This window comes from Lipophrys pholis, assembly GCF_963383615.2.
Source record: "Lipophrys pholis genome assembly, chromosome: 2".
NCBI lineage: Eukaryota > Metazoa > Chordata > Actinopteri > Blenniiformes > Blenniidae > Lipophrys > Lipophrys pholis.
The window spans coordinates 20,793,125-20,911,676 of NC_137636.1; the positions used below are offsets into that span (position 1 = coordinate 20,793,125).

Below are 118,552 nucleotides of genomic sequence, written 5' to 3' on the forward strand. Positions count from 1 at the left end.
TTCACGAGTGTGAAAACTTGGTGCGAGGGATGGGATGAGACAGGAAGGGAAAGACGATGCTGCAGCAGGTTGAATGGATGTGGATTATTGTAAAGAGTGGATACTTGAGCTGTATAAACTCTGCTTCAGCATGTTTTAACACTGACATGACTGATGGCCACGGAGCACACAATAAGGCTTCGATGGACAACAGAACCACCAAGCCAAGGAAGTGCAATTATAGGCAATTTCTAAATGAAAACAAAAAATGTTTTGTTTTAAAAATATGCCTTGAAAAGGTTTAACAGCAATGAAACACTGAAAGGTGTTGTTGCAGTTTGAAGGCATGTTCTCATTAATACCAGTGTCTCATATCTTCCATCAGTCAAATGCATGTATATTCATTGTATAAATATGGGATTTATTCAGTCTCTCCCTCCCACACCACATGATTTACAGCAATCCTTAAAAGTCTACTCTGCTGGGTCAGTTCAAGGAAAACCTGTGGGGGAACAACATTGCCAAAACAAAAATCAATCATTATCCATTTGAGGGTTATGGACAGCCAGGAAGAGAAAATATCATGCATACGTGTGTACAGAGAGCGGAGGAGGTAAGTGAGGATGAATGGGGGCATCCTCAGAGATGGCAAATGCTACTAATGTGTTGAGTGTAAGCTTGTCTTTATTTATTAGGGACGTTTCGGGTCAACGTCTTGGAGACTGTCCATGCACATTACATGCATATTCTGACTGTGTGCTGGGGAGCTGGTTATTTATGTTGACGAGAAAAGCTGCTTCTCCCTTTGAGGACTGCAGCCATCACTCTGTGCGGAGAGGGAGAGAGGTGTGTTTGGTTTGCAGTTAGTCATAAAATTGAAAACGACTGACTGGCACGGTGTCCACTGCAAAGAAGTAGCGGGACACATTGTCTGAAGACAACATATATGCAGAGAGACATGTAAATTATAGAGATAGACTGTCCTTCTAAATAGGCTCACGGATCCCCCACATGACATGCAATAATGGTTTCTGTGGCGTTTTTTGTGAATTATTTATATTTCTTGATTTTCTCATTATATTAAATCACCATGCAGTCATAGAAAGTTTAGACTTCTTTTAGGAGAGTAATATGGTAATTTAGAATGAGATAGCTTTTATTGTCGTCGTACAGATATATACACATTTAAATTTAAAAGCTCCATCAGCATAGAAAATAAAATAAAATAAAATGAATATAAACTTAAAATCACCTACAATGTGCTAGGGTGAAAAAGAGGTTTTAAAAATATTGTAAAATAAATCACAAAAGCAGTTGAATTATAGGTGTGATATGGTGCTATTATACTTGGAGTGATAGAGTGATATACCGTAGTTATTACACTTGTAAATGTGTTGCTAGTCCTATGGCCTTTGTGTGAGCTTATGAGCTTTAGTAGACATTAATATTTAAGTTTGAAAATACATTTAAGAGCAACAAACAATGTTGAAGAAACTTGTAAAGTTATCATTATGTTTTATCCTGCAGGGACAGAAGCTAACAATTAACGAGAAGCTTAAATCAGGAAACAACAGAGGAGCTGCAGTGAAAATGGAGTTTTGCACATCATCATATGAGAATAGAAGGCTGGACGGGTGTACCTGCAGTAACACCGGGGGATTTAGTTTAGTGAACAGTCAATTATGTGCGTCATTCTACCATCAGCCCCTCATTAATGAAAAATCTTGAAGGTTGCATCTTCAGAGAATAAACGGATTAGGATGCCCCAGAGATTCCTTGAAAGGCGGTTGTTTTCCTCCAGGTAGCTTTTTTTGCCCTCGTAGTCTTTTCGGTTAATGACTTCACTTACTTAAGCGTTGCTAATCAATATGATCCGGAGGTAAACTTGCTGAAGTTACTGTCTTGACTGGTATCAGCACACCTCACACCAGCAGGAAATGAAGACTTAGGACTGGTCGGAGTGGATGGCGGATGATCCATATTCATCACATGTAATAAAGAATGTGACCTCTGTGGAGGACCAGTTATGCAGACTTTAATCTCAGGTGATGCGTTTAGGGAAACATAGGGTCATTTCAAAACAGAGGAAAAAGTGAGTTGAAGAAGAAGGCAAGGAAAAACCTAGAGGAAACATGTAGGGGATGTAAAAACACATCAAAACAAGAGTAGGTAAGAGTAATAAAAAAAAAAAGAAGAAATGAAATCTAAATAAATAAGACAGTGAAACTCATACGATTAACTAACACTGCACATCAAGTGGTAGAATTAGGTTAAAGTCCAGAACTTCTTTGTTTCAAAAGTAATAGGTGTTGTTAATGGTTCAATAGGCATTAAACGGCATTTGTTGAAAAGTGCGCGGTAGAGGTTTTTAAAGCTATATTAGGTTTCTCCGACTGATGCACATGAATCATTTATTTGCTTTGTGTTTGAATACATTTCAGTTTTTTTTTTTTTTAACTCCTCTAGTATGATCGGATGCCTACCACCCCACCCCTGCAGACAAAAGATCTCACAAAACAATATTTTGTGTAAGGAAACTTGTGAGAATGTTGCGTCTGTTGTGTCCTTCCTCTGGTCTGTTACTGTGACGCCAGGCCCCGTACGAGGAAAGACCACCATGCCTGTGGTGGGTTTTTACAGCTTCCTGGTTTTTGTCAATATGTGCATGTATGCATTCTAATACTTGTAAATACTCATGTAAACGGGTTAAAATGCACAAAGCATGCATTTACTGACAAATAGCACAGACCCTGCGTGTGCGTGTGTGCTGGTTGCGCTATTGCAGCTTTAACTGTAAGTCTGTATGAATGATCAACAGTCCTCCCTGTAGCCTCACACTTCTCAGCACCAGCGATAACACAAGAGGCTGAATCTCTCACACACTATACAAGCACACACAAACACTTTCACACGCATGGGAAGCAAAGGTGCTGGAGAAGCCCCCTTCAGATGAAAACAGTGCCCACTCACTTATCTTCCTCAACTCTTCACAAGCGATTGCTCGGCAGAGATCCCCAAAGCAAGCCAGCGGACCTTAGTGACCTTTCTGATCTTGTTTAAAGTGATTTTCTTTTCTTCTCTGACGTTGGGGCGGACTGAACTCTTTATTTGAGAGTAAAAAAAATCATTAAAAGAAGTGAGTTTCGCTCTGAAGTTTTCACAATTCAATCGAGAAAACTTTTGGAGTCAATAATATTTCATTCCATTGCCCAAACAGAATGTTTTTACTGCTCTACCTATTGCATTATGATTCACATATCCCCTCTAAACGGCAACCACACCCCGACCAAAGTGTTTTCTTGTTTTGCAACACAAACCAATACTTTCTCCCTAATGCGCACAAAAAAAAAACCTTACTTCATATTCCACAATCGTGTAGATTATGATATTGATCGTCCCGCTCTGTAAAAGCATTATAAATATAAAGAGCGTTTCTCCATTAACGGAGAGTAGGAAGCTGGCTAATGCTAATGAGCCTCAGAGTGGCCATTCCAGTCCATTAAGGGCTCTTAGCGCTGGGAAATGATTGTGTTTTTGCAGAGAGAAAAACTAACACAGCCACACGGGCTCACAACTTACACACAAGGAGGTTAATGATAAATGGTACTAATGGACCTGCTGTACATTTGAAGGGGAGAAAAAAATAGGAGATTGGAAAATGGGAAAATGTATTTGTTGCTGTAAACGTGAAAGACTCAATTCATTTGAAGACCTAATTTCATTTCAAATGCATGGCATGAAAGGAAAGGAGTTTTATGAAGCGCAGGAAAGTTGTGCTCATGTTACGTCATGCATTTAAAATAAAGTTGCAGTGAGATTCGATTTATACAAGTACACCGCATGCCTTTGTGCCATGAGAGGTTTGGTATTGATATTGCACTTATGTTGCCAAACAAAAGCAAGGACTCTTCGAGTGAAGTCAGACATGACTGACAGTGCAGTTACACTATACGTAAATCAAACTCACTGAAGTGAATGTTAAATTCCAGTTGTTTGAATAAAAAAAATAAAGCCTGTGGTCTTCTGGTGGGTGTTAATTAACCTAGAAGAATAGTAAAACTACGAGGGACAGGCTCGATTCAGTCCTGGCTTCGTCGATCTGGATTTATCTCCCTGCAATCTTTTGAAAAACGCTTTCTAACATAAACTTTCTCATATTTTGATTCTATTATGTTGCTTTACACTGCATTTTATGTGTTTTAATCATGGATCAGCCAATCTTTTGAAGTGGAACCACTTTTTAACATTGTGTTAAAAAGTGCTACAAAAATCAATTTCATCCATTCATTCTTCTAGTGCTTTATCCCACTTTGGAGCTGATCCTACCTGACATTGGTCAGGTTGGTGAACACAGAAACAGTCATATTCACACCCATAGGCAATTTACCAATCAGCCAAACTGTGGCCCGGAGTGACCAGAATAACTCTACACACCCACAGTGAGAACATGCACTCTGGAAAGGAGGTTTGTTATTGTTATAATCTTTAAAGTGAGCTTTGAAATACTAGTTGTCATAAGTGATCAAGTTAATCTATGGCTTTAGTATCTAAAACCAATGTGCACATCAACCCGAAAAAGAATGTAAAAACAAAATTGCATTCAGGATTATCTATTATTTGAAGATTAACTCTAACCCCCCAAAACATGAATTGTACAATGAAGACTGTTCTCATGGCAAGGTCTGAAAAAGGTGGGTCCGTCAAATGACGTGACAGAGAGGATAGAGTGTTATGCGTCGTGGGTTTTTTAGGTGCTCACATTCAAAATACTGAGGCCCTGCAGAGGTCTGTGTAAAAAAACCAAAAACAAAGAGAAGGGGAGAGATAGTGGAGGGAGGTGGTGGAGGGGGAGGTGGGCTCAGGGCAAACTACCTGTCTACTGAATCAACAGGAGGACTGAAGGGGTGAGAAAGGGCGAGAAACACAATGAGTACGGAGGGAAAGAATGGCAAGAGAGACCATCGAAGGGTGAGAGCAAGCATGTGGGATAAAGAGATGGAGCCGTGTGTGTGTGTGTGTGAGAGAGAGAGAGAGAGAGAGAGAGAGAGAGAGAGAGAGAGAGAGAGAGAGAGAGAGAGAGAGAGAAAGAAATGGGGGATGCGAGGAGGACAAGGAGGAGGGAGGGGTTGTGACTACCTGTCTGGAGAATCAGTGTTCCCCTCCGACCTGTAACGTTACTCCGACTGCATTGTTCAGTGACGGACGGAACAAGACACGGTCAAGAACAGGCAGCCAACCCGGGGGATCGAATTATTCTCAGGGAGGAAAGATTTACCCTGAACACACCCCCTGCCCCATCTCGCCACACTCACCCTCATCCTCCCTCATTCTCCTCCCTTCGTTTTCCTTCCCAGTCTCTCTCTCTCTCTCTCTCTCTCTCTCTCTCTCTCTCTCTTTTTCAATCCCCCTTTCTTCCTCTGTGAAACACAGTGATCCCCAAGCCATTCCTGCTTAATCTCAAAAGCCAACGCATGCTCCTCGCCCCCACCACCACACATCTACAGGCTCACGGCGTGCACCACGAACACACATAACACGACCCACCCAACGCACACACTGGCATGTACGCTCAAACGTGTTCGCACACAACAGTGCGCAGACGCAGGCCCACAAAGGGGTGAGAACTGAGACTGAGAAGTTGAGAAGAAGCAGGTCTGTGTGTGAGCGGCAGCAGGGAGGTCTGCTCTAATCCAGGGTGTCCAGAGGGAGGAGGAGGAGGAGGAGGAGGAGGGAGGAGGAGGAAGGCGAACCTCCAAAAAAAGGACATTAGTCAGCCACCTACATGACAAGAATTTCAGTAGGTCATTTTTGCAAAGAAAATGTAAAAACAGAAAATGAATGAAAAAAGTGTTACATTCTAAACAGACGCGTACGAGTCTGCATTTACCAGCAGTTGGATCTGTTCTGCTGATACACCTTTTTTTTGCTTCCTTATTTCAGAGTGTTGTATTAGGTTTTTACTCACAAAATAAACTACAGTGATTACTGCTCACTGAGAGTTATATTGCACATTATATATCAAATTACATTGTGTTCATTTTCTAAAACTTTCTGCAGCTGACACCTGATTTAATCCCATTTGGACAAACTGAAATGATTTCCCTCTGGAAAACAGAACAAATCTAATACCTACAACGTCTGTATCGTTCGGTCGTGCCTTTCCAATACTTTGTTCTGCATATGATGTGGCCTCATTTTCAGTATGGATATGTTATTCAAGATTATCTGTTGTATTTATTATCATTTCATGAAGAACTTAAGAAATGATTAACACTGACATATGATGAATTGTCTGCTTCTTTGGAAAAGTCTAAAATGATAACGTTTGCTAAGGATTAATAATGACAATAACTTTACTTATATGAACTTTTCCAAAAAAAGCTTACGAAGGGAATTAGAATAAAAAAGCATACAATTTGAAAGAGCACAAACATTGAAATAAACAAACACATATAACACTAAAATATAGGAATAATAAAAAATCCCTCAATCAGTAGCCAAATTCAATCTTTGCAATATATCATATGATAGAGTCCTGACACAGCAAAAAAGAAGTGAAAAACTATCCTGACAAGGATTTATCCTGCAGTCTTTTCAGATGACCTAAGTAATCTTGGGAATTATTGGACTGCAAGAACTGGCAAACAGACCTGAATGTGTGATGTGTGAGTTAAGCACCCACTACTTTAAAGAGCTAAGAGGCAAGCCCACATGAAGTGTTTGCATAGCTGACATATTTACCTGCCTAATGGGTATTTTACCGTGAAAAGTGTGTTTCGCTGCTTGGAAGGCAGGTGCTCATGATCAATCACTCATACTTGAATTGATGAATTGAAATTGTAATGAATGACATAAATTTCTAATAGTTCAAAAACCTTTACAGCTACGTATATCAAAATAAGTCAAGGTGCAAATGTTTTAAGCTGTTTATTTATTTACTTTTTCATACTTTATTAATCCCCCTTGGGAACATTTCTTTTACTGACTTGACTCATCATGCAGCCACGGCCTGGCGCTCTGGGGAGCTGGTGAGGGTCTTGCTCAGGGACCAAGCTGCTTGTTTATTGGATTGTCGGAGGGAAACCCATGCACACAGGGGGAGAACATGCAAACGCCACAAAGAATGGCCTTGGGTGGTTTCTGAAACCAGACCTTCTCGCCGTGAGGCGAGAGCCCTAACCACTGTCCCCAGGTTGGTGTGAAAACAACACAATGATGTGTACCAACACAAACTGTGTAAGCACATCACATATAATCAACATGACATGAAGGAAATACCTCATTTACATTTTGTCCAAATATCATGCTACAACTACAAACTACTCTACTAGTAAAGTCTCATAGAAAGGGGTTCCAAATGCACTGTGGAACATGGCTCCATAAAAAGCCCAAAACTCAGATTATATCAAAGTGTACGATGTACTTGATAAAACAGTATTTGAAGATGAATAAAATTACTATATTTTGGTCAACATCAAATGCACAACCTGATTCTCACTAACATATGTAAACATAACATATAGTGACAAAACCAACACTTACGGTGGATTTATTACTCTGACGTAAAAGCCAAAGTCTGACACTTCACCTCAAGTTTTAGTGGTTTGTTTCACAACACCTGGGCTCCAGGGATGTTGGTGATGATGAACAAGCTTTGTCTAAAATGGATCTGAAACTTCAAAGATATTTGCAATAATAAAAAGGCTGCCTTGCTTCAGAGTATGACTTACAGTGTGGGTGATTTGTTCCAACTTCTTGCAAGTCTCAACACATTTCAGATGGTAACATGGCAAACTTTCCCCTCAATTGCATCCAAGCAGCTTCCTGTCCATCACTTTAGCTGCGATGAGGTTTCATCATGTTGCAGTAGCCGGAGGAATGACATGTTGGCATGCGGCAAAGCACTTGGGTTTCAACTGGCTGTGAGCCTGTGACTTCCTGACCAGACATGTCTCCGTGTGTATGAGAATGATGCTCCTCAATAGGAAATTCATCCTAGGACTGGTAAGACCGTTCACCATTGTCAGGTCCCAGTGATCAATTGGTAGCATTAAAAAAGTGATTCTTCTGTAAAAGTGGCAAACAAAGCTCATCATAGTAAACTCAGGATGGCTCTGTGAGTACTGAGCAGTACATTATCTTTGCACAACTACCACAAATGTTTTGAACAGAGGAGGAAAAAACAAAAAATCCCGGACTGGTATACCCTAGAAAAAATTTGAATATTAAAATACTTATTCAGACTGACTGGAGACGTTTCCTGACGGCCTAATTGATTTATTTATTTATTTTTAATTATGATGCCTGTATCTGTTTCTAGACTACCTGGAGGACAACCCTGGGATGATGTATATTGAAAAAGACATGGAGAATTTGTGTACACTTATTTTGCTGATGAGGGCCGAACAAAACTGGAAACTATTGATCCTGTATGCTCGACCACAAAAGATAGGCAAAGTAATTTGCGACCCTGCAGATGAAGACATACAATCAGGGGAAACGTGAAGGCAAAAAATATCTCTTTCAGTGCCGGACAAAGGACAGAAACAGGGAAAGACTGCTTGCTTCACCGACCAGTGATGAGATTAGAGGCTCAGTTCTTGAGCAGCAGACCAAAGATAAACAAGGGAGAGGTGGGTAGGGCGGGACGGGAAGGGCGCTGTCCCAAAGGTGAGTGACATAGCTCAGACCGTTGTACCCTATAATTAGCCTTGTGTGTCCAGCGTTCTTGGCCGTAATCAAAAGACCACGGCCGGGCTAATAGTTAGAAATGATACCTCACAAAAGGGTGGAGTGGGGTCAGTGGGTGGGCCAGACAGGGTCTTTGTACCACTTTTTTTTCCACCCTCACTAATTAGTTGACAATGAAGGTGCGTAGTAAGCAAAGGGAGGCTGAGGACCGAGAACTACGTGGGAGAAAGAAAGGGAGGACAGAGGAAAGAGGATGCAAGGAGCAGGCGATCATCCTAAAAGAGCTGGGGCAACAGAAGAAAAACAACCAGAAGGTGCGTTGATAAGACAGGAGTGGGAGTGTTCTGGAGAAGCAGCCATGGTACTGTTGCAGCACATTTGACAGAGGAAATCACAGTTTGATGGAAACTGACACGCTGTCACACACATTTCAAAATAACTAAAGAAATGCTTAGTCAAGCCGTGATAAACGCCTTCAGGTGTTTTCATTCAGCGGCACATACGTCCTGCAGTTGAGTCCATAATATCTTGAATTATCAATGTTCCTGCAGTCAAAGCAACTACATCCAAATGTTTACAACGATAGTTCACTACTGAGGGAGGTTACTGAAGCCAATATCAATGAATAGGATTGAAAAGTGATAACTTTGCCGCATAAAGAATTATATGTTTTTCTCGGGAAATTCTCTTGACAAAAGCAATAATAATTTCTCACTGAAGAGGAATTATACAAAACTGAAGTTTAGTAATTAGGAAAGAAATATGTTGACATAAAACCCATTGCTGGTCTGACTTCTAATCCATGCATTTAAACTATTGTTCATTATCATTTTTATTATTATTTTTTATTATTCTTAATCTAAATGTGTTACTATGTCTTTGACTTGTTCATGTGTACGGCCACCTTGGGAGTCTTAAAAGGCACTGATAAATAAAACATATCATTATTATTGTTATTGTTATCATTATTATTATTATTAGTAGTAGTATTATTATGGCATAATCCTGTGGTTAAAATGTTTTCATAGAATAGTTGAAATTGTAACCATCAATGAAAATATGCAAAGTGTTTGATGTGAGGATATTAGATGACCAAGATAAAAACAATGTGTTGTGTTTAGGCGGCTATGCGTGCAAATTGAACTCCACACTCAGTCCTCAGCTGCCACTGGCTAAATAGAGCTTTACATTTTGTTCCATTTCATTTTCACAATTTCATCAATCTTTCATCGCTTAATCCAACTCAGAGTGGAGAAGGACTTGAGCCAAATCTAGCTGACTGGATGTGAAGGCAGATTACACCTGGATCAGTCTATCACAGAGAGACAGACATGCTCAGATTTACTACAAGAAGTTTTACAGTCACCGATCACCTTCAGGTACATGTTGTCAGACTGTGGGAGGAAAGCCACGCATGTACAGGGACAACATGCAAATACAGAAAGTCTCCAAAGCCCGATAAGGACGTGAATCACAGACAATTTGCTAAGAAGTGCTAGAAACTGAGATTCATCATTTCTTCATTGTATTTTCATGATATACTGAAAAAAATATTTAGACAACAAAAACAAGCTGCAAGTATTTTATTTCCTACATGCCTGATTAGAGGAACCACAGTGCTGTAGAGGACAAAGCAAAATGACATTGTCAACTAACGCACAATTTAAAATACAAACAACGTACACGCCACGTTGACCATGAAGTGTCAAGAGGGCCAGAGGGGACGCAGGAGGAGACTCGGTAACCATTGAGTTCGCCTCCAAACATCACCTCAGTGGACGCCGCTGCCAGCCGCAGCCCCCCAGCGGCTCACAGCATCCTGTAAACACTGTCCATCTTGGCTACCTTTTATTTGAAAGGTGTGACAAACAATGGCAGCCATGCATTGTAAACACGTGAGCTCATGACTGGTTTGAATGCCTCAACTGCAGATTTTGTCCCACAAAATTTGAGCTGAGTGGAAACAAAATGCACTCTGACACAAAATAAACCATTACCGGTCACTGAGGGAGCTGCAACAGGAGGTCATGGGCTTTCCCAAACTCAGGCGGGCAGAAGGAGGGGAGGGTCTCAGACTTGATGGGCAAGAGGGATTAGAGAAGGAGGAATACTGGCTGCACTCTCTAGCCCCTTCCTTCTTAGTAGAAATGAAGTACAAGATCAGATAATCCAGAAAAAATAAACTTGAAGGTAAGGTGGCTCCAGTACATGAGAGATGGTCCTTTGGTCAAAGAAAAAAAAAAATGGATGGTCGTTTGTTGATTTGACAGAAGCTGTGTTAGCACAGCAGGGGGTGTGTTACTTTCAGCTTTAATGGAGGGGATCAACTTCCCATCCACTACATCACCTCGAGCATGCCAAGAAAAATGGTAACTCTGACAGCAGATTAGCATTCACACACAAATACATCCTTTTCTGCTTTGTCAGGATTAAAACACAAAGTGCTGTTCTCCGGCTCTCCCTGAGCCTGAGCCTGAGTCCAAACAGGCTCAAGAAATGAACACAAATGGCCTGAAAGTATGTTAGCAGAAGCTAATATACCTGGACACCAGGTACATTTCTACCCTTGATGTTGGGGGCTGTTTTGGGTGAAATTTTATCTGAATACATTTCTAAATTTAAGCAAAACCAGTTGCGTAATTTAATTTGATCAGACTAGATCAAAAGTCCACGTTAAGCAATTCAGAAATTTGAATCAAAATGTATCAAAATGGCACAAAACAAAAAGTTCTAAATGATGTGTAAAGCTGGTTCAAATCAAAGCAACAGCATCATGAGAGTTCCTTCAATGTACAAGTTAAGAAATCTATTACACCTCCTAAAAGGAAGGTTTTCTACCACTCTGCATTTTCCTCCTTTAAAGGGCTCATCTGATGCAAAATCCCCTTTCTAATGGTTTTCCAACAGTAATATGTGTCCCCATACCTGGAATAACGCCCCATTGGTTTGTTTAATTTTTAAAAAAAATCCATCCATCCATCCATCCATCCATCCATCCATCCATTCATCCATCTTCTTTCCCACTTAGTCTGTATCGGTTGCATTTGCCATTTTGCCGGTTGCACTAAGTTGCCCATAAATGTGAGTCTCTGTTTGCCCTGTGACGTACTGGGGACCCATCTAAAGTAAAGCCTGCTGCATATAAAATGCAGGTACGGAGAATGAGTGAAACAAATATGGAGGGCAGACTATCCCATTCACGTGAATGCTAAATAAAATGATCACATTGATATGCAAATTTCTAGGCATCAAGAACATCATCTGATTTAGACAATCCCATGATGGTTCGTACTGTGGGTTTTTTGTGTCATGCCCACATAACCCCACATGCAGATTTTCCTGGAAGTCTGTAAGCATCGAATAGGGATTTATAAGCTGAACAAGTCTAGGTTGTCTGGGTTTTTTTTTTTTGGTTAATTTCTCCTGAAACTGCAACGCCGAAGAAACATTCTCCTTGTTCAGACTGCAATAAGCAAGCAACAATACATTTGAGAGCAGTGTTGTCCCTTGCCTGGACTGGTTGCTACAGCAGTTTTTCTCAAAAGACCATGCATGAAGCTTCAGGTGACTGAATTACATAACAGACAGGCGCAAAAGATGGGAAGCAATTTCACAAGGTTTTTACCATCTTCTGCTATTCGATTGTAAATTCAATTGGATATGGACAATCTCATCAAGCAGAGGTGATTATCTGACATGATTTTAATTACATCAGTGCTTAATCAGATTACGTTTGGTCAATGTAACTGCAGCTATTGACAAATGTGATACAGTTAAATATGACATGATTAATCTACTTCCCATCCTGTGGACATGCAACACTATCATGTTGACATTGTTAATGCTCATAAGTAGGGGTTGTGGTTCATATTAATAGGTGTATTATAATTTCAGTTCATACCTTAGTTTGCCATGTTATTTCTGTAGAGGGTGGGGGTTATAATGTGAGATGCTACATTATAAGTTCTAGTTTTAATGTCATTGGTATACACGCCCCCACAAACTTAGCGCAGATAAGGGGATAAATTCAGGAATTTGAGACCTAATTTTTCATAACTGTAAACAGTGTGAATCATTTAATTCTAGTTGGGTGCTCAAGGACAATACATTCTCTGGTGTTGAAAAAATTGTTTCCCAGACTTTAAGGTAATACAAAAGAATACTTCAAGAATAATGATGAGATGGAAGCAAGAGCAATCAGCGATTACTGACATCCGCCAAAGGTTAACCTGGACTCAGAAAAAGAAAAATATTTCTGGATCGCCTTCAAAATGTAATGAAATCTTCCATAGCCTAATATCTGTCTGTAGTGAAAATTTCTACAAAATCCTCGCAGTAGTTTTGATGTAATCTTTCTAACAAATATACATACAGACAGACAGACAAGCAAATATACGCTGATGAGGAAATGTTTAGATTAGACCCAAAATGATAAAGTTATCAAGAGAAACTTACTGTTCCTACACACATTTTAATGCACGATAGAATATTTTCGAAGGATCCTGGAGGGAAAAGTAGAACTGGAGGGGCAGACATACTGTAAATCACTGCTATGGCATCCCAGAGTTAAGTCTATTGAAAAGAAACACTATTGTTGGTGTCTGTGACAGTGACAGCAGCCAGTTTATTGACTGGGGTTGATATGTGATCCGAGCCTTCTGCAGGCGGAGGCTTTGACCTTTGACCTTGCAGCCCTCAGGCATGGCCCGAGTGCCCGATGGCAGATGTGACTTACTGGAGCAGACTTTCCTGCAGTGTGACAGCTTGTTAGCCCCCCCCAACACACACACACACGCACACCCTCCACCCTAGCACTCCCTGCCACTCCTTGTGCACACGCTTCAGTTCTGAACACACAAACACTGCCTCCAAAGCCTGCACTGCTCCTGTTGCAGGTCCTCCTCCTGCTCCTCCCCCAATCCCCCCAATCTCCATCCCCAGGGAGATCCATTTAAAGGCCCTGGCTCCTCCGCCCCAGCTAATGATTGGCACCATCAACTACCTATCCAGTCCGCCTCTTTACACAGAGAAGGGGTCTGAAGCTTTCTTAGCCAACATAATGTAAACAGCTGGGGCAAAGGCGCAGAGAGAGGGATTGTTTGTTCTTACACAATAGTTTTCCATATTGTCTGACTTTATTGAGTGTGTAAAAGCTAGGAACTGGAGGTGTAAATACCTTCGCATCGTGTAACTGTTCACAGACACACTGAAGCTTTAATCTCTTATTTCATTGCCTGACAATCGACGGATTTTTCATCACAATCTGTTTCTCCTACTCTAATTTGGTACCAGCCGTTAAGGATGCCCTTCTGACCACACATACAGTATATGACAGATTCAGCATTGTGTCAAGAAAGGCCTCAAGTCCTCAAAAAGTAAGGAAACATACTTTGGCCACTGGAGTGTATTTGTGTTTTTACAATCATGAGATTCAAATCATATGTTTGTCGCTCCAGATTACAAGCTTGTTTTCAGCGGGCATACTTCGGCCTCTCACTCACAAAGGGCACATCTCTTCTGCAAGCTAAGTGGAAGGGAAACAGTCAGGGAGGTGTCACTTGTTCTCAGTATTAGCAACGGTGTAGATAAGAAAACAGATGGGACAGGGGAGGTCAGAGGGCCATGCTACGGCTGACAGGTTTGTTTATTTGGCCTGTCTCTGATATCCTGCTTTCCCCCCTCTCCATGCCCCGTGCTCTCTCTGCCTACAGCCTGACCTGGAAGTGACCACGCAGAAATGGATCAAGGCCACTTTTCACCAAAAGAGTCAACACTAACCGCCCCACTCACCACTCAGGACAACTCAAAACACATGGGGCAAGTGTGGGCTTATTACCCCTTCTCTGACAAGAATAACAATTGACTAATTTGTACTTGCATAGCTGAGCTGAGTTTAGATACTGTAGGGGGAATTCCAGCCAAAACAAATATGGCTATAGTAAATATACAAATCACAGTAATGTGACGTAAATGGCAGTTACAATCTTACTTGTTGTATTATTTAGGTTATTCAATTGTTATTGGTATGGAGCCTTCTCTGTGGGATAACAGGCCAAATTCCCACATCTCCTCTTTCCACAAGTCTGTGTGAGGTCTGAAGTCCTTATGCCTGAGGAAGGCCAGAACAGATAACCCCGCCTGGGCACCAGCAGATAAGACCATTCACTGAGATCCCACTAACACCAAGCTAAAGAGGCTCTGTAGGCAAAAGGAAGATTAACTGGACCCAACAAATTCCAGAAGATTATTTCAGCCAATGCAACTCATTTCAGTGACTGACAGGTGGCAGAGAAAGTTTGTTTTAAAGTCTCTAAGGTCACGTTTACACATACTAAAGTATTTACAAAAACTGTGATATTTCTCTGCAGTTTTGGCCTTGCATTTACACATAAACGCAGCTACAAGTCCCCACAAAGGTTTACTTCTGAAAACTCGAGCCACAGTGGAGATTTAGGCCACGTTTACACGTACCCAGGTTTTTTTTTCAAAAAAGGATATTTCCCCGTCCACGTGAACAAAAAAATCTTCATTGACACGGACCCGCACATACTCCTGGTTCAGAGCTGCTATGAGCATGCCAAACCTGTAGGGGGCAGTGTAACAAGAAGCATGAAGCCATGATGGTCAATCAAAATCCTACAAAAAACATGACGTCACGTGATGTAAATCTCTGCCTTATAGATGCAAACAGAGACGCAGAGTTTTTTTTTTAATCTCCACTGCAGCCGGAGTTTTCAGGAATCATCGATTGTAGTAACTCGTAGCTGCGGTTATGTGTAAATGCAAGGCTGAGAAATTTCACAGTTTTTTAAATACCCTGGTACGTGTAAACGTAGCCTTATAAAAAAAACGTGTGTCTCCGTTTGCATCTAAAGCGGGGTAGGCAGAGATTTACGTCACAGTATGCGACAGAAGCGTCATCGGCGTCGTGTGTGTGTGACCCGTGTTTGACACTTCTGTGATGAAAATGGATACAGTGAAAGCAGTGGCTATTCTTACATTTTACGTTATATTCTTCCGCCACATTTTGAAGAACCTCCACTTCTTTATTGGTCCAAATAAACGAACCGTGCACAATTATCGCTGAACAGGAAAAATCTTGCGCGATTTTTGACGATGTGTTTTTTCCAGAACTCTGATTGGCTATCATGGCTTCATGCTTCTTGTTAAACTGCCCCCTACAGGTTTGGCATGCTCATAGTAGCTCTGAACCAAGTGTATATGCCGTCTGTGTAAATTTAGGTTTTTTTTTTGTAAATAAACACGGTGTAAATTAAGATTTTTTGTAAACGTAACGAGGGAAATATCAGATTTTGTAAAAACCTGGGTATATGTAAATCCTTGAGTGAAAGCAGAAATACATTTTTGGAATATTCCAACAATCACAAAATTGAATTTTCACAAATATCTACAATGTCATAAATTCCAATAGTTAAACAATTTTGGCTTATTTACTGTAAATCCATAGCACACCATCCAGATGGTGAAATCCCAAAGCAGTCTTTCTCTGGTTTGAAAAAGTCCAACTTTAAACCTTAATAGGACTGATTTTATCACTCATAATTTCAAGGATGTAAGGAGGACGGTGGGTGCTGAGTCTTCATTACTTCATGTGCATTGCAGCAGGTGTCCTGCAATTGACTGATGACCTGTCCGGGATGTGCTATGACACTTATCCAATGTAGGCTGGTGTTCACTTCAACTGGACCTTGGTCTGAATAAAGCAGGTAGAGAAAGAAATATGGTTAGTAAATAGATTTCACTTATTTAGTGCTTTTCCAGCTCCAGAGCACCCTCAAAGCATTTTACATCGTTAATCACATTCACTCATTCACAAAAGGTCACACAGCTGCCGTGCAGGGTGCTGAAGTCATCCATTTGCAGCAATTTTAGGCTCAAGGTCACTTTGACATATGGACAGGGGGAGATGGGGGATTGAGCTTGCAACTTTCCAACAGAGACGACCAATTCAACAGGAGTAATTGATTTGGTAGTCAATTAATGTTATTTAAATGTTTTGTGAACTCCAGAAACAAACTGTATTCACTGCATCAATCATGTTTTATTAAAAGTATAAAGCAGGAGAGCTATACACAAGGTAAAAACAAATGCCTGCCCATGTAATGGAAAATGTATCATGACCTGAAAATATACAGGAGGAACATTAAGCCAATCAAAGCCAGTAAGATGAACTATGTAGAGTCAGGATAAGCCAGCAAATTGTTAAACGTCAGCTTTACTCAGGGATGACCTTCCTTCGTGAATCAAAACACAAATTGTACCTCTTTTCTTCATTCCAAATAAGCAACCAAAGGCAACGATACCAAAGCGTTTCCTTTTCATTTGGCTTGTGCAGTAAATCTATTTTCAAAAGGTTCAAAGATAAGACCAATGGCTCAGACAGTTTTACAGGATGGACACCACAGAGAGACTTAACTAGCACTTCTTCAAATGTCCCATAGTAGATGGGATATAATCCCCTCAGTTCTAAACAAAAGAGGAGAAATCAAAAACAAAGCAGCGATAAAAACAGCCAAAACATCTGGAGTGCAGCCACGCCGAGACAGAGGGGATATCAAGCACACCCAGATCCAGCCAAGCAGATGGTTTGTCTCCGCCATCACTCTCACACACACATCCTGCTCGGACACACACATCAAGGCAGCAGTGAGAAGCAGAGGCTGGGAGTGTCACGCTGCAGATCAGCCTACCGCCCAGGACGAGGGGGGGGGGGGGATGTATTAAGAGTGTGCGCGCTGGCACCACACAAAACATCACTTGTTTCACATTTATCATGGTGTGTAGTTTGTAATGCCCGATGTCAACTCGTTGTGCAAAGTAGCACAAAATGTTTAGCAGTCATGTATGAAATAAGCACGAGGCCACAGACACTCTGTTCAAATGTAAACTTGAGATCTTCAAAAAGATTTCTGCTCATCTACAGCAAAAGTGTCCTAAAGTCAACAGAACCAATGTGCCAGGAACAAGACATTTATAGCTTCCACCTGCTAATAAACAAGTAGCAGTGTGTGTGATTGTGAGTGTGCGTGTGTACATATTGAGAACTTGGATAAATTATAAAATGTTGAAAAGGATAGTTTAAGGTTAAGGTTAATCATTAAGAAATTAACGTAAGTCAACACCTGTGTGTGTGTGTGTGTGTGTGTGTGTGTGTGTGTGCGTGCGTGCGTGCGTGCGTGCGTGCGTGCGTGTGTGTGGTAGGGGAGATGGGAGGGGGTGGGGATTGTGGGTAGGGAGCAGGGAGGAAGAAGGTCCTGTGTGTGGGCATGGAATGAATGTATGAATTTCTTCTGCACTCGCCCTCCTCAGGACATGCTCCTTGTGAAGCAGACCTGTTCAGACAGCGAGGGCTGACTCCTGTTTAGACTGGTCCGGCGCCAGCCGTCCCCTCACTTCGCCTCAGCAGCGACAGGTGAGAGCCTTCAGCTGACTATCATCACACTCACCCCTGACAAGACCACAACACGCCACAGTCAATCCATCAGCCCTGTCATCCAGAAAACTTGCATTTCCAATGTGGTGTTAAGGAATTAAGAGGGGTTAGTTTGTTGGAGTTTTTCTATACTTTGTTTGCTGGTGGGGGGGGGGGGGGGTCTTGTTTTTGAGATTGTAAGGGGTTTAAGGTAATGAAATGAGAACTACACAACCTTAGAATAAAAATAAAATACCATCCAGGAAATGTTCAAACCAAAAATTAAGACGGAGCTTATTTTTATTTTCAAGAGAAATACTTTTCTGAGAAATTGCTGGTGTTAAACTAAACAAGCGAGCTTAAGCGAGATCTGACAGTTGAAACAATGCAGTTCGTTGTGATAGACGAAATCCATCAGTGGCCTGTGCATGTAGTTAGAAGTGTCCAGTAATGGCTCATTGGCACAGCATGTGTATTGACGGGTATTCATAATCTTAATGTACACATTGGTACAAGACAGCATGTGTGCTCAAGTGCTTTTACTGTGTGACTATATGAATGATCTTCTCTGAAGCCTAACTCCATCACAGCTACTGTATCGTTTATGTCGTTGGCCATTTCCTTGTTTTCGAGTTTGTCACAAAGGTCAAAGAAAATATTTAACAAAAAATTGCTCACATGTGTCCTGTGTTCAAATGAAAACCTGTTGTGCTTCCAGCAAAGCACAAACACTGCCATTTCTTTTTGTTCTCTGTTTTTGCTTGGAAAGACAATGACTGAATAATGAGAATCAAATAAATTGAGCTGGAGTTTGTTTGTTTTTTAGAAGAAGACTGTCTAATCGGCCTTTCAAAACTTTAAACAGTGAACTAAAGTTTCAGGCTTTAGTCACCCTGTCTGAACTAAAGTTTGCCCTTTTCTAAAGGTGAATTTTACACTATTACTCTCTGACAGCTTTACAGTCCTCAAGGTTAAATGAGGAGCAATTGTGAAGCCATATATTATAGCCACATCTGACTCGGTTAAATGGCTGACGGTTATAAATATTAGTAATCAGCTGGGGGGAAAATTCAAGACTTCAAAGCTGCGGTAATAATCAATTCATCAAAACTGTCCCTGCTCTCACCCCTTTGTGGGATTGATGCAGACAACCATCGCCATTAAAACTGATCACTGAGGAATTTGGTTTTTAAGTCTGCTTACCAGGCACAGTCAGTAGACATATATCTGTTTCAAAGGCACTGTGGGTGCATGCATTCATTACATGACGTTTGTCATGATGTATAATGGTCCACGATTCTTTTCTTTAAAGATACATAGTGTAACATTTTGTTTGAATGGAAAAAAGAATGTTCAAAGTTTGTAAAAATATACTAAATTGACATCATTGAGGCAATACGATTATTACTTACTCAGATTTTGGTGGCAATTTCTAATTCATTCATTTTCTTAATGTTGCAAATAAAGAAAATCTGTGAAATATGGTCTTTCAAGTTATTAGCATTAATGTCAAAACAGCCTCAATGTAACAAAGCAATCACAATGATTCTAGATGACGTTTATTAACCAAGATAGGGAAAAACATCACATCGTTTTAAATTGGCACGTCAACAGAGATGATTTTTAAGTAAACGGGATAGCATTGCAAACAAAGCTTGCCTGGCCTCTGTCTTAGTGCAAGAGGAAAGAAGATATAAGACAATGCAGATCAGTGAAAATTGTGAAACAACAGGTTTGTGAACACACCCAGAGGTGCTATGACAGCCACACAACTGTGCTGGAGGACAGTCTCCTGAATACTGTGCTCACTGTAGTTTTTAACTGTGCTGTAACAGCACACACACTTGTAGTTGTTTCTCCGTGTCTTTAGTGTGTCTTGGGTTGAACTGCTATTATTGCCGACAGACGTATCCTTACGGTGCTGTATGTATACGTAGGCAACATCCTTATAACAGATGAAAGTCCGACTAACATCAGTAATACGTAGACCACACACACGCACACGCACACACCCATTCTAAGCATGACACACGCACAAACATGACAAATACACACAAAACCCTGGCGCACAGTGAAAATGCCCACTGTGCCTCTCTCTCTCTTTCCGCTCCCTATTTACAGCCTCTAAAAGCCTTTTCCATTTAACAGTGGGCCTGGGGCTGTGAGTGACAGGGAACAGAATGGACCTTATGTTGTCACTTCCGCAGCGCTGTGGCCTGGAGGGAGGCCTGGCACAGCAGTCTGCTCCTGGTGACAGAGTGGTTGGTGGGTGGGGGTTAGGGGAGGGGTGTGCAGTGGGTTGGACAGTGCAGCACAGACCTACAAGGGCATCAACACAACTTCCAAATATACTTAAGAAGTGTAGCCTGAAGAGAGGCATGGCAAGACTTTGTGGCCCTTCTGTATTGCCAATGGGATGGAAATGACTACAGATTTGATCGACACCTCATCTGCAATAACTGAAGACCGATAGGCGACCAGTGGGAACACTTACAGTACAGTAGTGTATATCGTTTGGTTTACAGCAACCTCGGTCAAATGAAAAAGCTTTCACACTGATTCTTACTGTTTGGAAGTCTGAAGAAAAATATGACCTTTTCTTTGTGTTGAACTTAAAATTTAAACAAGAAATTTGGTGAAATCGTACACCAGCTCCCTGAATTGTCCCCCAGGGCAAAGGTTCCCTTGGGGTCTGTTGAAAAACTTACTGGCTCTTTCAGTATTCACAATCCAATCAAAATGACCAGAGATCCCTCTCATTTGATTAAACTGAGTTCAATTGGATTTGTATTTGTCATTAAAATGTCATGTTCTTTTTTGTTTTTTTCAAATTTGAAGCTCCTGAGTTTCTATGTTAGTGATAGTAGGTTGGGAATCACTGCTCATGGGCACCATCATCATGTTTGAATTATATCAACTGCACTTACTGTGATTAATTTGTGTTAGTGTGGAGGCAACTGAGTGAACCCTGCTGCACACCAAGATGAACAAGTCTTGGTCTGGTTCCAAATATATTTTTTGGGACGTCCAACAGGACGCTGCATGGAGCACAAACCAAACATAAAGGTATCAGAACTGCCATCACCATGCAGCACACGATTCCTGACACCATTTTCTTAAAGGACTGAAACGCAACGGCCAACTGTGATTACACCCTCAGTCGTTAAACAACACAAACAGAGAGAAAGAGCCTTCCTGAGGTAAACTCATACCAACCCTCAAGGTAAGTGAAAAAAATCCAACCATTTCAAGTATCCAAGCTTTTCTAACCATTACCTAATTTATCAAATCAGCTTTTGGCATTATTCAACATCTGCCACAGAGCATAGATTTGTGAGTGATGGTCAAACTTGGATTAATACCATAACATACTGAATGCACCTGCTAAACCTCCAAGTACTTATTAATACATTCACCATACAGCCATCTTCTATGCCGCTGTTCCCCATTCATGCCCATTTATCCCAAAACGAAGTCACAATACATTATAATTGAAACCGTTGGTAAAACAGAGTGTTACTGACTGAAAATTTAAGGGGAAAAAAATCCGACAGCAACCTTATCAAGATGATGATAAAAAAGTTGGAGGGCAGATCTCAAAGCGTTACGGGCCTATTGTTTGGTGACCATGTGTGACTGCTTTCATCTATTGTGATATTATTCAGGCTTTGTTAACCGTCTTCTTTCACTGTGGGTCCAGCATCGGCTCCAACATTGGCTCAACATTCAGGTATGCGGCAAGAGCCGAGACGTGCGACGTTCACAAGGTGTTGACAGTGAGTGGCAGGCAGACTACCTGTTTCACAGTTCACTTGGAGATTCATTAAACATTTTAGACAGGCTCCTTTGGAAAGCCTTCCCTGAGTTGTAACCTGATCTCGGGCCTGAGGGATACTGTAATGTTTTTACATGAATTGCCCCAAACTATGGGTCAACATTTTGTCACAGGCTGGGTGTGTGTGGGGGGGGGGGGGGGGGGAGTGGAGCTCGGGTATAGTGGGGAGAAGACATCCTACTTCCCTTATCTGTCTTCTTCTCTAATGGGAAATACCTCATGCAGAGAGTCACTTTCTATTCGAACCAGGTTCTCAACTTCTTTTTTTGCCTCTCCTTCATCCCCATGTTGTGACAGGCATCTAAATTGATTAAGCAGTGCCCCAGTATCTGACACTACAGCGTGTTGCCTTCTATTTGTTGATTACTATTGATTTTCTTTGATACTTCATTTAAAAATCAATAGTCAGAGCAGAAGAAAAATAGGCACAGTTTACACATACTTTAACATACTATTGTGCAACAGGGAAGGCCGCAGTTTTGGCAGTAGCCGTGATGGCAGCAGCCAATTAGGAGGAAAGCTCTTAACAGGTGAAAGAGAGAGGCCCCAGATCGATTCTAAGCTTTCTTCTCCAATCACAGAAAGTGGCCATAAATTAAAGCGCATCTGTTTTGTTCTGAAGACAGCCATGAAGCATGGTGGCAACTTTGTTTTATTTTTTTATTTCTTGGTATCCTTCCGTCCTTATACAACACCCACTTTTGAAATAGCTGCTCCATCTTCCATCATTACATGACGGACAGAGAGGACAAATGTCACATAACAGGCAAACAGTGTGCCTACAGCATGATATATCTGTGAATTTTGACCTGTCTCACCACATTTGAATTTACAATGCAAGCGCAAAGTAATTTACAGTAAGTTATATTTTCCCATTCCTCAGATCAGCCTCTCTAGTTGTATTGCTGCAGAGTCATTATGTTCCAGGTTTGGGTGTTTTCCATCAAATCCGAGTCTTCACTGAAATTCATGGATAAATTCACAATTTATTATTTTTATTGGTGGTAACAGTAATAGTAGTGCTTGTCATAGTAGGTGACATTTCAATTTGAGGACCATAAAGCTGAAAGGGTCTGACTGATGGCAAGCAGCAAAACCAATTGTTGGATGCAGTTAAGGTGCTCTTGACTTCTTTGACCGCATGCACGTCACGTGCACACAAACTGCTTTCAACTGAGACGACAAACTTCAAACCGCTGGACATGTGAACTCTTTAGCTTGTGTTAATTTTTCTGCATACTAGATGATCAAAATGGTTCTAAATCATTTTAATCCTGTGAAAGAAATGTGTCAAAACTTAACAATGATCGAATTTGCATACTAATGAAATGATCACATCCGAAAAATGCCAATCCTCTTTGTGAGAATGTCCTTCATTGTAACATTATAGGAGCCCGCTGCCTTTCAATGATCCTTTAACATGCACAAATATTGAGTTCAATATGTTTTTGTTTCAGAACAGAAGACCTCTTAAATATGAATTGTTAGTTTTTTTGGGGCGGGGGATTGTGTTGTCTGAGGCTTTACTGGACTTTTCACAAATATCAAGACAGCGCTGAACACTTTGCACTGTGCTGTTGGCTTTCATAATATCACGCGTGTCATCAATGATATTGTGCAGTACATTGCTGGGACACAAAAACACCTCAGTGGTATTTTGTATCTTCTGCCCTACATTTGCAGTCCCAAACTATTTGCTAATGAGAGTAGCAAATAGCAAATCTCTCGACAATGATGTGTATTTTTACAGAGGCACTGTCACTCTGATGGGCATCTCTGATATCTATGTGAACTGTGTGTTCCGCCGGTTTTAAAAGAATAAACTTGTTTTACAGCTTCATATATTAGCATTTCTCTCAATATCTTTTTTTGTTTCTTCCCCTCTGAAGCAGTAAATGTCTGTCATTTGTCCTGAGTTGTGTAAATCCTTTTCTCTCATTTCTGGCTCCTACACACCTATTCTTTTCTCTCCACCCTCGTGTCACCCCTTTCCCAAACTCAAGCATGCAGAACAGAGCAGGCAGGTCTTCTCAAGCAGACCAGAACGCTCCGTTCTCAGAGTTCTCACCTTTCACCCGGGGTGAACTTGAGGCGGCATCACTCGGGCCCCCGAGCCCCGCGGAGACCAGAACACAACACCAAACTGACGAGCAGGGCTGGACGGAGACTCGGCAGCACAGTGAAAGAGGCAGGGTTTGTAAAGAAAGGTAGGGCACCCGGGAGGAACAAACAAGCGGCCAACATCACATAAGAGACATGGAGGTGGTACGCAGACATCCAAAAATGGTTGGCACATAAGGTTGTTGAGTTTAGGTGACAGACGTCAGTTTTTTTGTTCTGATGCCCATGTCCCTCTTGGGTAAGTTGTTGGGAAAGACGTTGAATAGGGATGTTTTAACTACAAAGTGTGTGTGAGTGTATATATTATATGTGTGTGTATTGTTTGACCCTTATAGTGGCATGTACTGTACAAATTTTAGCTATACAAATTGAAATAAGTTTTGAAAAAAGACATCATAAAGTCAAATTACAATATCTTAGGTTTGTGAGTCAACAGCAACAAACTTATATGTCATTTCTTCACGGTGCCTTCAAAATCTCAAACAGAGTGCAACAGATGATCAAACTAGAACGCTATATACAGGTATATGCCTTTATTGCATTGCTATGACATGCAAGCCTGCTGTCCTGTACAGGGGTGTGAGTGTGCATGCGTATGCCAGCGGTAGCGACCTTGTCCCTGCCCCCTCCAGCAGGAGTGCCAGATGCTCAGTAATCTGTGTGAAAGGCGATCCACCACTTAATGGGATTGTTTCTGTTACACCTTAAAGAAGAGGCAGCCAGCAGACCAGAGCTGAGCAGTCATCCTCCATAACTGCTGTCCTGGGACCTCAGGTGGAAGCAGCAGGTGAGGATGCGCCACACAAGTCTTGTTGGGGGGGGGGTCTTCACACCTCACACTAATAAAACAGTAGTGGGCTCCCCTCCCTGCAGAGTGCATTGTCGTCAAACAGATGGCTGACATCTTGACAAGGAGGTGAGGGATGATATGGTTGAAAAGTGTGAAAACCCTTGAACATATGGAAGCATGATTATCTCGGTTACAGATATGTTTACATGGACACATATAAACAATGTTTCATGTTCAAATATATCTATGTCCCACCATGGTAAGTCTTTGTTATCAACTGTCTGAAACTGTTCAGATGTATGAATATTATCACAGAACAAGACGTTTAACTCTAATTGTTCATGTGGTTTATCACAAGTAATCTGTCAACCTCGATTTCAAAAAACTTGAATACTCGTTGGTTATAACGGTCACACCAAGCTGCCTTGATTCTATTATTAGCTTTAAGGACATGTTTTTTTTGGTGTAAGAGGCGACAAGCTTTATATTGAAAATGAATTGTATCGTTTCTTGAATAAAAAAGTTGAAGAATTGATAACTGAATGAATTCAGCTTGCTATCGTTCTTCAATGATGCCCCCTTACATCTCACATGTTTCTGTGACTCTGAATGGTTGATGTTCACCTGTGATTCAGCCTAATAGCAAATACAAATCACTGTGCTCTTGGTATAAGGTAAATGGATTTCAGATTTGTTTTAGATCAGACGATGAGCCGTTCTGCCAAACGGAGCCACATCTCTCCAAACTATTTTCAAGGTTAATTTCTCAGATGGTGATGGTAATGTTTTTGCCCATTTTTGGCCGATTGATAACGTCAAACACATGACTGTATCCTTTTTGGGATTTTTGTTCTCTCTTCCTTTTATTCTCTGGTTTATTTGTTCTCGACGCAAACATAAAGTGAGAAGCAACCTAATCTCACTTGACAAATGTCAGAGATGATCAGTGTAACTTTGTTGGGGGCTCAGCATAATTCTATAATGTATGTGCTTGTTGTGACAACCTTCCACTTTTCCTCCACACATCTGCCCTGCGGAATGTTGCAGCTGATATTGGAATATACTGGGAATAATTGGCAGATCTACTCTAACAGTTTCTGTGTAATTGTGGGCGTCTATGTTTGTGGCTGTGTTTGGACATTGTACCATTTTATGAGTTAATAAAGATTCCCCATTATTTTGGTTTTGGCACAGAGGTAAAAAATGGGAGAAGCAAATAAGTTCAATTACAGTGAGTCTGAAACACGAGGCTTATTAATAAAGCTTTAACAAAGTCCTATATCCACTCAGATGGGGCCTCCAATAAACATTTTTCAGCTTTGTATGTTTAGTTGAACATGAGCTTAATAAAATCTTTCCTCTCAATATTACTGTACCGAAAGACTTGATGCCCTGGACAGTGTAGTAGTCGGCTGTAATTGACTAAGGAAAAACACTTAAAAAGACTGAGAGAAACAAAGATAAAGCAGAGGAATATGGAAAAGGTGACAGCATCTTCATTTCTATGCTCAGAGTAACATGAGAACAAGTTTCCTTTCTTCTACCTATGGCAGCAGTAAAACTGTCGGTGTCATAACGCCCAGCGCGTCAAAATGATATGTTTAACCATCTCCTACCTATTATGCAGAACAATAGTCGTCAGGGATGGATTTCCTCCCCGTGTGAAATGACAGATTCTCCTTCTTTCTTGCAGAGTGGCCACTCGGCTCAGCGCTCCCCTTCAAAAGACTGCGACTATGTGTCACCTGTGTAGACTGTAAAGACACGTTAGATAGAGTTTCACAGCAGACCTCTATTCATGCTTATGATTGCTTTGTTAGGTTGGCGAGATTTCAGTGTCCATAGGGGATGGGAAGGTGGGACCTCTGCTTTATAAATGAGCCGTTGCTTTGTCAACACAGGAGCAGGGTTATCTCAAGCAGCAGCTGAGAGATTGATGGAGTGAGATGATTATCAGTGAAACCACAGTATGGCCAGTGGGCCAGAGAGACACTGTATATAGGAAAATATAAAAGTATCTTGAACTATAACCCCCCCCCCCCCCCCCCCCCCACCCACCCCCCACCCATGCAAAAAGGTTAGGAAGCAGAGCCACATTTCATACTAGATGAGAGAAATGCACCTCAAAACATTGGGTCAGGATCATGTTTGCGTCCCCATTTATACTAAGAACTGTCTATAAACACCTGAGAAGTAAGGAGACTAATTGCCAAGTTTTGAGACATGGATATATTGTGGATTGTGCTCAGAGAAAAAGAATCTTGAAAGTTTAATAGAGCCCATGGTGCATGCCTACTCTTTGCACAGTGCTACCTCGAGGCCTGAGGCTCAAAAGCATCCAGTCACAGGCTTGTGCTTAGTCAACTGGGCACAATGTTAAGACTCTTTAAACTGTTCAGGCATTATTTACTCGAGATCATTTTCAGTTCCAACAAGTAATTGAAATCTTTATCTACATCAGACCAGTCCTCCCCATCCATTCATTTTATACAGTGAGCTGCAAAAAACGGTTTAATGTTACTTTTTAGGGTTGATTGATAAATAAATAAATAAATAAATAAATAAATAAATAAATAAATAAATAAATAAATAAATAAATAATTGATCTTATTAATTAATTAAATTTTTTTAATAAAAATCAAAGACAGATGCATTATCATTTACAACATCATGAAGTGACAGGTCCAGAAGACAGCCTTGGAGGCTTGAGGTAAAAGAAGGGAGACGTCAAGTCCAGGACTAAAGACAAAGGCGAGGGAGACAAGATTGGAGGACATCGTGAGGCAAGAGAGAGACAAACAAGTTATAACCGTAGAAGTTTGGGCCACCAAGTGATTGGGTCTGAGCTCAGTCATTGTGCACGGTGGAGCAGTGGTGAACACTCTGGCCTCACAGTAAGAAGGACTGGGTTCAATTTCCGGCCTTTCTGTGTGGAGTTTGCATGTTTTCCCTGTGTGAGTGTGGGTTTCCTTTTGGTACGTCCTCTGGGTACGTTATCTCCATCACTGTGGTCTCTTAAACAAGGCAAATGATTCCCTGGTACACAGTGGGTGCCCAGTACTCCTTCGGTATGGATTAAATGCAGAGGACATTCATGACAAATGAAAAAATTAGACTCGGGACTATCAGGAATTACCTTTGTTCATTTCCAGTGAAAACTCATTTTGTCATGAAATTGTGTGTTATTTTTTTTAGAACATTTCATTCAACATATCTTTAAAATTTTCAGGAAGGACATTAAAACTAGTTCTGTTCATATTTTTAGCTACGGTGTTATAATTGTTTAGCAAACTAAGAAGAAAGTTATTGGGTAATGGCATAATCTCTATTTCCTTTTTGATTTAAAATGCTGAATTATGAACTGCATGTAATGGTTTTCCTGGTGTGAGCTTAAAATCTAACTCAACATTTTAAACTTGAACGTTATCATAAATGTAATTAGTTTGTAAAATCAAACAGTTTTCTATAATCTCACACACAAAAGTGCAACAGTTTTTGTAGCTCTTTAAACTGTATAACCTATTCAAAATACCATAAATGGAGCATTTGCAGTGTAAAGAGGGTTGCATACATAAATGACAGAGTTGAATCCGAATGCAAAGAACATCAAAACACTGCCAAAACCTTATTTAGTTATCCAAATCTCTCAAAGCATATTCAAACTTTGTCTGTAGCGTGACAGACAGAGACATGCACACAGCCGAATGAATGAAGACCGAAGGGTCACAAGGGAGGGGTTTGGGGCCACAGATCAGGGGTCCCGTTCCTTCTCCAGCCTTTTCAATTAAGCCCCAGCACACTGGTAACAATTTATTAACATGACCTTCCAACTCTCCAGCTCCCACAACTACATCAAACCAACCCCCAGTGCCCCCCTGACCCTCTGACCCACGACGCATACCCTCTCTTGACAAGACAAATCTCATGTCGGGCATTCAAACGCATATGTGTATTATGTATGTATTCATAGAGGCGCAATTGCACACACGCTCCCACATACAAGAGCAGATCCCCTGTGTTCACTTTGGGGGTCAGTGCTTATTCTTTAGCACGGGCTCAAAGGTGAGTAATAAAAAAATCCAATACAGTAAATGCACAGGGTCACCGGCATATCAATATATAATACAGAAAGGAGACAGATGACAACCCATAAGCCGAGGGAAAGCGATTGAATTCTCTGTTTCTCCCTATCTCGCTATCTCTGAATGCATCAATCTGCAGCTGTTGATAATTGAATTAAGAAGGAGACGTGATTAACAAGTTCTTCAAAAAAGCCGGAATTGCCCGCAATCCGACGCTCTGAGACCTTGATGGGCTTCTTTGGGAGCAAAAACTATTTGTGACATCTCCACAGTTCAGCCAGCTGTCTTCATTTTAATTAAAAATCTTTCACGGGAGTAAGAGTTATGGAAGGTACAGCGAGGGCTTCTGGCAGCCGCCTGAATGAAATACCACATAACAAATTGTGTGTGCGACTAGAGTAAGCAACAGCTACATCAATCGGATGTCACAGAGGATGCGATTTCCCAAAAAGGGGGCATAACAAGGCGGGCCAATGTGCCTTAATGTCGGGCAACTTTATTGAAACTATGAAACTTTATATGATATTATGAGACCTGCTATCATTAACCTGAGCTCATTGCATTACCAATACCTTTACAGCTGAACTGTTTGACTTTGGAAGGACCCATATAAATGGGTTTCATTTCTTCACTTTTATTCAACCTGAAACATGAAGTCTAACATCTATTAGAAACATTCCATCAAACAGTGATGGAGTTTTGGTGCTGCCACTAAAAGGTTATGAATTTTTATTGGAATGAATAAAAAAAATACTATGATGTGCTTCCTTGCTTTTTTTGTCTGCCTGCATTTCCCAGTTTTCATTTACTTTGTGGCTTTGAGTGTCTATTTATTATAAACAGAATAAACAGAACATTTTTAGAAGTCAGCAAACATTAATTTTATAATATTTTAGCCTCATATAATCGTAATTAACGTCAGAGATTTGATCCTAAAGGCTCCTTCTCTGTCCCTTTACTGTAATACTGCATTAGCGCTGCAGTGGATAAAATGTTAAAAAGAACTGCAATGACAAAATACAAGTAAGTGTCTATGCTTACTTTCATTCTGATTGTTTCAAAAGTAAAGTGAGATTCAAAAGTTTTCCCTTTTTTCTTAGCGATTGTACAGCTTCAGCTGCAGTTACAAGTAAATAAATGCTTCCACACCTCTGATCACAGGCTGGTCCCATATTTAATTTTGTGAATGCTGACTCAGAATGCTTAAAAGAGTCAGTGTCACAGCTAACATCAGCTTCATATCTGGAGCAGAGATGGAATCATCCAGAACGGGTCACAGATATCAAGTAGTGATGAGTAATACCAATGATCTCCTTTCTGATCTGATACCAAGTTAAACAAAGTCTGGTGTTTCCGATGCCGACGCAATAACGGCAGGGTCCGGATTGTGTGAGGTGGGTTTGTTTCAATCATAGCTATTATAAATGCACCAATGCAAACAGTATTACTTCATATTCTTTATCTCAGCCATTATCAAAATCAGGGTGTCAGATATCAGGCCTGTGGGACAAAACCGTCCCACAAGAGGCTCCGATCTGGCCCCCAAAACAAGTCATTCGTACAAAATTCAAAGAAAACATAGATTTTTAAAAAAAATAAAAATTTCTTAAGAGTAGCGGACACAACACAACACGACACTGAGACCAAAGCTGGGATATCAGTGATACTGCCATGAAAGATGGTGACCTCACTGCTATCAACCTAGCATGAGCCTCAAAGTCATTCTGTCAGGGTGAGTTTGAAAAATCATGTCTAATGCAGGAAGACGTTTTTTTTGGACACACCACTATATTTTGCTCCAGAAGGTATCGTTAAAATTGGCTTTATGTTGAGATTAAAGCCATTTTCAAGGGTAATGGCTTGGATTCGCAAAAATATAGACATTTTCATGACGTATACGCTGCGCCAAAACAACCATTAAAAAAAATCTAAGTTTCAAGTTTAAGGCTATTATGGCACTATTTTACTCGTGCAGCCCTCTCAAAATAAAATTGTGCTTTATGTGCCCCCTAAAACGTGTTTGACACCCATGATCTAAACACATCTTCGCCTCATGATGGTCTGGAGCTCCAGCATGTGAGAAGCATTTATACAACCATATCAACATCACTAATCACATGTGGAAGAACAAATTATGCTGGCCAGTACAAAGCGGACCTCCATAGCGTAATAACCTTTAACTTTAATGTGGAGAAAAAAAAACACAATAATCTCAAAAAAAGTAATTAAATTATGAATATTGATATTTCTACATGAATATCAATCTCAAAAGAGATGTGGTTTACAAAGGCGTCTTTATTTTGTGCATCACTACAACAAGTTGTTTGCATTCGTGAACATTTTGAGATAAAACTGAAAAACAACCAGTTGTATGTATGGAAATGGGGAAATTGGTGATGGCTGTAGAACATCAGAAAGAGAAAAAAAAAAAAAGAACATGAAGTCTGATGCGAACACGCTTCAGTTGAAAATCTTTAGATTCTGTTGAAAAGTACAACTGGGTACACAGACTCATGCTGACCTTTCCTTCACTGGATAACACTGGCCACTGCATTCACGTCCAAACGCAACCTTTAATTCTGCATAGAGGAGATCTTACAATAAATGTGTCCTTGCTTATCAGAGTTAAACCCTTCAACCAAAAAAAACAAAGGTGATTTCTACATATTTGTGAGATTTAAATTGATTCTTTCAATACATTTTGAACAAACTTCTGAATGTGGAAACAGGTCTGGTTGCAAGGTTAATTATGTTAATAAAAAATAGATAATAAAAGCTGGTAGCAAAGCAGACATCAGAGCTGTTCAACACAAAATTGATTGTATAATTAGTTCTGATCTCATTGCTTATTATGTCATGTCTGTGTGCACCAATGAATATAAAAAACACAATGTACCTCAGAACATCTACAACACACAGTCAGTGGCAGTTATCCCAGACACCTGTGTTTAATGACTATGTATGTGGGGGCCACATTTGCAAATCATTTTAAATACCAATGAATGAGACATAACTGAGTGACCCCGCTATAAGTCTGCTAACAGTTACTCCTCATCTTACCTCAGATAACATAACCTCCTCCAAGAAGTAAGACACAGGAATGCATATATTTCAAGATGTGTCTTTTCTGCATGGGAACTAAGAAGAGAGGTCAGTTTTTATCGTTGGTTATTACCAGCTTTTTATTATGCAAAACAAATTTTACTCTCCACAAGAGAACTGCTGCAGTCCGTCATCTTTATTCAAGTTCACTCTCCGGAGACCTCCATCAAACTCCACACAGCTCCTTAATAGACTAGGGTCCTCTCAGTGACACCATAACTCACACACTCATCTCTACTGGGGCTATTGTTCTCTTTGTTTTATCACTGCAGAAACACTGTGGAAGTGGAGTCCAACAGCTGCTGTAAGTGAGTTTTTCTTTTTTTTATAATTTTTTTTTAAGTGTTAATTTGTATTAGTGTAGTGTCTCTTCACTCATCAAACACATGCACCCTTTGTCATTACTGTGTCCACACAAAGCCAGACATCAGAGGGATGCAGCAAGGATCAAACACGGAGTCCGGTGCGGTGCATGTCATTAGTGGCAGGGCAGTGGAAGGGGAAGCAATGAATTAGAGTGGAGCTGGGAAGGCATTAGAGATTAGGTAGCAGAGAGGGCTCCACTGAGGAGCAACTGCAGGGTCAGGGGTTAGGCATATACCACCAACAGTTGTCAGACAACCTCAGCATGTTTATTAAGCAGAGATCGGCTCTTTGTGGAATATAGTCAACAGTCTTCAACTGCACAACTCACTACTGGCCCTCTTGTAAATTTTTACATGATGGCATCAGCCTCTTTCCGATCACGGAAGCTATTCTTGAAGACTGCATTTTGGTAATAGCATTTGCTCGGTAATAGGCTGCACAATAGGGGAGAAGTTAGAGAATCTGGGCTCGCGGCAACTTCTTTAATCTGGATTTAGACTCATTTCTGTATGCAGGCATGAGTTTTTTCTATGTACCCACAGTCCACAAATGTGTATTTAAGGTTCATTGTTGACTCTAAATTGCCTGTCGGTATGATTGTGAGTGTGTACTTGTCAGTGCTACTGTTTCGTCCCGAAAAGAACTTGTGCCATATCTTGCAATCATAGTCAAGGGATACTGGCTTCAGCCCCATGTATCCCTATATACACATTTACTCTCTCAATGAGTTACTCACACAATAGATACACACATCTGCCATCTGCCCATAATCTGTAATCATTATTTCTGTTCTTCTCCTGGAAATTAACAAATACAGAACATACATAGTACCGCCAGTAGTCATGAGGGCAGCGTTTGTGTTCGAAGCATATATAAGAAATCATCAAAGTTTTCTAAAAGCGGTTGTATCACATATTGAGGTGTTAAACAGCCTAACAGTCCACTACCATCTGCAACACAGTCTCCAGGAATGTCTTCTTCCCAATATCAACATAGGCACCACCTCCTGCCTTCAACATGTTAGATATTATTGGAATTAGAGTGGTGCTCCCTGGTGGACTGAGTGTCAAACCATATTACGTTCAATGATTGACAAAAGTAGAACAGCAACAAGGTGTACAATTCCAAGTGCACATGTCTAATTTTGTGCACGTTTAGAGCATTTAGAGCATATATAGTGTAGAGAAGATAGATGGTCGGATGGATGGATGGCAATGGAAATTGTGTTAATTATAGACTATTTATAGGTGTTATTGACGTCAGCTGGTGCAGATGTTTAAATCAATGCCAAAAGATACTAGGTTTGGATGCATTTTCATTATTTCTTTCTCTTTTTAAAGCCAAACAATTACAGAACTGCATGAAATAAATGCATGGATGCCATTAATCCCAAATAAATTATTGAGCCTGATGTTTTAAAGTTAATAGTAGACCTGGTGTAACATTCAGAGGATCCATAATCACTTTTTCCCAGAGGTTTTCCCAACTGTAGTGCTTCCTTGAGAACTAAAGAAAACCACGATTCATTGCCGTGTAGATCTGATCCTTCCCCTTTTCAACGTAAAGAACCACTTTCAGGACCCTGACAAGATATAAATTGTGGAATCCTCTGTGAGAAAGACCTCATTCTCCCTCCCTTTCCATCTGCCCTCATAGGTGCGATAAGTAAAGCATCCTCATAAATCTGATGGTCATCAAAGAAGTTCTGCTTTCAGGCCTCGTAACTACGGACTCTGATCTGGGAGACAGAGGGGTCGGTCACAGAGCCTGGCTCACACTGAGGCCGTCAATAACAAATTCTTTCCCCAACTGTGCGGCTTCTAGCGCTGTGCTCTTCTGACGCATTTGTTATTCTTACAGTGAAACATTACAACACAGTACAGCCGTGCTGACCGTGTCGTAAATGACGATCAGCCCCAGACGTGGGAATCTCACTCACCCTCAGAGGTCAGTCAATGTGACGTCATTTCCTGCCACACTGACGATAAGTGATGGCATGTGTTTATCGTTAATCACTCGATATGTCTGGTTGTTTAGGGAGTCCAGTGACTGTACAATCCCCATAATGCTGAGTTTACCTGGATGACTGTTGAATGGAAACTACCACGTTTCCACAACACACGTCTGACACTTCAAGGAAATATACAGTACAAATGACAACTGTTGTTGTAGTGCTTTATCAAAATGTGTTTGATGAATGTGGAGCGCCGATCTGTTTCCATCATGTCATGTAAAGATTGAGAATTACACATTAAAAGAAGGGTTTCTTGGATAACAGAGGACTAACAATTTTAATTGGCAGCAGACAATGCAGTGCCCTACAACCATAGTGCAACACATTAAAACACATATCACGTTTCCAAGCTACAATTCAAAATTGGGAGGGACGTCTAGACTTTTTTTTGACTTTTTTTAAATATAAATGTTGCAATGACTATAATAAATTGAAAAAAAATAAATTACAATGCTTGGATTAATGAATGATTTTTGAAAATAATGTTTTGAATAAACAAAGTTATATGTACGTTAAAAAAAGTGAAATAAAAAAAACTCTTTGTCCAGTATCTGGTGTCTATTGTCCATTTTTTAAAGTGTGCCAAAAGCCAAACCCACAAAACAAGAAACATGTATATCTGTAGGTCAGGCACGTTATAGTACATGTAGACATATAGTCACATGTAGACCAGTCCCAGTCAGAACCAAGAAATGTAAGTGCAAGTGTTACCTTTGTTTCAATGAAGTATACTTGGAAAATATATATATTAAATACAACTTTTTATTAAAAGAAGTGCAATCTAAATCACCTTGCCACAGTGTTACTCTTCACCAACAGTTTCAAATTAATTTCACCAAGTAAAAGTATTGAGGACACTGCATCAACATATTGCGTCTAATGACCACAGCCATATTACAACACAGTAACAATAACTTGTAAATCCAGATGAACATTCAAATGAAGATGTAAACCGAAGAAAATGACTTACAGTCCATTTATAAACAAAGGCAATTTTGTTCTCTATCAAGTATGAATAGTAAACTGCTGATTATTCCTTATAACGATAATTATCAGCCTGTTGAGGTCACCTCCTTACAGTATTTCAGAAGTGCTGGGAAAAACCACGGGCCGGATGGTCATGAGAGAGGCATGGATGGTGTGAGTATCCCCTGAACCTGGGCTCTGCAGCCATGGCTAATGTCAATTAAACAGAGTGGCTTAGTGACTGTGACCTAAAGATGATCGCTGGTGTCAGCTGCTGGCCAAGGTCATGCCACAGTGTTAACAAGATTTGATCCTCTGCGCTCTCAGTTGCACTTCCCTCGCCACTCTCATTTTATCCCTTCCACTTGCCCCGTCTCCTGTAACGATATTTCACTGTCAGGTTTTTGTTGCTGTTGGTTTTTACTACACTCTCTCCCTCCTCTGTCTTCTCCGTCCAGTTTACGTCTCTCTTTGTCTCGCCCCGTACTCTTCCGTCTGCCCAATCATTTTAATCAAAGAGAAGCAGGGTGACATTCATTGTCTCACCAGATCCATTTTGTTCCAATGCAGATAAATGTGGTGTCCCTTTTGATTTGTGGCCTGCTGTCTCTCTTTTATAAGCATAAACATAAACATTCATTTATCACACAGGGCACTTCTTGTTCAATGAATGTAGTTAAATACTCATTTAAATATGTTCTCCGCAGTGACAAGAGTACAGGGACCAGCCTTTGTGTCATTACATGTGCTCAGAAACAGCTTACAATTTACCTCTTGGATCCATCTTTCATTACTGATTACACTTTATTCCACGAGGCCCCAAGCGTCGTAGAAATATACACTGTCTGAGACTAAACACCTCTGATGAGACGGTCGTTGCATAATTTATTTACAATGTCCCAGTGATCTGTGTAACCTGCATGAGCTATATCTATACAAATACATATATTTTTGGTGTAAATAGTCCTTAAGATTACATATCTTAAATATAATTATGAGTGGCCAAACATTTCTCCTTAATTACAGTAATTTCAGTCCATACACAAATACTATATCTTTATTCATTAAAAACATTAAAAATAAGCAGCATCCTGCTCATGAAATAATGGGTGCAACAATACCCTGTTTGCATCATGGTTTGTATTTAAATGAATATATAATCTATGCTATATACATGTTTTAAGATAAATGTGTGGTGTGAATAATATAAAGGAAAAGCCAGAGTTCTGTCACATTGGCACACAAACACAGACACCCTGCAGTAAAATCTCTTTGCTCTGGTCACTTCAACCGAGAGGCGACGAAGAGCTGCTGTCTGCGCAAATCACTTACATGACCTTTTTCTCCCAGGTAAATCAATAAATAAGGGTTTTAAAAAAAAAATGTATTATGTTTTTATGAGTTTCAGTAAAGGATGATGACAGTGTGGCTGAAATGTTATTCAGCACATCAGTGAATTTGAGCCACGAGTTATTTTATTACCGATTTGAACTTTGGTGGAAACGCAGTGGAAAAGCCTAGTTTCATTCACTTCAGCTCGCATGTTCAAATTGTGCTGACAAATGTTTTCTCTCGGGCAGTACTTCCCAATTCCGGCTCCTCACAGCCCTGCATGTTTGAGACGTTTCCCAGCTCAAACACACCTGATTCAAACAAAAGGCTTGTCATCATGCCGCTGCAGCGCTTCATGAAAACGTATGAGTCATATGAGTCAGTTGTGTTGGAGCAGAGAAGCATCTAAAAACGCGCAAGGTGGCGCGTCTTGAGAAGCAGAATCGGTGGGCCGCCCTGAGCTTAATGTTTCAGCTTCCTCTCACGCATACATGTGAAGTTAAGTCGTGACTTTGTGTGAATGAGTGTGTGACTGTCTGTCTTTCTGTACGTATGTACAGTATAACCCACCGTAACCTGTCCAGCAGGCACTCTGTGCTCGACCACACAGGACCAGAGTTAGAATCACCTTCAGACCGTAGTCAAAGAAAAAGTGGGCATGGAAAGTGGATGGATGTGTGCTTGGCCTGTACAAACTTGTCCAAATGTCTTCACTCCATGTCTTCAGTCATGTAGGAGGGAAAAACATTCACACATGAAACAAGGTTCAGAGACCCTCACAGTTTTTCTTTCATTCTCATCACAATTAGATATCCCCTGCATCTAAACAAAGCCAAGTTAATAATACAAAATACGACAACGTGAGATTTGAATGTTTACAATGTACAATTCTGTCAGCTTCAACAAAACCACACAAACACAGAGATTGACTGCCATTTTTTGTGTACTATGAATTTTCTTGCCTCCAGTGACGCCTGCGTTCTCGGTAGAGCTGTGAGTGTTTCAGTGGATATTATCCACAGTTACTGACTCATCATCAGAAAATCCATTTATCTTTATCAGACAGAGCAACAGCCACATATCCATCTGTGGTAAATGATGCTTAGATCATCACTCAACATCAATAAAATGATTACTCAGCTCAATAAAGTTTTTTTTATTCGAAGTACAAACAAGCACATTTTCCAATTAAACACTCAACTGAGTGGCACACATGTATGGAGCTACTTAAGCAACCTTGAGAACATGAAATCACACACCAGTGTGCTCTTTTTTTTTTTTTTTTTTACAGAGGCTAATACACTTAGTTTGTTGTCAATATTCTACCACTGAACACAAAGAGAGACAAAAATGGCCATGCTTAGTTTCATATAGATGTTAAAATTTAAAACCCCACATGCACAGGCAAACAGTTCTGTCAGTGAGAGGCAGCGGGAGCCTTATCTTCTACATCATCATCAGCAGCAGCATTAGTTGCCTGGCCAGGCCGTGGAAGTCTCACTCAGATAATATGATTATCTGCTCCACTGGTCACCGCCTTCTGACTGGTCGACTGACTAGAACGCATTAGCAACTGGGATGTTTCTGCTTGGCAGAACCACGACCGTGTGTGTGTGTGTGTGTGTGTGTGTGTGTGTGTGTGTGTGTGTGTGTGTGTGTGTGTGTGTGTGTGTGTGTGTGTGTGTGTGTGTGTGTGTGTGTGTGTGTGTGTGTGTGTGTGTGTGTGTGTGTGTGTGTGTGTCTACCTGGCAGGACGACAGCGATCCTCCAAAAGGAAAAAAGTTACCAAGGAGAGCACAGAGACACAGATAAAGCAGTTTTGTTCAAACAATCAGGTAAAATCACACACTACAGTATCTGGCTTTACTTGAAATGCTTCACTTTGAGCTTGGCTTTAAACACCACAAAACAAATATCTTAACGCGTCAACACTTTCCTTTTTCCTCGCATGCAAACAGAGCCTTCTGAAAACGGCCCCCCATGGACAAAGCAACCACACCAATATTCTCTCAGTCAGTGAGGCGGTGAGATGAAACGGCGATCAGTCGGACATAATGGACTGAGACCCGCCAGATCTCCCCGCTGACCCACCGGAGGCCCGCTCCCAGACGCTGCAGCGCTGTACAAGAGCCTGTACCACACCTGCACGCTTCACTGAAGCCACCATGGTGTGAATATCTCAGTCCAAGCTCACTAAATATGAAAAACCAACTGGAAATATGATCAAACTGAAGCCTGATGCAACTGCCTGTCTTAAATAAATGGAAAAAACATGCTCCTTTAAGTTATCCAAAGATTCCTCGTTAATCAGAAGTGCGGAAAAGTGTTAGTTTTGACCACATTCAATTCAACTTTCAATTCAATTCAACTTTATTGATATAGCACCAAATACAACACAGTCATTTCTAGTTGCTTAGAATTTTCACTTTGATGTCATCTTGACAATATCAAGCGTGGCACAATGAAAAAAAAAAAGTGAATCATTTTAGGTCTCATCTATATTATGTAGTTTGTATTGAAAGACTATAAATCCTAAAAACAAAAAAGGCTTTTACATTGTGTTTTTGGAATAAGGCCACATTGGAATCATTAACAATCTTCCAACATGCGAAACTATATCTGGTCATGCTGTAGATCATTTCTATCATGGGATTTTATTTTGTCCTCAGATTAGCACTATGTTCTGCACTTTGGGAATTATTCCTGATCAGAAATGTACGTCTGTGCTTTGTCGGTGGGTTTTGTGCTTGTTGCTTGATTATGTTGCAAAACATTTAATTAAATGGAATCTATTATAAAAAAATAAAAAATTAGACTGTGTGTGAAAAAGAAGCTCATTCAGGATGAGACTGAGAGATGAAAGTGTGAGAAAGCTGATAGAGTGACAGAAAGGCAGATGTTGGCTGCTGTGTGTCCTATCCCAGCAGCCTCCTCGGCCAACTCGCTGTGAATAAAGTCTCTGTGAAGCTCCAGCAGCCTGTTCTACACCAGTCAATAGCTGCTGTTTGCTGTTTCACTTAACAGTTTTCACGCCTCTCAGTGTGACCGCTGCTCAGCTCCTGCTATTGCCAATGCAGTCACCGTTCAGCTTTCAGTCTATAGACCCCTACACTGTTAAATTTATGGCACCCGTCTCTCTCTGAGGCCAGCGCTGGCACAGGCCTGTCAACATACTGCCAAGAAACCTGTTGCCTAAGGTGAAAAGTCAACAAGTCGTCTTTACATCCATCTAAGTTCCTTCATACAGATCCTTGGCTATAGTAGTTTGCCTCCAGCAATTGGTTTATACCTACAGCACATGTAGGAGTATCATACAGCATTTACACCTCAATAAAATCCTCTTTGTATCTTTCTCAGACGTCTCCTACAGATACCAAACCACCCTCTACCACCACAGGGATCAAGGACACGTCTGACATCAGATGGTATAAATTATTTGCTGGGGTCTCTTCTAAGTCTTCTTGACATCTGAGGTTTTCTGTTTTTTTTTTTTTTTTTTAAGTGAAATATTTATGTGATTACTGTTAGCCAGTGCCAACGGGCACCTAGCAATTCCTGTTGTGTTTTTGGCAAACCACAAACACAAGGGAGTGGATCTGTCTCTGCCAGATGAGGTCTGACTGCTCTCTCATGGGTTATCAGCCCTGACGCGTCAGCTTTGGTTATGTTAGATGTCAAATAGGTTTAGATCAGGCCACGACGAGAAGCCCTTCATGTACACAAATGGTAAGGGATAGGCTGTCTCACTGTGTTGCAGTCTGACAAGGCTCATATCATCGCAGCTCTCTGTGAAAGCACACATCTCAAAAAGAGAGGCTCCTAGCAAAGAAGAGAACTTTCAAGCCCAAATTACAGTCATTAAAATCACTCAAATGCATTTTCTTTATTTAATTTTGTCACTACTCATAGCAAACAACCGTGAGACGTGTATCATTTTCTTAAATATCTAATCATACATTCAAGGATTTATGGCATATTGACTTGTAATTTCACAATAACAATTTAGGATATATGAATGCAACGTACAGAAAATGGGGAGTGAAGGAGTCTGCAGTGTTTTTCAGACATAAACATGCTGGGTGTCCACTGAAAAAGACAAATAACCACAGTTTTATATCTCATGTTTCACTCAGCCGAAGTCATTCAGCTAGCATCTGTCTGGCTGCAGCAGTTCAGATTAATTTCCCTGTATCATATCAATTTACAGACCACTCATTTAAGATTGTTACGGCTCATTAGCCTGAAATGTGTCATTAACCTCAAATTAACAACACAGAAGACGACACAAATTAGGCTAAGTGAGCACACTTAGTGGTTGTTGATGTTTCTTAAGGCGTACAGGAATCTCAGTGAGATCATATGTGAAGAAAGGCAGGCTGTTCAATAAACTGTGTTTACTCTTTTTAAAATTTCTGCATGAGACACTTAAACACTGTTTTTAGGAAAGCAAACTATGATGTTACGGAGGCGAGCTGTCTGAGCCACATGTGTTTAGTTTTGAAACATTTATCCTCTTGTTGACAGATGAGATGAGAGTTTTTCCACGACAACCTGAGACTCGGGTCGCCTGACAATAGCCCGCTCAGACTCGTGCTGGCTAACGGGCTGCAACAGGACAAGAAAGGCAGCAGTCCTTCACCACCTTGACTGCCGTCTGAAAAAAAATCGGAATCCTTTGTTATCGGTCTGAGTGATTTAACCCTTAGTTGTGCATATGTGAAAGGATGTGAAAAAGTAAGTCCATTAGAAGTATTGCTGCTTTTATTGAGTGACTATGGTGACCCTGAATAAAAATGATTAAGTACCTATTGTTGGGTTAATGCTATATTGTTCTACAGTCCCAGGAATACACTCAATGGCCACTTTATTAGGTACACCTTGCTGGTACTGGGTTTTTTTGGCCAAATTCTCAGTGGTATATACTGTATTTAACAATGTGCTGGAAACATTCCTCTGAGATTTTGATCCATATTGACATGATAGAATCACACATTTGCTGCACATCCATGTCCCGTTTCTCCACATCCCAAAAGATTCAATAAATAAGATTCTATGAGATTCAGATCTTATGCCCGTGGAAGTCACTGGAGTCCAGTGACTCATTGTTGTGTTCAAGAAACCTGTACCAGAGGATCTGAGCATTGTGAAATGGTGTGTTATCCTGCTGGCCATTAGAAGATGGTACACTGTGGTCAAAAAGGGACAGACATGGTCAACAATGATACTCATAGGCTGTGGTCTTTAAAATAATGCTCAACTGATACTAAGGGGCCCAAAGTGCACCAATAAAATCTCCTCCACGTGCTCGGCCAGCAGCAGCAGCATGAATCTTTATTACAAGGCATCATGGGTCCATGATGTCATGTTGCTTACAATGAATTTGGACCCTACCATGAGCATGAGGCTCATCAACTTTGGTGATTCTCTGTAAAGGCTAAAGATGGTTGTTTGTGAAAATCCCAGTCACTCAGCAGACACTGAAATACTCCGACCAGCGAGTTTGGCATTAGTAATACTTGATTCACTGTTCGTCCTCATTCTCATGTTTGGTTTTAACTTCAGCAGCTTATCTTAGTCATTTCTACATGACTATATATTGAATTACTGCCATGTGATTGCCTCATTAACTATTTGCTTTACTGAGTAGTTGAGCTGGGATACATCATAAAATGATCAGTGAATCTAACAGTCATAGAAAAATTATAAGCTGAAAAATGTTTGAAATTGAAAGCATATTGTCATTATTTCTAACTTACGTAGACATACACAAATTAAACTGAAATCGTAATAAATCATTAGAGATGCTTTCCTCCAACAATGCAAACCTTTCAATTACACAAGGAGTCTTATTAATTAAGTGGTCCTGGTAATGTCCGGAAAAACACAGGAACCAAAATTTTGCTCCCACTTTCCTGACAAGTTCACACTTCAGGCACTATTGCTGAATGTTAACAACATGTTGCCTTTAAACTGAAACTCACTTGACAATTTCACAGAGAACATTATTACTTCCTTTTGTTTGGGTGGCGTCTTAAAAAAAGGACCTGCTGGAGAGTTTCCAGCCTCTTGCCACCTAATCTGGTCTGGATTTCTCGCTCCCGGTGTGGGCTACAAGTCCAGTCTCCTTAGATTAGTATCAACCCCAGTAGGCTATTAAAAACCCATTTGTCTCAATACAAACGGCAGCCAGTCATGTGCAGCCTATGTGCTGCTTGTTGAATTTTGTTTCATTTTAATTTAACTCCTAAAGCACAACTTGTGTCGTTATATTAGAGAATGTGGGTGCCATTAACCATGGCATCTACTTATATAAACAACATGTTTGTTAAATGTAGCGTAATTAACTTAACAAGTAACCTTGATTGGTTAGAAAAAGGTATAATAATTCAGCCACACTCACGCTAAAATCAGGAAAGTGAAGAAAAGCCTGTGAAGCAAGAAGAGTTTTTTTCTTATTCACAAAAGTATTTCAATACTCCACATTGATTTAAACAATAATAATAAAAATGGGATTTTGTCAAAAACACCAGTAATTGGTTGTGATTTCACTGCTTTGCTGCGATTGAGTTTTGCATGGCAACTTTAGACTTTAATGTCATGACGGCAGTGATGCAGTGTTACGTTAATATACAGCTTTTTGTTGCTCTTGTCTAAGTAAGAAAGCCATTATATTTCTTATACTAAAGGTGGTACGTGACAAAGCAAAAGCTAATGAGTTGCATGGCCTTTAGTTTGACAGAGCAGAGAGAGTGGGAGACAGATGGAGAGAACGACAGATGACAACAGTGAGAGAAAAAGAAAAAGAGATAAGGCTTGAGACAAAGGAAGGGTGAGAGCAAGAGTTGTAGAGAGCAGGCAGGTTGGAGTGTGCTGGCCGGGCCCCAGCGGAGCCATCGATCCAGGCTGGCCTTACATCAGAGACAGGAAACCTGAGCTGCATGCTTCATCACCTTCCCCACGGAGTCCTCCCTCGCTCTCCTCCTTTCTAAATCCATCCCCACAACCATCTTCTCTCCTCGGCTCCAGCGCGCTTCACAGCTGTACTCTCTTCTTTATTTTTACTGCCTTTCGTCTCCTCCGCTCTCCTCTTCTGTGATCCAGGGACTGTCGGCTTCCACTACAAGCTGCTGTCAATTCATCATCTGTGGCTGAGCCCCGCTGCCCCCTGCACTAAGTGCACATAGCCATCCATTCACAACCACTCATTCATTATACTGCGTGTGTGCATGTGTGTGTGTGTGTGAGTGTGTCACTCATGGCACAACATCAGAGTGTAAATTATGCGCAGCTTGTCTTGCCTGTCTGCCTAAGCTATTGTTTTGAATGGGGAGGGGGTATTATGGGGGCCAGTGCCGTGCAACTTCGGGGTAACAAGGTTAGGTTATCGAATTTGTTTAGGCGTCACAGCCTCCTAAGGGAGTGAACTCAACCCCCCACGCTACCTCGACCCTCATCTCTCACCCTGATCAGACTAAAATATCTCAGCAGCAGCCTTGTGCACAGGGCTCTGCAGTGTCGAGGGCCGGCTCTTCGCTTTGTGTGTTTTGTGTCTATCATGTCAGGTTTAAAGGAGTGTCAATCGAAGGTATGTTAAGTTGTTGTCATGGTTGTGATAGAAATGAAAGAAAGTTGGACAGTGCCATTTCCAAACGGTTTGTTTTTCTCCCTGTAATTGTGTGCAAACACCCTGGCCTCCGCCAATAATCCAAAAAAAAGATATGACCTTCTGCAGTCATTAAATAGGGCAAGACAATTTAAGCACAGTAGTGCACATCATGTTGGGAGACATGAAGCCCCAGAAAAACTCAAGTCAATTTTGACACTATTAACATTTTATCTTATAACACAACAATGGCCAAAAACCTCAATAATTACTATTTGGGCCAACTCTGACTCATCTACAGCTTTTTTGTTTTTGTTTTGTTTAGATCAGTAAAAATTGTCTTTGGCAAAAATTTTAAAAAAGAAAAAGAGAAAAGAAAACCAACATGACATTTACAGAGAAATCCTAGATTAAGATTAATTTCTGCCTTGATACTCCATGACTGATATTAGTCGTGTTCATTGAAATGTCCAAGTAGCTATTAGATAAGCAACAATAATACGGAACTGCTACTTAAGCATCTTAAACATTGTAACAATTTCCTGTAACTTTATATTTTAGCGCCATTGTCATTTTTATCCGCTGAAGTTTGTTTTCAGCGCTCAATCATAATTGTGACACATTCTAGACTAATTGTGGATCATGTAAACTTGAAATTTGTATGTTAACATTAGGTCATGGAGACCAACACAACTTTAAATTAATGTCAAAGTTTTCCATCAACTGAAGAGGTATATGAAATAGTTTCTACATTTAAATGTCCAAGAAAATTCTCATCCAGATTTGATTTTGGGTGCAACATAGTGATTCAGACCACAGATTCAGCCCAACACGCACTGTGTGATCCTCTCAGCTTTCACAAGGAGACATGATCTTAATGAACAACCCCAACAGGACAAGCGCACTTTTTCTCCTTTCTCATACTGTATTGATTTTTTCTTTTTTCTGCTGATATCGTACTCCCTTTCTGTCATACGCACAAGAAAGATCTTATAGTCTGTCTCCTCACACACCACGTGTCTGTCCACTTAGGCAAGTTTAGCATTAACTGGGACTAATTCTCCTCAATTCCCTAGTTTTCTTTTTCCATCATTGTGTTGTACATTTGCTTTTCTGATCAATACTGATGGAGTTCTCAAGATGAAACTGGAAATATGCTGTGTATATACATGTGAGATGTATGATGATGATAAGCTCTTGCCTCAGCTAAATGTGCATTCTCAAAAGAATGGCTCCAAGTGGTGGGAGTGGATCGAGCAGCTACAATGCAGAAATAAAGATGTATGAGAGCAGCTGAGTGAAGAGCTCTCATGAAATATTACCCAAAAAGAAAAAAAAAAAAAAGAAAGAAATGTCTGGCTGTTATCATGGCGAGCTGGACCACTCTCACAGGGCATTAGCCTGTCCGTTTTACATGCATGACTAGTTGGTGCATTTGGCCGCTGCAATGAATTTTTCAACAGCACAGGTATGTTCAGCAGTCTGATAAAGAAAGAAAAAATGCAGACACTAACAGAAGCTGAAAACTTGGGTTTTAGTGTCTTGGCCAACAGAATTCAGAGATGTGAATAATGTAAAAACCAGAGGAGAGAAGATACGTAAATAGCACAGAGAGGACAAGGATATGGCTACAACTCCTGATGGCGGCACGGAGAATAAGAATATGCTATAAGATAAGCTGTGGCACCAATGCTGCGGTTGTTTCAACACTATGGAAATGATCATTGACATTAGTTCATGTCTTGTGTTGCATAGCTTTCATTTTATTTTCACAAGTCATTAAAAGGTTAGTTTAAATAAAAGTTAGGCCCTCAGATATTTCATATATCCTCATCCACTGATTTTATTATAAAAAAAGATCATCTGACAACATGTTAGAGTACAAGTGTCTTGGTCGGAAACGGAAGGTTGATGAATTGCTTTTTTTGTTTAACTGAAGTTGATCTTAGGCTTGTTTCCCCACACGATTGTTGTTCTGTGTCGTGTTCTAACTTGTTTTCTCTCTTTACTGTCTCATAAGACCGATTGGTTGAGGCAGATGGCTTCCATATTTGAATCCGATTCTGCTGGAGGTTTATAACCCCTAAAAGGCAGTTTTCCTACGACAATTACTTCCTAATGAGGGATTTTTTTCTTTCTTCCTCTATAGTTTCCTTTAATGGTTGTGCCTGGCGATTATTTTCATTGAGTCGAGGGCACGAGACAGTATATGTGTCTTACAAAGTCTAAGCATTAATTAATAAAATAGAGGAGCAAGCTTTGGATACAAATAAATCAATTTTCAACATTTTCTGTTTTTTGTATCCATTATGATTTTTGGGAGAACTGAGGAACGAACAATAATCCATCACACTTGCTCTCTAAGGCAGAGGATGCGGTACCAATCCCCACTCAACGTCTTGGTAGATCTTGCTTTGCCCCCCACGCAGCCACAGAGTGAGTAAATGGTCATCATGATCAATATCTATTTCCTGTGGTGTCAGGTTTCAGAATAATGTCCATATTGAACCAATGTTTCAGCAGACTCCCACCACAGTTTTTCTCTCCCAGCCGTTTACCGTTTCCGTTGCTGAAGGAGAGAAAATCCCTACAAATCAGATTAAACAAATGATTTTCAGACAAGCCATTGATCATCCATCTTGCTTGACTGGCCTAACCGGGAGATCCTAACAGTGCAGGCTGGGCATCTGAGAAGGGAATGTGCCTCTAATAGGGTTTGCGATTCCTGTTTATCCTGCACAGATCAGCAGCGTTAACTTAATTGGTCGAAACTCTTGCCGCTCTAAGAAAATCCACCCTAAAAACTGAACGCATGTGTTATGCTGGTCGAGAGGCTTTTGATTTGTGAACTTAACTCTCCAGAAACTCTAACCTGTGATCTCTGTAAAGCCAGACTATCTCAGGGACTTTTCTGTGGACACTAATTTTGAAATTTAGGATAGGTCGGGTCACATTGTCTTGAGAAACTGATGGCTGTAAATCTGTGGGTTCGTGATTTTGACCACCTTATTTCAAATGGCGGTTCATACCGGCATCCCAGGATCAAAGACAAACAAAGCCATATATTTCAGCTGAGGTAGACGTCCACTTTGAAGCACACTCGATGATTAGATTTCATAAATGGAAAGCTTTGCGGGACGACCAACGGTGGCAGAGAGTGGAACTCTGTCTTACAGTCTCTCCTCACAGGGAATCTTTATAATACTGGAAACCAGCTCATGTAAAATACATTTCTACATCAGTAAACTGAGTTATTACCCTTATGGGAAACAAAAAGGCCACAACCCATGCAAAGTACTAGTAAGGCAATCAATGTACAGTCTGTGCTAAAAGCACAAATTCGAGGAGGGGGTGCCTACTTAAAAGCCTGCACTTTTATGTTTTAATCAATTTATGGGTGTACTGGTCATTCTGTTTAAGCCAATAAACTGGTGGATTACGTTGAAATACTGCTTAGTCTATTGACCAACTGTGTTTATGATGGAAGTGAAGAGGTCGTGTTTGTATGAGAGTGTGTTTTTACTACTCAGATTCAGCCTTAACATGTTACTGGTCCACACACTTCAATATCCTGGATCATATTGTTATCATTAGAAATGTGGTCACACCAGACGTGAGAAAGAGGTAATAATTAGTCAATGTTGTACAGTACTGTCATTGAAACATAATTATACCAAGCTATGAAGACTCAAATAGCGTCTTACGATTTGAAACGGTTTTCAAACAAACAATTAAATGCCAAAACTAGACGTTTCAGCACTTTCCTGTTGGGGATTTCTACGGCAGATCATACTCTTCCAGCAGCCCTTCCTCTAACCAAACTGTCCTCAGCATCATGTCCTGACATAGCGTCTCTCCTACACACACGATCTATTTCACTTTCAATTCAATTCAACTTTATCTATATAGCACCAAATACAAAACAGTCACTTCTACGTGGTCATTAGCAGGTAAAATCTCATCGTCCTCAACTAGAAATTATACTTCTGTTATACTTCAGTCAAAGTTTTCTTAAATTTGTACTTATCTCATTATCCCAATATTGGTATATTGTGTTAGTATAGTTATATTAGTATGTATTGTTTAATGAAAAAGTCACACCAATATAATACCAACCAAGTATATAAGCTGATTATATGAGGTTCAACTTTAATGGAATAAAACCCCAGTTTTTAAAACCTAGAGTCTTTCCATTTCAGATCTAAAAATGAAGTTAGTTACACAAAAATGTTTTTATTAATGTTTGACAGTATAAAAATATTAAATCACCTTTTACAAAGTTGTGAATCATTTTAGGGTAAAACTGAGTGATCACCCTGTCAGCAATGGTGCAGTGAGATTGATGTATTGTCACTTCTGTCCATTGGGTGGCAGTGGTGATCCCAATCACTTGCAGTTTTTAGCAATTTGTTTTTTAATTAGTAGTTGCCAAGAGCTTCAGCTATCATCTGTCACATCCACACAAATGCTGTTTTCACCTCTCATGTCGGACACACTTGATCTCTGACTTACTAACTTCATCATCCTGAGGTACAAAGCGGCAAAGGGCTGAGCAAGATGAAATGAGGCTGACAATTTTTGAGATGACAGAACTGACATTTTTGGCACATGTAAGGCCTTTTTTCATGCATCAAGCAATAAATAAATAAAATACAAAACATACATGTGGTGATTTTAATAATCACTCATTTCAATAAGTGGAGCTGATCTACTGTTAGGGAAATCTTTTCACAGTCTTCTGGGTGTTCAATTGGCAGGTCCAGTTTTATTATACAGACAGTATAACCTCCAGGGTAATAAATAAGATGCAATCCTTTGCACAGCACAATGACATCAAACAGTAAAACAATTAAAATCAGCATCAAAGAAAATCATACATTTGCCTGCCAATGGTCTTCTTATTACAAATGTTCCATTTCACTGACTGGTCCAGTGATCCTCTCTTCCGCTACATTTATTTTCATTTATTGTCTTTCACACTTTCCCTACACCTTCCTGCTCTCTCTCTCTCTCTCCCTCTCTTTCTCTCTCCCTCTCTCTCTCTCCCCCTCTCTCTCTCAGGCAGACAGGAAGTGTCAGGCCAGGCCAGGTTATTTCAGGCCTAATTGGGAGATTGATGTTCTCCCAGAAACCTGGCACCTCGACATGCCTTTCATCCTCCTTCATGCACTTCCTCCCAAACGGGGAGAGCCAGACACGTTGACGGCTCACTGAAACACAGACAACTGTCCTTTTTGAGGACTTTTTCTCAGTCCGTCAAAGGCGGGGATGACACTGCAGTGATGAGCAGCATCGTCGATAGGAAACCACAAGTGTGCAGGAGGTTTTAAGAACTGACTGCTTCAGCAAACCACTGATATCTCCCACGATTTCATAGCGTTAGACTTGCCTTTTACCGTGGCTATGGAAATGCTGAAAGGAAGAGAGTATCCATGAATGCGCTGGAAGAATAGGGGCATCGGTCCCAGCTAATGGGGTTATTTGTGGGGAATGTCTGAAGGGGATCAGCGGGGGCAGCAGCTCTATCATGTGCCCTATCACCAGGCCACGCTGGAAAGAGCTGTAACCTGAACCTCGCATCCACCACTTCCACAACGCAAGCAGCAACAAGAAGCTGTGGCAGACTACGACCAGTGAAGCATGACCTGACCAGCGGTGTCTGCTTGAACAAGACTGGGACTGTGAGGGGCCTGGAAAAACGTTAAAGGGATAGTTCACCTTGTTGTGAAACGGACAGGCATTTTGGCCGAAGGAGCCTATATGCAAAGTGTGAAAGTCACATAAAACACCGTTCAAACATTAGACCAGACTTTTTAAAATGGTTGCACGTGCACAGGGGAAAAAAACTACAAGTCACATTTTTTTTTTTTCATTGTACACTCTTCTTCTACATGAACTTTTGTCATGAAGCAAATTTTGCAGCTTTAGCAGTCTTAATGCATTGTACATGATCAATCACACACTGTTGGGGGGCAGTGTCTTGAATGGGGGAACAAATTGCTCTTCCAGTTAAGTCACAACCGCTCCATGTGTTATCTGTGTGTTCGGTCATGATACAGTGACTATGAAACTAAAATGAATCCGTCAATCTAGTTTTTTGTGCCCAGCTTCAGGTATTGCTGTGCTGGCGTTGTTAGGATCTTGCTATGAGTGAAGACAGAATAAACACAAAAACACACATCACACACACAAACACAAACACACCTACAGTATAAGCAATTTACCCTCAAACACGTGTTTTACTTTAGGGAAGGGAACCGGCATACAAAGACAAAACCTAAACACACAGAGAGAGAACATGCAAACCCTGCATAGAAAGAGCATGCCAACTCTGACAAACTTCACGACCAAGTTGCTCAAGAGAAATGAGAATAAGAAAAGTATCGTTTGTTCGTTTGTTCGTTCGTTCGTTCGTCAAATAGTCTTTAACCGTGGGATCACATTGTTGGTTTTAGTTAGTTTTTTTGTCTGTCACAGTGTCACAATATTTCAGCAAATTACTTGAATGAAAAAAATTATGCTTTGGGCTAGACGTGGGCAATGAGATTCTCCAACATCAGAGGTTTTATCTCATCTGATTTCTCGGATGTGAACATGTCTCACCCCTTCTTTTTTTTTTTACCATTTTACTACTTTCATACAGATTTCAGATGTAGTTTCAGATCTTCAGATTTTCCTAATTGGGAATTTAGAGGAGAAGAATTACCTCTGTAGGGGAATTGGGAGTGTGAATTACTAAACCACTGAAATCATAAGTGATTTATGTAGCTCTGTAGATTTGGTTAACCTGCAGCTGAAAGCTCTTCTCTGTCTGGGCACGGTTAGGTCAGCAAAGTCCATGTAAAGGTTTCCATCTAGACCCAGCATCAGTGGCCACAGCTAGATGCCCATCCATGGCTAGATGGGCAGCTGAAATTACCAATTAGTTTACCAATTGGCTGCAGCGGATTCGATTGGTTTGTAATTAATTCTAGTTACTGGCCCATAGAGCAGGACGGATGGCGCCATGCCTTTGTCCTACTGACACACTATCCCACAGAGCTGGGCCTCAGGGGGGAGGCAGCGGACATCAATACAGAGCCCTGCAGCTACTGAGTCCTCCACCTCCTTCTCCCCCTCGGCATACACACTTAGACACACAATACTTTACACACACTCGCACTCTGCTACGCAAACACACACACACACACACACACACACACAAACGGACCCCCTTGCAGCGCTCGGCTGATTCCGGAGAAGGCGAAACTTCAACCGCCTGAGAAGGTGCTGACGACAAACAAAGACAACAGAAATCTTGTGTTTCGAAACCCTTACCCTGTGTGTGTGTGTGTGTGTGTGTGTGTGTGTGTGTGTGTGTGTGTGTGTGTGTGTGTGTGTGTGTGTGTGTGTGTGTGTGTGTGTGTGAAACAGCAAAAAAAGACATAATACAGGGAGAAAAAGGAAAAAAGGAATTGTCCTGTATGTACAGCAGTGGTGATTGACAGGTGGAGTCAGTGAACTTCACCTCATCACAGCTCAATTTTTGTTGCATGTATTCATTATGTACATACAATATAAGCCATGTGCAAGCAGGTGAATGCGGCTCTGTGTGTATTAGTAAATTGTGCAGCAGCAGTGGCCCACAGCGGAGGTCACATGGCTCACTGATACCTCCCACACTGAAGGTCACGGCTTCTACACCCAGAAGCAGAGAGGGAGAGGTTGAAACAGATCGATCATCCAGATAAAAATACACTGCACCTCGGCTAGTCTGCTTTATAAACACACAGACACACACATTTACAAACACATCCCCACACCCTCAACAAATGACTTAAATGCCACTACAAATGATCCTGGCCTCCTCTTAATGAAAGTGATATCAAAGTGAGAGCCCGCGGCAGTGGTGGCTGGCTTTTAGGATAACGATACAGTAATAGAAGACCATTAAAAGATCATAACAGCTTAAATGATGAGGTCTCTGTTGTTGCTCTGGCCGAAACCTCCCGCAATTAAAGCACCGTTTGCACTCAATATAAAGGGGGACATCTTTGGAGGTAAAGTTACTCCCTATAACGATGCCGATACTACAAATACGACTGAGCAGGCTGATCAGAGGAGTCCCCTGTACGGAGACTGAAGCGGGTTGAAGACAGGTCAGACAAGACTGCTGCTTGCGAGAGACGGCAGAGCGTGATTTATGGGAGCTGTGAGAGGAGTGGTAATTGGGAGTAAAGCTCCACAATGCTTTTAGTTAATGACAAGCCAACTAGTGAAAGATGTCTGTGCCACCACGCCTTATTATGGATGCTGGTTAACAGTGGGAAGAGGGTGGTTCTGGTGAGCACTCATCAGGCGATAAATGGAGAGCAACGCTGAGAAAGGATGGAAACCCTGGCAGCCACAAAGCAGGAGATTTTTTTTTATTTATTTTGAAACTGTGGTTCCTCTTCAACCTGCATTTTTAAAAATGATTCTGTGGTGGTGACTGTGAGCCGGACGTGCTTTTATTGAACCCTTGTTACTGTAACGTCACCAATAAGAGGATTTGACATATATAACTACTACATCTACGATATTTACAACATTAAAAATGTAAATGAAAGCCAATAAATAGACATTTGTGTCCTTATGCTACCGATTATGATAACTTCAGGATTTACGCAGTATGACCATGCAATCACAGACAAGATTTACCAACATTTTACTCATTTGTGACATGAGTTTCTCAGTAAAAACACATACTAATATTAAATTACTGAAGTGATTTACTCATAGCATTTTTTTCCAACATTTCTATAGATATAAAATAATAATCTAAAAAAAATATCCGGACATTAAAGGCCTAAAAGTAATGCATTAGGGCTTGTTTGTGTCTTTCATGAAAAAAATAAATAAACCAGTGTTACTATGTAAACCAGAGTAATAGCAGTGAAAGGAGGACTACCGTATGATCAGTGTAAAAAAACAAAAACAAACAAACATATAATAATCAATCTTAAAACAGGCAAATCTGATACTGGAGAAAAAAAATTCAAATAAAAATGTAATATCTAATTTTGGATCAATCTGCATTTCAAAACACAAAGCAGTTTTTTTTAGAACTTTGCAGAAAATCGAGAGTAAACATGAAAAAAACAACAAAGGTAGTTTTATGATTTGATACGGTGAATAAAATTCCAGAATGTTGCAGGACGTTTGGGACTATAAATTCAGATCCTCACTAAAATTCAGATTATAATCATATATTCAGATTAAATACAACAGAGAGAAAACAAAAAGCTTCTGGATACCTGTAATCGATTAAGACAACCGAGAAATGACCACGTCGTCCAAGAAAATGAATGAGCAACACAGCTGATCTCACCACGGTCGAGATGGATGAGAGAAATCACCCCATGAGAGTAGAAATCAATATTCTTACTATCTTTTACTATGAGACAACTGTTGGCATGACAGCATCTAGTGTTAGTAAGAGTAAAAAACGGTGCCGTGTAGGAGCGGAGAGGATGAGTTTTGTTACAGTCTCATGTGTTTTGCCACAAATTACACAAACAGTATTCACTTGCAAGACAGCCATAAGTGCCTGGTGTCCTACAATGTAGGAAGTGACATAAATCAAGACAAGGTAGGAGACAGTGTTTGATAAAAACTAATTAGACATTCATGCTCTGGGTTGAAGGGGTGTTGGTGTTATTCAAACAAATTCATTAATCATGACGTGCACGTCAGTGGAAGATATACAGACGCAAGAAGAACTGAGCATCACTGACATTTTTGCTGATGCTAATAAAACACAGGATAAGCAACATAAAAAAATGAAGAGTCCTCGTATATTATATTGTATGATGAATGATTGAATACAGATTTGAATGTAAAAGTGTTGATAGAAGATAATGATGATGTCATTATTCTGATTTAATTGTAAATAGCAGGTAGATAAATCGTATGGACTCACACAACGTGCTGCATCTTGTGTGCAATGACTTCCTAGTAGGTAAAATGATCATGTAATTGCTGGATAATTCAAATTTTACATCAAATGTTTGTATGGAATTTGTTGTCTTGTTTAGATAAGAATTAAGTGGGAGCAATGTCGCTGTTGTCCCTCGGCTTCTCGGTTGACGTGCGCTGAAAAACTCCAGCAAAAGTGTAATAGCGGCAACAAGACCACAATCAATAGCTCCTGTGTGTCACAACAAGAATCAGGCACAGTCGAGGTTAAATACATCACATCAAACAATTGACTTGATGTTGAATGAGATGTCCCCATTCTACCGCGACCATATCGAAACTGCTCAAGCTTGCAAAACATACTGAGAGGGGCAGAGGAAGAGGGGCTTTAGGGTGCTCGGAGCATGCCTGTGGCAAACCTCCGTCAGATATTGTTTGTGTTTAGTGCTCGGCCGCATGAAGAATTGATGAAGCTCTCTGGGATAGTGCCATCATCAGGACGGTGGAAGAATCAGAGCATGGCAAAAAACCCGCATCTCTGCCTGTCCTGTGCGAAGCTCTGGCCATTTATGAGAGCCATCCTTCAGCTCCGGCTGCAGGGCCCGGATCCTGCACGCATTTTACGACCACTGCAGTTTACATGTGCACACGAACGGCTATAAGGAAAGCGGAAAAGGTCTGAAAAACTATCAAAAAAAAATACGTGAGACAAATGAGCATGAGATTGAAGAGTAGACAGAAGAATGTAAATTTTTATGCATTATAGTTTATATGTGTGGTTATTCAAAGAGTGAAGCAGCCTGGTGATGACTTCAAAACATTTGGTGCATAGTATATCATTTGCTGGGGCAAAAATATAGACCGTCACCCAACAGGGCCATTAGTGGAACTGGTGGCTCCTTTGAGGCCTTAGGCAATTCCCCACTACTTGAAAGTGTGTGTGTGTGTGTGTGTGTGTGTGTGTGTGTGTGTGTGTGTGTGTGTGTGTGTGTGTGTGTGTGTGTGTGTGTGTGTGTGTGTGTGTGTGTGTGTGTGTGTGTGTGTGTGTGTGTGTGTGTGTGTCAGATGACAGCAAAAAGACAAAGGTACAGAGAAAAACAGAGACACAAAGAAGTGGCACAATAAGAAATATTGAAGTCATACACACCGTGTGTTAAGACAATAGAGGGAGGGCACGGCGGCAGAAGAAGACAAACACGCACACACGCACACACTCGCACGGCTGATCTTCTTACACAGGCTCGGCTGTCTGTAGGCTAACCACAATCCTGCTCCCTGCAGTGCTGACCGCAAAGCAGTCAACAGAGGCACACTGGGCCTTATCCTGCATGACACGCTGGTCGATAATCATGCACACCACCGCATAGCACAACACCACTGTAACTGCGATACCTGGGCCTGCCTGCCTGTCTGCATAAATAAACACGCCTGGATGGAGCCACACTCACGCCAACACTAATTCATTGTATGGATATATACCATATATCTATTGAATTCGATTTTTTGTTTCTCCTTGTCGTGAGAGTACGCACATTACATGTAGGATCACAACAGCACACAACCCCATCAAGCCATAAACCACTGAGCCTACATTGTATATCTTGTTTTACTAATAATGGGCCTTTTTGAGGATTGTTTTTTACGGCACCATTTCTTTTTTTTGAAGATAACATAAGCTCATTTAGCCTGTAATATGAGAGATTTATTAAAATTACTCTTATTCTCGTGTTTGAAGACTAGTGTACAGTGATGTGATTTTAAAGGCTCTCCTAAAATCTTTTTTTTAATCCCTCTTAGGCTTATAAGTCAGTCTGAGACAAAAGTTATTTTTGTTTTCACTGCTTTACTGTTTTTATTTACGGTTTCAAATTCTTTTAGGAGTTTTAACTTGTTTAATATGTTCTCATGTCTCTACATCAATTTGGTTTGCCGTGTTGTTGGTTTTCTCAAAGCACTTAATAGAAATATTTGTTCAGAAGTCTTTGAAATGAATCATCTGCCATTTAATGATCATTAATGAGACTGTAATGCTCACCCTGAAAAATTATGTTGTTTTTTTTTGTTTGTTTTTTTTATTTATGTGAGAAACAGAAAAATGTAAAGTGTAAAATACAGCCTTGGTTGATTGTTTCTCTGAGCAATTATCTAAAATCCTTCTGAACCTAGACAGTACATCACCGCTTAATATATATTGTTGGGTATATGATCCTATCGTTGATAAAAGTGTTCATTTGTAGTAAATCTGAGAATGAGGTAAAGAAGAGTGTGGCGCACAAACTCAACCTCTCAGCCAATCAACAGCTGCCGTCGTCTTTCCAATGCAATACTGCAAAAAGCAGCCTGTGCTGTCCTCAGTTTTACCACAGCAATAAAGACTGTCTGATGGATCACCGACAACCAACCTGCATTTGCGACACGAGACCAAAGACAAGCTGTCATTCAGAGCTGCTGAGGAAGCTCCCACAAAAGTCCTACGTCTGTATGAAAGTATTATTACACTGATTGTTTTATTTTCTTTGACATACATAAAAAATATAAACAGATATGGTGGTTCTCTCAACTCTCACTAATGGACTTATAAAAACTGAATGAAATGTCTATATTACGAGTTGAGCATTTACACTTCTGTAAATTCCTTTCGAAGTTATGTAGCGGGATTAATTAATTTATCGTTTAAACGTTTAAAAGTCTATGTTAAGGGTGTATAAAATAGCAACTCATCATAATGTAAATTGTGAAGTATTGTCCTCAGAAAATGTGCAAGAAAAAAAAAAATTAAAAGTGAGTAAAGAGGTTGTTGGGTTTTTTTTCCTTCACAATCAGGTATTGCTTAAATTATAATAAGTTAAATGCTGCAGTCATTCCTGTGGAACCTGTGATGTTGAAAACGGCAGCAGTGTCATTATCAGAGCTCAGCCTGCTCTGCATGTGGTGGACAAGCCGGAGAGAAGGCCTCAACGTCCCCTGTTGATACTGAACAGAAAACTAAATGATATGAATGGGTGGGATGCAGGACAACTGGAAAGACAAGCGAGTTCAGTAACTCAACAGCACCACCTGCTGTTCTGTGTATGTATCATCACGTAGAGTTCATGCTTTTACAGTTGCGCCTTATAATCATAAAGATGTGTTCAAATAAAGATAAAAAAAAAAACAGCTTCAAGTAGTTCACCATCTTTCCTGCACACTGATTAATAGTCAATCAAACTGTGGAACAGTGGTTAGCAATTTCCAGTCATCGTGAGAAGGTCCCTGGTTTGAGTCCAGGATGAGCTTGAGGGCCTTCCTGTGTAGAGTTGCATGTTGTCCCTGTGCATGTGTGTTGTTTTTTTTCATTCAGATCTTATGGTTTACCCTCACAGTTCAAAAAACATTTGTTTCAGGTTAAGTGGAGACTCCAAATAGCTCGTAGGTGTAAATGTGAGTGTTTTACTCCATGAAGACCAGGAGACCTGTTCAGGTTACACCCTGCATTCATTCAGTCAGCTGGGGTTGGCTCCAGATATATAAGATGGAGCAATCACCACAACAACGGGAAAAAAATATACTTTTTATTAGACTCCTATGACAGACTGCTGTTCACTTTTTAGACTTTAACATTTTACAAACATAAAGCCAAATATGTGCCTTCATGCACATAATCTTTCTCTAGGCAGACACAGTCCTACGTGTATGCCCACACACATTGCCACAATGTTTACCGGTAAGTAAAAAAAAAAAAAAAAAAAAAAAAACTGAAACAACAAAGCAAGAATGGAGCCTGGCCCAAACAGTGCCTGCGTGTGTTGGCTTCAGTCTGGGCGGACTTTGCCTTCCCTTGTGGCCTGGATCAGAGGAGTGAAGCCAAGCAGAATCTGTCCTGGATGAAACCACTTAGCAAATTAGCAGTTTTCCCTTTGTGGTTTTACTACACACGCCTAGACACATGGTGCAAACGCTGACTGTCAAAGTACACATATCGGTATGCGCAAGTGCAGTACACAGAACTTCACGCACATGAAAAGGTAAAGCCTGGTGCGGGGTGGCAAGCTCTACAGAGACAAGGCAAGGCTAGTAATATGTAGGATAGAGAGAGGCAGGGAGTGGGAGAAAAGAGGGGATCCTGAGAAGAGCAAAGGTCACGGGAGCTGGTGAAGAGGACAGGGTGCATCCTTGAGAAGGGAGAACGGCCGGGACACTGGGCAAATTTGTGTTGCACGACAAGCTCGTCTACTGAAGGGACTATTAAAATCCTACAATCTGCAAGAGCCTTCAACTGAAAACGGCACACGTTGCACACATGCAAACCCTGACACACATTCCTTTCCCCACATCACCATGGTTTTTTTATTTTATTTTAACCAAGATTGTATAGAGTGCATTCGCACACATGCATTCATGCACATTTTAAAGCCATCAAAGAAACAGAATCACGGTCATGATCGCATTATGTGACATCAGAGCTGATCAAATATTTATACTGAGAACAGAAAAAAAAAGCCACACAAACATGCATTGTGTGTGTGTGTGTGTGTGTGTGTGTGTGTGTGTGTGTGTGTGTGTGTGTGTGTGTGTGTGTGTGTGTGTGTGTGTGTGTGTGTGTGTGTGTGTGTGTGTGTGTGTGTGTGTGTGTGTGTGTGTGTGTGTGTGTGTGTGTGTGTGTGTGTGTGTGTGGCCATGCTACATTCACCCAAGTGTCCAGAGAGGCACATCAGGGAGTACCAGTCGCATGAGGATCAAATTGATTATGGCCAGCGGTCTTCGCAGTAATACTGAAGATTAGGACAGCTAATAAATGTTTCATTCGGAGCCAGGCGCAGATCAAACATGAGAATGGCCCCGGCTCACTTTCTGGGGGTAGCATGATTCTGCTCTTTCTTCTTCTCCTGCTCTCCCTCTCTCCGCCTCCTTCAGCTGTTGGTTTTCAGCTGTATTATGACAGCCACTACAGATCGTCTCACTCGCAACTACAGGCCCTGCCCTTGTGCCTACACATCATTAGCTCTCCATCTGTCAGCTTCCTAACAGGTTTCCACTAATGTGGCCAAGGACTCCCTTCGTTGCATTCCTGACCAGCAGTGCAATACACTCTGTCCTGGTAAAAAAAAAGAAAAAGAAAAAGTATTTTTTTGCTCTTATTTTTACATTTTCCCCTCTCCTGTATTAACTTCTTCAGTCTGCTTGTTTTTCAGCTATCCCGCTTCTCTTTCCACTTGCATCCTCTTTGCTTTGCCACTCCTCACTTTTAACCTTTATACTCCACTCCTCTCAACCCCCTCTTCATTCTCTTCTCAGACGTTTTTTTCCCCCGAAAGTATCTGGTGAGATTCAGGGCTGGTGCCAATGGTCAACAGGGGATTAGCAAGAATGGAGGATGGAGAATGTGTGAAAACCAGTTAAGTCCCACACTTTGCAGGCCAGAGGCTCACACACCAATACACACATGCAGGCACATGCGCACATTCATACACGCACATACACACGGGCAGCGATAAGTCACACATGTGCATGAACCCAAGCAACCAGGCAAAAGCTGTTTTTGGCATCACATGTTCATCACTCGGCACGCACATACAGTCCAGACCCCCTCGAGTGAGTGCAACCGAGAAGTGCAAAATCAATAGGAACATCGCGAGGTTTCATCTCTTGATATAAAAGCTTAAAAATTAAATAAATGGAAATAAATGAGAGAGAAAAAAAAACAAAAACGAAATGAAATAATTGTGAGAATTTGTGGGTGGATGTCGTGGCTAATGGGAGCAATGGTGACACTGGTGTTGCCAAATGGGCCGTGTGGCTGCCTGTGTAACTCTATCTGTGGAGGGGGAATACAGCAGTGGTCGGGTAATGGAAAGGTCATTTAGCCAATCCCCCAGGTAGGGGGACTGGTCTGACACGGCTCGTTTGTCACAGTTCAATAACTGCCACTCCGGGGAGTGTGAGAGGGAGAGAGGGAGAGAAAACGAGTGGGAGACGTGTAGGAAGCGTGTGTGTGTGTGTGTGTGTGTGTGTGTGTGTGTGTGTGTGTGTGTGTGTGTGTGTGTGTGTGTGTGTGTGTGTGTGTGTGTGTGTGTGTTCAGCCCCTGGCAGCGCAGCTGATTCCCAGGGCTTGTCCCTCCATTTGAGGCCTCAAACGGGGTCACAGTGAAGGCCAAGCGCCACCGACTCAGACATCTTGAAGCGAAAACTTGTAAGCCTCGGCCTGGAAGGATTATTTTCGCTCTAACTGGTAGGTGTTTGGTGTGAAGAAAAAAAAAACTGTTACTCTCCTTTTGAACCGAAATATGGCGACTCGAGACTTTGATGTGAAGCTTCAAAATGAATTACAATCTCCTGAAAAAGAAGGCTGTTCAAACTACAATACTTTGAATTAATAATGACTGATAAAGAACAGAATACACATCCTGGTTAACTGATCCATTAGGGACTAATATGTTTAGTCTTTTAAAAGAATAACAACAACAAATAATTCTTGAGGGGGGACATTTTTATAGTTTTTCTGATAATAATCATATTTCACACTGACAAAATGTATTTCAGTAAGTTGCAACTAAACTCTTCAGATGGATTAAAAAAAAGTATGTCTTGTCAAAAAGCTTAAAATTGAGGGCCTACATACTACACAGTGCTTGTTTGATTTGGTGTAGTTCAGAATGTACTGACAGAGCTCCTACATATATTACCATTGGTAAATGCTGCCTGATCAGTCAATAAATAACTAACAATAAAAATATTTGATCATCTGGGACAACACTTTTAAAAATAGAGCAATGATTTCAAAATGTGCATTGAGAGAAAATAAATACAATCATAAAGAGAAGCAGACTGAATTATTCTCAGCTGGCTGTATTGATCTGTGCTATCCCTTTAACATGTTGTTAGGTGTGTGACAGAATGATCCCTGGCTTTGTGAGGGAGCCAAAGATTTTCACACATCTCATTGAGCGGCCGGTGAGAGACACCGCGGTGTGTCCTGCTCACTTTGAAAATCAATAGCGAGCTTCTATGCGCTCATTCACGTGTCTCTGCGGTGTCCCTGACAGACGCCTGAGGCACAGGTTTGTATTCATCTCAACTGGACTGAGAGATTAGGGAATTTATCTTTGACCCACCCCCCCACAGAGATTTAGGAACTGTTGAGTCTGAGCAGTAGGTGGCTTTGACCCCAGAGTCACACCCAGCAATAATGACGGATTAGTGACTTTGAAGGGCGTTTGTCTCCCCCTTGTGTTCATATCTAGAATGTACTAATGAAAAAAAAGCTGATGCATTATTTAAATGATTTTAATAATAATGGCAAATTTGTTGACATACTGATTCAACTGTCCGTGTGCATTTTGCACATTAAACTCCTCCAAGTGTCCACTGTCAAACATACGACTCACAGCAACCTGAACAGTGAAAACCTTCACATAAACCAAGTGAGGGATCTGATGTAGTTGATGTTAAAAACTTGTAAAGCATGTAGGATTTACCAACAATTACATTTATTTAGATTAGCAAATATCATTTAAAAATACAGAATTGAGGACATTTTCAATTGACATAAATCTAAAATAGTGTAGAGCTTTTGGCATTTTGCCATGAGGTTGTTTTGCGGCAACTTCTTATTCCAAACCCTTTAAGGACTTATAAGAATCCATGGTTCTCCTTCAAAACGGGATCAAACTTAGCTATAACTTAACTATATAGTTAACTTAAATCTAGTAGTTATGTTTGCCGCATTAAAAAATAAAATAATAGTCATCATTTCGACCTCTGGAATCTAAACCTTATAAAGACATATTAATATTATTGTATTATTGACCAGAAACCACATGTTCTCACCTTTTATCCATTGGTTGAATAAAATTATGGGCAATATGAACTTTTCCAATGTATTCTAATCTAATGAGCTGTACACGTATTTAGATCTCATTCTAACTTCGATTGTCTTATTATTTTAAAACGCGTCATGCTATTTGCCTTTGAGTTTATGCGAAAAATAAAAATAGAACTGAATAAGAATGCAGAAAATAGTGAGAATGTAGACAAATTTACAGCAAGATGCATGTATTATTTAATAAATATATACGTATGACTTCTTGGAATAAATTGAATTGAATTTGTTTGTTTATTTCAAACATAAAATCAGTGAGTAAAAAAACAAAAACAAAACAAAGCTTGAAAAGGAGAAGTAAGAAAACCTTTCTGATAAATTCCTACCCTCTTCTCGCAATACAGATATGTGTTAACAAAAATACATCACCCTCTCACCTAATGCCCAGAAATCATAAACATACAATGCGACCTCTCAACTTAACCCTTCCTCGTCTGCATATGCTGTTAAAAAAATCCTCCTGTAACTCTCTTTAAATTGCTCTATAGTAGCGCTTCCCTTCAACTCATCATCTAACCTGTTCGAGTTAACTTAAAAAAATTGCTCTTTGATAAAATATAAGTGAAGACAAGTACACAATTCAGCCAATATTCATGGTGGTAAATACTGTATCAACTGGGTGATAACCCAATTTCTCAGCGTGTGTGACTGAAACCAGGCTGCACTAGGAGCTTTTTACTGCAAATCAATAGTTTAATGACATAAAAATAAATAAACACGAAGCATTGCCTACATATGCATAGAGGGGCCAAGTTGTAGCATTGTCCGGGCAGACACCTATACATGAGGTACTTAAACGTTCAAGTCATGCAACCTTCTTCTTCCAAATGAAAGCGACAGAGATTGGGTTTCGCATGTGGGCTGAGCTGCCTGTGGTCCGTGACATCATGGGACACAAACTCTTCCTCATTCAAAATGACTCACGGACATTTCTACAGCTCGAGTTCTTAAATACACTTTACCAACAACAACATACACAAGGCTGCAAGGTACTGTGCAAGGAAAACACTTGAATGCGGACAAGAACTGCTCATGAGTGAAGTTTGTGCTGAAGAACTGTGACGGGTTCAAGGACAGAAGAGACAAGATGACCCCTCTGATGTTTAAAGATGCTTTCTGGGTGAGTCTAGTTTTTTTTTTCCTGGTTTCATGCTTTGCTAAAGCTGTCCGTGCTCATTACTGAAAGTTCACGTATTCATGCCTTGAACTCACAATGCCAAATAAATTACCATCAAATACACATTGTATAGCAAATGTGAACTGGGTACAAAAAAAAAAAAGACATTCAAACTGTAATGAACTGCCTTCAACGTCACATACAGTACATTTTATGCTTGTAATTGATATTTGTTGATTAAATCCAGCTTATTTTAATATCCCGTTGATGTCAAAACTTGTCAATCATAGATAAAGACAGTTTACCAGATGTCCATGCTCTTATACTTTAGAGATCAATGTGAGGCCGTACCATCGATTGAGATTCATTCGTTATTTCCGCTTTGTAAATAGCAACAAAGTTCACAGTGCTGTGCTGTACTGATCTAGACAAGTTGAACTGCCACTTTTGAAGCCTGATCTACAATAGATCTTACAAAGACCCGACCGCACTGCCATGTCTCGTCGCTATTTTAGTCGAGTCCGAGTGTTAGTTCTGCATTTTTAACAAGCAAAGAGCCAAAGACTGACTCAAGAACATGTTGCAACAGATGTTGGGTAATGCTGCATGTTACTGAGTTTCTTCTACGATTTTCTTAATTATTTTTTTTAACACAGGGGTCAGATTTCACGTGCCATGCTGGATACGACGCTGTGATCCAAAGGTTACGAGATGGACGGGAGATGTGCAAAGACATGGAGGAGCTTTTGAAGATGAGGTTAGATGTTAGATTTGAGCAAACTCGGCGAGTTTTATAAACGATCGGCCACAGAATTGCTTAGAAAAGCACAGGCAGGCTGATGACTACCATTATTATCATGACAGGAAAATGTTTCATTTAAACTCCTCAGAAACAGCATCATGTACTCATACAAGCACTAAATATAACTTTGCTGCGCCTCGATTACTGCAATGATTTTCAAAATATTAGCAAATCACTTGCGTATTCAGCATCTTTTTCTGCAAACACAGGGCCTCTGTTTAATGACGCAAATCCTCACTTTCATCTAGAGTCGTCCATCGGCAATGCAGAATAGGAAACAGAGACTAACCTGAAGTGAACCGTAAAATGTGACAAAAGCTGACAAAAAAGTGGGTCATGCGTGTGAACAGCGTTCACCAGCCTCCTGCATTTGTAACACTTTACTGTGGAAACTAAGAGTTGAGCTTTTGGCCTGCAGAGTGATGCATCTGTCTGCTTGTTCTGCTCAGGGCCTCAGCAGAGGAGAAGTATGGGAAGGAACTGGTGACGATCGCTCGCAAAGCCGGAGGGAACGCCGAGATCTGGTGAAAAACATCTCATTGTCTTCAAAAATGTCTGAGTTCCGAAGAGCTGCGCGCACCGACTGGACATGTGTGGAAAACGCCGTTGAGTTTTTAAAGTTTTAACGCTGATGAGCATAAAAATATGAAAGAGCAGTCAGTCAGGCTTATTTGACTCAGTTCTTTCTTTGAGCTGGAATCACACACTTGTGAGACAGACGGATAAAAAAAGACACTGAATGTACAAGAGTGTGTGTCAACTACAGTAACAGCTTTGCTCCCCTGACACTGAACAGGAAACCGGCCACAGAAATCACCACTGTGTCCAGTCACTGAGAGAAAAATGACCAGCAACTAATAAAACAACAAATGCTGGCAGATTAAGTGGTTTTTTTTTTTTTTTTTAAGTGAAAAATACCGCTGGCAAAGTTTGTATGGTGTGATGTGAATCTGATTGCTGTCGTAGTGTCTATTAGATAACAAAGACAATGGTAGATTATTAATTTATACTTTTTAGCAGGACAACCTACAAAAAAAAATTTAAAAGGAGGAACTTTGCAGTCGTGACTAATTGATCTCTGATGCGTGTGCATTATTTTCCGCAGCACGCTGAAAGCATCTTTTGAACAGCTAAAAACTCGTAAGTTATTCCCAAAGCATAAATCCAACCACTGTGGTGTTTGACTGAAATGAGTCACGTTGCTCTTTTAATCCGTTTGCAGGAATCGAGAACGTTGGGAACTTTCACATCCAATTGTCTGATATATTGAAAGAGGAGGTAAAAAAGATTGAGACATTCAGAGAACGTCAAAAAGAACAGAGGAAGAAGGTACTGAGCAATTTCTGTTACTTAACAACCAACGTATGAAAGACAAATACAAGTTTTCACTGTGAGGTTTGAAAGTGCTGAGAGGAATCGCGGTTCAGTCTTAAAATGATTCTTTCACTATAGGATTAGTAATACCTGAATATTACAATCAGCAGCTCGAAGTTTCTAAAACACCTCAGACACAAGTGTATTTTTGCCTCATGAAACTGAGAATGGCATTTCTGAGTTAAAATAGAAAAGTTCAGGTCAAACAGACATAACAGACATGCCATTATTCAATGTTTTCATGGCTCTGCCTCTGGTTCCAGTTTGAAAGCATCATGGAGAAGGTTCAAAGGAGAAAAGTTTCCTTCTTCAAGAAGACCATGGAAGTAGGTGAAACCCAAAATTGTACCCATTATCTATACTGCCATATTTAGTGGATTGAGAAATTGTACACCAGTGAATATTTTTGTTGTGTCTGGTGCAGCCCTGACGAGAACAGGTTTTGTTTCAGTCCTTTGTGGAAATATGCAGCTCATACTTTGGTCTCTTTCTTGCAGTCAAAGAAGAACTACGAGCTGAGAGGCAGGGAGGCTGATGAAGCCGAACACGGGGCCGAGAAAAACTCTTCATGCAAAACATCTGAGAAGGTACAGCACAAACAGTGTGGGAGCGCTTAAAATTGCCACCATGTTTTCAGACTCCACCCTACTCAATGACCTGAGAAGTTGGGGCCCTTGACATTGGGCCCCAGTGCTTCCCCAGATTAATAAAATATTTATTTCCCAGGTCATTTATTTTACCAGGATCATTTAAGCTGAGTCCTACTTACTGTATGACTGAGTTCATTTGCCATCGTTCACGATTTGGCCCTCTTGGAGTGAGTCTGAAATGTTTACAACTGTCACAGTGATCATGGTGAGCCGTCGCTCAGCCGGATAAGGTGATATGTGGCTCAGGGTGACCTTGCTGGCAGTGAGATTTTAATAAGTGAACTTCTGTTCATCAACATGCTTCCCCAATCTCGAGGCCATCACTAACAATGGGACTTTCTGAAACTGTGCAACAGCGAGCATAGTGAAATTGAAGTGTGTACAACATCTTTTTAAGGAAATGAAATTTTCGGACCATCCAGCAAATGAGCCTCAATACGCTTTCAGTCTGTCCGTCTCATGTTCACACACTTTCTCACATAAGTCACGCGTGTGTCGCCTCATGTGTAGCCTTTGTTTTTACAGGCACGTCTCCGGATCAAGCACTGCAGGCAGGCAGCCAATGAAGCAGGTACGACCCCAATCTCATCTCATCTCTCACTGTTTCTATTTTTAACCTGCACGTAAACTGCAGTCATGCCAATTCCGAATGAGGCGTTACCTTTTAAAATAAGAAGGTGCACATTCTCTATCCCCATTCCCAACACAGAAAAGCTGTATTTCAACAACATTGTCCAGCTAGAATCACTTCGCCAGGACTGGGAAGAGACCCACAGGAGCACGTGTGAGGTACTGCAGACTTCTTTCCTGTAACCTGCTCTCTGCGATATGTTCACAACCGAGAACAATAAACCAAACCTCACACCACAACCTGTTGAACGGCGTGAAGTCTGCATCATGCTGACCAGTCAAGGAAGTGCACTTCATCATAGTTAGGGTGGGTTAAAAATAGAACCGCCACCACATAGACAGATGTAGGTGCCCCAATGTTCTGTTGAAGGCTCCTTCGCCCGTGTGTAAATCATACAGTCCAGCTTGTACAGTTGAGTGGTCGTGAAAGGAGAAAGTTACTCATACAATTATAGCGTACTGACGTGAAGGCAGCACATTAAAAATAGAAGTCATTAACAAAAAAATAAATGTTGTTGTTTATTTTTGTTTCCTACTGTTTATCTCAGGTGTTCCAGCAGCTAGAGGGAGATCGTATCAACATGCTCAGATGTGCTCTCTGGGACCACTGCAATCATCTCTCCATACAGTGTGTCAAAGACGACGAGGTCAGGATTCCTCCTCTTTACTTCAGTAATCACAACAAACTGTCCTGATATTCAACAACAACAAAAAAGTAGAGCGCGCGTGCTAAAAACCGGTCTGGACAGTGACCAACTTGACAGAAGAAAGTGGACGCTACGGAACAATAAGTCTCATACTGGTACTGTCATCTCCTGGTGGTGTACTTCACCTGTGATAACAGTGGAGATCAGACGTGGCCGACCGGGCAGAGACCAAGAGCCACAGAAATGACCAGGGTACTATTATACAGATTTGGACTTACAAAACAAACAAACTACAAAACCCCTGTCTTACTGCACTTCCTCCACCTCTTGTCTCTGTCTCTCTCTCTCTCTCAGATTACACAGACAAACTTAGTTGAATCAAGTCTTAACAAGAAACTATATCTATAATACTTAACTGTGTCACATTAACAGAGTATGAAATGTTTATACCTTACTGGTTCAACAATAATAGTGTTCAATAAAAAATCATTCTGAAAGTAATTCTGCTTTAATGGCAATTTATGTGTGATCCCACCATACCCCTCCACCACGCACACGCACAGAGAGAGAGAGAGAGAGAGAGAGAGAGAGAGAGAGATCACTCTCCCACTGTGTGAAATGTCCAGTGATCAGCTTCATACTTTGACTTGACGATGCGTTTCTTCCCTGACATTTCTTATTTCTTGCGTCAATGCAGGAGCACCACTCACGTCTCATCTGGCCTGCAGCTCCCCCGTCTCTCGCTCGCTCGCTCCACTTCCGCCTGTTACATTTCAAGTGGTTGCATGCGCGCGCGCGTTCTCTCTCTCTCTCTCTCTCTCTCTCTCTCTCTCTCTCTCTCTCTCTCTCTCTCTCTCTCTCTCTCTCTCTCTCTCTCTGAAACTACTGAGTGACGCTGTTACAAAACCCTTGTAACTGAAGAAAGTCGTTTTCACAGTTCACCAAACACAAATGTATTTCCAGTGTAATTTCCTCCTTTTTCTTACCTCAGTCTTACGAGGAGGTGAGGAAGGTCCTGGAGCACTGTGACGTCACCACAGACAACAACTACTTCATAGAAAAGAAGTGTACAGGAACAAAGCCTCCAGGTAAACCCCTCACCTTTACATAGAGATTTAGTCCATACGAATGTCTTCTTTTTATGTTTAATTTTACTTTTATCACCTCCAAATAAAGCTGAGATTCCTTGAGCATGAGAATGACAATTCAATGATGAATGGATTTCAATCTTCTGGCAAATGTTTCACAGCTACAACAGTTTCAAAGCACTTTACACCATTGAGTCCTCATAAACACACTACAAGAAAAAGCTTCCATTCAAGGTATTCAGTCTTGTCCAAGGACACTTTCTCATGTTTCTAGACCGAGATGGGAGATCAAACCTCCAATAATTAGGATTCTTCTGTACATTATAGACCTTAACAGGCTCTCCCTGCTCCCTGCATAACCTCCATTAGACTGGCCTCTTGAAAACACCATCACCGTCACTATTGACACCTCTTAGATTTATTTTTGCATGGACTACCCCATTGTATTTTTTTTTTCACTTCTTTACATTATTTTCTTGTTTTATCAAGCCGTTAAAACATTTTTTATTCAGGCAGGCCTTTGACCTGTAACCACTCAATTTTACTTTTTTGTATAACAATGTAGGTTTTCTTTGCGTCTCTATTCTTAATGATCTTATCTCTATTTTATTTTTTCTGTTTTTAGTGCTGTAAAGCGCCTTGTAACTCATGTCTGTGAAAGGTGCTATATGAATTAAGTTCCATTCTATTCGATTTAGGCTTTTATTGCTATAAAGTACACTGACTTGTCATGCTACTAAAAGGTCAACCTCAGTTAGGTGCAAGTTTTACATTTGTTGTGATTTTCCTTCAGTGGAAACTGCAACATGGAAGAGAGAAGTGAGAAAAATGTATGTTGATGAAGAAAAAAATGTTATGCTTTCACTTTACAAATGAGCAGAAACCTTTTACAGGGACTTTTTGACTGAGCAGCTTCTCTCTTTCGTTCTCACAGAGCCCATCATATTTGAAAACTACAGCCAGCCCGGGACGCCCAGAGACAGCAATGGTCCAGCTCAATTTGAATTCAGACAAGACCCGAGAAGAAGGTAGCAATGGGAGTGAAGTTCAACTGAAACAAGGCTGTGAATGGGTGACATGTTTCAGGTTAAACACATGGGTTTTGACTTGGTGAAAATATTAACTTGAACTTTCTGATTAAAGCAACTGCTGTTTTGTGATTTATTCATGCAGGATTCTAATGTTTTAGTGTGAGTAGCACACGCTTCAGTCTTTGTGAAGTGATTCCCTGTCGATTTGCAGCAAACATAAAGAAACATTTAGAATAAATTTCAAGTGTTTCTCACTTGAAATTAAACGGGGCTGTACTGCACATGCACATAAGTGGCTGAAATGCACACAGGGTGCCTCCATGTATTTACATTGACACACAGAATTCGGATACAGCAGCTATAGCATTGTATTGGCTGAAAGGCACTGTGTTTATCCTAAATATCTGACTTGCTATGGATTACACAGGTACTCTGACCCCCTGCTGGGAAGTCCTGTCAACATCAACACTGACGGTCCTCAAACGCCACGATCCACACTGACGTCCATCAGTGAATGTAAGTACAACAATACCCGTCTTCTCTGAGATGTTATTGCCTCTTTTTGTACTTTTCTTCTTATATATAGGATGAGTTTTATTTTAATGGACACCCACTGCTCCCTACATTAGGTGCAATATCACATGATTCAGTACAACGCTCTGCCAATAATTTTCAAGACGTAAGGTAATAATTTTGCTGAAATGATCATGAGGGGGCTGACTTACAATAAATAAATCTCTAAATATTTTTAGCTTTACAACAGCAAGCTACAATACCTAAAGAGATTTCTGACCTCTGCCAAGGGTAGACATGGACACACGTCCACCCTTATTATTTTGTTGAGCCCATGATTTTGTTTCATAATTTGGAAGAACAGAAGATAAGACCATATTCTTAACTTCTTCCACGTTATCATCCGAACCGTAGTTGAGAAGCCTGGCTTATCATGGAGTTTCACTCACTGAATTGTGGCTCCTTTTTGCTGGTAACAAAAGCTGTCTGTCGGGCCAATTCTGACTTGGAGTTGGATGGAGGGAGAAGGGAAGACGCTGGTGGTTGCAGAATTGTGGCCAAATCACATTTTATAATGTGGATCACAGGACAGAATGATTTCATTTCAGAGGTTTTTGTGACGTTTTCCAAAAAATAAAAACACATTTTGTACATTTGAAATCATTTGTGGCTTCAGTTGCGAGTTCAGACGGAGGATATGCGCCCTTACCATGCTTCCAGCAAGAAGAAGCAGTGGCCACAGCTCCTACTGATGAAGACTACTATATGGTGCTTTATCAGTACAATGCACAGGTGACTCTTTTGATACCTTACTCATGTTAAACTTAAGACCTTTGTTAAACACAGATGCTGTGAATTGTGATAATTAATCAAGATGTGACCAGACTTACATAACTAACATTTCCCATTCCTATATTGCTTGGTAAGGAAGAGGATGAACTGTCTGTGAGCAGAGGGAGCGTGGTCCAAGTCCTGGAACGAGGTGAAGACGGCTGGTGGACGGTGGAGAGGAATGGACTGACTGGACTTGTCCCAGGAAACTATCTGAAAAAAATCTGAATACGCACACACATACACGTGGCTGCATTACTTCTACTTGGTTAGTTTTAGTTTTTTGAAGACTTTGCGTAAACTTAACAATAATTTGGGGTCACCAGAACGGTGATCCCTACATTCAACAAAGTCACATCATAAATTGTAATGAATCATGTTATAGCAACTTACATTTGGCTATTAAATATATGTGAGGGACAGATTTGTGTCCTCACGTTTTCATTAACATGTGCAAATACACGTCCATGATTGTATATATACAAGTACATCTCAAAAAATCCATCCGTCATTTCAGAAAGTGATACTGTTATTTTATATAGATTCATTACTCACGGAGTGAAATGTTCCAAGCTTTTATTTCTTGTAATTTTGTTGATTAGGGCTTACAGATACTGAAAACCTAAAATTCAGTGCCTCAGAAAGTTAAGAGTATCACATAAGAACAATCAAAAAAGAATGTCAGGCTTCTGAAAAGTATATTCATTTGCATGCATTCATTGTTCTTGGCTGGGCCTCCTGAGTCAAGCAGCATCCATGGTGGGCAAGTTTGGGCTGCCACTGATACTCTTGATGTTTCAGGGTCACAGTAACTTGGTCCAACAAAGCCCATCATTTTGCGCTCATCCACCTTTGGAGGAGATGTTCAGGAAATCAGCTTATTTCTTCTAATGCAGTCTTATAAATAGTGGTTGCCAAATGAGGCTTCATAAGCCAGTCTTTGTTTTTTGGAGCCACTAGATGGTGCTGTTTGTTCAACAAATGTCTGAAAGCACACTGCACTGACAGGCCTTCAGCCGCGAGTTTAAAAGCAACAGTGCCATCTGGTGGACTCAGATAATAAAGGCAGTGTTTTATGAGGCTTAATTTGGCCATCACTACTTAAAAGTAATACTTCAAATACTTACCAGAATGTGATGGGTGTTTCCATTGCTCCAGGAGTCCACATATGTGGTCAAAACATAATAATAATAATAATAAAAATAAAAATAATAATAATAATAATAATAATAATAATAATAATAATAATAATAATAATAATAATAATAATAATAATAAAAATAATGCATTGGTTTTATATAGCAGTTTTTTTCTGTGAACTCAAAGATGCTTTACATTGCATTATTCATTCACTCCATACTCAACGGTGGCAAGCTGCATACATATTCCTTTACACAAATATAGAAACTGCAGACAGCCTTAGGGCAGTTAGAAGGTTGTTTAACAGATACCTGGCTCAAAACAGACCAGACACAGAAATATCGGCGCTCATACACATCAACCTCACCTAAAACTACATTTCTAGAAAGGGTTTGTCTGCTGATTTTGACACGCTTGTTGAATCAGCATTTATAGAACTGACAGTCCATAGGAAAACCATTGTATTCAGATGTATTTATAGAAAATCTGACTCGGATATAAATATGTTTAATGACACATTGTGCTCAACTTTAGAAATCAATAACAAGGAAAATAGATTATGTGCGTTACTGGGATTTTCAACATGAATCTGCTCAAAGATGATTTGGTGTCCACAACAGACTTATTGAACACCTTTACTCTATAAACACTTCTTCATCTTCAGCCTCACTGATTGACTCAACTCAACTTTATCTATAGAGCATTTTAAAAACAACACCGTTGGCCAAAGTGCTGTACAGACAAATAATAAAATAAAATAAATATATATATATATATATATATACAGTATATATATATATATACAGTATATATATAACAACAACATATAATAAAACATATGATAAAAGCAATATAAAACAATATAAAGCAATAAAAATAACTAAAAACAATAAAAGTCAACCTCTCAGACTCAGTTAAAAGCCAAAGAGAAAAAGTGTGTTTGACAACATCCTTTTTAATTCTCTGAACTTTCCAATACCGGAAGATGGTCAGAAAAGATGATCAGAAGTCCAACATCAACTCTTCTAAAGGAAAACCTTGGATTAAAGTATATTTGAAAGAATGCTACCGAAAAGAAAATGTACACAATTGAAACCTAGAAGAAATATAAAAACAAATTAATACCTGATCTAACGAAACCAGGACAAAAAAAAAAGTACTATGCAGATAAATTCACACAAGCCTCAAATGACATTAAATCAACCTGCAGCGGAGGTTTAATGGTAAAAATGTAGGTCCCTCAAGAAAAAGGTTGGGAATAACTGATATAGAGGATGATTATTGGAGGAGATCAAACCACCTGAATGGCAGAGAAAGAAGCTCAGTCACATTTGAAGCTCTGATGTCTTCATAGGACTGGAGCTGGTTCTGTCCTCCAGGTCTCTCTGCCTCTGCTTCTTGGTGGACAGGAAGATCCACAGGAAGAGGAAGAAACCTTGTCAAAAAAAAAAAAAGAAGATCAAGTTAGCACCTTCCTTCGTCACTTTAAGATCAGAAACTACTCAAACCAAGGAGGAAACGAGTCATAGCACTGCTGGAAGCTGACCTTGTGTGGAGTTGAGGATGCAGAACAGGTAGAGGATGGGGTAGTTGACGTATCCAGAGCCAAGAAAAGCCAGACCCCAGGTGGTCCCCATGAGGCAGGTGAGGCCCAGCACATTGAGGCCGCTCCTGCAGGACGCACTGAACTTCTCAGTGTCTGCTCCCACCTTCGCCTTCCTCTTCAGAACCTGTTTCATCCTGCAGATGCTGAAGGCCACCACCACCAGGATGCCCGTGTTGAAGACGAACACGAGGGTGAAATACAGCAGGTTGAGGGAGTAGAAAAAGGTGTCGTCTGTGATCCAGCAGCTGGGGGGCAAGCAGACGACTGTCAAACCTCAACGTTTTTCATTCTGACATTTGGAGTTGTTTTTTTTGCAGAAATGTGGAAATCACATTTTAATCACAGATCAACAGGGACACTGTGATTCTTTTTTCACCAACCTCTGAAGTCAATGGATCATGCAGTTACTATACTTTGTGTGAACTAGTGTTGGTCAAGTTACTTGGAAATAGTAATAAGTTACTGATTACTTCGCTGACAAAGTAATCCAGTTACTTTAATAATTACTTTTTTACTTTTCAAAATCACGATGCACAACCTGCTATCGCTCAGAAGCAATACCACACCTGCACATTGCATCATAGAAAATGGAGTCAAATGAAACACTATCTCTTATTTTTAGAACTTGTTTTGCTTGTTTCAATATTTTAACTTGGTGCACATTGCATCAAGCAGAAATTATATTAGATACAACAGCCTCTGACTTGAGCAAAATCGTTGAACATCTATACCTAGTTTCTGCACATTGCACCATTTTGTTTAATGAAATAAAGAATAAAGAATTTAGTCAATAAACTTATGTTTTTTCATATTGCAGCAAGAAATATATTTTTGGGGTGCATGTGCTCCTTCATTTGAATGGAAGTAAATAGAATAGGGCAGTGAAATAATTTCTCTCCAGTATTCTAAAGTATTAACGTTTACATCTGTTCAGTGTCTTTTCACCTGTTTGCGCTCAGATTCCAGGTGGAATTTCTCGCTGTAGATAAAAGTTTTCCCCCCTCAAAAAGTGCATGTGTTACACCACTCAGACGGCATCGACGTGGCGTGAAGATCAGTTGACTTTATTTACTACTGGCAGGACAGGTACAGAATCAAGTCACCATCAAACCAAACGGGATCACACACAGCTTCGCCTTCAACACCGGAAACCAAAACCAAAGCCACTCTTCTTCTCTCACTTGACTGGCTCTGTTTATCTTATACAGTCTTCACTCGGCCCCCTGCTGGCCAATATGATTAACTACATGAACACAAGAACAGAAAATAACCAATTAAAGTTGAATACAATATTAACTGTAAACACAGAAATACATTATATACAAGCATTCGCTTTCAGGTGCTACAATCCTCCCCTGCTAAATAAATGTTGTCCTCAACATTAGCAGCAATTAAAAAGTATCTTTCACACCCAATGTTATTAATCATAACTCAAACATGAAAAATAACTAGTTTCCACATTCCTACAATGGCAACAGCTTCCTTTTGGAACCTAAAAGACATTACTACGGGTTTTACCCAGTAAGTACATTACTATGTGACCTCATCACATTTTACTTTCCAATGACACTACAGTGTTTAAACCTAGGAAAAATCTAGTTCTTAGTAGTTTTCTTTTTTTTTTTTATTATTATTAGTGCAGTACTCATTTAAATGCTCTAAAATCCAAATTTCTGTCATTTCTCTATACATTCCATGGAAGCTTCAACTTAACTGACATACCTTTACCAAATTGCCATTTACATAATTTCAATGTCATAACTCATTCCAAATTTTCTAGATGACCACGGGAACCTTTGTTACATAACCCATAGCAGATATCATCCTTTAAAAGAAAAATCTTTTTTTTTCTTTAAACCAGACAAGTGTAAGAATCACAGTAGGTAATTTGACATCACATTCAAATCACGTTTTGTTATTTTCTTTCTTCATATTTTCACATTATACAGTAACCACTCAGTTAAACAGTCCATGTTACTGTCTCGATCCCACACAGAGTAATCACAACAGTCCACAGTGACATAAAAATTTCCTTTTTTTTAGTAATATCCTGTGGGAACGAGGGTGGGATATACCAGATGTTGACCAAACATCTGTACAGGTATCCAAGGCACACTGTATTGTCCATGTACTGATGCCAACGTGTTCACATACAGTGGGTTAATGTAAGGCCCTATCACACGGTGAGTAGGTTGGCCCAATGAGTCATACGTCAGCGTCTCTTTGGGTCGTCTTTCTCTCTGTGACTTACGTGGCTGTGTGTCAGTGAACTCGGGTCCTAGACAACTTGGCAGGTCTGCTGCCTGACCAGTTTGAGAGTCCTCTGGAGCATCATGTTCGGTTGTATCATTCCTGGAGAAGTCATCATTCAACAGCATTTGAACCGGAGTCTCAACCCTGAACTCCTCTGCTTCCACATTAAGTTCGGGCTGCGGTGCCGTTTCAGGAATGATAGGGGGTGCAACATTTTGATCTGTGGGCTGGTGGTGATGGTTCCTCAATCTATGAGCCCAGTAATGTTGTTCCTCATCTGAACTTTCTGATGTTTCATTTTGTGTATTGCTCCTGAGTGTCTTTTTGTGTTGGCCATCAGGTTTTTGTCCTCTTACAGTGCTTTGGGCGGGTTCTTGAAGTGGTAAAGCATTACATGGCATTAACATGTTACGATGGAGGATTCTGCCTCTCCCTGTGCCACATTCAGGTTTTATTTCATAAACCGGGCTGTCCTTCCCTTTTTGTGAGATGACAATGTGTATTTGATTCTCCCAGTATGAACGTAGTTTTCCCGGTCCCCCACGCTCTGACATATTTCTCACAAGGACCCTGTCACCGGGGGACAGCACTGAACTTTGTCTCTTTTGATCATAATACACTTTTCCCCTTATTGTAGTCTTTTTGATGGTTTTAGATGCGATGTCATACGCTTCCTTCATTTGTTGCTGCCATTTCTGAGCATACTCCTGGTGTGAATTACATCCTTTTTCCTCATTAATTCCAAAGATCAGATCGATTGGTAGGCGGGGATTTCTACCAAAAAGTAAGTAGAAAGGAGAATATCCTGTTGCCTCACTGATGGTGCAGTTATACGCATGTACAACTTTACTCACGTATTCACTCCACTTTTCCTTCTTCTCTTCATCCAAGGTCCGCAGCATTGATAGTAAGGTACGATTAAACCTTTCAGCTGGGTTTCCTTGCGGGTGGTAAGGAGTTGTTTTTGAGTTGGTCATACCAGTGTATTTTTGCAGCCGTCTGAATAACTGATTCTCAAACTCCTTGCCTTGATCGTGATGTATTTTAGCAGGGAAACCGAATTTAAGAGAGAAATCATTAAAGATTTTGTCAGCCGCTGTTTTGCCTGATTTGTTGCGGGTTGGGTAGGCTTGTGCAAACTTAGTGAAGTTGTCAATGATCACTAAAATATACTCATACCCTCCCCTGCTTTTTTCAAGATGAAGATAGTCTATTGAGACCATTTCGAATGGTGCTGTTGCAGGCACATGGCACATTGGGGCTCTGCTCTGCACTGGGGGTTTTTTCTGGATGTTGCATTTACATATTTCTGATATGAAAAAGTTAATATCTTTTTGCATCCCAGGCCAATAAAACCTCTGCCTCGCAAGGTGTAAAACTCGTTCTACCCCTAAATGTCCCATCTCACAATGCAGGTACTTGTACACCAGTTCTTTGTACTGTTCCGGAAGCACAATTTGAGTACATGTTGCCGTTTTACGTTTTAACAGACCATCTTGCGAAACATGTAGTCTTTTCCATTCATGTAACAGCTGTTTAGTTTTTGGCGTGTCCATCTTTATAGCTCTCCTGTCTGGTTTTTCCCCTGATGTTTTCAACTGGAGTATGTGGGATATGTGTGGGTCTTGCAACTGAGCTTGTAGTAACTCCTGTAGTGTTACCTTTATGTCAAGCTGATCATGTGCAGCTAAGTCCTGTACCATTGGGTTGCAGGTAATGGCTGAGACCCAATCCACTTCTTGACGGTTTTGCATTTCAACAGCACAGAATATTGCGTTTAACATGTCAGGGGTGTACTGCTCTGTACACTCGCTCATATAAGAGTCCATACTCACAGGAGTACGAGACAGAAAATCTGCGTCTGCGTTTGTTTTTCCTGGACGATACTTCAGTGTTATGTTGAAGTCTGCGAGCTCAGACACCCAGCGATGTCCGGTTGCGTTCAGTTTAGCTGTGCTCAAGACATAAGTAACAGGGTTGTTATCACTGTAGACTGTTACAGAGGGAGCATAAAACAAATAATCTCTGAACCTGTCTGTAACAGCCCATTTGAGCGCTAAAAACTCGAGCTTCCCTGAATGCAATCGGTAGTTTTTTTCTGCTGGTGTCAAAGTCCGTGAGCCGTACCCAATAACTCTGAGTTTTCCTTCCTGCCTCTGGTATAAGACTGCTCCCAGTCCTTGTTCTGATGCATCCACGTGAAGAATGAATGGATCCTCAAACCTTGGATAGGCCATCACAGGTGGATTAGTCAGGACATCAACTAAATAGTTCAGAGCTTGCTGGTGGGTGTCATTCCAGACTATTTTCTGATGTGGGGGGAGTTGTCCAGCCCCAATTGACCGGGAGGTAGGCTTTGACTCAGTGTTTGGGGTTACGTCTGTCGAGAGCAAGTCATAGAGACATTTTGCATGGCGAGAAAAATCTTGCACGAAGCTTCTATAGTACCCTAGAAAACCTAGAAGTTTACGCAGTTCTTTTATGTTCATTGGGGGTTTGGTTTTCAGCGCTTGAACAACTGCTATTTCTTTGTTGTCCATCCTGTAGCCTTCAGCTGAGATCACTTTGCCAAGATAGCGGACTTCATTTTTGAACAGGTCACACTTATCTGGCCTCAGTTTAATTCCCCAGTCTTCTTGTCGTTTTAGGACAGCTCGCACATCCTCAACATGCTGTGTGAATGTTTTACTGTACACCAAAATATCATCTAAATATGGAATGCATATTTTGTCTCTCAGGCCTTCTAGACTCTCTTCCATACTACGCTGGAAAGTTGCTGGTGCATTTGTGAGCCCAAATGGAATTCTGTTCCATTCGTACAGCCCCCATGGGGTAGTAAAGGCAGTGAATTTCTTTGAATCCTCACTAACGCTCCCTTGATGATACGCTTTGCCTTGGTCCAGGACACTGAACCAAACGTTTCCACCAAGACCATCAAGTATCTCCTGTATGCGTGGTATAGGATGCCTATCTGGGATTGTCTTTTTATTGAGCCCCCTGTAGTCAATGCAGAGTCTCAGGCTCCCGTCTCTTTTTCTCACGCAAACGACTGCAGCTGCATATGGAGAAGTGGATTTGCGGATAAAATCTTTGTTCAACAAGTCCTGAATGTGATTCTTGACCTCATCATACAATGGACGTGGTATTGCATTGTATGTTTTGGCTACAGGGACACCGTCAGTTAACTTAATGTCCATTTTTAAGTTTTTGATGTAACCTACATCATCTGAATTTCTGGCAAATGCGCCGGATTCCTCCCTGAGCATTTGTTTCACCACGACTTCTTGTTCACTGGTCAAATGGTCCAGGTTGACGGGTGGATCATATGGTTTCTCTTGAGAGCCGCCTTGAGGAGATCCGTTGGTGGAGCACGATAGGCTCTGTGAACTTTCTGTAACAACGGGAGTAACAACGTTTTCCTCTGGTTGCACCAAGTTATAATCACTTATTCTCTGTATGCTCCCTATCACCGTTTTACTTGGTATTGTGATGTCATGTTGAAGGGTATTCCTCACATAAATGTTAACTTTACGAGAGGAACAGGAAACACTTATTAGTTGACAGGTGATTTTAAGTCCTTCCTCCAATGATAAGTTCCCCTCTGGTTCAAAAAGCATTTCCGTCCTTACTTTGCCATCTGTTTTAACAGGACAAGTAATACATTTCATTTGTCCCCCTGGGACCACAATGGATGTGCGTCCTGTTCGAACAAGGTAAGTGACATTCTCATTTGTAGCGTTCTGAATGGCATTTAGCAATGCTTCTGCCTTTCCTGATCCTAGTTTTAATGCACTTCTAAGCAAGGAAATACTTTCACTGGGCTGAATCTGGTCTTCCTTGTTTGTTAGAATTTCCTCAATGGCATTAAATCCTATTATAGGCCTCTGCAATATGTCTCTACTCACGAGAACTGGAACTAATATCTCCTCAGCCTTTGCCTGTTTTGCATTTGGATCACACAGACTGAAACTAACTGGAACCCAGCCCTCAAAGGGAATTGCTGAGCCATTCGCAGCTCTTAAGTCCAGTAGTTCATCACTATTTAACAGGTCGCTGATTGGACGGGTTATCGTATCAGGTAAGTTTTGAGATTTCCAAGCCTCACTCATAATGGACACTTGGGCTCCTGTGTCCCACAAGGCTTGTGTCTTAACATTGTTCATTTTGCACCAGACAAGACACTTTTTGCCAACTAGTTGTGCCACTTGTTTGCATTTTGTACTAGGCTTGTTTGAGTGAGAGGGTTGGTAATCTTTGAGGTTCACATTTACTTTTGAAGATGTTGAGGGATGATAAGCTGGAAGTTTTTTTCTTTCCACCTTAACTTTGCACAAGTCTACACACCCTGTTTGAGGTTTCAGCTTTGAGTTATTCTGGGACTTTACTTCAGAGGCTATGGGTCGTCCCCCAGTCACAGCCTCTACACGTTTCCCGAATATTTCTGTCTGCCCCCCACTTTGCAACCCCTTGCCCAATGTGTGTCACTGCCACACTTGAAACAATGGGTGCAATCCTTTTTCTCTTGCTGACATGCCACACATTGTCTCTTCGGTCTTTTAAAAGTATCTACTTGAGCCTGGGTTGTTTTGTAGTCGACAATTTTGCCCCTGTGCTGGACAGTTTGTACAAGGGACGCTACTTGACCTGTGAGCTCCCTAATTGCTGTGTTGTTCTCCTCCATTTTTGTAAATAGAGAGTTATCTTTAATTGGCTTTTTGGGCTTAGTACAAACCGGGGTTGGTGAAGGGCCATCCTCATCCTCACTTCTCTCAACTGCACTCAAACCTGCCCTGTAAGCTGCTTTAGTTGTGGCTTTACTCTTTTGAGCTCTTTCATTTTCATTGTATTCGGCAGTTTGCATTTTCTGTAAAAGCGACTCATCACTACTTGTCTCATCCTGGAGATAGATTCTCATTTCTGTTCTGATGTTATCATTTGACAAGCCTGTCATGATGGATTGAGAACACTGGCTATATACTAGTTCTTTGTTATACTTCAGGCCAGACTGAGCACGTTCAGATGCAAACAGGACCTTTTGCCGCAAATCCAGAACTCGCACTAGAAAGTCAAGTGCACTTTCCCCAGCCCCCTGTACAGCTTTGGTCAGTTGTTGGTACAGTACAGTTGCATCTTTTTCTGCATAGTGGGCTCCTAAGATTTGCCTGAGAGTAGCTAGGGTGAGGTCTATTTTACCCTCTAAATAACTTCTCAGTTTCAAGCGCGGATTTACAGCACGAATTACAGCCTCCACGACTTCCACTTCTGGGTAACCTTTCCTTAATCCACTTTCAATCTGGTGTTCAAGGCTGCTGAAGCTCAGACTGTCCTTCGAGATTGACTCACCGATTTGTCCATTTATCTTGAAGTCCTTTCTGACAGCACTGGAAGGCCAGCCGTTGTTGCTCATGGACTCTCTACCTCTGCTTTGAGTTTCCTCCTCCCGCGATGTCTCGTGCATGACTTGTGTCTTAGAAGATGGCGGTGTAAAGTAGCCATGTTGTCGTCCCAACGCCCCTTGAGCTTGGCCCACCGTCTCCTCCTCCTTGTCGCCAGCTGCAGGCGATGAGTAAGATGGCGCCGCTCCCGCGTCGTCGGTCTCCGCTGGGACCTCCCGCATAGCATCGAGTGCATCGTTCAACTCCAAAAGCACCGTCATGCCTTCATCTTCTCTCTCCAACAGCTCCTCACGTTCGCAAAAGTTAACAATGAGCTTAACGAGCGCACGGCGCGTCTTGTTCTGAATGTCCTCGGAGTCTTTTTCAGTAATTTTACAAAACTCACAGACTTGCCGTAGTTGTTTCAAGCTCAGTCCAGTTAATTTCGCTTCTATCTCCAACATAAACTCTTCTCGCTGCTCCGACATCTTTGCATCAAACTATAACTCGTAGCAACTTGCGTAAAAAAACACAGAAACGAGACTGCGTAGCTCCCACTACACGTCAACTGTTCTCTAGAGCTAGCGTTAGCTCACTTAGTTGACTCTGACAGCGCACATGTCCGATTTTTACCGCTTTTCTGGAGTTGAAACCAGTCCTCTGCCGTGAAATAATGTCCGTCTCGATCTCGGTGGGACCTCCAAAATGTTACACCACTCAGACGGCATCGACGTGGCGTGAAGATCAGTTGACTTTATTTACTACTGGCAGGACAGGTACAGAATCAAGTCACCATCAAACCAAACGGGATCACACACAGCTTCGCCTTCAACACCGGAAACCAAAACCAAAGCCACTCTTCTTCTCTCACTTGACTGGCTCTGTTTATCTTATACAGTCTTCACTCGGCCCCCTGCTGGCCAATATGATTAACTACATGAACACAAGAACAGAAAATAACCAATTAAAGTTGAATACAATATTAACTGTAAACACAGAAATACATTATATACAAGCATTCGCTTTCAGGTGCTACACATGGCGGACGCTAACGCTTTTGTCACATTTTCCAGAGTCAAACTCAAAGTAATGTTGGTACTTATGAGTATTATACGCTGCTCTCTCCTGTGCTCCATGTTGTTGATCACTACTCTGTGTGTTGTTCACCACTGACGTCGCGCTGCTCATACGTCTTTGTTACAAGACAGTCGTCACAGAACAAAATCACAGTTTAGTAATGCTTGCAGGAAAGTAACGGTGATCCCATAACTGTTTTTGCAACTGTAACCCCTTACTGTACTCGTTACTGTGTTTTTCCTTGCGATACAATTCTTTAAAAGGAGTGAGAACATAGTGTACTACTGAGTCAGGAACAAGTTCAGAGGATCCCAAGACTGAGACAAGACCAAGAACAGAGTTTTCCAAGACCAAGACTTTAAAGGGTCGAGACCATTCTCAAGAGGAGTTTGGAGTACGACAACAGAACAATGCACTTACATGGAGCTGGTTTGGTTGGTGTCGGCCATCTTGATCTCTGTAAGTCCATAAAACTGCTTGAAGTCCCTCACTCCCAAAAAGACTGAAACAATTACTCCAGGAATTCCTTGAAAACAAGGAAAAGCAGTGACTCATTCACTCACACAGCTGCTGTCACTAGTGCAACTACTGTAACCTGAAAACAGTCTTATCCTGTGGAAACAGAACAGAAACAACCTTTCATGGAAGCAACAAGCCCAGTATGCTTTAGGCAGTTTCAGCTTACTGAAACACCATCTTACTGAAACCACCCAGTTATTGTATTTTGCAGCAACAGTTTTATGCTAAAAACAGCCTCAACAAGATTTACACTTGCTTTAAAGTACTTAGGTTAATTGAATTCAATTCAACTTTATTCATATCGCTCCACATACAACACAGTCATTTCTAGTTGTTTTTAACAGAGAAACAAGACCAGAGCATAGAGGTTAGATTCTTTATCCCGAAACAATCTTTAGTCAGATAGAAACCAGCCACTGTAATTTGAAAACAACAGCCAACAACAGCTCTCGTCCTTATTATCCAAGTTTCTTGGCAAAAAGGTCCAGTTTAAACATTTTCAAGTGAAAATGCAAAACTTTCGGGGTGTTTGGGGGGTCCGTTTACACAAAAATGTTGCTCCGAGCCACTGAAAGAGACTTTTTGAAAATGGCTCCCACGATGGAACACCTCGGCCGTAGTAACTAGTTCCTTTGCACATGCTCAGGAGAAGGACAATAAGAACAACGTTTCCTCCAGAGGGACTCGCAGTCCATATTCTCCTGGGACTTGGAAGTTTTCATTACAAAAACAAACAACCGCAGCAACTCGGAGAATGGCGTGCTAATTACATCACCATCAATGTTTCTGCCGTTGTCATGAAATTGTTTTGAAAATGTTGTTGCGTAAACGTTAAGACCCATGTGTTTTCACTTGAAACATTGTGGTGTAAACGAGTTGACCTGTGGTGATGCTGCTGCAGGACTCACCCCAGCCAGCCAGCGACAGCTTGAGCAGGTAGTGTTTGTAGTGGGCATTGAACACCTTGATGAGCAGCAGGTAGAGGTGAAGTCCTTCTATGGCCATCCAGGTGAAACAGCAGAGCAGAGAGTAATGCATGAAGGCCGCCACAAACACACACACCCACTCCTGCTGGGCCATGGCCCCCGACTCCGTCAGCAGGAAGGTGGAGTTCATCAGAAACAAGGCAGAGCTCAGAGACACGTGGATGGAGATGGAGTGGTCCAGTTTGTACTTTCTGAGGACAGGAGACACACCAGTCACCCTCCATAGAGCATTCAGTACAATATGTGAAGGACAGACCTCCAAATATGGTCAATATTCACCATCATATGTGTTGTATATCAGAGAACTTGATCAAGGTTGTCTACACATTTCTAATGACAATTTCCCAATGTCTCATTTTCCGGTTATTTTCATTACTGCACGGGTGGAGCAGGAGTGAACCGACACAGACGCATAAACACAATTTCCAGTATAGTTTGTCATTTGATTGATGGTTCATTTTTTCAAAGCAAATGATGAAAATAGCTGAGTTTTCCTATGCATTTGTCTGAGTGGTCTGTGTCTGTTCTGGTGAGAACTGTGTCCCCTTCCCCTTATCTGTGCCATCCTTTTCCTGTGACCTTTGCCCCTCTACATATACGTACAACCCAAATCTAATTGTCGCCACTATGTGTCAAAGGAAGATGATCTACCGAGTGCCCTTTCTAGTTGATCTCTGGTGATGACTGTATGCATCGTTCTGTACTTGTTTTCTCTCTTTTCTATTTCGTTGAAGTCACTGTCATAGTTTCACTGTGAATGTTTCTTTTTCTGTCTCTTTCTGAATTATTTATGTTATTTATACTTGTTTTGATTCTCTGTGGGAATTATGAGCCTCTCTATAGCTGTTTTGTCTGTCTGCGTGGCAGTTTTCTGTCTTTTTGTGTGAGTTCATTGTCCCTTTTTCACACAAAGCTGATTTTTGTTTGGTTTTTCCTGCTGTTTTGTGACACTTTGTGACCAGTAATTGTCACTTTATGGTTGTCTGTGTTCATCTATGGTAGATTTTTGTCATTGTGTAGCTTTTTTTCCAGAATGTATTACTTGAGAACCGTTATTTCAATTCGATTTATGACCTAAGGTTTGGATTCACTTGTGTTTTAGTGTACTGAGCAGTTTATCAGACAGGTATTTTCTAATGTATACTTACCGACTGAACACATAAATGACAAGCGACAGAGCCGCGAAGAAAGCTGACAGACCACAGCCGATGTAGCTGATGTATGACAGTATTTTCCAGTGGACTTCTGCGATTGACATTCTCACCTGGAAAAGCAAAGGAATAGTGGTAAACTTTTACATTTCCAGAGATCAGATTTGGACATGATGCTCGGCAAAACCACTGCACATTGTTACAAATAGTGACACATGGTGGTGGCAGCATCATGCTGTAGGGATGCTTCTTGGAATGAGTGCAGCTTGTTATGGAGAAATTCTGCATGTCAACCTCCTTTTCAACCTCTGTCTGTTTTCACTGTAATAAACAAAAATAGATGTAACATTATGCGATCACTGCAAATGATGATTAAAAAAAAAAGTTTTGCTGTTTGCACCAAATAAATTGATGAGGATTCTGTTGAATAGTTTGCTGACGGCCCTGAAAAAGAGATGCTGGAAAGCATAAGGTCCAGTTTACATAGCAACGTTAGTTTTCACGCTCCCAAAGGTGCTCTGGGACACTGAAAACATAACTTGCGAAAATACTCCGATTCAGTCTCCGTGGAAGCGGGGGGAAACTCGCCGACACCATCTTTTTGTAAACAGGGGGAAAACGCAACTTTTTGAAAACACTCTGACTCCGTCTATCTGGAAAGAGGGAAAACACTAAATGTGAAAATCCTTCAACTCCGTTAATGTGTCAATGGGGAAAAAAAACCTCCCTAATGATGTTACTGGTCCTGGCAACCACGGCTGTAGTAACTGGTAGTTGTGCACATGCTCAGTAGCTCGAAAATAAGAACAATGTCTCCTCCAGAGTGTCTTGACTCTCAGTCCATTTTCTCCTGAGACTTGATAGTTTCATAGTTGAGTGTCACCGTAATAATAATCCAACTTGGTCGTCTGTCCATACAAATGTCCTGCAGAGTTTGATTTACTAATACAAGCAAGTTGAATGAATTGTTCTATACTGGTTTTAAATTTTCTTATTTAGGTATAAACAAGTTTTGAAATAAACATTTCTTTGAAGGATCTCATCAAACCATTTTATTGAACTAATAAACGTTACAGTTTCATGCTTAAATGACTGGATTAACACTGTGCTATACAGCAGGAACATCAAGAACAGGTTGATTATTGATCATTGCTATCAGTTCCAATGAAGTGTGTGCTGTTACCAGCAGGACGGCGAATGCTGTAGCATGGTTGCAGTGACAGGTGACAGTGGTTTGGTTAAGGTTCGAGTTGACGGTTTCACATCCGTCTGGTTTCCACTGTGAATCTGCAAACACAAAAACAAATGTAGGAAATCCTTCCTCACAACATGCTGATCAAATCACCACAAGTGGAAATCAATATTTTACTCAGCCAGAGTAATGTGCAGTATTTTGTTGCTCGTAACTGAGGTGTACCCACCTTCTTCATCAAAATAGTGACACAGGAGCTGTAAGTCATTCTGTTAAAAAAAAACACACAAGCAGAGTAATGGTCAATTTAACCCAAATGGAATAATAAACCGTTGTCATTTTTCTGTTATCGTAAAAAAAAAAAAAGCGTGATAATATTTGTTCTGCCACCATTGTGACATTTAGGCCCCGTTTGCAGACATTTTAAGTCAGAAAGAATCCTTTTTACAATTTCTTTTCTGAGAAAAGTTTCACATTTACACAGCATCATTTTAAAACTGACAACCGTCCACATAAGCGGCAGAAACAATGAAAAAAAAAAAAGTTTTCATGTTGGTCTTCTAGTTGGTGCTGTTGTAGGTTTTTGTAATGAAACCACACACACACATATGTAGCAGAGAACAATACGCTCTTAACATTAACATGACCAAGGTATGTTTTCAGTGGCTCCAAGCACCGTCGCTGTGTAAACAGACACCCAAAACACAACAAAAGTTTTCACTTGAAACTGCTGTGGTGCCAAAAAAAGGCCTCAGTGTCTGTTGTGAAGCGGCTGTGCACAGCAACAATGATCCATTGACAATCCTCTGATCAAGAGGAAACGTGTAGCCTATGAACCGCCCACAGAAGTTCGTACTGGATCATCAGAAAAAGTATTCCAGAAAAGAAGTTCAAGAAACACTGAGTTTCTGCCTGCACTCTAAATTGACTTACCCTGAGATAGGAAACTCTGAGTTTCTGGTTCCAAAACAGCTGATCTGAATTACTTCAATCAACTCTCAGTATGTGGACCTTGAGTTATGTGTGTGCACAACCAGATTAAGCTTAAACATAAATAAAACATATTTCAGAATGAAAAGGCTTATATGCATATATGCTATGATTTTAGTATTTGGATTGACGTAAGCTATTAAATAAAAAATAAAAAAATAAATTCAGTAGCTACTTCAAGTAATAATTTCAACGTCGAACAAAATGTTGTTTGGACTGGTCCTCTCTGTCAGTATCCTACTTAGTAGATTAACTCAATGTTTATACATTTTTATTAGAGTGCAGACATTTAAAATGTGATGATGTGTACATCAACACTCAATAAAATACTAAAATGACTCCATATACTCGGTATATATTTCTGTATTTATAGTACCCTCCTAAACAGTAATTTCCATTCGAGGGTGACTTTTGTAAGCACTCAACACACTGTATAAAGAAAATATAATGTCGTGAACAATTGTCATGCTGTGAATAAAATGCGCTCTGTTGTGAGCGCACAGGGTCACTTCAGGAAGTAATTTCCCCCATGCAGAATTAATACAGTGCAAAAAAAATGTTTTTTTAAATCTCATCTGGGTTGGAAGATTCTCTCGCGACGTGAGTCATCTTAAATAATTTCTGCCCCGATGTCAATTGGGTTTGGAAATAACGGAAAATTCCATTTCTGGTAATATACATTAGTATATTCACCCGCTTTCTGGAAAGGAGGTATCTGTTCCCACTGTGGGGAAACTTGGACAGATCAACATATTCTCAGCTGGAGAAAGTCTGACAAGAAGTGAAGTAGAGTCTACGCAAACAAACTTACATCTGTGTCTTGGTGTGTGTTGAGGTTAAAAATCATCCGTATCGGAGGTTCAAGATTTTGAAGTCGCTGTTTTTGGAGAACCTCGATCCTCAGAACCTTTGATAAGATCTTTTCCTGTTGAAACTGATGAGCAGATGGGGGTAAGTTGCAAACACTTGGACTTGTGATCACTGAAACATGAACATGTCTGTAGATGAGACACATTTTTGAGAAGCAGGATGTACTTGGAACTGGTGGTGCTGCTTGTAGGCGACCAAACCAATGATCCTGTCGTCTCCTGATGCATTTTTCAGGGCGCTGACAGGCACCCAAACCTCAGGGATGAACGATACGTTCTCAGGCAGCAGCTGACAGTGGATGGAGAAACATGAAGTCAGCGGTTTGTACTAAAGTCAGACGTGAAACGTTGAGTGTGTTGATGCAGCCGGAGCACCCGTGGAGCTTCTATCTTGATGCTGTCGTTAGTTTCAGAAGAGTTGAGGTCAGCGTCGCTGATGTTGGAAACGTTCAGGGACAAAACCTTCATGTCGTAGCATTTATAGCTTCCTGCCGTGACATTAGAGGATCCCATAATGTTGTGAATCAGCTGGTTTTCCAGTCTGAAAGAAAACACAAATAGAACTGTTTTTGGTAAACCTATTTTTCTCCTGTCAACTATAAAACTATCAGGTCTCAGGAGAATATGGACTGGGAGTCATGACACTCTGGAGGAAACATTGTTCTTATTGTCCATCTACTGAGCATGTGCAGAAGAACTAGTTACTGTGGCTGTGGTGCACATGCACAGTTGCATTGTTTTCACCGTCTTCACAGATTCGGAGCGTTTTCAAAAAGTTCCACCTTGGGAGCCGTTTTGAAAAAGTGTTTTCAGGTGGAACGAGCACGGCTGCCGTGCAAACAGACACCCTCAACATAACAAAAGTTTTCAGCAATTCTCCGACTTGTGTCGGTCAGGTTGACTGATCTTCACACGAACAAACACATTTAGCCAGTTAGTCCTAATTGATAGCGAACCTTGATAGCAGAATGGTGTTTGATTGTCGTGAGGTCAGCGGGCATATGTGATTCCTAACATATTTTATGTCACTCCTCCTCAAACACCTCCTGTTATTTGAAATATTCCAGATAAATATTTGTGTCAGGCAGATTGTATAATACAATTTGCATCATGATTCACTATTTTTCAGTTGACATTGGGTTAATATTGTTATCGTGACTTTTGAAAGCAAGTAATTAGTAAAGTCACTAAGTTACTTTTAAAGGACTAACTAGTGATCAGTAATTGGATTACTTTTTAAAGGTAACTGGCAACACTGTTTGTGATACTGTAACAGATCTAATATATTCATCCTCTTTGTGATAAATTGGGTTCAGTGTCTTGCCTAAGGAAACTTCAGGATTCAAAGGTGGAGAAAGGAAGTGAAAAGACCTCCATCAAATTGAGGTATCAAATGTTCTCCATCCTGCTCCATCTAGTTTCCAATTGGATACTGACTGTGGGTGTAAAACTAGCAAAGAAAGGCTGTAGGATTTATGATATTTATGCAATCAATCAGTAAGTGGGGTGGCTGAATTGTCTTTGAGCTGCTCCCATTGGATGGACTGAGCTACATCCATTGGTTTGGGGCAGCTGTGGCTCCATTGGTAGAATGGTAGATTGGTTCGACTCTCTATCATAAAGATACAGGTTTGATTCCTTGTCCACATGTCGAAGTGTCCTTGAGCAAGACTCTGAACCCCAAACTTCTGTCCATTGGATTGATTGATTGCTCAAACAATAGCTCAAACTTTTTAAACCATCAAATGTTTTTTGTTGTAAAGAAACTTTCACTTTGAGTCTCACTGGTAAATCGATCTAGGATCTGTGCTTTAACAAGACAGTTACTCACTTTATAAACTTTTTCTTGACTTTTGAATCTTTGCTGAATAGCTCAGTACAGGAATCCTTCATGTTGAGCAGCAGAATCATTTCCTTCCGCCCACATTTTCCACAGTTCCGAGACTCCATCATTTGCAGCATTCGAGTTCTATTGCACAGGTTTTCAGTACATGTGCTGTCTGAGAAGAGAGATAGGAAACCGATGACTTGACTCTGATGTGTGACTTTATAAAAACAGGGGTTCCCATTTTGCACTAAGTCTAAATCCCAAACAACTCAATCAGGTCAATTGATTTTTTCACAAGGTCAAAAATTGTCCCAAGCCTTAAAACATGGAAACTTGGCTGGAACTTGATGACACAGACTCGGACCGAACAAGACGAACTGGCAACGAGACAAAGAAAGACAAGGACTTTTTCTGCAAGAGGTTGGGGAGAACAGGTGAAACCAATTAGAGGTGGAGGACACCGTCACAGTGAACGGAAACTCACACAGAGCGGAAGTTGTTGTCTGAAACAAGAGGGAAAGGGTAAGTGCAAAGAAGGGCCTGAAAGGAAAGACTCAACTTGAACCTAAACTAAGGTAAGACATGAAACATGAAACACTAGAACATGGCTCTGCAACCTTGATGACAAAAACAGGCATTTTTGTGGTTTTCCACCAAATCTAATGTACCTGGAGCTGCAAAATATGTTTAATATTTAATCTGAAATAAAGTTTCATATATACAGTAGTTTTGAAAGACACACATAAATGGTATCTAACGTTGCATTGATGAAGTTTCAATTACAATTTTGGATGGCTGTTGCAATAGTAATAGAAAAACTATTGCAACACATCATTAGTATGGTAAAACGAACCTGTCCACACCGAGGAGCAGTGGTTAGCACTCTTCCCACAAGGAAAGAGGGTTGTTGGCTTAAATACTTCCTCGGGCCTTTCTGTGTAGAGTTTGCATGTGCGTGTAAAAAAATGTTTCCTCGAAACTGCAGGCGACACTATCAATACTTGTATTTTGTAGGATCCTGATTTTAAATGGCAGTGAAAGAGCACAACACTACCAGTGTTTGGATTCTCTGTGACGTCTTGGCAAATCACCGACCGGAGAGTTGCGGGTCTACAGTTTTTCTAACAGCAAACTGAAGGAGCTCCAAGGAAATTAAAGTTTGGGAACCAGTGTCAACAAACATAATAGTAGAAGAGATATTCATTAGTAGTTGAGATATTCAATAACAGAGGGTTGGAGTGTCACAGTACTTACAGTTATATATTTCATACACTGTTTTCAAGGCATCCTTTGTCACGTTCACCTCTAAACAAGCAGATGATCCGTTGAACCAGGTATTTGTGTTGTATGTGGTACATTCAAAGTAGCAGGTGGAGGTAAAACTCTGACATGGAACTTTGCGATCTATGTTGTCCAACCAGTGACCATCAGCCAGAGAAATATTCATGGTGTGTCCTGTGATGTGGAGACACACTGAAGAGGGAAGCAGAAATTAGAAATACACACAGTGACACCTTTAAATTGAATTCAAAACATAATTCGATGTTTTGTTGCTAGTAGTTTCTCTCTGATCAGTGTTGAACTGAAAACAGGTGAAACCAGAATGAGCACTCAGTAGAGAGCATGCCTTCACCAATGCTACAATGAGAGTACACAGACAACCAAGTTGGATTGTTATTACAGTGACTGTCAGCTATAAAACTACCAAGTCCCAGGAGAAGATGGACTGGGAGTCATGACACTCTGGAGGAAACATTGTTCTGATTGTCCAGCTCCTGAGCACGTGTACAACTACAAGTTACTACGACCATAGAGACCAGGACCAGAAGCAGTGTTTCAGAAAAGTTGTGTTTCCACGGTCTACACAGAGGCGGAGCCAAAGCGATTATCCCATTTCCAGGGAGCCGCTCCCAAAAAGTTGCATATTGTGTTTTCGTTTGAAATCGTTGTCACGCAAACAGGGCCTGAGTAAAGAGATGTGTACCTTGTTCAGTTTGGGATTCATGGAGCAGCAGCAACAGCAGGAAAGGAACCATAGTTCTTCCTCTGAAAGCAAAAATACAGTAGTACAAAAAACTTCAAGAGTCACATGAAATAAACACAAGTATTTTCTCAAATCTCTCTCAATTACCAAGAACACTAGGTGAAAATTCTCCGAAATTCTGTTAACACTCAAATTCAAAGTCAAATTTGACTCATTTGCTCCTTAAAATAGTTAAATGAGATAGCTTTAAAAGAGAAAAGAGAAACCTTAACAATAAATTAAACCTCACAGTTCATCTCAAAAGCAAAGATATAACCTGAAGTTTTCAAAAGAGACCAAATTCAGCAAAGACGACTTTTGTTTCAGATTTTGTCAGGTAATTCTATCAGAAATAAACTCAATGAAAGGTTAATCAACTTACATTAGTTTTGAGTGCAGATGGAGGCGAGCGGTGCTGGCTGATGAAGTTCAGAGTGAAATACAGTCTTTTACTTGTGCTTGGTATCTGTTTTATGCAAATACTCTGCAAGGATAATTGATAGAGTTGCGTCCAGCTCACAGACTGTGACCATATACGACAGTGCCGTGTGGGAAACTGCTTATGATGACGTGATCTGTTAAATATACCTGCTTTATTCAACAGTCCCAGCTGATAGCGAAAACTGCTAAAACAGACAATATGTATCTTCAATCAAAGAATATAAAGACTCTCCAATCCACTGAACTTGTTTTCCATAAGAGAAACTGCACAAAAGTATTCTTATTTCCAAGAACTGGTGCAGACTGGTGCCTTATATGTTTTCTGAAATTTTATGTTTTGTCTTCAATCAATAATTTTCATCCATCCATCCATCCATACATCTTCTATACCGACTAATCCTGTTTGGGGTCACAGGGCACCGGAGCCAATCCCAGCTAACTATGTTTGAGGGCAGGATACACACTAGACACGTCTCCACAGAACAAACACAGAGAAACAAACAGCCACACACACTCGCATTCACACCGAGAGGCAATTTAGTGTCACTGCTTAACCTCACAGGCATGTTTCTGGACTGTGGGAGGAAAGTTCTGTCATTCAAAATGTATTTCTATAACCAGTAATCAACAAAAGCTTTTTATGTCCACAAAATCACCATAAAAAGTAACAAAATGGTAAATGGTTTCCCTCCCATTAAGAAAAGAAATCTAATCATCTTCTAAAACTGCTTCATACAGAGGAGGGCCGTCCTGATGGCTCTGGCTCGGTGGGTAGAACAGTTGTCTCTCAATCCAAATGTCACAGGTTGGATTCTTCATCATATGTCTAAATGTCCTTGAGCAAAACACCCAAACTGCTTCCAGTGGATGAACTGAGCACCATGCATAGCAGCCACCTCCATTGGTGTTTGAGTGTGTGTGAATGGGTGAATGTGATCAACAATTGCTCAATTGATGGAAAAGCACTATAGAAGTGAAATCCATTTACAAACATTAGTGGAGTTAAAATGAAAACAGACAGATATAATTACAGTATGTAATTATTATTATGTAGTTGCCCAGCAATATTTCCACACAGTGTTAACTAATAATAATATTAACAAGGACAACAACAAAAACAATCATAACAATCCGAGGCAGAAATCTATTTTCCTCATACCTGCACAGTGAATGTAGAATAAACACAATGTATTCATACTTTATCAGGATCCTCACTTTGAGTTTTGAATGCTCTAAACTTTATGAACCCAGCATACATTACAGCAGTCTAATCTGGAGGAGGCTTGAAGAGCGTGGAACAGAGTTTAGTTATGCTGCTGAGATAATGAAAAGAGGATCTGAAGAGTTGTTCAATAAGAGCATCGTAAGTTAGATGATGTTGAAAGTTGTTCTTTGGTGTGAGTCAATGATCGCACAGTCTTCTTAAACGTGCCGTTTATTTAACAAACTAGAACCATCCAGGACAGCTCACAAAGCTAACATCTAGTGACAACAGGACAGAGCACACACCGGAGTGTAGTGTTGATTGGCTCGGCTGTAAACATGTCAGACTTAGCAGGTATCCACTCAAATGACATCTTTTCCTTTTAGCTCAAACCTCACATCCTAAACAATTACAAAATATTACAAAACCCATACAAGTAAACAAGTAATTAAAGTCTATTCTTTGCTGAACTTAAGCCTATAATAGAAAGACAATTTAGATTGGAGAAATGTCTTACTTAAACAAATATGTCCTTACATCACAAATAACCATAGTATATTATCAAGTGCATGAATACAACACAGTGCAACTGTCCAATCCCATGACATTTTTATTTTTTTCAAACTATATAAGCCATTTTATGCACAAAACATGTATTTTTCATTGCATGTACTTTGGGTTGGGTTTACTGATGCGACCTGAATGTGTTGTGTACCCTACATTTTTATTCTCAAGGGGAAGGTGTGTGGTAAATTTGGGAGGTAGAGGGGATGTGTTGTGTGACTGTATGGGATTTGGCTCAGGTGTTTGTGGTGTAGGGGGAATACAGTCCACTGTGAAGGAGCCAGTGTGCTGGGAGTCTGGTTCTTCTGTGTCGAGCTGTGATGGTGGCGGCTCTGCAACAGAAAGAACATAACGCCGGTTTCTCCTGTATGTTTTCCCGTCGAACTGGATGATATAGGAGCGTGGCTCTTTGGCCATCTCCTTGACAGTTCCCAGCTCGTCATATCCAAATGGGGTTTGCATCCGGACCACCTGTCCCTCCACCAGAGGCTGCAGTGGGCGGCTTGACTTGTCGTGGTGCCGCTTTAAAGTGTCCCTTTTCTTGAGGAGTTGGGCATGGAGCTGCTGGGTGTTCTTTGGGGCCGGTTGGAGTAATTTAGTACACAAAGGGATGGATTCAACTTAAAAACAATGCTATTACACTCTACATTTCTCAGCACACACACATATTTTCAGGGTTAACTGTTGGTGCTACGTGTTTCACTGCGGGTGTTTGTGACTGAGTTTCCAGTCTTTTTCAAAGACATCACAAACCACAGGAAGATGAAGAAACCTGAGAGAGAGAGAGAGAGAGAGAGAGAGAGAGAGAGAGAGAGAGAGAGAGAGAGAGTTTGGACAGTGAATACATTGTTACATTAGAGGACCATGCAAATCATGCAAGTATACAAATACATCAAAGAAAAACCCAACTGTGTCCAAATATTACCATGCAAATACCCACACAAGCATCTGCAGTACATGTAAAACAGCACGTTCAATCAACATGCACATGTTCATCGTAACTTGGTCCGTTTCCAGTAGGAATGTAAACCTATAATCCTGAGTTGAATTCAGGTATTTGGCCTGTGCTGAGTTGAAAAGAATTCACTTTCATTCACATGCACCTTCAGGGGACAAAATACTTCAGTTCAAGCTCACTTCAGATTACCTCCAGTCACTGAAAACACAAGTTTTCAAAATGGCTACCAAGATGGAACTTTTTGAAAACGCTCCGACTCAATCAGTGTGTACAGTATATTGGCAAAAACGACATTTTCTGAAAACACTTAGGCTCTGAACTGTGTAGACAGCGGAAGCCAAAGTTTCATTACAAAAACATATAACAGCACCAACTCGTGGCCCAACATGCTAACTACATCATTATCAATGTGTCTGCTGTTTCTGTGGAAACAGACATCCTTTTCAGAAGGTTGCGGTTTAAAAGTGAAGTTTTTCTGAAACAAAAATGCAAAAACAGTTTTCACCTGAAATGTCATGTCAGTGGCCTTTATGTTTGATGATGTACAAGTAGAACACCAAGGTTCATCTTTTGGTTTCGTTACTTAACCATCTACTCAATGTTTATGTTGCTCTAAAGTATACAGTATAACCTCATCACAAGAGACATGTTAAATAAAGACTTGTTAAATAGCTCTTTGACAACAGACCTTGCAGTGAGTTCAGGATGCAAAACAGGTAGAGGCCAGGAGTGGTCAGGTAGCCAAATGAGAAGAATACCAGGCCCCAGGTGATGCCGAGCAGGATGCTGAGTCCCAGCAGGGTGCAGACGCCTTGCTTGGTTCGTTCACGGAAGCTCTGCCCATACTGGTGAGCCAAATAAAGCAGAAAACGTTCTGTTTACAGACCAGACCAATATCAGACCAGTTGCAAGCAATTTTGTCGAGAGTGAATTGTGACTAAGCAGAATAATCTGGATTTTGGAGATTGTTTACAATTGGCCTCCATATATAGAGGCTATGCACTGCTCTATGCGTACTGTAGGCTGCAGGGCTGTTGTAGGTGCATGTATCGTCGACGCAGAGGTGGTTTGCAGCAACGCGTAGCCTTTGTGTATATTTGCATATGGAGTATGCCTTAAAACCAGTGCTCATCTTGGTACTCAATATCGGCAAGTACCTATAGGTTGGTACTCGTACTGGTACTCGTCTTTTAAAAACGTGACATCGATGCATCTCTATATAATAGAGATAATTTTCTCTGATCACCAATGAATTCAAGCGTCATTTTTTGCCTATTTTCACCCTTAGGTTTTATGTCAGAAAGAACGTGTCAACAGAGAAAATGTGAAGATTACCATGTACCTCTTTAGTGAAGTGGAACCTCACAACCTGCTTGATTAACACCCCAAACATCGTAAAGTTGAAGAGGAAGACCAAGCAGAACACCCCCAACACCGTCACCGTCTTCACTGTGTCATTGGTTATGTAACATCTGAAATGCATAAGAGAAAAGACATCCATTACAGTCATTAAATTATCTATTCAAATTCATTATGTATTTAAAAAAAGCCTACGATAGCATCCACAGAGGTAGTCGTTTGTGCATCACCAATGCATGTGGGATTTCACAACAAATTGTTGTCATGATTCCCAGTCCATCTTCTCCTATGACTTGGCAGTTTTATTGTTGACAGTCACTGTAATAACAATCCAACTTGGTCGTCTGTCCATACAAATGTCCGTGTACTCCCATTGGTAATGTTTCGAGAGAACTGTTCTCTGCTGCACTTGTGTGTGGTTTCATTACATAAACAAACACCTGCACTACATCGTTTTCAGTGTGCCTGCTGTTCCAGTGTCAAAAGGCATCGTTTTCAGAATGTTGCCACGTAAACACAAAACTTTTCTGAAACAACAACGCAAAAGCTATGCCCCTGAATGTGGTTGTTATAAGCTTGTCACTGGGAAAGGTTGTGGGGTAATGACATAATAACTAGACTTTAAAACACGAACCTAATTCTATCAGTACAACATAAAATTACAAGAATTACTTCCTGACACAGTTCAAACACACACACACACACACACACACACACACACACACACACACACACACACACACACACACACACACACACACACACACACACACACACACACACACACACACACACACACACACACACACACACACACACACACACACACGCGCGCGCGCTTGCGCACAAAACAGCTGATAGATAAAAGTTAAATATGAGCTACGCTTGTAGGTTTGCTGCAGTCTTTGCCTCACATTGCTGTAGTGTTGGAGTTCCAGGAGTCCATTGGGACACGGCCATACAAGCCTCTGTCGACGATCGTCACCAGAGACACAATGACAGCAGGAACGCCTGAAACACAAACCAATGGTCTCACTCCCAGCTTACTGACTGTAGAGAGCAACCTTGACGGCCCACATGACGCCACTCACCCCATCCCACGAGGCTGAGCTTCAGCACGTACCACCTCACATAGATGTTAAAGACTTTGACCAAGAGACGGTAGAGGTGGAAGCCCTCCAAGGCAATCCACATGAAGGTGGCCAACAGTGAGTAGTGAAGACCGACAGCCATGTAAAGACACGGCCCGGTGGAGGGGAGGGCTGCGACCGCCTGACTGGGCAGGAAGTGGAGGTTGAGGAGGATGAGAGCAACGGCCAGGTTGATGTGGACCTTCATCGAAAGGTCTGCTCTCATCTTACTGTCAGATGGTGGAGAAATGTTATGGAGTGAGTGATCACGGTCACATCATGTAAAAGTCATGTAAAAGTAGAGGAAAAAGACTGGATCCTAACAGTGATGCCGATAACGTGTTACTATTTCCAAACCAGTAATCAGATTAAAGTTACTTATCCAAGTCACTGTGCGTTACTATTGTAGCGTCCCGCAGGGCATTGGAAAGGAGGACGAGTTTCTTGTCTGTAACAGAACCGGCCACTACTTCATTCTCCTCCAACCCAACACACAAATACACAAACACACAGGCAGTCTCCAAATGCTCACTTGACCCATCCCCCTTCTCCACTCTCAGCCAATCACAGGCCAAATCGGTGCGTTCAGGCAACACCAAAAAATGGGAACCAAAACAACATCATCATTAAACTTGAACATCTTACAACACAACTGCAGAGATGTTACTCCATTATTGTGATTCCCCTTAGTAAAAAGATATATTGGTAGAAAGCTCCTCCCTTATGTTGACACGGTGGAGGGTGCTGTCGGCAGCTGCGGAAAGTAACTAAAAAGTCACTTGTAATCTAACTTAGTTACTTTTAAAAGTAAGTAACCAGTAATTAGTAAGTAACTATGTTACTTTCAAAGGAGTAACTATAGCAATCAGTAATCAGATTGATTTTTCAAGGTAACCGTGGCAACACTGGATGCTAATTTCATCTTCATCCTGATGAAAACATGTCAAAAGTGTGTGTAACAACCTCCCTGCCTGAAAAGAAACAAGCAAAATACTTATGAATAAACTAAATACATAATGACTTTAACTGAACAGGAAGGTTGAATAAAAGTGAACAAATTGGAATGAGAATGAAATCCCCAAGAAATGAATGATTTACCTGTTTACGATGAAGAGCAAAACAGCTATGATCAGAGTGAAAAGAGAAAGACTGCAGCCAATCAGAGTGATGTATGTCAGGATCTCCTGGTCTTCATCTGAGACATCTTCATCTGGTGATAACTGTGAAGATGACAATTGTGAAGAAAACACTGGATTATTTAAAGACACAATAAATACATTATACATGCATAAAGATGGGATAAATTCTGAATAAACTATTGAACTCATTGTTTCACTGTGTTAGTGCAATGTGGACCTCTGCTTGTATTCAGCTGTGGTCCCGTTGTGTTTTTATTTATTTATTTATTTATGTTATAAATCTCAGTGCTGCCAATAGTTACCACTTTGAACAGTAACTTAGTTACTTTACTGATCGCTTGTTTTAAAAGTAACGAAGTTAGATCCCAAGTTACTTTTTTAGTTACTTTCAGCAGCTGCTGACAACACCCTCCGCCGTCTAAACATAAAAATGACAACCGGTTCTGATCACTGCCTGGCCTCCTGCTGATGCATATTTAAACCTTTAGCCTACATTCTTTGTTGTATTTATATCTGACTCAGTGGCGCCGCAAGCCGGAATACTGTGCGCACTGTGCCCTGTGCGTACAATTTTTTTGAAGGTGTGAAAAAATGTACAGGACTGTCTCAGAAAATTAGAATATTGTGATAAAGGTCTTTATTTTCTGTAATGCAATTAAAAAAACAAAAATGTCATACATTCTGGATTCATTACACATCAACTGAAATATTGCAAGCCTTTTATTATTTTAATATTGCTGATTATGGCATACAGCTTAAGAAAACTCAAATATCCTATCTCAAAAAATTAGAATATTTCCTCAGACCAAGTAAAAAAAAAAGATTTATAACAGCAAAACAAAATCAAACATTTGAAAATGTCAATTAATGCACTCAGTACTTGGTTGGGAACCCTTTTGCACGGATTACTGCATCAATGCGGCGTGGCATGGAAGCAATCAGCCTGTGGCATTGCTGAGGTGTTATGGAGGCCCAGGATGCTTCAATAGCGGCCTTTAGCTCATTTGCATTATTGGGTCTGGTGTCTTTCAGCTTCTTCTTCACAATACCCCACAAATTCTCTATGGGGTTCAGGTCAGGGGAGTTGGCAGGCCAATCGAGGACAGTAATGCCATGGTCAGTACACCAGTTACTGGTGGTTTTGGCACTGTGGGCAGGTGCCAGATCATGCTGGAAAATGAAATCATCATCTCCATAGAGCTTTTCAACAGATGGAAGCATGTAGTGCTCTAAAATCTCTTGGTACAGTACACAGCTGCATTGACTCTGGACTTGATGAAACACAGTGGACCAACACCAGCAGCTGACATGGCTCCCCAAACCATTGCTGACTGTGGGAACTTCACACTGGATTTCAAGCAACTTGGATTGTGCTCCTCTCCAGCCTTCCTCCAGACTCTAGCGCCTTGACTTCCAAATGAAATACAAAACTTGCTTTCGTCTGAAAACAGGACTCTGGACCACTCTGCAACTGTCCAGTGCTTCTTTTCCATAGCCCAAGTCAGACGCTTCTTCCGTTGTCTTGAGTTCAGGAGTGGCTTGACCATGGGAATACGGCTATTGTAGCCCATTTCCCGGACACGTCTGTGAACGGTGGCTTTTGATACCTGGACTCCAGCTTCAGTCCACAGTCTTTGAAGCCCCCCCAAATTCTGGAAGCGGCTCTTCTTCACAATGCTGTTAAGGCTGCGGTCCTCTCTCTTGGTTGTGCAGCGTTTCCTGCCACATTTCCTCCTTCCAACAGACTTTTTGTGAATGTGCTTTGAAACTGCACTCTGTGAACAGCCTGCTCTTTTAGAAATTTCTTTTTGTGTCTTACCCTCCTGATGGAGGGTGTCAATGATGGTCCTCTGGACAGCAGTCAGGTCAGCAGTCTTCCCCATACTTGTGATTTAGTTTACTGAACCAAGCTGAGTGTTTTTAAAGGCTCAGGGAAACCCTTGCAGGTGTTTCGAGTTAATTAGACGATTCAAGTGATTAGTTAAATAGCCTGCTAGTATACTTTTTCATGATATTCTAATATTTTGAGATGGGATATTTGAGTTTTCTTAAGCTGTATGCCATAATCAGCAATATTAAAACGACAAAAGGCTTGCAATATTTCAGTTGATGTGTAATGAATCCAGAATGTATGACATTGTCATGTTTTTAGTTGCATTACAGAAAATAAAGGACTTTAACACAATATTCTAATTTTCTGAGACAGTCCTGTATATGTTAAAGGAGTGTTTGTTTTTGTCTCTGCCTGGTACGCCGGGCGTTTTGCTGGGCTGTTATCATCTGGATTCGGACGCGGCAGCAGTATTGCTTTTAGCCTGGTGGATGTGTTTTAATTCTTCATATTCTCAGAGAATAATTGCTCCTTCAGTAATCTGTAAACTGCGCTGCAGGGTTTCTCCGTGGATGTGATTGGTAAAGTGACGCAAAGCACTTCAAAAACTACATTCTAAAAAGTGAACATACACATGACACCTCCATTTCCCATGATGCATCATTTTTTAAAGTGACAGACAAGCCTGCAACAGCAGTCCAGTTAATCCCAAAGTAATGAAGGCCCAGTTCTGAATATTTTGAGAACTTCAAGTAAAACTGTCATGACTCGTAAGTTGTACTTTGTATTACACATTTTACAACAAACCTTACATGGGTGAAACCCACAGCATCCTCTAACTGAAATATGTCAAACCAGTTTAGGGTCATCTGGATTATTTCCTCTTCAGTACTGAATTAATCAGCCGACCACATTTCATTCAAATCCACGGTTTATTCACTGTGCAGGCCAGTCAGACTGGATCATCTAGGTCTTTATGGACCTGCTTTGTGCACTGGTCATATTGGAACAGGAAGGGATCGTCTCCAAACTGTTGCCACAAAGTTGGGAGCATGAAATCAGTGGTGGACCTTGCTGGTTCCAACCAACTGCACAGCTTATTTGTTTTCAGAAATAAATTTCTCTGAATAGTTGCACCCCTGTTGAGTTTGCGCCCTGGGCAGTTGCCCACTCCTCTATTGCAAAATCCGCCACTGCATGAAATAGTTCAAAATATCATGGTTCACTAAACCTTTCAGAGTTCCTTTCACTGGAACTAAGGGGCGGAGCCCACACTCCCAAAACAAGCCTACAACATAGCCCCCCTCCACCAAACTATACACTTGCTACAATGCATTCAGACAAGTACCGTTCTCCTGGCAGCCTCCGAGGCCAGCTTTCTATCATATTGTCAGATGGAGAAGTGTGATTCCTTCCTCCACTGTTCTAGAGTCCAGTGTCTGTGAGCTTCACTTAACACTGTGCTCGGTGATGAAGTGCCATGGAAACCCTCCATGAAACTCTACACACTGGTCTGGAGGTAATCTGAAGATCTCATGAAGTTTGTACGTATGTAGCCGTTGACTCTGCAGAAAGTTGGCTGCCTCTGCCCACTATGAGCCTCAGCATCCGCTAAGTCCACTCTGTGATTATACCTGGCCTCCCACGTCCCAGCTGAGTTGCTGTTGTTCAGAATTACTTCCACTTTGCTATTGTACTACTAACAGTTGATTGTGAGAAAATCTCCCGGCTGGACTTGTTGCACTGGTGTCGTCCTATCACTGGACCACGTTGGAACTCACTGAGCTCCTGAGAGCGACACATTCTTTCACTAATGTTTGTGGAAATAGTCTGGATCCCTAGTTGCTTGATTTTATAGCACCATAAAAGTGGTGCCATAGAAGTGATTGGAACAACTGATGTGCAGAGCTGAGCAAATACTTTTGGCATCTTCTGTATCTCCTGGCTGAGATAAAAGAAAGCTAGCTGAGGTATTTGGATCAAATGATACATATCAGTAATCTGTGCAATTTTTGCACAGTTTGTAAGGTTAAAAAAAGGTCATTCCTACCAAAAGTATGCCAAAGAATGTGAGATGATCACAGGAACAGGTGATGCTTCCCTGATCCTCGTTCCACTTAGTGTCACAGCCACTTTTATTAAACTCTGGTGAGAGAAACAGAAATACATGAATAGCAAATCAGATGTTCAGAAGCAGTAAGCAACCCTATATAGTCGGAACTATGTAATTTCTATATGCTGGTGGGCTATTCATATTATTTATATTCATATAAATGAGCACCTCTACACCACATCCACCCAAGAAAGCACTAAAACTCATTGAATCAATTTTTGCTTGGATACTCACCTCTGGTTGAGAAGTCATAGAAGTGACACACTGGATCTTGGTTTTTCTGTGAAATTGAAGAGAGGACTTTACATGTTAGTACCAATAATTACATGAGAGTCACAGTGTTTGAGAATGCTTTTTCACACAAAGATTGCAGAAGGTAACAGAGGAAGTTATAGTTACACTGATGCTTGTAGTTAGATTTATGGTGATCTGGATATTCTCCTGGAGTCCTGAAACTTTCCTCGGCAAACTCAGGCCAACAAGTCTGCTGTCGTACAGTTTGGCCGAGGCATTTAGAGACTGCGAGACAATTTGAAGACAATCAGGGGGTCAAAGACAGAAAGTCTGGACATTTAACACAATATTTTGACACAACGATGAAATGTTAAGTTAATCATTCTAGGCACACATGCCACTCTGTTTAATCGCATTATTAAACAGAAGTACATTCAGTTTTTGTCTTAAATCTATCATGAACCTCCTCAATTGTGCCCTCTGTGTACTCAGCCAAGCCAGGAAACTATTTTTCCTGTAGAATTATGGAGGCTGCAGTGGAAATGATTGACAGCCTTTTACAGAAGTAGGCCGATACACAACGGGCCTATGAAACATTTGCCGAAACAGCAAAATGAGACCAAGGAGAAGACACCATTTTGGGGGATATTGAGAAGGATGACATGCGTAGCAGTATGCGGCAAGACACATTTCTTCTAGGCATATCTTTCAACAGGCTTAATACAAACGCCTTAATGGCTCGTTATCCGGACAGCACTGCTCACTGTTTGGAAGTTACGTTACTGATTTGCAACAGAGGATGTTGTGACGTGCACAGACTTGATATCCGGGAGGTAGTGCCATAGGGTTGCTCAAGCAGTGGAAAAGCACTATATAAGTCAAAATAACAATACATTGTACAACTTTGTGAAGTAATTTACAGTCAATTACAGTTTGCCGATAAGCTCACTTGTACACTGTCAGTGGAAATACAGAGAACAATGGTGCAGAGTAAAGCACCGTTACATTGGAGGATGTTGCCTTCTGTCACAAACTTTCTTCCTCTTTTGTGAATTTTTTTTTTTTATAAAATAAATAAAAATAAAATGAAGATTCTCATGCACTACATTTGACTACATGTGGCTTTTTATTGTTTTTGATAAATTAGTTCGATTTAACAAAGTTGTACTGTTAAGACAAATCATGCCTGCTAGCCATTAATGCAATATGACCTCAATAAATTGACAAAATGTCATCTTCTGTGCATTGATAAGCATCTAGTTGTAAAGTTATGCACATCAAACATTTTGTTCAGATTAAAAACACATTATACACTGGGTGAAATGCAGCCTTGCAACATCTCACAGAGTTCCTATTTTTTTTATTACCTACCTGATCTAAATCTGAGTTTCTCCTTCATTCAACAGCACACAGTTTCACTTCACTAAATCATTCAGAAAGGTGCTGGACATCATGTTTGCACTTCTTAAAAATTGGTGAATTTACTTGTATGGTGAAATTTATTATCAAGCCTTTTCAAGTATGCAGCTTGGAGAGTTTGAAATATTCAACTCATAAAAAAAACTAACAAAGACAATAAACAGTTTTGTTTAAACCAAAAATCCAGTGTTGAATCAACAGGATGCTTAGTTTAGGCTTGTTTCCTTGTCATGTGTTGAATACAAAGCGTGATGATCTATTTTGTGGTCATTTCTAAATGTTACCTTTTATAACGCGAATATATTAGTTTTATTTGCCCTCATGAGCCAGCGTATCCTCCCACAACTACATTAACTCATATTCATATAAAGAACGTTCTTAGATCTCATATTGAGGCCAACATTCACAGTTCAATGACAGTTCAGACATGACAATCATAATCTTAACTGTGGATACACCAATACTGCATGGAGTACACGTACTCATAAAAGATCTCTGATACAACCCGGCAAGTATTACGAGACATCATCCATCAGCAACATCATCAGCAGGTAGACAAGGGAGGATGAGTGATGTCGGCAGTTTGAAGAATGTTTAATATTAATGGGAATGAAAAAAGTCTGACAGATTGTAAATTATGTTCTGACAAAATATCAAGAGGAGGAGAAAGATGGTTCGTGCAACACCAGCAACTTAACCCGCAGAGACATTTGGACCAGCAGAGTCCAATGTTGCTGAGTAGTTTAGCTGCTCAGTGGATCAGGAGGATTTTACTCCGAGCCGTGCTACATGCGACACGCAACTTGCTGCACGCTACGTGATAAAGAGTTTCAGGACTCACACACCAGTGAAGCTACAGTATATGCTGAACATTAAAGTCTAACTGCTACACTCATGAACAGCGAGCTCAGTCCCTCGATCTACAGTAGCACACTACGCGGCCTTTTTAGATAGTTGGAGGCGAGCATAGCGTCGAGGAAGAAGCTGAGTGGAGGTGATTCATGGCGTTCATGTATCGTTTGCACATACAGTATCATTTAGGCCTAATGATACTTAATACGTATTCAGGTAAGCCGTGGCTCGGTTGGGATTAATAAAGTATGATTGGTCTAAGTTCAGTTCTCTGTGTTGGCAAGCACTGTGGGCCCCTGAGCAAGACCCTCGACCCCCACCAGCTACCCCAAGCACCATACCGTGGCTGCCCACCGATGGGTCAATTCGGTAAAGAAACTTATTGAGAAGAAATGTATTAATTGAAAAAAAACATGATTTAAAAAAAACACAAACAAATAAAGAAAAATAATGGTTAGTTCTACCTTTAAAAAAAGTGGTATATGTATTTTATTTTTGAAATCTCACTCAGTAGAAAGTGAAATCTATGCCTGTCTAGGCAGTTTCTCTTCATCAAAATAGTTGGTAGCAAAGTGTAGGTACACTGACCCCTTCAGTCACATTCAGCATGCAGAACACCATGGTCTCATTTAGTCCGGGTTGCAGTTCCCCCGGCAGCCAAACGCTCACTCTGCTGTTTGAAACCACTGTGTCAGCCATTACCTATCAAAGAGACCAAACGGGAAGTGGATCATTGTTTTTGAATATATCCATCACTTTAAGAACTCCTGGATGAGGTGTATGATCAGAAGTTTGGCGTTTAATCGTCTTCTATGTGATGCGACTTTGGAGGAAGCGCACATGTTACCCAAGGAGATAATGTCCTATCATCCCAGATGCAGGACTTTATGTAATATAAAAATAACTATTGGTGATGAGCACTTTTGAACTAAAAAGTTAATGTTAAGTACAGTTAGTTAATGTAAAGTGTGTGGGTTTTCTGTAGACTTTGATTTTTATACTGCCGTCCTGTCTGTGGTGAATGTTCATGTCCAGAAAGGAAAGGGTCCTGTTAGTTTCCTCTTCATGTGTGAATTGTTTGTTTCCAGTGTCGTTCATGATGTTCAGATGGTCTGTGAGCTCTTGGGTGTGTCCAGTTTTTATTATTTCCGGGATGTCGTCTACGTATCTTTTCCAGAGAGTGGGTCTGCAGTGTGCGGGTGCTGTGTTGATGTGTTGTGATTCACCACAGACAGGACGACAGTATAAAAATCACAGTCTACAGAAAACCCCCACACAGGGACCAGTACCTCCTCTGGACATCAGAACACCCCACAGCACACAAACTTTTCGTCGTCAGAATATTTTATGAACAGGCCGCCAGCATAACAGATGACATAGACAAAAACAGAGGAGGACAAATACATCAAGAATGCACTCACACAGTCTCAATATCCAAAATGGGCCATAAACAAAGGAAAACAACAAGTTGAGAATAAAGAAAAGAAGAGAAAACAAAAGAAAACAAAACACGCAGAAAAAACAGGTTAGAGCAAAAACAACAGCAGCATTACATACATCCGAGACATAACAGAACCCATACAACGAATAATGAAAACACACAACATCAGCACAGCAGTGAAACCACACACAAAACACTCTGACAGTTGCTCGTACACCCTAAAGATATAATAGACCCGGAGAACAAATGCAACATAATATGTGAAATCCCATGCAAACCATGTAACAAAGCATACATTGGTGAAACGGGTAGATCCTTTAATATAAGAGAAAAAAAGCATCAAACAGAATGTGAAAAAGAAACAGCAGGACGACTCACAAGATAAAAAAAAAAAAAAAAGACTGCACAACAAGAAAATGCAAAATCAGCCATCCCCGACCACTGCAGAAGAAACAACCACACCGTCAACTGGAATGAGGGAAGGGTCATCACATTAGTTTGATAAACGGTGGATAAAGGAGGCCATCAAGATCAGGAAGCGGGAGATCATAAACCGGGACGAGGGGCCCACATCCTCTCACACACCTGGGATTCCATCCTCCAGAGACCACCAGACGGCGAGGGGCATGGCCGGCCTGACAGAATCCGACAGTTCTGTCAGTCCGGTCACCTGATAAAGACCGACATGTCATCACACGTCAGATGACGCTCTGAGGAAGGCTTCAGACGCAGCCGAAACATGTCAGCCAACCCGTCGTTTAAAAAGAATCTATACATAAGATATTGTGAGGTTGTTTCTTTGACAAAGCAACAAAAATCCAAATCTACCAGCAACCTTTTCTCTTAGAATTAGTCTCAAGGTGTGTTCAATCCAATTTACCTCAGTGTCACTGGCAGAAATTTTAAGACCTTCGAAGACGCCTTTGGATTTGTGCAGAAGTGCCACTCCATACGTGTCCATGGATATCGTCGTCGTTCCATTAATGTCTGTTCCCTGTAGAACTTCCTCAAGAGACTCAATGGCACTTTTGGGGAAAAAAAAACATCACATTGTCCAAGGTATTACTTTCATTTTCATGTTTTACTAAGTGAGCCACAAACAGATGCACAAATGGACAAATGGAATTGAAAGAGCTGAAATTATTTTGTCGTTTATAGGGACGCACCGATACCACTGTTGATGTACTGACCTTTTAACTACTTGACTACACTGAGTACTCAGTTTATATTTTTGCCTGTGGGTGCCAAAGTAGCCAGGCAGGTGTGGGGTGGGTGCAGCAATGAGAAGTATATATTGCAGTTTCTTGTGGCTACCCTCAAGGATAACGCTGTTTTTTAAATATTCAGTCCGAAGATGGTGGCACGGTAATTCAATTGGCCCGTGGATTTCCCCTTTCATTTTTTTTTAAACTCTGACGACAGCATATCAAGCCCCCCCCCCCCCCCGCCCCCCCCCCCCCAATTGGTATCGGTGCATCCCTAGCGATGAGAGGGAGGAACACATTTCGAAATAAAATAAGATTTATACTCAATAGTGTCATCTGGGTTTCCTTTTTCCTGAACGTATTTGAAATCGGCCATGCAACATTTGGCCTCTGAAACTCCTGAGGAGTGAATAAATGTTCAAATATCAGTGGTACCAACAAGACAATTTAAATGATGATGATAATTTGAAAAGAGAATATATCAATGTTTCTTACCCGGTCTCTTTTGAGGACATATTTTGCAGCGACTTCTGCAACCTTTTCCTTGGTCCTTGACCTTGACCTTGACCTTGTCCTTGTCCTTCTCCTTCTCCTTCTCCTTCTCCTTGTCCTTGTCCTTGCCCTTGTCCTTGTCCTTGTCCTTGTCCTTGTCCTTGCCCTTGCCCTTGCCCTTGCCCTTGTCCTTGTCCTTGTCCTTGTCCTTGTCCTTGTCCTTGTCCTTGTCTTTGTCTTTGTCTTTGTACATGTACATGTCCTTGTCCTTGTCCTTGTCCTTGTCCTTGTCCTTGTCCTTGTCCATCTTATTCCCTTGATCTTTGTTTGCTTTTCGACTTGAAGGCCTGTCTGTATCTTTCTTTGTCTCCTCATCTTCAGACATACCTGTGATATTCTCTTTTTGCATATTCTGGTTTTCACTTTGATCCTGTGTTGAATCTCTGTTTTTTGTACATGAATGACAGGGATCTTGTTGAGATATACAGATTAGGAACAGCCACCAGAGGAGCCCCAACATCACCCTGTGAAATCAAAGAATCCATGAAAGACCTCAAGAAATTGTCAGCATGTTTCGACACTCACAAAGTGCTCAGTCCAAGCATCACTGACTGAATTCAAAGCACACACTAACACTTGGAAGCTGGTGGTACACAAAACACAGCTGGAGAATCAATAACATTATTCTTTGCTTGTACTAATTATATCTCTTGTGGCAAACTTATGATAAAAATGGTTGTCATTTTGATAAGTTTCTTTAATGTCATTGCACATTCCTACATGAAATTTTCTCCCTGTCAGACCAGAATAAGTGAATAAGAAAACAGTGGCATATGATGATGATACATTCACTATTTCACCCTTTATTATGATTCCAAACAAATGATGATGATGTTTAGGGAGTTGTTTTTGGAGTTTCAGTCATTTTCATATGCAGATGACACATTTCCTCTAGTATTTGATAACAGATTAGCTACTACTACTGAGCATGGGTACAACTACTAGTTACAACAACCATGGTGTGCATTTGCTTTTCCCCCGTTTCCATGAAGACAGACTTCAAAAAGTACATGTACATGTACTCTCATTGTTAATATTTAGAGAGTAACGTTCTCTACTCACGCATGTTTCCCTTAATTACAAAACCAGAACACAGCACCTATTAGTGGACCAACATAAAAACTACATTGTTTTCATGTGAAAACAATTTTTGTAGGTTGAGTTGAATATACTGTACAAAGTACAAACTATGAGCAATGTATTGCACACAAACACTGGATGTCGCATTAAGTTATTTGATTTGTCCAACCACTCCAGATTTAAAAAAAAGAAAAATAGCAATGACTTACAGGTTCAGGGTTCAAAGGGTTAAACATGTATTCATTTTGCTAAACAGAAAGACATCACCTCATATTATTTTGATTATATCTTTCTTTGTTAAGTTAAATTCATAGTATCTATTGTGGAAGAAAAAATATCTAACAGCTTATTGAGTAACCCCTGAGAAGCATCTGGGTTTGTTTTTGGTTAAACTGAATGAATGAATGAATGAATGAATGCTTTATTTCGGTTAAAAATAAAAAATAAAAACAAAATCATGTTTTTACAAAATAAACAGACAGCAACCGAAAAAGGAATAGGCTGAAGCCTCAAGGCTTATTTGTGCCTATCCTGTACCATCATAGGATTAACTGAATAATTCACAATAAAACATCACTAATACTCCATTACTACTGAAAAATCAAATTCAATCAAATTTCATTGTAACCTTTGATAATTTTAGACTTTAAAGTCTTCTTGAAAACATACATAGAATTACACATCTTTATTTCATCATTAAGTCCATTCCATAATTTTACACCCAAAACTGACACACATCTGTACCTGATATTAGTTTTTACTTTGTGAGTGTCAAACATTAGCAAACCCCTTAGGTTAACTGAATTCGTTAACCATACAGAGGAGGCATACTTTAAATATATTAAAAATTATAAAGAATATTGAGATTTTTTATGTGGAAAAGTAAATATTTTATATTCAGGCTTTGAAAACCGAGAATGGGAAGTAGGAAGACCTGCAGAATTCATTAGTCCTAACTAATGGTATAACATAGGTACATGGTATTAATTTGTATACTTCGCAAAATGATAACAGAACAGTTGGAAGACATTAAGAGAGACGTGAAGCCTACCTTTGCATTGTGGTCAGCTGGTGAGGAAATGATTGTCTGAAGAGAACACAGACTTATATGGCAGCAGAGGAACCATGAGAGAGGAACCACGGTGAAATATAATAGCTTCTTGGGAAGTTGACAAAAGAACATTCAAATGAGATTCTGACAAAAAAGAGGAAACAGCAAAAGATAGAAAGCAACAAACACAGAACACACAACTGTTTCAAGGGAAATGAAAATAACACGGAAAACAACTGAAACTGCACATTTCTATCACAAAAAGTTAAAACCAATTGTATTACTTGGGTTGCAGCTCAGCCTCAACGCCATAGGATGCTTTTTGTGTTGTCATGTCCCTGACTACTTCCTCCAGCAGGTGGCAGTAGTGTATAGAAAAACTCATACGTCATTACTGAATGGAGATGTGAAAAAGAAAATCGCCCCCACCATTTGCATTTATTGGTGTTTTCATGCTTTTAATAGATAAATTAATAACAAATAGTGGATTAAGTCATGTTTTTGCAAACCAAATACTCCTTGGTAAAAATGTCGGGTTAAATGCATTTACAAGTCTGTCTTATTTTGATCTACTTAGTCTTTTCTATCTTTACTTTCATTGAAATATACCATACCATACCATACCATACCATACCATACCATACCAGCAAATGAAATCAAATAAAATTAAATCAAATCAAACCAAACCAAACCAAACCAAAAAACAATAAAACTGATAAAAACAAATAAAATCAGATCAATGTCTCATGATGGGTGTAAAGCCACTGAGTAAAGGTATATTTTAGAATGTTTTTAATATGGATAAGGAAAAGGCCTCTCTGATATGATAAAGGCAGATTATTTCAGATTTTAGTGGCAGCAAATGAAAAGGCTTCAGATTGACAGCAGTTGAAAACCAGATTAAAACCAGTTGAAAACTCTGAGCTTCTGCTTTGATTTAGGCACCCCCATTAGCAGCTGGCCAGTTGACCTGAGTGAGAGACAGAGCAGCTGGTTGAACAGCTCTGGAAGGGTTAGGGTGGAGCCAGACCAATTAAGAATTTAAGAAGAAACAATAAAAGGAGTTTCAAATGAACTCCAAGCTGCACGGGCAGCAAGTGAAGTAGAACCAGAACAGACGCTATAATCAAAATGAACTGATGTTATCTGGAACCTTCGATTCCTGCATGGATCCAGATGTGACCATGGACTCACCTGGTGTGCGTGCGTGCGTGCGTGCGTGCGTGCGTGCGTGCGTGCGTGCTTTCCCCATCAGCAGGTTTATTGGCTGTGCATGCAGGTGGCCTTTCTGGACCACACCATGTAGAGCAAACCCAACACAAACTAAAAGTGTCATGAATGCTGTGTCAGGTGGGATTTCCCCAGATTTTTGGCTGGCGGATGCCAAGTCAGTTGAAGTCATGACTGCGTGGTCAAAGGTTGATGGATGTTAGCCTCCAGGGAGGGATGTGTGCTGTGACACACAGTCAAAAGGTGCAACACTGGAGAGAGAAAGAAGAGTGAGTCACAGAGAACAGGTGTTCACAGTCAGGAAAATGAAATGCAAAACCACAAAGAAAGACTTTCTTTCTGAGTCTGTCAGCAAACGGAGATACAAGAAATCAAACTGGCCTAGGTTCTCAAACATACGGCGCAAGGGCCAAAACCAGCCTGCCAGAGTTCCGAGTTTGAAAAGTAGATTTTACCTTTAAATGAGGCATTTATATGTTTCAAGTGAAAACATATCGTTCTTGGGTTTTTCATTTCAAAAAAGTTTCGCATTTACACGGCAACATTTTGAAAAGGATGTCTGTTTACACAGAAACAGCAGAAACACTGAAAACGATGTAGTTAGCATGTTGGGCCACCAGTGGGTGCTTTTGGTTGCGTTTCCGAAAACTTGCATTTCCCCTTTTTTCACAGAGACAGAGATGCAATGTCTTCAAAAAGTTGTTGTTTCCCCTCATTTTCACTCAGACGGAGATTTTTTTGAAAAGTTGCACTTCCCCCGTTTTATTCAGAGATGGAGTCAAAGGCAATTTTGAAAAGTTCTACCTTGAGAGCTATTTTCAAAAAGCTGCATTTTCAGTGGCTCCAAGCACAATTGTCGTGTAAACAAACACACAAAACTCTACAAAGGTTTTGCATTTTCACTTGAAAACATTGTGTAAATGGGGTCTGAGACCCAAGCCTGAAATGAGTGGTGCAGTAAAGCCAAAGAGGCACCAAAGGTAACTGTGAGGGTAGATTTGTGAAAACATGCATGCTGAAGGTTGCAGAGTTGGTTCTGTTTGTCTTTGGGCTCCTGTGGACAACAAAGTGGAACACGAGTGAAAGAAATGGAAAAAAATCCAAGCTGTTAATGGAGGATTGTTTTCTTTTTGTATTTTTGACATTTCCCCCGCTAATGTGATGTTGACACCCTGATTAAGAGCATGTGGACCTCATCTACTGCATCTTTTGCTTTCTGATGACAGATTCTCTGCTCTGCTTTGTTCCCATTTGGACAAATTCATTGCATGTGAGGTAAAGTGGAAAATGCAAGAAATAAAGATCATTACAGCGGAGTATGTCACAAGATTACTACACATCATCTCCTCCTGCACTACTGGTCATCAGCTGAAAAAAAATTATGTTTCAACATCAAAACCAACTCTGTTATCCAAAGAGACATCGCATGAACCCATTGTGCTTTGGAGTCCTCCAACAACCAGTGACTGACACATGCTGAACTATCTCTTCCAGACATGATATTGATCGCTGCTGGCAGGTCCTTCCTCTCTGCCTCGCGGTAGAAAGGACGTCCATCACAAAGAAACACAGAGGGACTCTTCAGTGCTCCAAACATCATACTGGAGACGTATGTGGGCCAACAAGCACCGGAAACCGGGTGTGTTCAGAATCCTCATCTCAACGTCTAATTTATGAATGATGATGAATCGATCACACACGGAAGACATAAAGTGCCACCATATACTGTAGTGGTTGATGAATGAGGATTTTGGTGTGTGTGTGTGTGTGTGTGTGTGTGTGTGTGTGTGTGTGTGTGTGTGTGTGTGTGTGTGTGTGTGTGTGTGTGTGTGTGTGTGTGTGTGTGTGTGTGTGTGTGTGTGTGTGTGTGTGTGTGTGCAATCGCAGAAGCGGCCCGTAATTCGCCTTCAAGATAAAAAAAGAACTCATCCGACATTACATCCATTCTGTAAAAACAGGACCCCTGTTTTTCTAGATCATATAATCCTACTCAAACATAACTTTTTGCGCGGTTTAAATTGATAAATTATGTGAAAACAGTGTGGACAGAACGAAGAGTCACACCGGTAACTTTTGTTTTGAAGGGGATGGGCAGGTGACGTCACCGTGGTGGTAGGGACTTGTAGGCAGGTCCACGCGGGGGACCGAAACACTCCGAACTACCCCGAACTACTCCGAGCACCGGAGCACCGGAGCACCAGACCCCGGAGCACCGGGACTCGAGACTGACCTGCAGATCCCCGCACCCAGCACCGGAGCGCCGGGGAGGACTTTAATACGGGTACAGGGTTTAAAAATTAAATATTTCCAAGGAAAGGTCTCGGTTTAAAAGAGCCGAACTTTCCGTTCACGGTCAGAACTTTCTTTCCTACCGGTGTGGATGTGAGCATGTTATCTGGGACATTTGTTAGTGACACCGGGTCGAGTGGATTGAAGCGGCCGTGGAGGATCCCCCGTCCCCGCGGAGAGAAGATGTTTGAGGAGCGGACCGAGCCGGTTCACATGATGTGAGCGGACTCTTCCACGCTGCTGGAGGATTCTTCCACACGGAGAGCTTCAACGAGCCTTTCTGGGACTCAGCCATCCGCTCCGAAACGTCGCATCGCAGCCTTCTCACGCCGCTTTCTCCCGGACCATGGCCCCGTCACGGGACAGCGGCTCACGGTTGCCCTGGAGACGGAGCGTCCTCGCGCTGCTGTGGCTGTGCGTGGTGGGCACGCGCGGGGCGGAGGACCGGAGCGGCTTCAACGCCGAGGTAAAGAGTCAGTCAGCTGCCCCCTGGAAGCAGGCTCCTCTTCCCGATTCACGTCCTGCTCCACTGATACTGGCTTTATAAAAAAAAACCCTGTCATTTATAGAAGAACTCACACCTGAACTAACCACAACAAACAAACAAACAAACAAACAAACAAACAAACAAACAAAAAAACAGCTTTGATAATGTGTGTCTATGAAACATTTGGCAGATAATCTTAAAAAGTTTAAAAACCGCACACATAAAGTGGTCCAAAAATGTTCATAGTGGTGCTGTAGATATAGGAGAAGACATGACACCTACACATGAAAATCAAAACATGCTAGATTTAGTAGGAAAAGCCAGAACAAACTAAGTAGCTTCTATAACATGAACACAACCTTGTAATTCTCAACATTTTCCCGTAAACTTTAGCATTTTTATGTCTTTGTCTGTAAATTTTCTTTGGTTTTTCAAAAGTTCTGTTTTTTCCTCTCTAAAAAACAACTTCGAAATGCACCAAAATGCAGAAAAGCTGAAAACTATGTAGTTTTCATGCAGGGCCTCTAGTGGGAGCTGTTGGCTATTAACAATGGCGAGTGCACAGGCATTCGTGGACCAAAAGAGGACGGCAAAATAGTGAAGATGACCTTAGAAAGTGTAAAAATATGCAAATACCGACAACAGTGGTGCTGAAGATACTGTGACTAAATACACCAAAGAGACAGAAAAAGGCAAATAAAATCAAAATGTGCTAGATTTAGTCGAAAAGTCTGAACAAACAAAGTAGCTTCTCTGAGAACGCCTCTCCAAAAAAAAATGTAGTGTGGAAACACCTACACCGCTCTCTGTGGACTGAATAAAAGTGTTTGGACAGATTCAGTAACAGTAGTAAAGTGGCGGTAGCATCAAGCTGAAGGCTGCAGACATTGTGAATCTGTGGAAGCAAAAACTGTACTTGGCCTCATTCCAAAATTTGACTCATTCAGGTTTTCATAAAAAACGTGTTTCTGGCTTTTCGTAACATCCAACAGATTTACAAATTGACATTAAATTGTCCTGTATGTGTCCTCTGGACGATAATGAGTTTGAAATGAGGCCCATCTTGTGTTTATGTGACTAATATTACTAATATAAATGACATTGTTATAATAATTACAACTCCACAATATGAGGTCAACCTGTGATTTGTAATCACACATATTTGACATCAATACAAAGTCTTAAATAGATGGCGCTAATGTCATTAAGATCTGTTCTTCAAATAACAATGGTCTTGCTCTTGGCAAAACCATACTTTATGCTTATTCAACTATTTTTTTCACATTTTTTTCCCCCTCATATCTCTGTCTGCCAGCACCAGCAACTTTTCTCGCTTCAGAAGTTTGACTTTATTCTTGTTTTTTAGTGCTATTACATTTTTTAATTTGTTTATTGCTTCTTTTTTTGTTGTTGTTGTTGTTAAATAATCAGCCTTTCTTTCATATCTGAAGTTTTTTCTGTTTGAAAAAACAACATAGTGCATAAAAACAATATATTTGCTGTATATTGTCCATGTTGACATAGTGATAACAATAAATTCCCAATATATTGTGCAGCCAGCCCCGGTTCTAATATCCTCCAACTTTCATTATTTTCCCATCTCATCACTGACGTGTGTTACAGTGGATAATATCTGCAGTTTGAGTCATCTCAACGTCTTCTTAAATAGAGTTTTAGAGTGAATGCAAAAACTCTGACTCTGTCAGCGAGTATCTCTCTACAACAATATGTTCTTGGGGGGGGGGTTCTTCCTCTGGAGCAGTTATCTCTCCGTCTTAAACAATGAAGACACCCGGACGCTTGCCCCATGTTTACTTAGGTGTGTCATCAAACTCTGGAGTGTCAGGGTGAGACTCGGCGCAGCAGTCCAGCAGTTAACGACCACATCTGTTTGTTTTGAGGGACAATTAAAGAGATGAGAGCCGGTCCGAACCTGTAGGAGGGTGATTAGCGCGAGAGCTTTTGTGTGTCGTCTTTCAGGGAGACAGAGAATTGGTGACAGACACAGAGACCCCCACCCTGCAGACACAGAGTTCCCCCGGGGGCGTTAGAGATGAGCTGGTATTACCAGACTGAGAGGTGACAACATGATGGGCCGGACAGTTAGCTGGTTATTGTGTAGCTCCAGCACTGATGTGCATTATTGTATTTACCCACAGTGGGGTTAAAGTTAGGGTTAATCATGATTTTGTGCGTGCGTGCGTGCGTTAATGACTTAATGACGTGTCTTGCTGAGTCAGCAGATGGGGTTTTTTGATAAGAAACATCTCCCTCCTCTTGTTGCTACTTGTGGTTGTGTGTGTGTCAGCTGAAATGAGTGGAGGAATTACAAGAACTGTATTGTGTTATTCACATTAAGGGCCTGTCCACACCCGGACGCCGTTTCACGTAAAGGCATCGTTCTTGGTCGATCATCCACACGGCGCAGCGTTTTATGAGCCCTAACGAAAACCGTTTTCTTTTTTTTTTTTTAAACCCGGGTCCCAGAGTGGGGAAATTTTAAAACGCAGGTTCAGCTTTGAAGTGTGGACGGGCAAAGACGCACATTTGCGGCGAACAGTGTTGAACCTCTTGATGAGGCCAGATGTTGGATTTCTCGAGTATGAGGATGAGCAGGAGTATTCTCTCTTCTTCACTCATCGTCTCTATTTCTATGTTCTCCGGGTCTTCTTATGTGTTTTCGGTGTATTTGGTGAGTCAAAGCGCCCCCCCAAATAACTGGCATATGTAGTACCTCGTGTTGAGCCGTGTTCATATTTACATGTGGATCGAAATTTTTTTTAAGAACGCCACGGAGCAAATAGATGGTTTTGGCTCGTGTGGATGGGGCCTAACTACATGACTACAGCCCTGTTTACCAAACATTTTTAAATTAAAACGGAACATTTTGTTTAGTTTGTGGTGTACATTAACACGCCAATAGCGCTCAGAGCCACTGAAAATACTACTTTTCATAAACGCTCCAACGTTGTGTCTGTGAAAATGGGCGAAATGCAACTTTTTGTAAAGGTATCGGACATTATCTCTGTGTTTTACTGTGCATTATTCAGTAAGATGTTACATATCAACCAAGTTTAGGTCTTGATATTGAAAGAACTTGTGATTAAAGAGTACTCTTATTATTAAAAAGGGCAAGGAGTTAAACCCTGCAACCATCCGCCTTCAGCTTTAGACTGAGATGGAAATATTTTTGACGTCATGATGAAACCTCACAGCTGTCATCGCGGCATTTATAATATCTGCCATTGGCTAGAACAGAGCAGCTGCAGTGGCACCGTTAAAATCTCTTCTGAATCGTTTTTATCTCATCTAGTTAACCTTAACATGTGTTTCTTTGGACCGTGGCAGCCAGAATTCTTGGCACGGGGATGACGTGCTAATTTTACTGAGACAGACCCTGTTGGTGTGCAGACTTCAGCTCTCAATAAGTCATTGAAATGCTCTGTGGGTGTTTGAATGGTCTCAATATTGAATTCAAACCAGCTTTCAGTTCAAGTTTGTGTCAGGACAGAAGATAAACTATCACCTGTCAGGAGCTGTGTCCAAAGCTTTTCATATGACAATTAATATTTCTAAAATGAAAGGGACATCGTGGAAATGCTCCGACTGGTCATGCGCTCCACGGCCGTAGTGAATGGTTCTTCTGGACAAGCTCAGTAGATGCACATGATTTTGAGCACACTGAAGGCAATAAAGCCAAAGACATGTTGCAGTTTGTATCTTTAATGATAAATGAAAAGAATTCATGTAGGCTAGTATATCAATTCTTCATGAGCAAACTGCACAAAACCTGAAAAAAACAATTATTTCCAAGAAATGCAGCTTCATTAATGTATTTTTTACATTCATTTGATGCCGTTATTACATTTTGAAATCTTTTTTTTTTTTTAATGCTGCTTCAATCATGTAATCATTTATTACACTATTGGCAAAATGTTACTTTAATGGATCGAGTATCTTATTAAACTATTGGAAAGTTATTACATTATGTGCTTTATTACATTGAAAAAGGCCATAGAAATATGACATTATTGTCAGGTATTATGTTATTAGATATCATCACATGGTTGCTAGATAAGACTCTTAAATAAAAGGATGGTTTAAACAAAATATCCATCAAATATTTCTGCATCCTCAGGAAATGATGAATGGGATAAAACTAAACAGCGACAA

General features: G+C 40.7%; 4 protein-coding genes across 4 annotated transcripts in view; 2 read left to right on the forward strand and 2 right to left on the reverse strand.

Annotated features, from left to right (window-relative positions):
- The first annotated feature begins 60,155 nt into the window (after positions 1–60,155).
- On the forward strand, positions 60,156–71,461 carry LOC308127515 (proline-serine-threonine phosphatase-interacting protein 1-like). Its single transcript, XM_080492615.1, has 16 exons — positions 60,156–60,458; positions 63,163–63,228; positions 63,882–63,982; positions 64,477–64,551; positions 65,133–65,167; positions 65,250–65,356; positions 65,665–65,727; positions 65,899–65,988; positions 66,577–66,622; positions 66,761–66,840; positions 67,230–67,328; positions 68,320–68,416; positions 69,351–69,444; positions 69,875–69,963; positions 70,637–70,752; positions 70,888–71,461. The coding sequence occupies exons 2-16, from the start codon at positions 63,196–63,198 to the stop codon at positions 71,017–71,019; spliced, it is 1,257 nt and encodes a 418-aa protein (XP_080348741.1). The 5' UTR covers positions 60,156–60,458; positions 63,163–63,195; the 3' UTR covers positions 71,020–71,461.
- A 1,795-nt stretch (positions 71,462–73,256) lies between these two features.
- Positions 73,257–94,471, reverse strand: LOC308106377 (adhesion G-protein coupled receptor G5-like; the record flags this gene model as incomplete). The annotated part of the gene is made up of 11 exons (XM_080458076.1): positions 73,257–73,366; positions 73,478–73,782; positions 82,663–82,768; positions 83,670–83,938; positions 84,896–85,011; positions 86,082–86,185; positions 86,320–86,359; positions 87,892–88,014; positions 88,116–88,238; positions 88,325–88,490; positions 94,119–94,471. 11 exons carry the CDS (start codon positions 94,469–94,471, stop codon positions 73,257–73,259), a joined length of 1,815 nt encoding a protein of 604 aa, XP_080314202.1.
- Positions 93,665–110,433, reverse strand: LOC308106876 (adhesion G-protein coupled receptor G5-like). The gene is made up of 14 exons (XM_080458888.1): positions 110,374–110,433; positions 108,186–108,706; positions 108,014–108,089; positions 107,366–107,510; positions 105,633–105,746; positions 102,939–103,058; positions 102,774–102,819; positions 102,477–102,571; positions 98,555–98,676; positions 97,418–97,686; positions 97,241–97,337; positions 96,310–96,439; positions 95,656–95,812; positions 93,665–94,781 (listed from the first exon to the last, which is right to left on the reverse strand). The coding sequence occupies exons 1-14, from the start codon at positions 110,379–110,381 to the stop codon at positions 94,687–94,689; spliced, it is 1,995 nt and encodes a 664-aa protein (XP_080315014.1). The 5' UTR covers positions 110,382–110,433; the 3' UTR covers positions 93,665–94,686.
- Positions 110,434–113,754: 3,321 nt separating this feature from the next.
- Positions 113,755–118,552, forward strand: part of LOC308127909 (matrix metalloproteinase-15-like) — a 32,790-nt gene continuing 27,992 nt past the window's right edge. The window contains exon 1 of the mRNA XM_080493319.1: positions 113,755–114,358. Coding sequence (XP_080349445.1) covers positions 114,239–114,358 — 120 coding nt within the window. The 5' untranslated portion in view covers positions 113,755–114,238. The remainder of the gene's footprint in view (positions 114,359–118,552) is intronic.

What these genes read in the sequence shown, in the direction of transcription:
- LOC308106876 (XM_080458888.1), bottom strand. An exon ending in CTATGACTTCTCAACCAGAG is followed by an intron (nt 102,572 to 102,773) that starts GTGAGTATCCAA and finishes TTCTCTCACCAG; the next exon opens with AGTTTAATAAAAGTGGCTGT. An exon ending in CATCCTGAACTCACTGCAAG is followed by an intron (nt 94,782 to 95,655) that starts GTCTGTTGTCAA and finishes TCTCTCTCTCAG; the next exon opens with GTTTCTTCATCTTCCTGTGG.
- LOC308127515 (XM_080492615.1), top strand. Translation starts at nt 63,196, where the DNA reads ATGACCCCTCTGATGTTTAAAGATGCTTTCTGG. An exon ending in CCCACAGGAGCACGTGTGAG is followed by an intron (nt 66,841 to 67,229) that starts GTACTGCAGACT and finishes TGTTTATCTCAG; the next exon opens with GTGTTCCAGCAGCTAGAGGG. An exon ending in ACTGACGTCCATCAGTGAAT is followed by an intron (nt 69,964 to 70,636) that starts GTAAGTACAACA and finishes TTGTGGCTTCAG; the next exon opens with TTGCGAGTTCAGACGGAGGA.